The sequence below is a fragment of the Triplophysa dalaica genome, chromosome 6 (genome assembly GCF_015846415.1).
Source record: "Triplophysa dalaica isolate WHDGS20190420 chromosome 6, ASM1584641v1, whole genome shotgun sequence".
NCBI lineage: Eukaryota > Metazoa > Chordata > Actinopteri > Cypriniformes > Nemacheilidae > Triplophysa > Triplophysa dalaica.
In genome coordinates this window covers 18140644-18260001 of record NC_079547.1, presented here as the reverse complement: position 1 = coordinate 18260001, position 119358 = coordinate 18140644, and the positions used below count along the sequence as shown (strand labels likewise).

Here is a 119358-nt window from a genome sequence, read left to right as displayed (position 1 = left end):
TTATGATGACGCAAGAGTCCAACTATGGGAGCTGAGAAGGCCATTCTTTGTGTTCTTTTTGAGGAATTTTCAAACCCTGATGAAATCGGTATAAATACGTGTTGAATACTGCAAAATACATCTCTTCAAATATCTTCAATTGTTTCTTATATCGAGGCGCAGCAGACTTTTCTTGGACCCATTGTGTGCCTCTTTAATACCACCTGGGTTGTATACATGTTGCTGCTGATTGGGCTGACTTTCTTGACACACCCTCCAAAGAAGAGAAAACGTATCTCAAAACCCGTTGCACACCTTTGAAAAACGTTTCCAGGAAACATGTCGTTCAACACGGAAACCGCAGCAAAACGCCACACACTGGTTTGAGCTTGAACATGCCAAAGTTGACTTTTTATTACACGTATGCTTTTTGTTCTTATGTTTTTCCAATTGCTTCCATTGTTTCCCTCATCTGAAAGTTTCTTTGGATAAAAGTGTCTGCTAAATGACTAAATGATGTAAATGAAGCGGTTTCCTGGGACGTACGCATCCGTATGACCCGAAGTTAACTTCCGGTCGGTGTTCAATTGTAATATAACCATTTAGTTTAGATTTAATTTATGATACTAATAATGCTTATTACATTTACTGTATTAAATTAGAACTACTTAACATTTATTGATTCTTTGCCAAGGTCTACCGGAAGTCAGTGTGGGCTACACGTATCGTCACGCTTGTTTTTGTTGCCGCCGCTGAAACCGTCTATACATACAGGATATATAGTGTTTGTTCAATAAAGAAAACGCAGGACACATGCAAGGAACAAGTTCTTTATTTACCCTTTATTTAAACAAGCAGTGACACTTACAGCATGTTTAACGGTTTGACAAGACGACGATCCAAAGGTTGAAGCACCTCTTTGGGGTGGGATCCAATAGAGATTCGAGGTTTAGTCACGCGATCTTTTAAATACTTTTCATTGGTTAACTATTTGCAGACGTTCAGTGTGAGTGGTAGTACAAAATGTCAATTAAAAAAGGTTTTCGACATGTAAGTTTTTTAATGTCAAAATAAATCATAGCATAATAAAAAATAAATAACTACAAATATTAACATAAACATACAATTGTATATTTATGTCGGACTCAACTCAAAGACATTAGCTCAGCCTTAATCTTTTTTATAATGAATTATTAATGTGCACACGTTTAAAATGATATGAAGTAAATACATTCGTGGCACATTTAAGCAGCATTAAACAGTCTTTTTAAACCATGTCATGCTGCTGCAGTTCAAGGATGTTATTGTTGATTTTATTGTTGAATAGAAAAAAATTGTCATAAATATCTTATTATATTATCAACTTAAACACTTCTTGCTTTAGCTTACAACTGTTCCTTTAACCTTGACCACGTTTTTTTCCCATTTATTTGTGCAACGCACATCATCATATATACAGATCCATATGGAGAACAAAAAAAAACACACAAAAACAAATTTATCTCACAATAACACTGATACAGCGGACAAACACAGAGCTGTATCCGAATCTTATCACTTCCTTACAGAAAACATCATTATTGAGAACACCACACATTCACTACTGTATACAGAGGTTAGTTTTTGAACATATGATATCCTAAGTTTCTAGATAACAGCTCAGTTCACAAGGGTTGGGGCTCTGTTGTGGATACACGGCATCATCAGTTCAAGATAGTTGTCTTTATCCATTATGTGCATCGAAGTCTTCAGCACTGCTCTTTATGATGGGAAAGATCATTGACAGTAAACATATCACTGTGTGATCCAAAGCACAAAAAAAAGAGGAAGCATGAATGAGATGTACAGCAGGTACTGCAAGTTTCGGCACAAGTGTGTGCTGTATTTACCTAATACCATTCAAGTGCAAATATACTGAGAAGAGAAAGGGCAGATTAGTGGCTGAACACTCTAGAAACTTCGGCTGGACTATGTGCCGCTTACAGTCGAACATGCAGTACATTGCGTGGATACCAAGATGGGCGAAACGGAGCTGGATTTTCAAGATCGATCCACTGCTGTTGCCTAATGGTAATGTGAGTTCATATTGAAAACCAGCTGTTGAAAATATGAAAGTTATGATCCACAGGATATGTTCAATCGGTTTACAAGACAACCATGGATCATTGAAATGATGTCATTTTTTAACCCTTTTCAATAACATTATTTATCAGTAGTCTCATCAAAAATGCAGAATCCGGAATAAGAGAACATAGATTAAAAGCAAATTCAATTCAGTAAACATAGTCTGTGAATGCAGACAAAAGTACTTGAAAAAAGCAACAGTTTCTGTCTTTAAATAAGTTAAAAACATATTGTTGTATGAATGTGATTAATTCATTAGGGCACCACCGTTAACCAGTTAAAAAATATATTACATCAGGTTAACATAAATTGTGTATGTTGAGACGACATAAAGAGTTCATCTTGTATACAGTAGATCAGAATGGAAGTCTTGTCAAGTTACATTTTCATACTATCTACTTTACCTTTTTTACTACATAAATAAACAATTTTTCTTAACCGTTCATGATTGAAAACTGTGTGCAACATATACAGACAGATCAAATATCTACTAAGTACATCTGCTCCTCTAAACGGATCAAATTCAATGTTTTTGAAATGTAGTCTGAAACCCGCAAACACAGATTCAGAAGGAACAGAATATTATTAGCTGCATGACGCACATTTCTTAGTCTTTTCATTGTGCTTTTACCCACTAAAAAATGTATGTACTCCAATGCACTTATTTACTGGTAAATTCCTAGCTTCCGAAAGAATAACGTTACATGATACAAGATGTTGATGCAAGGCTTCAAAAGTCTTCTTTCGTTTGTGCATATTTGCCTAAACCTCTTACCTCTGGAGTGGAAAAACCTGAGACCCACTTACATATTTCACAGGTGTTTTGGAAAATTGATCCTAGAGAATCTGGATACGTTTTTCTATTTGTTAAAGTGCTTCCCCTCTCATCCGAGATTCCTCTGCATTTGTACTCATTTGTATCAGATATTCAACGATGACTTTACAGCTGTTAAATATATCTGTAAAGACACAACCTTGACTCTATGAGGCGATCAAATGCTATGGAATGAAGTTGAAGGCTATCATTTAAATAGCGGTCTTATCAAAACATTGGTTAGGTTGGCTTATCGCATGATCTGACCTGATAAATAGATAAAGAGACACACATTTATACTGGAGGTTGGGCAGAAGATGTGTTTCACGGGCTGTGGGGGGTTGCGGGATGTCTGAAGTGGGAAGGAGCTGTTGACTGGTTGCGATCATATTTAGATTTGGGGTCTTCCTTGATGACTTTCTGGATTTTAAGTCTCAGTATAGTGCCTTCAGTCCTTGGCTTTCAAATTCTGACCAGGCATCATTAAGTTCCATAAAAATCATCTTGGCATATTGTTCATATGGCTGGCCAGTAGCCTGTAAATGAAAAGAGTGTAAAGAAAAAGAATGATTAAATAGCCTCATTAAATATTTTCATACTTCAATATAAGTTATATTGAAACATCTGCATTAAAGTAAGGAATGTTTATAAAACAAATTGTCTAAATGACTAAACAGAAGTCTAAACCGCTCATTTGTCATGTTGGATCCAGATAGTTGTAATTATTGTGTTTGAAACACTGAAACATTTTCAAGTTTAGTTTTCAAATTAACTGTGTTCTTGATTCTCAAAGCAGCCGTATACTATTAAAATACTGTGAAGTCATTTTTTTAATGGACTGTTATTCGCTCTGGATAAAACGGATACGTCGCTCACCTTGTCAGGGTGTACCACCAGCACAGCTTTGCGGTAAACCTTCTTCACCTGGTCTGGTGTGACGAGGTCAGCCATGCCTACAGTTTTCCAGCGTGTCTCCCCCTCCCAAAGCACTGTGTGCATGGTGGACAGCAACGCTCTGATGTTTCTCTCTTTCCCTTCAATCCAGTCAAGGATCTGTCAAACACACAAGGGACATGATGACAAATGAGACTAAATATTTAGTACATAGTAACGAATTTTCTCCATTGCATAAAATGACAACATAGTTAAAACTGTATGTTTCTAGGTATTTCTAGGTCCCTGTGAGGGAAAACAGCTTTTAAATCAAACAGAAATATATGTATTGAAAACTGTGGACGGTGTGTGTGTGTCTGATGTTTGTTCATTTTTTATTTTCCACCTTAAGTTTCTCTGGGTCCATCTCTTTTGCCATCTCTTCTTTTCTCATCTCTGCTATGGTTTTTGGCCCTTTTTTGTCCTTGCCCCCAGCAAAGCCCTGACCGGAGAGCAGGTCATCGAAATTAGCGTCCAAAACCTTTGGCCTTGTTCCTAGAAAGAAATAGGAAACAGGAAGTTGTTGTTCCCGTGATTGACAAGCTTTTCCATCATTTATGACAAGACTCGATACATTTTTCCAGCTGTCCATGTTTTCAACGTCAAACAGAAGGGGGTGCTGTTATCTTTTGAAAGAATTTTGCATTAGCATTTACAGCTCCAAAAGGTGTTTTATGTGTCTTTGACAAAAACATAATTTACTCTGCTTTTACGCTCAGTATGTTTTTTTTTTAATGAAAACTTCCCACATTCAGGAAGAGATAAAAGAGAACATGTGAACAATAATATTTGAGGCTTTGTTCTCTCGAATTGTATGTTCACAAAACATTCTAAGGGCCATGATAAAACATGCTTGCGCTGGCAATTTCATTAAAAACAGGCGGGGAAAGATTTAAGCCAAGGACCACTTTTGTAGATAAAGATACATGGTTGTACAGATTAAGTGTTGCATACAGATTTAATACATATCTTTAAATGTAAATGCACTCAGGGTGTTGTCTGTTACTGACCCATGTTAGGTTGTGTTTTCGCTCCAGTGCCCCCGGGTGATGCTCCACCCCTATTGGAGAAGCTCACATTGTAGTTTGGTCTGTTCTGTGGAGAGGTGTGAGGCATGGATGGTCCAGGTGCCTTAGGTGGGGTCTGGTGGTGTGCTCCCTGGTTCGGAGGTTGCCGCTGACCCGTACCACCAGGTTGCCATGAAGGAAAGCCAGTACCGGGATGCCAGCTTCCAGAGGCAGTGTGCTGCGGAGAGGGAGCAGGACGCTGGGGGGAGCCCATGGCTGGAAATGCTCCTCCTGTACCAGTAGGCGTGGTGGGTTTGCTGGAGAATCCTGATCCACCTTTGCATGAAAACATGCTGGTGTTACCAGTGAATCCAGAGTGTACTTACACAAAGATTTATACAAACTTTTCCTTTACCTCCCAGATTGCTTCCTAAGTTACCCAAATCCGCAAACGGGTCCTGGGTGTTGGGTTTGCCCTGGTGGGTGGGTGTGCTGTGCACTGAGCTTGTTGGACTGGTGCTAGCGGACTTGCTTCCGATCCCAAACCCTTCACCTGATGAGATGAATCATCACCAACAGTTTAATTGTCTTGATCGGGTACAGGCCATTTTAATGACAATAGCTTTGAGAATTACTAAAGTAAAGAAAAAGCTTGGTTTATTTAAAAAGCATTATACCAGGTTGTATAACGTTTCGAAAAACATCAACAGTATTAAATCATGAGGTCAACATCCCAGTCCAGATGGAAAAGGAGTGAGTCATTTATTTTGTGTTTATTGCAATTGCAAAGGAACCACCGGATGGCGCTATTAATTATCTTGTATTCAAACGGCACTTGCCTGCAGCTGCTTGTTTGTTCCATTCCCATGTTCCTGTAGAGCTCTGCTGCTGAATGTTAACAGTGGGGGTAGTGGGGGGCACAGGAGAACTTCGACCTGTTAAGAAAACATTTTGTTACCTTAGTGTATTTTTTACAAGTTTCAACACATAACATACTGATACAAAAAAAGTTTTGGTTCACTTGACTGAAATGTTTCTTATGTTTTTTTGTATATTTTGTTAAAACATCTTTTCATATCAATGCATAAACTTATGTCTGAAATTATTCTTGTTTATTATAAATGCAGCACAACTCACAAACAATAAGCTTAATGCATTATATTCAAGATGCCTAAAAACTGACCTACAGTTTTAAGGGGCTTTGCTGCACATGACCAAGATTACTCTTTTTGATATGTGATTCAATAGAAATTGTGTCTCGCTGTTTTCTATTTTGATGTTCATCTGCCTCACTTATTCCCAGATACATAATACCAGTGACACTTCTCCTACACAGAGCGCATGCTGCTACATGCTGTACTCAAAACAAATGATCAAGCTCAAATAACAGTAAAAAAGCCAATAACAACTGCACACTCATCAAAAAACATCAACCATTAGCACTCACACTGTCTTTTTCTAGAGGACTGTTTAACAAGGCTATCTTGCTGTTTGTTTCTGGGGGATTTCACACAAAAGAAATTGCCTGTTGTTATGGTGACATTGCCCACACACTGGCAGCACTGAGTGGCAGACGCGCATGCCTTACCCATGCCCATGTTCTGAATTGTAGGAGATGGAGATCGTGCAGCATGCAGGAAGGGGTCTGGCTGCCCCTTATTACCTGGACCGAGGAATGCCCCCATGAAGTCCTGCGGCTTAGAGGCGGGAGCGGTGCCAGACCCAAACAGGTCAAAAGCTGAAGAATGAAATGAAGGATTCATTTGAATTAGTTAAAATTCACATCGAATGTATATTTAAATATAAATAATTTATATATTTTAATAAAAATAAAGAATTATAATAAGTAAAGAATAAAATTCAATTCACTGACTATTGACACATTTCTTGGGTAAAATACTTGAACTGTGCCATTTAAAAGCCCCAGTTATTGCCGTTTACTAAAAGTAAAACTATTAAAACCATTTTTAATCAAATAAAACAAATGACCTTAATATTATTGGGAAAAACATAAACCTAACATAATACACGCAAATAAGTTTAAGTTGTGGCACTTAAATTATTTACTAAAAATAAATAAACAATACTAAATCTAAAATAAATGTATTTACCTTAACTAAATAATGAACCTAACTTAATAATTCAACTAAAAAATAATTGCATGACAAAGGCACATAACAAAACTGCTAAAAATGAAACTATGAAAATGTGAAAACAGAATTTATTTAATTAAGTTGATAAAAAACTACAATAAAACTGTAATAACTGACATCTGGCTGTATATACTGTGTTTTTGACTTTCAAAAGCTTATATGTATCCATACTGGTATACATAGAATTTTTCACATTAGAAATATATATTAGAAATATTTAATATGGAAATACAGAATCTCACAGAAGTTACATTTCTTCAGTATTGTCACATGAAAAGATATAGTGAAATATTTCCAAAATGTGAGGGGTGTACTCACTTCTGTGAGATACTGTATATGAAAAAGGAAAGGTATATATTTCTATATATATTAATATATAGAAAGGTATGCTAATATATACTTATAAAATATCTTAAATATTTAAGGATATATTTTATCTGTGAAATCTGCACACATCAATGTATATATTTTATGTGATAAGCTGCAAGACGTCTGTCTGTCATGTTGTAATCACAATGTTACTCAATGGCAGCTTACAGTCTCCAGATCGAGGTGACGGGCAGGGTGAAGAAGAGGCCACGGATCTCCGAGGAGTCGACTGAGCAGAGGTTGGGCCGCTGGCCGGCTGTGATGTGGGCGGAGCTCCAAACAGATCTCCCAGCAGGTCTGTGGTGTTACTTGTGGAGGGAGGTTGTGGGGAAGATGGAGGAGGCTGAGCCGCATCTAGCCCAAGCAGGTCTACTTCTTCAGCAGGTGGAGGAGCGGCTGCTGCAGGCTGGAGCTCTGGTTTCTTGGCCGCTTTTGTTTTGCCGTTGCTTGTGTTGCTCAGCTGGCTGGATATGGAGAGCATCTCATCATCCGAGGGTTCGCTTTCCTCATTCGGCCCCACTCTGCCTCCGCAACCTCCGTGGCCCGGGGTTGGATCTAAGATAGGATAAATTTGGAACTGGGATGTGAGGACGCTTAAAGGGATAGCTCACCCAAAAATGAAAATTCTGTCATCATCTACTCATCCTCATATTGTTCCAAACCTTTTTAAATTTCTTTGTTCTGCTGAACACAAAGGCAGAAATTTTGGTGAATGTCAGTAACTAAAAATATAACATCCCCTATTGACTCCCATAGTGTTTATTTTCCAAACTATGGCAGTATAGGGGGATCAAATCTACTTGGTTACTGACATTCTTCCAAATATCTTCCTTTGTGTTCAGCAGAGGAAGATTAAGAGCTGAATGGAATGATTTAAACTGTGTATGGAAAGGGATAAAACTGAAAAATATATAAAATATAAACATGATCAAACCTATGAAATAATCCAGCCCTAAGAACTTTAAAAGGAATATTACACCCAAACATGAAAATTCTCTAATCAATTACTAACCTTCATGCCATTCCAGCTGTATATAAAGATAAAAGTTTTGAAGAAAAAAAAGTGTTTGTTCCCCTGAAGGAAACCGTGTACATCTGGAATGGCATGAAGGTGAGTTAATAATGCTTTTAAAATTATAATCAATTATGAAATTATTAAGTTTTTATTCTTGGGTGAATTGTGCCTTAATAACTACGGTCTAAAGTAAATTGTTATTTAATCAATTTTAAAAACATCTATCCCACTAAAGTCATTGACTTCATCTGTGCATTAACTGATCTAAGTCTTCTAGCCACCGCAAATCTATTAATCCACTTTTTAGTGTGCGCTCTGACAGGCCTCCTACACTAAGTCTTACCTTCTAGTTTCAAGCCTTCCATTTCATCTTTTCAGCCGAGAATGAAAAGTACATTAAACAGATGGTGTTTAGTTTAATGGGGCACAGAATCTCTACAGAATGCCAGGGAGTGACTAATGACTGTTGACTTACAGTTTAAAGGCCTAATCAGACACAAACTAAGCTTTTACCTCAACAGCCTAAACTCAGCCTAATGTTGGAAAAGTACGCTGATATCTATTCATTTTGTAAAATAAAAGGGGGATGTTTCACCAGCCAAATAAAAAGTACAACAACATATGCATAGTCACAATGTTGCTTACCTTGTATAAATTATTTAAAAAATTATAAACACTGTCCAACCAACCTTAATTTCCAAAAAAGCGAATCAAAACCCTCCATTCAACTTTCAACTGTATCAGTAATATAAAGAATTTGTGCATGTTACCTGCAATGGCCAGTGCGTCCTGATGTTCTTGATGGCAGGAAAAAAGCACATTAGGGGTCAGATCTTTGGTGGGGAACTGCTCCCATGGAGGTGTGAGATCTTTCTGTTTCTCTGTGCTTTCCACCTCGATGTCTAACACTACATGAAACAGCTGCGGATATTTCTCAGGAGAATCACAGGCATCCAGCTCTGTTCTGAACACACAAACAGACTATGGTGAAGTGTAGATAACAAGAACAACATCGAAGCATCAAATATGAAAGAACTAAGAAAAATATATCTCTCTACATGAGCTGTTAACCTTTTTTGCTTTTTTCTGATTTAATATAAGGTGACGCCTACAGTGGTCTGAAAAAGTATTTGCCCCTTCTGGATTTTTTGCATATTTGTCATGCTTAAATGATTCAGATCATCAAACAAATTATATTATATTACTCAATGAAAACCAGAGTAATTACAAAGTGCAGTTTTAAAATGATGGTTTTATTTATTATGGTAAAAGACAATCCAAACATGGAAAAATTAAAAACTATATTTGTGTAATATTAAAATTTGTTTGATGATCTGGATCATTAAAGCATGACAAATATGCAAAAATACAAAAAGTCATTTCAGGCTACCCAGATCACTTATTTTGCCTTTATGCAATATGGAAAACTATCATTCCATCAACGCTGGCCGAGTGAAACTCACGATAGTATCATCCTTCGGAGCAGCTCAGTTGGCGGACGTTTGGACAATAATGGGGTTACAGATGGATGGCTAATTGGTATGTAAACAATTTCTTTTAAATACTCTACTGGCCTATCTGACACTTCCTTTCCCTCCTCTTAGGTGACAATGGTTACCCCCTGACACCATGGCTTATGACACCATTGATAAATCTACAAAGCCGACAGGATCTGGCATACAATGAAGGACATGCAAAATCTTGATCGGTTACTGAACGCACAAACAGTATCTTAAAGGGGCGCTGGCGGTGTTTGGACACATCGGGTGGTACACTGTTATACAGACCAGAAAAAGTTTGCAAAATAATACTGGCCTGCTGCTTTCTATACACCAGACCCAGAGAATGTAATAAGACCTGATCGTGGTATGGTGCCTCCAAGGTCACCTATCTGAAACATCGACATAACTCTTGCTGCAATTCCAAAGCGACAGGAACTAATTCTACGTTTCTAAAAGTGTATGTATGCATTGAAAAGCAAGCTCAGAAAATAGTTTCTGTGAAATGTATTTGTTATGTTTAATTGCGTCACATATTTCTCGTAGGCAGACATTTAATTATTTTAATGTGTTATTTATTGCTAGCACAGCTTCACATATTTTGTCTTGCTTATCCAGCACTTCCTGTCTTAAAGCCGTATTGTGTGCCGAGCTAACACTGCGGGATGCTGTAGGATATTCCGGTCCAGGGGTTGTAAGATGAACAGATCCGGTTGCCGCATCAGTGGTGTCAGGACCTCAAAGGGGTTTTTGTCACTGTCGGGAATTTCACCCGACGGAGAGTTTTCGCCAATTATGCTAATGATGCGTTCATCGCATATGGATATGCTCGATGATGATGATGGTGGTGCTCCTCCAGTTTGAATACGATTTGCAGTCAAGCTTCATGTCAAACCATTTCCTTTTCACTTCTGGGACTGTTCGATTAACAGATGAAACTCCATTAACAGCAATTGTTATGTGCTGCCAAGCTTCCTTTCCTTTAGGACCTGATGCGGCACTATGTATGCTTGAAAATAAATTGTTGCGTTTTGAATAAACTTCCGATAGTAAAACTTAAATTTCTGCATCTGAGAATTTTATATTTTTCATTCGCTTTTGAGAGGAACGTATCATTTGAGAGTCAAGAAGTAAGGTAAGAATAACTCCTCATCATTATGAAATAATAGTGTTTTACACCTATGTACATAAACTTGTTGTTGGACACTCCCTAACCAAAGTAGGACCTTAAAAAACCCTAGTTTTTTACTCTTTAAAATAAGAGTTACTCTTTCTGTTGCTCTTCATGCCCCACGTCTTTGATAGGAGAGAAGCAGTGCGCAAGGAATGGAAAGGGTTAAAATGTAGCATGTTTGGCTCTAGATAAAGATATAGCAGAAAGAGCCAATTTAGGATGATTTAGCTAGAGGGTGAGTAAGTCATGACAGAATTTTATTTTTTGGGTGGAGTAACTCTTTAAAGTGTTACAGTGTCCACACCACATGTGAATTTGTTCGTCTTTACTGCAGTTGTTGTGACAAAAAAAGAAATAAAAAACATGGCATTTATTCAGTCGTTTTGTTTTTTTTACGTCTGCTGAGGCATGCTGGGCATCCCCACTGTAAAATGCCACTAGTACAAGTATCAGCTCTGCATTGCGGTTTCGTAAATCAAAATCTATATAGTCAGATTGACTGTGATACATCATGGACCAGTTTTGCATTTAGTGTTGAAAGGGAAATCTTATCGAGCCTGCTTTAAAAGCATTAAATAAAACTTCATGTCAACTCCCCAAATCAAAGTCAACTGCTTCAGATGTAACATGTGGTGAATGAGAAGAAACACTTACTTTATAAACTTTAAGACTGTAGTGCCAGGGGCAATGAAACCAGTATGGAATTGAATCTGGAGTATCTGGGTGTTTGTTACCTGCAGACACACAGAACAGACATTTGTGCTAACTAAAGGCCTAAAACGTAATATTCAATGACAAAGAACTATAACTACAAAGAAGTTATTAACACGTCTCCTACCTTGGCCTGTAGTGCATGAGAGCGCATGTGAAAGACGGAAATCACAACGTCTCCTTGGGCACTCACTCCTACAGGAAAGACAACTTTTCCCTCCTGAACTCTGTGTTCTCTAAGATCGTACAACAGATATGAAGAGAACTTATTATTCCTTTCTGTTACACCAAATGTTTTTGAAGAAAGTTAGTCATATGTGATCTACCTCATTCTCTCGTACTCCTGGGCTGTAGAAAATATCTTGGTCTCGCCGATAAGTACGTCACAAAATGGCCGACAGCCACTGCGCTGTTTGTTGAAGCACGGAACAGGACTCATGGTGACAGCTTTAATGACTAGCGGTTTCGAATGAGGTACCGTGGGCTTCTCTGAGACTAAACTGCATACGTAACCTATGTACCTAAATGAACAAATACACGGAAAGTTAGACTGTCAAACACTCTGCTCGAAAAATGCCCGATGTATGCAAGACTTCAGTTGGATTAAGCAATGAATATTGCTCAACAATAATACAGTTTTTGTTTCGTATCATTTTTTATGTCAAAGATATAGGTTTTCGAGCTTTAAGCTGATTGGCCGTACCTCCTGTGGGAGGGCCACAGGCCAGATCCAGGTCTCTTTGCGCTGAGAAGCTGCATGGCTGGCACCGGGTTGGCAAAAAGGTGGCAGAAACAGAACATGGCACAGACCAGCACACCCGAAGGAACTCTACCATCCTAAAGAAAGGAAGAGCAAGCAAGTTTGAGGATGGGTTTGAATAATACTATTGAAATTTGTCATCTAACCAGCTTAGAGACGACCAGAAGAATTTGAAGAACAAATTCATTCAGTACAATATGAGGGCCAAAAACTGAGTAAAATAAAATATTAATAAAATCAATTTATTAAATCACATTAAATCTATTATTATTATTAATAAAATAAAATAAAATTGTCATTCTTTTCAATGCAAATAAGCCTCTTATATAACTGTATGTAACTACTCCCATAAACCATTTAAACCCACATAGTATTACCATCTTTTGAAATACATTATTGATCGATGTATTGATCATGGCAGCACCCTGAATGGCTGTTTTTAAATTATGGAGAAGACTGTTTAAATCGAGCAAATATCCAGAGGCACTTTTTTGCACATTTAGGTGCCTGGTTTACAAAGTTTGCAAGATCAAAGCAGTCTGCTGTTGCATCCTCCACATTCATGACTGTGCCCCAACACAAAGAACTGTGCAGAACTCTTTAACATAAATTATGCGAGTATGTTTATGCTGTTACCTAATTAGCATAATTCCAGCCACTAAAACAACACAGACAGCATGTGCAAATACAGGTGGTTACACACCTGGCATACTGGTTTAGTTTTCCTTGACACTGATGAATGAAGTTTTCTTGTTTTTGTTATTGCCTGCCTATTTGTTCTGTGTGAAACATATTCATGTTGAGATTCTTAAAAGCAACATTAAGAACTGTATGCTTTTGCATATTAAGCATCAAGAAAAACAGGCCATTTTGTGCAATGTAAAAGGAGAAATAAGTCTGATGTCAGGCACTACCGCTTCCATGGGAAAACGTTCTCTTAGATGCAACAGAACATAAAAAAGAGAATAGCGTGCTGTCAAATTATCAAACAAACAAGTACCTTCATCTCCATAACAAAAACCCAAATGTCCAGACAGCAAATCATCTTTTTATTATTTATTAAAATATTGATGGCAGCTATTCTGTGAGCCTGGAGACTGTAGTGTACATCGTGGGTTCATAAAAGTGCAATAGCTATGAATAAACAGTTCTCATTAGCAGCTATTTAAGATGTAGCCTTACTTGAAATGAGTGGAGGCTTGGACCCAGAAACGGTATCACTAATGTCATGACCTAACAAGCGAATATATGGATTGCTGTTTTCTACACTTCACAATATTCAATAGTGACACCAGTACTAGTGGAGCTCGAGGAATGGTTTGAAAACTTAACATAGCTTGAACATTGAATGTATTCTTACCGAGCAGGTGATAACACACACATTCTTGGGGTTTTGCTTGAGCCAATTGTACATGTTCTTACACACTGCAAACAGGTTGTGGAGACTCGGGGCCTGTCGGGAAGGCCAATTGCACTCGGACACCTACAGATGAAGAATTAAACAATGGAGAAGGATTGAGACAGCATAAAGACAAATACCTAAAAGAAGGATAAAAGAACAGAGGGGGGTCCAAAAGGGTCCACAAGCTAAACAACTACTGTCTTGAGGACAAAAAGATTTATTTTTAATAGAATGGCCGGTAGGAAATAATAATGTCTGATCATTTTATCTTTCAGTTCAATCACTATTGGCTCAAGAGGCATACATTTTTGGGCCTGCTGCGAGATGAGCGGTGAGTAACTGCAAACACCTGTGTCTTATTCCAGTAAGCGGCGTTGAGAGTCTGCATAAAAGATCCGACAGAGGGGGGAGAGGGACCTGCTGCTTACTGGCGACTGCACGTGGGAATCCAGAACGAGCTCACGACACGGAAGGAATCTCACAGGCTTGGATTATACTGTGTATGCGACTTAGCGCTGAATGCACGACCTCTTATGTTTGGATTAAGTGACTATTTTGTGTTAAATAAAGACCGGTAGCAGTCACAGGTGTTTGTCGTTTGCAGTTAACCCGCTCGTCTGGTAACTCTTTCTCCCGCTGCAGACCTCACTGAAACCACGCCCCCCTCCCCACATACATATTTATGGAAATTATAAAAGGACACAATTGACAGAACTGAATTGATAAATGCTCCAGCACTATTTAATAAAAGAATGTCAAAATGGTCAGAGCCGATGGTCGATAGGTTCGTGCACCGCCATATGGTGCCGGTGCATCCTGGGCGACCCGAGTTTGAATCCCGGCTCATGGTCCTTGCCCCGACCCCACCCACTCTCTCATCCATTTCGCTTCCTGTACTCTCTAAACAAATCACTGTCTGTCCATTAAAGGCAAAAACGCCAAAAAGCACTGTTTTTTAAAGTTATTTCATTATGTGAGAAAAGCACTGTTTAATATTTAACAAATGAAATCCAGATGAGTCGTCATAGTGACCACTAGCCTATAATATCTGCTAGTAGCCTACTACAGTATGCTGCCCAGATGTCTGGGAATGATTTTGGAGCCTCTTAGACTTGACATGTTCTTTATAAAAAATTATTTTATTTTATTGCTACTCTACAGTTCAAGATGACCAAAAATATAACATGAAAGTGATCGTGAAATCCAGAGCGTAAAGCTCACCCTGTTGGAGAACTTGGCGCCCCGATAGTTCCTTTGTGACAGGTTGAAAACAGTGTAGTGGTCGGCATGCCGTGAGTCCAGGAAAGAGCGGATATCCTCTGTGTGGTTCCTGTAGCCCATCTCCACTACTTCAGCAGGATATGACATCACTAGCAAAGTGAGAGAATTGGAAATAGGCAATTAAGAAATGACCCTGATAGCACTTTCAGGTTTGTTTGTGACCAAAACAAATATTTCACATATAAATGCTTTCGTCAAAATTGCTGATTTAAATACTTCTAAATATTGCATTTAAACTGCATGGGCAGGTAATAAAACTATTTACCCACACACAGAGTAAGAGAATAAGAATTGGGTAAACTTTTCAGGATATATTGAGTACTGAGCACTACATTCTAATAAAGAATGAGAGTTTATACTATGTATGTGATAAATCTGTAAAACAGAATTTTTATTTACCAATGATACGGGATGTGATGTAAGCAATGTCCAGCTCTCCTTTAGTATACCTAAATTACACACATAAACATTTAGTCGATACTGAAATGATAATACATGATCATATCCATACAAGTATTCATATATTTTTTTATTTTTTTCCGATATTGATGACAATAAAGCAACACAATTTAGCAAACCTATTTAAATGTAAAGGGACAGTTCACCCAAAAATTCTGTCATCATTTACTCACCCTCTTGTCACTTCAAAAATGTATAACTTTATTTCTTCTGCAGAACACAAAACATCATATTTAAAAATATGAGTTCAAACAACTGTGGTACCCATTGACTTGCATTGGTTTTGTGTCCATACAATAGAAGTGAATGTGCACTGCTGTTGTTCCGCTACCAACATTCTTCAAAATATCTTCTTTTGTGTTCTGCAGAAGACAGAAACTCATACAGGTTTGAAATGACAAGAAGGTTTTGACATTTTTGGGTGAACTCTCCCTTTAAAGCTCTAACATGATATAGTGGAAATATACAATTCATATCAAACTTGATGTCTTTGCAACACTGTACTTTGGTCATGAGTCATCTAATCCCTAGACATAGTGAACAACATTACACAACACCCAAATCACCTGACTGATCTACTGGAGATAAAAATCCCTCTAATGAGATCCTATTTAAACAAGCTACTATTCTAAGCCTCTGTGTGATAGGTGTATGAACACACTCTCACTAGCATTGGTCTCTCTCTGTGTGTATGTGTGTGTGTTGGTCTTCATCTGCACACGGTCTGAAAATAGCTGCTGGTTTAATTACAATGCGTGTCCGTGCATGTGAGTATGTGTTTGTGAAAAAAGGAAAAACCTGAGACATTTAAGTCCACTTAAAACATTTTGCTAATTTAGTGTCTGGTTACCTAACAGAACATTTTTGTTTTTGCCAGAATAAATGACTTGTGTCGCATAAAACCCTCTTACTTGAAAACAACATAGTGTGTTGGTATACTGCTTGACCCAATAGTTACTCTGAGGTAAAATGCTATTACATAAGTGCTTCACGCTGTGTCTACTCATCAATGTCTTTTAGTGCTTTTTCTTTCAGCTGAGATATAAATGCACATGAATAGTTCAGGACATCCAGATGCTGGGCTACTGTATACCACCATCAGAAAAGTTTCCTCGGGATAACCACACACAACTGTAACGAAGTAAACAAGGGATTTCCTACTGTACACTGCAAAGCATCATTCTCTTAATGTGCAATGCCTTGTTTTCCAATACTATCATGCTAACCCCATTGGTAAATCTTGTCCCATAAGAGAATATGACAAATGAGAATATGTTTAAATAGAGAGCAAATGGACACTTATGGTTAAAGATGAGGAATTCATTTTAATCTTGAGTACCTATACAACAGTATTGCATACTTTATGTCTTCAAAGAGTATTTAGTTTGATCAAATTTATAAAAGACAGATACAGCTGTACGATTATTTCCGGAAAAAGACGAGCGCCTGGAGGCGTGCGGGGGGGGGGTAGAACTTTAACACGAGCACACAATACATCATCGCATTGATTCGAAATAAATTTGTGTCGTTCACATTATGCACGTACATGCCGATTGCCAACAAAACACAAACATGTGACTTAGTTTCACTTACCACATGCGGTTCATGTCCGGCATCATTTAGGGCGGGGACCCACGGCATCTATCAGTTTCCAAATCCACTTTTATATCCACCGTTTATATAACATTTATCACAGAAATTCAGTGAGCAAACAAACACAGCTTAACTTCCCTCAACCGAGTGAAGCGGCTCTTTCTCACGCTGGCTGATTGACGAGTGGATGTGCTCTTTCGCTTGCTGGATGACGCGTTGGGGTGCTTTTCCGGGAGAGTTGTCTAATAAGGGGCTAAGAATCCTTGTTACGAAATGGGAATCGATATTAAAAAAAAACGATACCTGTACGAAACCAGGCGGAGTGAATCGAGCACAGAAATACTACATCTCTTATTTTGAGAAGTTGACCATGTTAAGCTTGAGAAGCCAGCACGTTTAACAGTGTAAAGAAGTCAGAATGCATGAAATAGCATGTTACCTCTGCTTTAAGTCTCCGGCCTCTAAGATATTTCTCTTTGAAAAATCTCTAGAAATCTCACAAATGTCGAAAAAAAAAAAAACTCCAGGTATAAACAAACCTACACCAGATATATGAAAGGGGTCACATGGCGCGAATACGTGTTTTTTCTGTGTCTTTGGTGTGTTATTAGTTGCCCATGCATGTATTAGTATTACCCAAAATTGCTCAAATTAAAGTGTCGGAACAAAAGATACATTCCATCTAAAAGACCTGCCTGAATCTCCTCGTGTATCGCCCAAATGTTTGCGCAAGTAAGGTGGGTAAGTAAGGTGGGCGTACCTGTCAGTACAATTGCTTAGGAACCTGATTTTCCAAATATGGTAAGAAGCATTACATTTACATCACATGCTTGCAGTATTCGACCAGTATTCGCATGCCATCACATGCTTGCAGTATTCGACCAATCACTACACACTGGTTAACTGGCCAATCATAGCACACCTCGGTATGTGGAAAATACAGAGCTTTTAAACATTAAATCGTCTATACATATTGCATTACATCTAAAACACAAGGTTATGTTATTTTTAGCCGTGTCATTTAAACCCCTTTAACAGTTGTTTCATTTGTAACCCAAAACTAGGTCACCCAGAAATTTGTTGAAAGACCTCAACTGTGTTTGCTCTAAACATCAGCCCTACACACATGAACACAATAAAAACATTCACAGAAAAGCCACATGCACAAATAAGAACTTACGTGGCCACTTGATTCATAACCTTTGTAGAGGTGTCTTTGATGGTGTCTTTTAGGTTATCCTTGATATTGCTGAAGAACTTTCCGGCACCTCCTTTAACCATATCCAGAAGCCCCCCTCCATAGTTTCCGTCCATATCTGGAGACGCAGGGCCTTCAACAATCAGAATTCATATCTTACAACATGCATGCAGATGGGATACCACAAACGCAAATACAGATATGACATGGACTGCTGTATCAGCCACTGTTTGGCCATTTTGTTATTGTTGAATTCCTAATACGCCCTTTTTCAGTTTAGAAATCTTGTGACAAACTTTTGAAATGGGTTATGACTAAAATATAGTATTTTATTATATACATTATTATAGATAAGAATAAAAAAATCACAATTTTAGGGAGAATAATGTCAATTTAAAATCTCCTTTTTTCTGCATCTGGAATGGTTAGCATGTGGATCCAACACTGCACAAACCAAATAATACAACATGTAGTTGTCAAACATGACACATCAATAAGGTAGATATCTAAATCTAAAGTAGTGGTAAGAAGGAAATTCAAGGTCAAAACATGCTGATGAACAGTTAGGTTTCAATTGCAAATACCTCTATCATTTCCTATATACCTAAAGGCAATACAGGTCCATAATTTATATACCAGGTTGCTATAATACAGTCATTAAATATAGGAGACTATCGTAAACAAGCGCAGTTATCATAAATGAAAGTCGCATTGGATAAAAGTGTCTGCTAAATTACTAAATGTAAATATTATTAAGATGAAACGCAAACCAATTGTGGATCAAACCATATTGTGAGATTATGTGTAGGAGATAAAAAGACAACAATACAGTAATAAAAGGTTTAACATATGAAAAACATCACTAGATCACTAGACCACACACAAATAAACTCACCCACTCAGCTGCATACTTCACCTTGACCAGAATATGATATACATTACAAGACAGTCAACCATTGTCATGAGTCAACATTCTAATACTGCACATATCCCTCAATCTGTGTGAGTCAAAGCAGAGGAAATAAACTTGGCTACTGATTCTAAAAGTTTTGCTTACTTGAGTCACTATTAATTTCTATTTTTTGCAATTTATGTTCCTTGAAAGATAAGTCAAATTTTGAAAGATGTGACGGTGCCAAATGAACAAAGGCAAGCTTTTTATGCTTCACAACCTTGTGTGCCCATTATATAATCTTCAGCCTAAACTCAGGTAAATACTCTTGGTGAATATATATATATATATATATATATATATATATATATATATATATATATAGGCAAAATACATCAAATAGAAGAAGGAGGCTGCTTTCAAAATAACCATATCAAATGTATAAAGCAATTTTTCCTACTATGGTAGTCAATGATGGCAAAGAACTGGTTACAAGTGTTCTCCCAAAGATCTTTCTAAAACAGATAGAACAAAAAAAGGAATACAGATTTGGAACAAACTGAGGGTGAATAATTTTTTTGGGCGAACTGTTCTTTTAAAAGATGCCGACACCAAAAGTGGCCTTTAAGACCACATATTCTTAAAAATTAAATAATTTAGTAGTGACAGCAGTCCTTAAATTCGAGTTACCCCTCCGATTTCTAGTATTCCTGATATTTCTAATCCCGTGTGAATAAAAAAATGAAAATAACAGACAGCGTCTGATAAAAAAAATTGTCACACCTCCCCATGTAAAACAAAACTGAATAGAGCTTAAGTCATTTAATGGCCACCGATCTCTCTTAAACTCATGCAAAACAAAACATAATGTGGAACTACTTTGATTTGAAAATGTTGAAGGACCCCTAAAACAGTAACTGTCAGCACTTTTCTCTCTTCCACTTGTTGTTACTAGAAGAGCTGTGTGGCCTGGCATTGCTTTATTGGGTGGGCCAGAGAGTGGGCTTCCTGTCAGACTTGCCATTAATCTACAGAGGAGCTCTATTCTGATTGAGCAAATTCACAGGGGGGTATCGACTTCAAAGTCCAGGGCTCACAGAACACAATGACTCTGAACTCCTACCAATGTCCACTTAATCCCACAAAGAATGCAAGTATTTGTATGTGTGCGTCACAGAGACATTCCATGTAATTTCTGTTCTTAATTTACTAAAACTTAATTTATCTTACTTTATATTTCATCTTCATTTCTGTTTTAAGCGCCTTAGGCATTTTATGTTTTGGGTTGTATTGTTTTGTACATTTTAAGTTTTGGCAGAATACAAACTATGATTCTTGTGACAATCAGGCCTCTGACTTTGAGATACAAAGCAAAAGAGAAAGTATTCAACACATGATTAGATCAAATGTAAAATAAAGGCATGGGTTCCTGACACATCTTCACTGCTTTTTTGGTCAATTTATTTTCAAGAAAGTGTCAACTTCATCCTACAGCTTTGAGTCCCAGACATCAGCCCTATGACACGCAGCCCCCTGTGTGTTTGTGCGTTTAATTGTGTGCGTGTGTATCTTGTTACAAAACCCAACTGGCTTTTCAATTATACATCACCTCCAAGCCAAAATGAAGCCAATGTTTGTTTCAACCGACAATTAAAAAGCACAAATCTTCTCATAAAATACAGAATAAATATTTATGTGTAAAGATTTTTTTATTCAAACAATTGTTTGATTATTAAGCATTCTTACTATTGACTATTTACGTAACAATCACCCTACAAAATGTATATTGAAAATCTCTCTTTCACACAATATCACAAACATATAAACACTTTTACAGACTGAACTGAAGCAGACAACAGCAGGAACTAAAAAACTTGGCTCTTCCTCATACAAAAGGCCAGCTCTCATTCCAGACCACTGCAGTAAAACAGCAGCAACCCCAGTAAACAATCTCTCTAAACCATTTCTTTCGAATAGGTTTAATTGTCTAAAGGCAAGTAACAAAACTTACAAAATTTACTCTTAAAAATTAAATTGCTAAAAAGGGACAGCAATGCTAGAAGAATCTAAAATGCTGGAACCGGTTCCTAGAATCTTTTCAGGTTCTTGAAAGACACATTAGGGCTTTTCCCACTTGAAATAACCCCGGTTATTCTAAACCCCAGGTAAACAAAATTCTGGGTTTCACGTTTCACACTGCTTATAATTTACCAGGGGTTAAAGCAACACTAGAGACTTTTTCGACCCTAAAACAATCTTTCAAAAATTATTTGAGTGGTAGGAAAAATCTTATCTGGACAAATTTTACTGCCGCTGCTACCTAAGTAACCCTCTATCGGCTGAAATCACACTTTGGTGTGCGGGTAGGTTCACAAGCCCCGCCCATCACTTTTTATGGTTTATGAGTGTGTGATAAAGAGAGCGAGTGATCGGGCACGAACACAAATCAATATCTGATTGACTTTCACTCGGTGGCACGAGCTGCAAGAGGCAACGTGTTGCAAACGGATGGAGACCTAACGTTAGCCTTCTGCTACTGGATTTGAAAGTCTTATATGTACATTTTTTCTTACTGTCCTGTAATTTTGAGCTTATTAGTTATAAGGCTGTCTCAGTTTGTTTTTTGGCGCACTATTGTTACTGGTTCACAATTTATAACCATAAGATAGGAATATACCTCCCCTGTCAGGAATATACCAAATGACTACCAAACCACAATAACTCTTTTATGTTCAAAAGTTGCTGATTCCTTAATTCACGCACGTAGACTTATGTTATCGCTATGTATAGTTATGTATTCCCTATGTATTCCCATAGCGAGTTGAGTGTAAGTAAGTGATGCACACATTACACAAACACAACGCCTGTTTCCGAAAATATAACTACAGAAAATTATATTTGTTGGTAACTAAACACATTCATGTCCATGCGTTGTGTTTTGGGTGACTGCAAATGTGCCATATAGCAAAATTTAGCACGTTAGCTGCTATGTAGCTAGAACGCTATGCGCTAACGGTTAACAACCAGCTACCAATCTAGTTTGAGCTATTAGTATTGCCCAGTAGTATAAACCCCGGGAGCCAAAAGAATGCTTTAGCACATGCGCAGTATATGAAGTGACATGATGGAACAGCGGTTTCTGCTTAGTCAACAAATTCAAGTGTATTGAGTTGCCCACGTGGAAGCTAATACAGTGACAGTATTTACGACACTGGTAACAGACAATTGCGCTTATCAACCACATGGGTGAACCATAAGCAAAAGTTCTCTAACGTTGCTTTAAGAGATAACCCTGTGTATTCATAACCTGATGTTTCACACCGCAGATCATTAAACCCTGGGTTAACATTCTTATTTGATATTTGTGTAAACAGTCATGATTGGATAAATACTGCAGCATCAAACTGACTGAACAAAAATTGTAGTCCCTTTAAATAACAGAATACCTCATTGTTCCGCATCCGGGGGGAAATGAGGCCTCGCATATCATGTTTAAAGCCTCCTACGACATTCCTCACTCAAATAAATAAAAACTCAAAGGATTGTTACACGCCGCACAGAGATTCTGTGACTGCACAGCTTGTGATATGAAGTAAGTGCTGTTCAGATTTTGATGGGGTGTCCGTTGCTGACCGTCTGGTCGCATCATTCTACCCCCACTTCATTTCAAACTACACACGTTTGACACCACAATGCAGGGTTAACTCTCCAAGAGCAGTGCTAACCCTGCTATGGAACAGGGTTTAATAACCCGGGTAAAATGCAAGGATAACCCCGCTTCAAAATTAAAAATGTGAAACGTTCGTTTACCTGGGGTTAAAAGAGGGGTTTAGAATGAAGATAACCAAGGGTTTAAGCACATTGTGAAAAGCCATTTACTACAAGAACCTTTTATTTCTGTCTTATGGATGTTAAATGTTGTTTAGGGACCCGACAAAGAACCTTTTTAGAACCTTTGTTTATACTACATGCAACTACGTTCAAGACAATTTATCGTAGCCAGGGCAATGTTTTAATGCTCATTCACACCAAATCTGTGTAGTTACCAACAACTGACATCTACATTTCACAGTACTGATCTTCAAATACTAAAAAAAACTGTCGATGCTTTCTAATATGCGCCCACTCTGACTTGATGACAGATTATCATGACACAGCACATAAACACACGACGTGTAAGACATGCTCCAGGCGGACACAATGATTTTATACGCCATCTAAAATGCTTAAAATCACAATGACACACACACACACACACACACAACAAGAGGCTTTGAGGTTGTTTCATGCATATAAAAATAAGAAGGGACTGGCCTGCAAGCGCCATGCCACCGTCGACACCGTTCGTTAACATACCTGAGCTGTCCATGGTGCTGTAGTCGTCCTGTCGCGCCGGGCCTGTCTTACCGATGCCGAGTGTTACCGCCGTCAAAGCCCCGCCGCCGCCGGTGCAGAAGTCTCCGCTGCTATCGACCAACTGCAAAGATTCGTAGCCATCATAACTGCTCTTTTTCTTGTAGCCACCTAGCAGGCTCATTAGCACAACTGGAAATCACATAGACGTAGGACAACGACGATTTCAAGAGACTAGAAAAATGCACATGTTCGGTGGGTCGGAATAATGGGGTTTCCAGCAGGCTGCCCGCTTCATACGCCCGCTAGCTGCAGGAGAGAGGAGGGCGGTGTGTGTCACCGAGCACCGCATTTACTACGCTGCACACACACGGAGCCGAGCAGCCAATCAATGGAGCCGGTTTAGCCTGACTCTGCAGCCAGAACACACTTCAATGTCTTTGATAAAAGGACCACATAGTATAATTGGCCATTTTGGACATTCTCTTTCAATTTAATAACGAACGTGATATTAGAATGAGCTGTATTATTAGATTATTAGAAATGCGTTAAATAAACGTTATTTAAATTCACAGCAAGTTGTCAAGAACCAGGTCAGATTTTATCACAAAATAAAAACCAAGCTAATATTTTTATTTTTTGCATTGTGACATTGTTTTCTTACTTGTTTTTATTTGTTTCTCATTCTATTTTTATCACCATAATGCAAAAAAAATGTATTTTTGAAATACCGCAAATTACTAAATAATTTTTCAAGTTATGTTTAATCAAAGTTTCAAGTCGATGCAGATAACAGGGCGACTGTGCCTGATGTGTGAAATACGATCAAAACTTAAAGAGTAAGTAGCATTAGATAATGAAAATTACATTTCATCCAGTGTGTTATGTTGCCGTGTTTGAAAGTAAGCAGTCTGCCAAATTGTAAAACCGAAGGTGAATAAATAACAAAGTCATTGGCCAGTAGAAAAGGGAGTTTACTCTGAATCACGCAAACGAGACGTGAACGAGTACCGCCGCGTATCTACGTCACTAGACATAGTCCCCGCCTACGTTTTGCTGGAACTGTCACGATAACTTCAATCTCCTCCTCCGAAAAAACTGTTGCACGTTTGTGATGTTTGTGTATCATGTCTAGAAGAAACTGTGTTCTACGTTGTGAAACTAAGTGTGTCTTATTTAAACTAACAAAGGAAGAACTTCTGAGGCAACAATTGTTACAATTCATTTTCAATTGACTCTAAAGGAGTATAACACCAGGGTTTTACAGTGCGCGCATTTCACCGAAGATTGCTTCAATAATCTTGGCGCGTTCACTGCTGGATATGTTAAACTACTATCCTTGAAAGAGGGGGAAATAACAACCTTATTTGGACCTGTTAGCGCCACCGAATCACATACTGTTAGTGTGACTATTTTTTTTTGTCTGAACTTCAAGAAATATTTGTGTACCTTATATCTGTGTTTAGCTAATGCAATTAACGCTAAAGTTAACATGTACCGTTATTTCTGGGGTATTACAGTTTGTTTATCTAGCTATGAACTCTTCTAATTTAATTGTTCAATCTATTATCGTCCATCTATTATCTACTATCCTCTTTGGATGCTTCTTTGTCAGACTAGGGCTCAAACTGGTAAGGCCAAATCCCTGCCATCTCTATCTATACACTGTATATAACATATAACCTGTAAACCGTAATCCAGCAATGATGATAGGCATTCCATTTGCGACACATGATGAACGCTGTAACAAGTTCAAGGAATTGGAAGGAGGCTGACATCGGCGAACGTTCAACAACTTTAAAAAAAAGAAACAAACCACAAAACGAAAGAAAAATGCCGGCTGCTCCCGCACGGCCGACTGCCGGCCACACAAACATAATAAAACATGAAACAAAATTTAGGCCTGGTCGTCTCCCGTCGTACACTTCGGTCGCTCGATCTTTTAAGCTCCTGATCTCCTCCAACACAGCTGACACTCATTACCATCACTCGCGTCATTCCCTCAGGGCCAATCACAGCAGACTACACCATCGGACCAATCACATGACACTAGGCTTGCGGATAGGAGTGGATTAGACGGATGAATTGCGGAATGAATCATTTGAGAGTCAGTCAAAAAGTAAGATAAGAACAATAAACTATTATTATGATATAATAGTGTTTTGACACCTTCTGTGTACATAAACTTGTTGTTGGACACTCCATAAACCAAAAAAGGACCCTAAAATCATATGCTACTTACTCTTTAAAAAATATTTTGAAACGTGTATGTTGGATGTAAAATTTTCTGTTTCTGATTCATATCGCATATCACATTATTTATTTGGTTAACAATCGCACAGCCCTAATAAATATGAATCATATTAAAAACTCAAAGTGTTTATTCATCACTATTTTTGCGTTTACTATTTGAACCCAATTGCTGTTGTTTAGAAGTTGCGTTGTTTTCTTTTCCCAGCATTGTGCAGACGAATAATCCTCTATTGCTTTGCAGTCTTTGGGTAACCTTGATATAGTGTTCAGTGCTTTGCCAGTTTCAGACTTCCTCTTTGGGTGGATGATTGATTTCTAATTGAGCCACTTGATGCTTCCCTTCCCAGCCCCACTGCTTGGCAGCCTATGGGAGTGCATGCTTTCTCATAAGTGAGCTGCATCCTGGGAAACCTTTTGAGAAGAGTGAGACTGAGAACACAGCATGTAGGAAGTGTCACAGAGAGAAAGCTATGGTTGCTGTCTGCCATTAAATACCAATTTAACGCTAACTCCAATTCATCGCTTTACCTTTGCCACTTTAAAGACAATCAATGTTTGAAGAGACAATCTGATGCCATTGACTAAACACAGTTTATACCACTTAGATGTAGGGCCGTCAAGAGGATAAATGTTAATATCTTTTTTTTATATAAGAGGCAAACGAGGGAAAAGATAAACATATGCACTTGATGTAAGAGAAAAAAACAGCAATATTCTACCTAAAGTAGAAGTAAAATAACACTTCTGTAAAACAACTTTTAATGAAAAAAGCTTATGACTTGTCTGGAAGTTAATGTTACACTCACACAAGTTGTTATTTAACACACCTTGTGATCATTGTTATGGCCTTTAACTTGTAAATGTCTTATAATCTCTCACAATCGGCCAATTGTACGTTGTCTTTACAAAAATGTCACTCTACAAATATTCTGGAATCAAATAGATGGAATCAGATCTTGTTTATATTTTTGTGGGTTGGAAGTCTTTGTATTTACAAAGTGTCATCTTCCCACATTAACCATTCTGTACCAAGCGTGCTTCACAAATCTCACACAACTGTGATTCTGTATAGATGACACTGAGGTTAAATTGTTATATTGGTTAATATATAGACTTATTAATGGCCAGGGTTGGATTACTTGTTAACGTAATGAATGCTGAAGTTTAAGTAGCTTGCTTGGAATGGGAGGATTCAATCACTTCTATTGACAAACCAATTGACCTCTGTGAACACCTCTCTTATACACTTAACCTGAAAGGGTTTCCACAGTTAATGATATGCAACATAAATATACTGATGTTAGTTTCTTTGTCAATCTAAATTCAGACGTATGACACACCATCTGTCACGTGTAACATTCTATGCTTCCATGGAAACGGAGGCAGGGAGCTCACACTGCCGCTCAGCTCCATGAGGATGCAAGGGATTTCCCTGACCCCTTTCTTAAACTGACCTTGCCCTTAACATAGATAATACTTCAATCTTAAGTCTTGAAACTAAACTAACCAGTGCTCTCTTTGTCATTAGGTAATACTTGTGTGTATCAAACACGTCTGCGTGTTTTGGATGACATAAAAAATGTCATTCATTTCTGTACATCAAGCCAAGCTGAATGAAAAGCGAATTATTCGCCACACTTCACAAAACAACTATTAATGTTGCATCCAAAACAAACTCGGAAACGACAGGTTTGCAAAACGCGTTTTCAATAAATAAAGTTATCGTGCGATTCGTGTTTTCTTGCGCATTCAGTCGATATATCAGTTCACCAGAAAAGATGTACAGTACGCGATTAGAATGGATCCCAATGGCAACATCCTCAAAAAAGCATCAGCTGATGCCGTGTCGTGACTCATGTAGCTTATTTCTTTCCTAATGTCAGGCCTGTCGTCGTGTAAAAATGCACAAAAGCGCTGCAGTGCTGCTCTCACGACGAACAACACTTCAAAATAAACCACTTATGTCACTGCAGACAACGTAATGCTTCTTCAGCGATGCAGATCAAGATGAAACCCAGCCTCCCGATTCACATGACATCACGACGTTTTTTGTAATAAAACCATTCGACTACGAAAGCTTGACACGGTTCAATTCTGTCGCGTATGACGACAGCTATTACACACAAATACATTTAAATTATTTAAAAACAGGTATTCCCCTACCTTTCGATGCACTCTCTTTCATTCTCCGATACCCCAGCTGATATCAGAAATGCTGACCTTTCATTTGTCATTCGCTGCCTGTCAAAGGTCAGATTGGCGCTCGTCCCAGCGAATCGCGATCTGTCACGAATAAGCGGCAGGGAGGAAAGTGAAGCAGGGATGAGCTACATGCCTACATCATCGTCGAATCAGTGCTATGAACACATGCCAAGCCCACATCTACAGTTCATTTAATTGACCTAGATCCGTAAACTAGAAAATCGATTTATGTATTTCTATTCTCATTCTTATTTTTATTTTTTCGTTTATTTTAAATATCAATGGACCGTATACTTAAAATCACGGAATGGACTCCTGGAATGGACTCCTCAAATCTGTGGCTGAACATTTTATTGTAGGCTTTTCCTGTGACATCAGAGACTCGTTTTAATCTTTTTTGTGGGTCATGGTTTTAGTTGTGAGTGTGTGTGTGTGGTGACAGTACTGCACACAGCACAGCAATGAATAGGTTTGATTTAACGTGTGGACTTCCGTGTTTTTGGTGACCAGATGAAAGATGGTGTGCTACTATGGCTAAGGCTAGTCTTTTGAATATTGATTAGGTCTTGGTGACGTTACGTCAGCGCCTTTTCGTGTATTCTCATTAATATTCATTAGCCAAGCCTTCATTATAGTAGGACTCGTGTCGAGAGTCATCCTTCACAGGGTAATCTTCATTGCTGGTCAAGACGGTTTCCACTTGTAGTTCGGGATAATTTATTAAATATCTTCACCTACAGATAAAAAAGCCTTTTAACGTTTTTAATTTCTTAGGCATGCAACAATGACAAATTAATAATAATAGTTTCTTTACAATTTCTGAAAAATGAAATTTTCCTGTTGCTCAGTGGTAAGAGCATTGCGTTAACAACGCAAGGTTGTGGGTTCGATCCCAGGGGATTGCAAATACCTGTGTAAAATGTATAGGATAAAGCAATGTAAGTCGCTTTGGGTGAAAGCGTCTGCCAAATGCATAAATGTAAATGAAATAACAAACGAAACTAAGTGAATGAAAGAGGAAGCTGAAGTTTTGCAATACATAACCTAAAATGTGTTTATCATAGTTGTTAAAGATAACTTCCATAAGTATTACTTTGCAAGCTAATAGCATTATCGTCTTGGTTGTGGGTAGAAATAGTTTGCAAGACGTTGTATATTGCAATGGTAAAATAAAATGTTCTTTGCTTTGCTTGCTACAGTTGGCTTTTGTCCAAAAGGAACAGTCTGAAATGTTTTTGAGGACCTGGAATGTAGCCGCCTTTAACAAGCTTACTCCTCCCTGTCAAACATAGCTACAGTCGCTGAAATGAAAGAAATGTAATACAGATTTATGAGAAAATACGTTTATTTTGCTGGTGAAAGAAAAGCTTAAGCTTGTTTATTGATGTGTGAATTGCAAAACAAGTAGGTGTGAACATATTAAAAGGTATTTTCTCCAAACATGATTGGTTAATAAACTAGACTGACTGACACTGAAAGAGCAAAAGGTAGAGAAGACAATCTAAAAAACTAAACAAAGACTTAAAAAGATGCTTATACATATAAAGTCACGTATAACAAACATTCTGAGGTCCTTCGCCTTATCTTTGTTTCTGGAACAAATTTAATTCACAACCAGTGCTGTAATGTAATCAAGGGCTTATGATAAATTGCTCTTACAATATAATACTTTTTTTATATTGGAACACCGTTAATGTTTTTAAATTGCAAAACTTTTCCATATGTGATCTGTTGACATCTTAAGTTTCTCTACTGTCAAAAGTTTCCTTCAGATATGGCTCCAAAAATGTTTAAAGCTGATGACAAGGCTTAAGATATCTGTAACATTGTGACGTAAATGGTGTTTATTGGCACTGTGACATTACCAAGAAATGTTTGCATAGCATAAGCTATATGGAATGCTTGAACAGTGTCTCACACACTAGAAGCCATATCCCCCTATCATATATTATTTACACCACGTTCGTATGATTCAGTCACATATTTATATAATTCGGCCCCATTTAAAAGGATGCCTTTGGTAAATTAGCAGTATTTTACCCTGACTAAATCAGCTTCAAATTTCTAAAGGCAGAACCCAGTTAAATACCCATGTAATCTTTTCAGAATCCATATGACACAATCAAAGTTTGCGCTATAAAAGATAATACTGTACTTCTAACAGACAATCTGAAGTAACCAATCTTTGGAAATCAATGTTGTGAAAAGGTAACTCCTCTGAGATGAGGCCACATTGTTCTCTTGGATAAGAGAGTCAGTGTTACCTCAGTGAGTTGAGGTACACCGAGCATCTGACTGGACAATGGGGATCTTTGTGCTGAGGAGTGTGCTGATATTTGGCCAGATCCGATCTGTTTCTGTGTCTGAGAATGTGTACAGGATGCTTTTAGCCCTACGAAGGCACATAAAAGGCGAATACTGTTAGCACAACCGTGGGGAAAAAACAAATTAAATACACTGGGTGGGATTTTGGTTTGCATCCAAAAGGCGAGGCCATTTGTGTGAATGTGATATATTATTCTTACTTATATAAATCTATGACAGGTTTGGCAATATCTTTGTAGTGTCTCAGTCTGGCCACCAGAGCTTCTGGTCTGTCCTCTTCCTGTTGAATCAACTGCTCTCCTGTAATGTCATCTAGCCCCTATAAACACAACAGAGAATTATCAGGACTGTTGAGGATTGTGTAGTCCAACGACCGCTCAAATGTCTGACGCACAAGGCACACTTTTCTGGAAACACTTCAGCATGTTCAAAGAAGTCATCTGATTGGTTGAATCTTACAGGATTTCCGGGAGACGTGTGGCGCGTTCTTTAATGGTCCGCCTGGAAACAACACAAAGCCGTCTGATCTAGAAGTAAGCTGTCGTGTTTACAACAGTTACAATAAGAATTCATCACGATCGACTAAACGCTTGACTAAAGAGGTTCATGGCGTAAACTTATAATCGTTGTTGTTGCTTTTAACTTTGACACATTCGTGAATGTACATCGGTCTGTTACTGTGGGGACATTTCATGCCTCCCAACATGACGCGGCACAAAACGAAATGTGATTGGTTGCTTTACCTGTCAGTCATATGACCTCTTGGGCGGGGCTTGGCCAAAGAAAGCGACCAAAGTTCCCAGACCTTCAGTATGAAGGCTATGCGAGACTAAGGATTGTGTAGCATGCCTCCATGAAACATGATGTTCATAACTTGCTATTTATGTGATTATAATTTGCAAGAATTATAATGAGTGAAATTATGATAAACAGCACTTCCAACAGGCCCGAAAAGCTTACTTTATTTCAACATAACCCACAAACTCTTCTGGTGTGTACTTACACAATTTGATTACCACATATCAGACAAACAAGCCAAAAATGATGATGTTCACCTGGATTCGGGGGGGATTGAAATACATGTTGTATACTCTCCCACTGGATGGGTGTGTCCAGCGATGACGTAGTCTTTCTTTAAGTGTTTCCAGAGGGATGTTGAGGTTGAAGACTACATCTAGATCACAGATACTGTTCAGGGCATCTGCCTGAGCTAGAGTTCGAGGGAAACCTGGTAGGGATGTAAATGTACAAAAATTGTACTTCTGAAACACAGGCACACGATAATGTGTATCTGACCACTAATATCTCACTACAATATTTAAAGGACGTACATAATAGCTTCAAGAAGCAAGACACACAAGAACATTTAAAAGTCACACCACTTTTCGGTCAATATCTTACTTTATTGTACTGGGAGACTTTGCCTTTCAAGGCAAGCAGCTGTTCTTTTTAACAACAAACTTATTAACCCTTTCTCTGGCTCACATCCTCAAGTTTTGTACCCCCATAGATTGCTCTGTGCTTCTGCTAAAGTCAAAATAAAATGTTTGCTTCCCATAAATGTTGCAATAAAACTGACAATGTACATGGACCCTTTAATATTCTGACACTTTAACTGTGTTCAACAAACATTGCTCTTAGTTCTAGTTAAGGTTTTGAAAATATAATCTGACTGGCGTGACGGCAGCCCCTCAAAGTAACCAATAATCCTCTACTAAATAACAGACCTTGTAAATATTTAATGATCCAACAAACCTGCCTAACACTAATTCTCGACATCAAGAAACCGTAATGGTGATAATGCGTTTAAAATATATTGTTGAGCATATTAAAAACATTTAACAAAACGTAAATATTAAAAGAATTTGATGATATTAACCACCGTACCATCTAACAACCAACTGTATTTGGTCATCTCCTCCAATCTAGGCAGCAGAAGGCGAGTCATGACATGGTCTGGCACAAGCAATCCCTTTTTTATATAAGTCTTTGCCAAAACACCAGCTTCTATAAACACAGAGAAGACAACTATGCAATGAGTCCTATCATGCATGGACACAATGTATAACATATTTGTATAATAAATTCCATCGAAATTCATAGCTGAAATCCACTGATATTTAATGAATATAAATTAAGTATTATTCATCATTTCAACAAGAAACTAGAGTGTTCCTTGCATGATATGATAAGACGTGCATGACAACCTCAAGGCTTCATTTTTTAATCCATTGTGTTACTTGGAATGCATAAAAAGTATGTAACAGTAACCTAGTGTATTTTATAACCAGTGTTACATTGTTTTTAACCTCACAGTAAGCTGAAAAGTAGTAGGCTAAATGTTATGACAATTCCTCACATTTCATCTACATCCATTCATCAATACCATGAATACAATAGTATATCTTATTTAATACTTAAATGCTTAAAAAGTAAATGTACGGTTAAAGACAGGGTGAGTCCTGCCATCACAGCTTTTCAAGACCTCACGTGAACTCCAGATCTCACGCCCAAATGGGGGAGAAATAAATGTTAGAGAAACAAATAGTTGCACATTATTTGGAAAACTATATAAATAGGGTTAAATTTACCCCCATGCGTTTTTACATTTGATACGATCACGGGATCGCTTGCCGTCTAACTATAGAGGTGCAGTCTTTACCTAAAGCTCTTTGTAAATCGTTGCACATCACGCACCCGTATTAGCAGAGATGTTTTCCCGAACGAAGTCTCCACTGGATATATGTTTGAGTCCGAAACTGTGCGCAATTCTCTCCGAGATGGTCCCTTTTCCTGAGCCTGGTGGACCCATGATAACAGCCCGGAATAATTTGGACATTTCTTCACTGAGTTGACCTGTTTACAGTAGAAATGGGTCTAGCGTTACACCTGAAAACACGCAACGCATGCACGAATTTTACGTAGATTGCAATGCGTCATTAAACTCGGAGACTACAGATCTCTTAGAACAGATCTCCAGTGCAGAATGAGGGCTGGGGACTTATCATCGAATTTAACAATAAACAATGCACATAACAAATTCCGACTTTTCCAAGTTTTTGGTCAAAAACAACAAACAAACTTACCCACCCGATAGTAATCTGTTTTATAACTCGTTTTTTACACAGCGAAAAGAGTAAGTTGTTGAAGGTTATTAAAACTGGGAAGCTCTAGCCTGACGAACCGCCTACTGCTCTTTATGTGGACGTGAGCTTCTCCCTCTCTGCAAATGAATGGAGGAGAAACATAAACGCCCTATTTTAAAACGCCTCTCGCACTGAAAATATGCGTACTGCAAGCACTGTCTCGCATAGGAGCATGGTCGTTGTAGTGTTTGTTAAACTATTCTAGCATTATATTTTCGTAATGTATTTTTTCCCACTGCGATTAAGAAATGTGTACGCATTGAATATGGTTGCAGTATATATACTTGTCTTAATGCACATCACGTTTATTTTTCTTGTTTAAACATACTGTAAATGTTAGGGCATAACGTAGCTGAATTGCATAACTGACAAATAAGCAGATGCATTTTTTAATATTGAGTCAAATGAGCACAAATGTTATCAATAAAAAGTTATTAAAAACGTATTCTCTACTCATGCATTGTATTGAAATATAGATAATGGAATATTGCCCCCTGTCTGTTTTTGGACATGATACACTTGTTGACTGCTACTGAGGTGCGCAGTTCCTCAGGCACCACTGATTTGTTTACTTTTACGTTTCTAAACGTGTATTTGGCACTACACGTCCACATTACGTATCAACCACAGAGTCAACTATTATCCCCATGTCAAACATTTATTTCCAAGGTTCCTTGAGGTGGCGTCAGAATTACATAAGATCAACGAACGCACGCAGTTCAGTTCGGGCACGCTGTGTCAAAATCAGTCGACTTTTCAAGGATCTTAGATTTGAAGAGTAATTCTGCACCCCAGAAAGTGGTGAACTTAGAGCGTCAGGACCCGGAAGGATGTTTTTTATTGTCACATGGCTTGCAGATTTCAATAACAACAAAAAATGGCGACAATCACGTTGTTCGCAGTAGGCTTGCTGCGTCATTAAAAATCTTCACGTAAACATTGGAGTTCGGGGTAGAAAATGCAAGTAAGTACTTTTGTAGTCGATCAAATAACACATATGTCTAACGGTGATTGCGTTATTATTTTTATGTTTTGATCGTAGAACGTGGTGTTTGTTTTGCCATGAGAGGGGTGTGTGCGCGCGTTGGTTGGGCGTTAGCGCACATGAATACAGTACAATAACACGACTTAAAATATATAACACTATCAAATAAATCGATGTCGGCGTTGGTTTACATGCATTCCGTAATGTTGATGATACTTATGATGGTATATCATAGAAGATCATTTATATGCGTTTTCGTGCGATAACTTATTTATTTGTAGACCACTGAACAAATGACGTTCTTACGTACTTTTTTCACAGGCGGATATTTTTGTCGTTTAAACAGAATATAGTGCTACATTTCTCAGGCGTTAAGACTTTATTTAATCCTGCAGTTTTATCAAACATCTACGTTTTGCCACGAGAAGTCGCAACGTACTGTCACGGCAAATGTATTTTAAATTTTATATCTTGAAATGTTTTCTTTCTTTTTCCTGCAACAATGCACTTTAGGAATGTTATGCAGATGTTTGTTAGATTATTTGGCAGGCATTTCCACTGTGCTATAATGGCAAACACGACGCGCTGATGGAGTTGTTTACAAGAAGAGATTCGCACGGAGGGCGGGGATGATGTGGGCGGTGCCTAGAGGAGCGCTGAACTGCCAGAGAACGCGAGCCAAGCATGGAAGGCGGGGTTAGACTTACCATAACAAGTCTGACGTCACAGGGGTGATGTTTATGAATTATTAAAACCTTGAAACGAAGGAATCGAATCGCACAGGGTGTTGTGTTTGGTTATCCGATACAACATTCGGCATAAAGTCAAATAATTATATGATACATCAATATTTATATAACATAGGCTATGTTTGCTGTTAATTTTACTTATGTTGTGTAATACCTAATAAATTAGCTTTCACCATTTTAACTATTTATTTAACTATCGTTACTTATTTAAAAAAATGAAATGTATGATTTTGTCATACAATGTATCAGAAACCTGTTTTTTTTACCAATGTTTATAGGCAAAGTTGTTTTCCCCTCGTAAATAAGAAGATGCATAAGGATGCACCACTAGCCTGGCTCTGCATGATGTGACAGGCTGCCCTGGTTCAGTTATCACAGTGCTGATGCTGTGCATCTTAAAGGTACAGTACTGTGATAACTGAAGGATGGCTGCCATCTTGACATCTAGCTACATAAAGCAAGGAGTACATGAAAGAAAAACAACTACAGCAAACAAGCATATATTTAAATGTATTTGCCAAATTGTTTATTTTTGTATCAATTCTATATGTTTGTCAGTTTGTATAATGGAAATCTGTAATTGTTTGAATAAACATTTTCGAACTTGGGTTTGCCTTCTAATGTTACATAAATATAACTTTCTAATATGTTGATATGATTTTTAAATTTAAAATAATTATAAATTTATAAATAAATGTGTAACTCAAAAAGGTATTTAATATAATTATAAGTTAAAATTCTGATGTAGAGAATTTGCTGTATATTGTTTAAAAGTGATTTATATTGCCTTGTATGTAATTACAGAACATTTCACATGCTTTTTGTAAATTAGATGCCTCAAATGTACCAAAAGTCATCTGTATATTTTTTAGTCATTAGGGGAAAGGTATGATTTCTGGAAATCATAAAGTCACGTGATTATGTTTTTAAACGTCTTCTATATGTCTGTTGCTATCTAACATTGTGTGTATTTTAGGAAACCAGTCATTTAAAAATGCCTCTCAGCTTTTAGTTTTGTGTTCATAGCATATCAACTTTTCACATCCCAATTATAGCTTGTGACTCATCCAACGACAGGGTATTCTGACTGGACTCTTTGGACTCGCTCATTATCACAACTAAAAACATAACAGATAAATGTATTTTGCAAATAAGCCATTATATGAAGATCATGTTCATTAACTGCATCTGAATTTATTACTTGAGTATTAAAACCGGCTTCAATATAATATTTTTGCCTATGTGCTTTTTCTCATATAAATACCGAATCTATGTTACACTTATTGATTTGCCATTCTCTCAGTGTGCCGTACAGACCTCTTGTGAAACTGCACCGACAGTTTCTGGCAACTCATATGATGGCGAGAACGGGAAGTCCCTCCCTTTCATGGCAGGCTCGTGCTTCTTGGTCTTAAAGACCTTTAAATATCAGTTTAATCAAAGAGGGCTCTGTAAATTATATTTATTTGAAGTTATATATATTTATTTAAAAAAAATAGAGGGTCTGTTAAACAGGTGAAATTGCAACATTTTTAAATTGAGTAAAATTTAGGATTAAGATAATAATGTCAAATGTAGTAATTAATGATACATGTAAATAAACGTATTGATGGATATTTGCTACTAACGTGATCAGTTTATTAGTATGAATACCATTTTAATGTATTTACATCAATTGTATTTTTACATTTATGTAGCCTAAATTATAGAACATATTTATAAACAGGGCTACATTTCCTATATTTGATTATGCAGAACGGCGTTATTAAACTGCTACAGAGTTAACTTATCTGCATGTAATGAGTCTTGACTATATATAAATAACAAATAGGCCTATAAAGGTTAGTCTAGGTATTCAATTTATGAATTAATTCAATAACAAGCCATTTAGATCGGCTACACCAAATGAATAGACATAATTTAATGGCCAAAATATCCCTGTATTATATGCTTTATTATACAGTTTAAAGCATTTTAAAACAAAAGCAAACATCTAATGTGTTTATATAGTAATAAATACTAAATAGCCCTACTATAAGCAGCAAAAAAAACTATTTTGTATCCAAAACAATATCCCTCAGTCTAGTTTACTCCCCGCCTAAGGGTTAATGACATTGGTACCACATTTGATTGACAAACGGATGAGCCAATAGGCGGCGCGTGACAAAGCTCGATGTTACCCTATTTTCGGGAATGTGGTCGTCGCTTGACAGGAAAGGTTAGTTGATCATGAAGACTTAGGCACGGTTTGCGCTGCGTCGAGTTGAAGTTTGTTTTGATGTTTTATCACGTAAAATTAATCTATTACTACCAAGAGAACGTGTGGGAATTAATCGAGTGCGATTAAAATCGACGAAACACCGTGAGGAAGTGTTCAGACGTCTGTAATGACCGAAATTTAACGGAAGTAGCTTTGCCTGGCGAGGTAAGGGCGAGGGCCGTAACTCTTCATAATACTAACTTAAATGTGTGTAAATCTTTTGTGGAACGATTACATGTGTGTCTGCTGTTTTATGTGCTATGTCACTGAGCAATCGCGTTGTGAGGCGCTATAACATAAGTTTGTGTAACGTTATGCTTGCTGGTTAATATGTCGATCTGTGCGGGATAGAAGAAACTTGTCAAAGCACACGTACACAACCAAATCAGTCGAAATTCGTCAGTATTTAGTGTTAAAAAAATGAATGGCTCTCTAAACGTGTAAATGGACTGATCACGTAAATTCATGCTAGTTGTATTCTCCATGAAAGTTAGCAATCATTTTAGCACATCAGAACGACCAGAGTCTTTATTTTGTTGTGTTGTTTTGTTGACGATGCCAATGACATTGTCTTGAGAAGATGAACATTTGATTTATTTGTCGATTTGTACGGTTGTTAAATGGTTAAACTTGTTGCTGCCGCTGTGACTGCAGTTTTGTCAATAAAAATGTACCACTCTGTACACACAGATAACGACTCACTGGGTAATAAATACGTATTTGCAGTTCAAGCTTAGATTAGAAATATGGATTTAATGATTTAAACGGCCAGAAATAAGTAAATGTAAATGGCTTAGGCTTATAATATTTAATTATGAAGTTTATTTTTATATATGCTGAATTTAAGGAATTTAGTGACTGTGACCAGATCACATTCTGTCTGATTGATTAAAATGATGGACACAGTCGTAATAGGTGGAAGAAAATCTTGATATTAAATTCAGATGACATCAGTTAGAAAATGGAAAGCTCAATTTCCCTTTCTCTCCACTACAACTCAACTATTTCCAAGTTAAATATCAGAGAAACACGTGAAAACCACGACTAGCTACTTGACAATACTAAATTATTGTTTATGTCATCCGATGACCAGACATTGATGAAAACGGCCGAATGTTTAGTTCCCATAGAAGCTGCTTTGGTGGGAAATCCCTATGAAATTTCTGTGCTGGCCGCCAAAAAAGTACTGTTATTAATGTCTCTCCTATATCCTGTGAAGATTACTTTCATAGTTTCATACTGATAAAAACATAGTGAAATAAAAATGATTCATGAGTATTGACATCAATTTGGTTCCGCCTGTTAGATCTCATCCTGATGTTCCCTACTTATTAAAAACAACAGTTTTCTACCCTAACCCCCAGACGAAATTTAAGAAAACATACAAACAAATCCTTGGATGGAATTAGTCATATTATTGCCCAGGGTAGTGAGAAATTGAGAAAGGTTACTGTGTTCCTGACTTGTCCGTCAATGTACGCTGCGAGTGGAATTTCCCTTTAGAATAAAACGCGTTGTACTATATGTTATTCTGAAACAGTTCATGTCGTTATGGACCAATGACGTTTTCATGACAAGAAAAAGTCCTGAATGGTTTAAAACATCACATTTCAGTGCATGAGGCACTTTCTGTTAAAGGATGCAACAGTCAAGTCATTATTTGCCTCCTTATGTGTCAAAACAAGGCAGCGAGATCTTAGGTTTCTGTATATTATACATAAAAATTTAGTATTATTTTGTGAAGGGATATTTAAAGGAATTTTACATGATTTAGATGTTTATTATGAGTTGCGATCATGATTTCAGTAGTATTGTTTACTTTGTATTAATAACTTACAGTTTCTTCTTAGTTGTTGGCTTGCACAGTTTCATATCATGCACAACGTTTGATATATTGATATCAACTCAAAATGTATTATCTGTTCCATAACGAATGTTTAATGGTAATCGTTTTAACATTTTTACTTGAAAGCAATGCAAATATGTAGCGATTAATTTATTTACCTTGTGGTATATTACAGCATCAATGAACAATTGTATGTAAACTAAAATATAGTCAAATGTCATTATCATCACAGTATGATTCACTTTGGGAAGTTTAGATTTTTGCAGTTAGTAAACTTTGTCCTACATTATCAATAAGGATATACATAAAAAACATAATTTACTTTTGTATTTTAAGTGTCTATGCATAACAAGAACCACAATGACATAGAATGCACTCTAATACAGAAAACTCTCCATTAAAACTATTCAATATACTTGCCTCTATTTTAGGCTCCTTTGCAAAAAAAGTTTGTACTTTGCTAGAAATAGTTTGCAAACATGATAAAGCAGTTACATCAGGTTACCGCACTCGACATACATGAGTGGTCTACTGGCGGAACAGTCACAGGGTCTAAAGCTGTGAAGAAACAGTGTTAACTGTGACTTTATCAGCAAACTGCATGTCAGCACCTCAGGAAGTGAGGTCGCCGGCAAGTAAACAGAAGAAAGACATTGTGTTTTGCACAGAAGCAGGTGGAGGAACGTACTGACATCTTGGATATTGTCAGACTCAATCCTTTCTCCGATTATCCAGGATGGTTTAGGACGGCTTTTGTCATGGACTCATTAAAGGCATATTTTTAAGTCACAAACGTGACTTAGATTGTGTTCGTCTGTTGTAAATTAAGAACAGAGAGGTTAAAGACATTTCTGAGCATGAATTGCAACAAAAACAAAAGCTCTTTCTGACCACTGACAGGAAGTCATGAGAGTTTAAGCAAGGCTTTGTGAATGCTTACCATAATTGTAGTTTCATTTGGAACGGATTCTTACGTTTTCCATTTTTTATCTCATATTTCAAAAGTTTAATACCAGAAAATACCTCAATCCCAGATACTGACTCACTGTTCAGGGAACTAGAAGCCCTTGGGATGCGGGCCAGGACTAATGAAGTCAATGTAGTTCTATGGAGTACATGATGATGATAGTATTTCACGTAGCCAAATTTCTGACTTGTTTTTTCATTCCCTAAATTTCCTAATAACACATTTGCCCATTCACGTGTTTAAATTAAATTTTTGTGATATAATCACTACAATGTATTTTATTCATTCATCTCTGGAAAGTCATTTCACAAGTCTGCAGGGATCTTAGCATCCTAACACGTTCTGACCTGCATGCCTACCCCTATCAGGCGTATGTGGTAAATCTGAAAGGAGATCCAATGAGTAAAAACCATCTGATTCAGATGCGAAAGACGTTCATTTTACCCTCCCCCTTGTTCTTCCTAGGATGACAGATGAAATAATTTGCTCCGTGTGAGAGCACCTGTTGAGAGAACATCAAGTGTTTTACTTCGGTTAATTCCTATTGTTGAAGTAATGAAGGATTTAGCTTGGGTCAGGGCTTGCCTTTGTCACGGTGGACAGAGGAGATGTGCTCAGAATATTTAAATTAAAATATAGCCCAGACTGAATTAATGCGTGTCAAATAAGACACTGTTAACAAGAACATGTCTAATGGCCTATGATGTCACAACATTGATGGTTGATTGGCTGTGTGAAAAGGATTATACGCATATAATGCAAAATTGCATTATTTATATGTTGTTTTAAGCAAAGTTACCTCTAGGACCTATAGTGTAACACTAAAGCTTGCTGTTCTCTCTTGTTTACCTGCAGTGTCTTGATGCCAAAACTAGCAGTCATGGAGCTGGGCAGGCAACTGTGTGGGAAGATGAAAAAACAGAGGAAGGGGGAGATGACCGTCCCAGCCGTCATGAAAGGACTGGAAATCCACTTCTACCTGCCCGACACACATCAGCTTGAATACTTCAAAGACTGCCACACTGCGGAGGACATCTGCACAGAGGCTGCCAAGAAATGCCGTAAGTTATCGTCATACGATGGCTGAACATTTAGACCACTGAAACATTCCACTGTCTAATGCAGCGGTTCTCAACCCTGGTCCTCGCGCGCCCCCCATCCCCCCGCTCTGCATGTTTTTTGTATCTCTCTTGTTTAACACACCTGATTTAAATCTCTAGCTCACTAGAAGAGAGCTCAATGAATGAACCGCGTTCCCATTGATGTGTTCCCTGAACTGTGTTCATTGCTCTCTAATCCCTTCACGCAGGAAATCGGCTGACGTTAACTTAAGAACACAACACTACTGCCTGCACTGTCTTCGCACAGACAAAACCTACAACGGAAGATATTAGATTTTTTTAACCGTGATCTTGAGATTTGCACAACATTATGCCCATTTCGAACTGGAATTATGGCAGAATATGTACTAATGTTAACTTCGCAGGGCTCTTGCGGGCGTATTGAACAAACCTCCGAAGCGGTAGGAGAAGCATACAAAATATGCAGAGCGGGGGGGCGCGAGGACTAGGATTGAGAACCGCTGGTCTAATGTATCCCTCAGGACATACACTGTGACTATCATTTCATCATACAGAGCGAACGGGTTTGAGTAAAGCAGGATCGGAATTTACCCAAGACCAAAATAGGCCTAAAAAATATGCTTCTAGTGAATATCACATTTTTTCTGGGCTTTTTGTAGGATTACTTACTCTGATGATAGTGTATTGATTTGTAGGAGTCTGATATCTGTAGTCTGTTTTTGCAGAGGTGAGTGTTAAATGTGTAGCTAATCTAAATATTTAATTTGAGTGATCTTAATTCTATAGTTAGATAAATTGACAGCTTTTCACTGTGTTGTTTTTATGTAATTTAAATAGAAAAAAGTGACCTTCAAAATCTACTTAAGTTACCTATACAAAGCTCATACCTCGGCAGTGAAAAAAACCTAATTTGGGAAGTTTTTAATAATTGGAGTAATTATAATAATAATGTATTAATTACATAAATATTAAGAATAATTATAGGCAATAATAAAATTGACAAAAGTTCTAATTGGAATACCTATTGGTGTCTCTCAATGCTGATAGGAAGTTTGTAGTTATGGCAATTAATATTTTATTTAGCTAAACGGAAAGTTTAATGTCGATAGCTTGAAAATGTTATTGATTATTGATCAATGCGATTTTTAAGCAGAGTTATTATAGTTATGTTTTAAGTTGTATTCCGTTGAATTATTATTTTAAGTAAGCTTTTATTCTTAGCTTTTTGGTTTTTATGTCAATTTTATTTACATTTTTAGCTATTTATGTGATTTTCTCATGTTATTATTGATTTTTTATGTTGCTATATGAGATAAATTTTTATTTTATCTTTATTTTAATTCTGTTTATCACTATAATTTGAGTGCCTTGAACTAAATTAAAAAATTGAAAGGTTGCTTCAGAAGATTTTCCAATAATGTTTAGGGCAACATTTAATGTAAAAAAATGGAGGGTGGTTGCCTCCGCGAAGTGCATCAAAATCTATTTTGGATCTACATTATCTATAGATTATTTTCTTATAAATGCATACTTTATGTTCAACTGAAGATAGAAAGTCAAATACATTTAGGATGTCATGGCAAGGATTAATTTTAATTTTGAGATGAACTAACCCTTTAAAAACAATTTGCACCCAGCATGGGAAGGGAAATGAGCTTCAAAAATAAACCATTTTCAATATGTTATGTGCCATACCAAAGAATGAGGGATTTGTACCATCAGTATTTCACAGAACGTAAAAGAGGAACTTTTAAAGGGGTTTTACTGTCGTGTCATCATGTGACATGGATGTTGAATGTGAGAGCATTGACCTGAGGGTGATGTGCTCTGCGGCTAACCATAGTGTCCCTGTCCATCCCCTTTTATCCCACAGTGGAACAGCGTATCTGTCTGCTTGGCTCTCGATCAATACCCAGGCACAAAATGGCTGCTGGGTTAAAATGTCATGTCTGGAATTTCCTCAAAGTTACAGCCAAGATCAAAAACTGGCCTGGACAGTGAGAGGAAAGGGAAGTTTATTACACAAGAAGGCAGCTGTAGAGGAACTTGGTTTTACACTCTGCAGTTTGCTACTGAAAGTCACAGTTTCTCATTTAAAGAGCTATTAAATAAAACCGAAAGTTTCTAAAGGCTTGAATGATGAATCAGGCATTCCTTTAGCTCACTTGGTAGAGCGTTGTGCTAGCAGCGCACAGGTCACAAGTTCGATTTCCAGAGAAAACTGTTTTATAAGTAATCAATTTACAAAAAAAAGTTGTTTTGGAGGAAATCATCTGCCAAATGCATAATCTGGATTAATTTCATTTTTTTTTATGATTTTTGTTTAGTCACACTGTTAACTTTCAGTTAGTTATGATTCACAATTCCTCAAGCTTTGTCCTGTAACTTATTTTTCCGCAAGAGATTTTGTGCATCAGGTTCAAACAAATATAAATGTTATGGCTCTAAAAATCATTTATCTCGTTTGTTTGTTTGTTTTTTCCTCTTTTCTCTTCGGATTGTAAACAAATTTAGAAGAGAACGGGTACGGGTAACGGGTAAGATTCTGGATCCATTTAGATTTTAGTATTTAGATTTTGCTAAATAACGTCTGTGGTTATCAATACTTCAAGACACTTTCCTGTTGTTTGTTCTGCTACATAAATTGCGCATTTATCCTTTACTTGAATGTAGAATTTGTGCAAAACAAATGTTTCTGATACACAAGGACTATTTACTTTCAAGCCATATTTAAATCATGCTTTAACCAATGCTCAAACCTATTTCTTACATACAAAAGTAACCTTTAAGCTGTAATCGCTTCCTCTCAGGCATCGTGGGGGATGTGTTTGAAACTCAAATGAAAGCAAAAGAGAAACATTTTTAAGTCGTGAACTCATTCTGATCTTCTTTCCCCAGACATCTCGCCTCTGTGCCATAACTTGTTTGCGCTGTATGAAGAGAGCCAGGATCTCTGGTACGCTCCCAACCATGTCTTTAAGATCACAGAGGAGACCAGCATCAGACTGCACTACCGGATGAGGTGAGAGCTCACAGTCTGAATACTGAAAATTGAAAGTCATCGGGATGAATCTAACTTGTTGGGAAAGAAATGCAAATTATAATTTGCAGAATGGTGATGTGATTTAACGGCACCAAATGAAATAGGAAAATATTGTATTTCCCAAATACTTCCCCACCTTCCATTGGCTGAACAAACGGATAGTCCCACCTTAAACATCTCAAACAATGTAATATTTTGGTAGTGGTGCAGTGTTTTCTTATCAGGAGAATCAACATGCATTGGGTTACTTATTTTATTTTTAATAATAAGCTTGAATTGGAAAAGAAATTTACCTCTACACTAACTTATTGTGGTACAATTTTGCATTAAAGGAACAGTTCATCGAAAAAACTCTTACCCTCAAGTTGTTCCAAATCTGCACAAATTTCTTTGTTCTGATGAACACATAAAAAGATATTTGGAGGTATGCTTGTAACCAAGCTGTTCTATGCCACCATTGACTACCATAGTAGAGAAAATTATTTTTTCTAAACTTCATTCTGTTGAACACTAAAGAAGATATTTTGAAGAATGTAGGAATGCAAACATCTCTGGGGCACTTTTAACTTCGGTTGTCATTTTTCCTACTCTGGTAGGCAATGGTGGCCAAGAACTGTTTGGCTACAAGTGTTCTTCCAAATATCATTCTCTATGTTCATTAAAACAGAGAAATTTATGTAGATTTGGAACAACGTAAGGGTGAGTGAATGATGACAGAATTGTATTTTTTGGCTGAACTGTCCAGTTAATTCTCTTTACTTTAATGTAAAAAACAAACATTGGTACAAAAATCAGTTGTCATACTGCTCTGGTCTGGAATATGAAAAACGAATTAAGGAGCAGTTTTTGCCCTGTAACAAACTCCAAAAAGTAAAACAAAACAGAAGTGTTTCTGTCCTCCAACAGTTTCAAACATTTGCAAAGTTCAATTCGAATCCCCTTAACTTCCCCTTTCTGACAATGAAACTAAGATAAAAGTTGATTACTGTATTCAAAACCAGCGGTGAAACAGAACCGCCGTCTCCCTGTGTAAAGCTTTACCTGTTGTGCACACAAACAGGTTATGGTCAACCTTTGTACTCTTGCTCTTTCCCTCTGTGGCATAGAGCAGTCTTTTCTCACAAATATGACTTCCTGTTTACAATGAGCTCTCGCTCGCGTGGCAGCAGGGTGCTGTAGTTCCGCTTCTCTAGCTGTTGTTGACTAAGGGTATGGTAATGCGTGTACCCTGTGCACCATATGTTATTTACTTTTGTAGTGATCATGTATGTTACGGTTGACATGTTTATCTACCGTATCAGGCGTTGTCATCATGGTTTTGTGCATGCATTTATGATAATGTAAACCTGTTGGCAAAACCATGTATTTAAACGAATGTGATCTTTTGCATTGTTAACACAGGTTTTATTTCACAAACTGGCACGGGACCAGCGAATCAGAGTCTCCAGTTTGGAGACATTCTCTCAGTAAGCAGAAAGGCAGTTTAACCTCTCAGAAGGGGCCCGAGGGGACACCTTTGCTTGATGCCGCGTCTCTCGACTACCTGTTTGCACAGGTAATTTCAGGGCGGATCTGAAAAGCGCTTTCACTGTTATGAAAGCCATTATTATTGCATCTTTGAAATAAACAAGATTATTATAGTCTATTGTGACCTGCAGGGGGTTTTTGGCTTTATGGCTATTCAAAACACCTCTGATATATTATAATAGAATCTGTTGTTCCCGTTTGTAGAGTGATATTTTAATGTCTTTATTGTAACAGTGCAACAGAATCACACAACATTATGTCTGTTATCTGCGTGTTGTGCTTGTGTGCTGCACGCTATCATAAAAATCATGTCATTTCAATATGTGCTTTGATCTGTTATAGGGTCAGTATGATTTTTTGAGGGGTCTGGCTCCCGTGCGTAATACCCAGACCGAGGGGGAACATCATGAGATAGAGAACGAGTGTTTGGGAATGGCCGTTTTGGCTATTACCCATCATGCCAAGGGCAATAATCTGCCCCTGTCAGGAGCCGGAGCTGAGAGCAGGTGACCCATACACACGATTTGTAGATTTTATGCTTCATAGTACGGTGCTGCAAAATTGTTTCTAGAAATATCAGAATTTAAACTATTACATTTTCAATAAAAATGGCTTAAGTGTCCAAGTGGTTAATGTGCGAGGGATGCATCAGATGTTGTATTTGTATACTGACACTCATAATAAATACTGCAATACCATCATCTCGTATCACGCAACATACGTACAACATCTGTTGCCTAAACACTCCCTCACAAAAGCATCACCTGCAGCAGAATGGAGGTACTTTAAGATTAACAATGTCTATGGTGACAGGTCGATGCAACAATACAAAACACAGTTTAGGTTCAGTGCACAAGCCAGGCTTACATGTACGTTGATAATGATGTAAGGAAAGAAGGAATTGGTAGTGGTGCTAAGCCATCAGAGAATCAGTAAAACACATGAAATAGTGACTTAATAAAATTAATGAAATCAGTGACTAACTAAAAACAAGGAATCAGTAAGACATGTAAAATGAGTGCTTTAGTGAATCAGTGTATTAGTAAGACATGTAAAATGAGTGCTTTAGTGATTCAGTGTATTAGTAAGACATGTAAAATGAGTGCTTTAGTGATTCAGTGTATTAGTAAGACATGTAAAATGAGTGCTTTAGTGATACAGTGTATTAGTAAGACATGTAAAATGAGTGCTTTAGTGAATCAGTGTATTAGTAAAACACATGGAATCAGTGAATCAGTAAAACTCATGGAATCAGTATATTAGTAAGACATGTAAAATGAGTGCTTTAGTGAATCAGTGTATTAGTAAAACATGTAAAATGAGTGCTTTAGTGAATCAGTGTATTAGTAAAACACATCGAATCAGTGAATCAGTAAAACTCATGGAATCAGTATATTAGTAAGACATGTAAAATGAGTGCTTTAGTGAATCAGTGTATTAGTAAAACACATGGAATCAGTGAATCAGTAAAACTCATGGAATCAGTATATTAGTAAGACATGTAAAATGAGTGCTTTAGTGAATCAGTGTATTAGTAAAACACATGGAATCAGTGAATCAGTAAAACTCATGGAATCAGTATATTAGTAAGACATGTAAAATGAGTGCTTTAGTGAATCAGTGTATTAGTAAAACATGTAAAATGAGTGCTTTAGTGAATCAGTGTATTAGTAAAACACATGGAATCAGTGAATCAGTAAAACTCATGAAATCAGTATATTAGTAAGACATGTAAAATGAGTGCTTTAGTGAATCAGTATATTAGTAAAACATGTAAAATGAGTGCTTTAGTGAATCAGTGTATTAGTAAAACACCTGGAATCAGTGAATCAGTAAAACTCATGGAATCAGTATATTAGTAAGACATGTAAAATGAGTGCTTTAGTGAATCAGTGTATTAGTAAAACATGTAAAATGAGTGCTTTAGTGAATCAGTGTATTAGTAAAACACATGGAATCAGTGAATCAGTAAAACTCATGGAATCAGTATATTAGTAAGACATGTAAAATGAGTGCTTTAGTGAATCAGTGTATTAGTAAGACATGTAAAATGAGTGCTTTAGTGAATCAGTGTATTAGTAAAACATGTAAAATGAGTGCTTTAGTGAATCAATGTATTTGTAAAACACATCGAATCAGTGAATCAGTAAAACTCATGGAATCAGTATATTAGTAAGACATGTAAAATGAGTGCTTTAGTGAATCAGTGTATTAGTAAAACATGTAAAATGAGTGCTTTAGTGAATCAGTGTATTTGTACAACACATCGAATCAGTGAATCAGTAAAACTCATGGAATCAGTATATTAGTAAGACATGTAAAATGAGTGCTTTAGTGAATCAGTGTATTAGTAAAACATGTAAAATGAGTGCTTTAGTGAATCAGTGTATTTGTAAAACACATCGAATCAGTGAATCAGTAAAACTCATGGAATCAGTATATTAGTTAGACATGTAAAATGAGTGCTTTAGTGAATCAGTATATTAGTAAGACATGTAAAATGAGTGCTTTAGTGAATCAGTGTATTAGTAAAACATGTAAAATGAGTGCTTTAGTGAATCAGTGTATTTGTAAAACACATCGAATCAGTGAATCAGTGAATTGTTAAAACACATTGAATCACTGAATTAGTAAACTATAGAATCATTAAATCAGTACAACACGGAATCAGTGAATCAATAAAGCTGCTGTTCTTGTCATCCACAGCTACAAACGCTTCATTCCTGAGAGTTTGAACCGCACCATCAAGCAGCGCAACATTCTTACGCGAATCCGAATCAACAACATGTTCAAGAACTTCTTAAATGAGTTCAACAGCAAGACCATCCAGGACAGTAACATCACCCTCTACGACCTGAAGGTGAAGTACCTGTCCACTCTCGAGACACTCACCCAAGGCCTGGGGCGAGAGACTGTACAGCCCAAAAACCTCAAAGTATCAGGAGAGAACGAGGGCTCGCCGGCCCACTCTCTTCCCTTGGGGGAGGATGGAATGGGCTATGAGGTGCAAGTATCTGGAACCACTGGGATCTCTTGGAGAAAGTCCTTACCTGTAAGTTTAGTCATCATTAGATAACTCTACGTGACCTATATTTCAAGTGTTCTGAGGGTATGCCAATGGATTTGGTGAAACCAAACCCAAACAAGTATTGAACTGTACCTTAACAATGCACCCAGACAAGTCGGTTCACTTTTGTACTTTCCTGTTGGTAATGTTAGTGTTGTTTCGGTTGTAATGCGATATCTAAAAACAGCCCATATGGACTGTCAATAATGGAGCTTAAGCACTAAGAAAGTGTTTTTCATTCAGGACTATGAAATAAATATTCACATGTGCCCGTTTTCACAATCACAATCTTCCATCTTGAAATGCTTCCTCAGAAAATAGTAGTAGGTTTTGGAAAATTTGCATCACGGTTTGTTTGAGTCATATCCAAATTTTCTGTTTGTCTTCATTCTAAACAGGTTCTTTCGATTGTCAAAGAGAAAAATAAATCGAAGAAGAACAAGAACGACAGCAAGCAGAAAAATGACAAAAAGAATGACGGCATCAACGGCTGGACGCTTTTCGCTGAATTTTACGAAATCACCCACATCGTCATTAAGGAGTCGTGCGTCACCATTTACAGACAAGACAATAAAACCATGGTATTTCGGTTATTTCAAACCAGTTTTAATCAGACAAAGTATTTTTAAAAACTGATGATTTGTTCTCGTAAGATTCATAAGTCTTCCGTGTAGGAAAATGATTAAAAAAATGAATTATCCTGCTCATTTCTCTGCAGGAGATGGATCTATTATATCGAGATGCGGCTCTATCTTTTGTTACACTGGTGGATGGTTACTTCAGACTGACTGTGGATGCCCATCATTACCTATGCACAGATGTGGCACCTTCATCTGTGGTCCAGAATTTAGAAAATGGATGTCATGGACCCATCTGGTATGACCATATATGAATATTGCCTGGTTCGGTTTAAACCTGGACAAAATATCATTTTCTCAGACAATATGAGACAAAATGAGATTGTGTTTATTTTGATATGATATTCATATCATAACCTGTTTATTTTTTTGTAATTTGTTGTGTCCTTTTTCTCTGTGTAGCACTGAGTATGCCATTCATAAACTACGTCAGGAAGGGAATGAAGAAGGGACCTACATCCTGCGCTGGAGTTGCACAGACTACAATTACATCATCATGACTGTTGTCTGCTTTGAGGTACACGCACATAAAGGCACTCATGAAAATAACACAAACAGGCAGGAATCATGAAGAGAATGAGGTCCTTAATAGCAAAGTTAGAGGTAGTGATGAGAGGAAAGAGTTCACTGTTGTACCGTGTACCGTTTTGGGATAGGACATCTGAATTACATATGATCATGAAGCAAATTTTGTGCAATGGATCGTTTGGAAACTGAAAACCTCATTTGCCTGTTCAAGACCCATTTTGAACATACAGATCCTTTTGTGTTGTTCTCCACAGGAAGTTAAGAAGGTCTGCTTCTAGTTGTTCACTTTCCAGATCATTTTGAATATTTTCATGTGAAAACATTAAAAAGTTTGTCGAAACTCTTAACAAAGAGTATCGTTGCTAATGTAAACATTTATAGAAGCCGTAGTACAAATGCAAATCATGGAGCCACTCTCTCTTGTTGAGAGAAAATGTGTTCGTGTCATGCATGTCAGCCTAGTTAGGAAAAACATTTACATAATCTAAACATAGACTCTTTTTCTCTTGCTCTTGTTTTATTAGTCATATACATTTGGCCAAACTCCTCTTGGTTACACAATGGATGCAAATTAGTGTTTAAAAGAAACCACCTGTCAGTCAGACAGTACACTTTTATATTAAAATCGAGTTGTTACACGAATATGTACATGAATACGGTTCATTTACAATAAAGAATATAATCATAACCAACCCGTATAAACTTTGAAGACTAACAATGCAACGTTATATAATTTCACTTTATTATGAAAACATGGACACTTGGTAGTTTAAAGGGTAAATTACACTTCCAAAAACGAAACTTATACAGTAATTGTGTATGGTTTAGTTAATCATAATTTGAAGGGAAAGTTCACCCAAAAATAAAAATTCTGTCACTATTCACTCACCCTCAGGTTGTTCCAAATCTGTCTACATTTTTTTGTTCTGCTAAACACTAAGCAAGATATCTGGAAGAATGTCAGTAACCAAACAGATCTCATCCCCCATTGACTCCCATAGTATTTATTTTCCCTACAATGGCAGTAAATGGGGAATGAGATCTGTTTGGTTACTGACATTCTTCAAAATATCTTCCTTTGTGCGGAGCAGAACAGGTCAATTCATACAGGTTTGGAACAAGCTGAGGCTGATTAAATAGTGACAGAATTTATTTTTTTCGGTGAACTATCTCTTTAAAAATAAATTCCTAACTGTACAGCTCGGCAGACTTCGTTTGACCAGACAGCTGGGAAAAAAGAGGCGTCACCTAAGAATAGCATTTTACAAGCAAATATTTGACTTTTTTTTGGAGGAAAAAATCCCCCAAAACAACAGTTATGACCATTTTTTTAAGCATTTGAGCTGCAAGTCACACAAATATATAAATTATAAAGAAACCATAAAACGCACATTTAATCCACATAATGATTACCTTGTTTAATTGTATTAATTCAGTAGTTTTAATCTATTTTGCTGACAGAAATGAAAAGCAATACTCACATATTCTTCTAATGAATCAGAGTTGACACACACCTTGATGTGTGTGTATGTTGGCCACAAAGGCACCGTAAAAGATAACTTTGTGACACATTGTGACAACTCCACTCCACATTAATCTTTAGATCACGTTGTTACAACCTGATAAAAAGATGGGCTACATCGTGACAACGTTGTGTTTGAGGGCAAGGTCACCCAAAATGATGAAAGAAGTATAAGATGGTTGCAGTTATGTTCAGATGCCCAACCAAAAGCAAACTTTCCCAAAAGCAAACACGATCAGCAAACAACCTCCCTACATTTTTCAATCAACTGTCGTTTTAAAATAGCCTTCACAATTTTTCCCATACTTTATTTTTATAGGGCCTTTCGCTTTATTTCTGTTGTGCTTAATTTTCATATTTTTTCCTCTTCGATATATCTCTTCTCTCTTTCAGATGGAACTGTCTGAATCAAGGCCTGTTCCCCACTATAAAAACTTCCAGATCGAAGCAGGTCCTCAGGGCTACAGACTGTTTGGGACAGATATGTTCAGACCCACTATGAGGGAACTTCTGGAGCACCTGCAGGGCAAGAGTCTGCGCACAGAGAACCTGTGCTTTAAGCTGCACAGATGCTGCCCACCACAGCCCAGAGGTACCCATGTTTTTCCCAACTCGCTCTCATTTACACTTCACTAGACATGTGATAGAAAACTTCTATGCTTTGCTCAATGATAGTTCTTGATGTTATTGTCAAACAAAGTCCAGAAATTTCTCTTGACCTTTAGATTGATTTCATGTGAATGAGCTTTTTGGGTTGAGGACGAGCTCGATTTTTTCTGTAGAGCCATTGTTAGATTACATACAGTCCTAACAAAATATCATATTTTATGGCCAAGAGTGGAACGAGAATCTGAAGCTCTAAAGGTTATTTTCATGTCCAGTTTTATTGAAAGCAGCCAAATGAAATGCCAGGATTTTCCGCTGTTCATTTGTGCAGTGCTTCTCCCGGAATGACTCTCTGTGTTCCCTCATGGGAATTTGTTAAATCCTTGAGCTGTTACTTGAAATAAACTGTGTAATTTTAGGTGTGGAGTGTCAAGCATACTATTGGAATGAGACACGTTTTTTCCAAACCTGCAGCTCCTGTAAAACTAATATCAGTCAACACCATAACTCACAATTTTGTTTGTATGGCAATATTGAGCAGATAATGTCTCAGGAAAGTTTGTAAAAGAAGTTCTTGAAGCAAAAGGCAACTGTGATTGAATTAACTGGATTATCATAAACTTAATTATTATAAAAATACTTTGACATTTGACTGCGTTTCATGTCGACTTGCTTTGTTACAGCAAAAAGGACATTTTTCATCAATAATGATAATGAAGTAATAGCATGAGCATTATCCTCAAATTTCCCGTGATTTTGTTTACAAAGAAAAGTCATAAAGGCATAAAATGACAAAACAGCATTAATCAGTATCACCATTTAAATGGCAGTTTTCCTTTAATATCTTTATTTGGCACATTTTAAGACGGTGAACATTTTAGGACATAATCGAACCAATTTAGGCACAATTTAACCAGTTGATTTAAATAGTCTTCGTAGCAGTGACACTTCAAAACATCATCACTTTGTCAGGACAACTATCATTAAAGTGATAGTTCACCCCCCAAACAAATTGTGTCATCATTTACTCATCCTCATGTCATTTCGAACCTGTATGACTTTCTTTGATCCACAGAACAAAAAGTAGATATTTTGAAGAATTTCGTTAACTGTCGAAACCCATTCACTTGCATTGGTTTTGTGTCCATACAATAGAAGTGAATGGGGACCAGTGGTGTTTGATGCAAAATTTTATTTCCAAATTATCTTCTTATCTGTTCTGTGGAAGAAAGTATGTCATACAGGTTTGAAATGACATGAGCGTGACTAAATGATAACAGTATTTTCTTTTTTTTTATAATATAGAATTTCTCTTGAACTTTTCCATGAATAAGTACACATATACGTCAGATGTTTATTTCAATGAAATAAGTTGCTGTTCCATCACTTCAAAAATGATGGCTCGGTTTTGGTCTGTTAGCTTCTCAACTGTGAACACATGAACATGCATTTTATTATAAACAGAGGTCATTATATAACTTGCATTGGAAAACTAGGCCCGACATATGTTGTTTTGTGATGGTTTGCTTGTCTATTATAGTTTGTTTAGACAGTTATACCTAGTTATTTTCTTTCCAAAGTCAAATTTAAAAAAATAGATAATTTTTTTTATGTAAATAACACATAAATTGCTCAGCAATTTAGCATGTTTGTTTTATAGTTGGTTATGTACAAATGAAAAGGATTGATTCGGATGTGAAGAACACCCTGTTGTTGAACATATCTACTGTTGTTTACATGCGTTCGTCAGAGTACATGCTGAGGCATCAGTGACGGGCAGGAAATGTAGTAAATGTGGGTTTCCGTTGTTCACATCTTTTGATCTCTTTGCACTCATAAAAACTGTTCTGGCGATGTCTGAATCAAGATGATGTCACCGAGCACTCAAAAGACCAGTCGGTCATGCAGAATTCAACATGAGCTTATGTGAATGCAAACATCCCCGTGAATACATTGAAAATCAAAGCGCACCCTCATCGTTTCTGCGTAGTATGCGCCGTGTTGTGTAACACTGCACTGGGTGCAAAACTTCCTCTTCTCGGCTGCTCTTTGCCTATGTGGGGTTAGCTGTCATGTGCACACACAGACACATACGCACTTTGTTTATCTGCTTTTGTCAATCCACTTGCCATCCGATTTACACGGTTTGGTTAAATTTGCATAGGCATGATTTACACATTATAAAAAATGAAATGGCACTGGAAGATCAAACCAGTGGATATTGTGTTTATTTTGATATTTGTGTTGAAGCTGCACACCTCAATCCTGCAGCCCACTTTGTTTGTATTTTTTCGACCAATCAATTGCCTTTCTGCTCTTTAGAAATTTCCAACCTGTTGGTGATGACCATAAACCGAGAGCCTGCCCCCCATAGACAACACCAAGTGAGCCAGCTGAGTTTCCATCGCATCCTTAAGGAGGAGATTGTGCAGGTGATCTCTTGATTTTTCTTTTTAAAACATTTTCACCTGTTTAAGGTCCGATGTGTCAATGTGAGGAACTACTGACAGAAATGCGATACGATTGAGATAACTATGTCTTCAGAGGTGTATATAGACATTACATAATGAAGCGTTATGTTTTTATTACTTGAGAATGAGCTTTTTCTATGTACATACACCTCGGGTCCCCTTGTTATCTCCTCCAGCAAAGAAGCAAAAACGTGACAACAGCTTAGTTTTCTGTCAGCCACTGTAGTGCTTCGAAAGGGAGGGCTGAGGGGTGGAATAGTTGGGGCCATTAGTTGCAATTCACAACCTCACCACTAGATGCAGCTAAATCTCATTTAACTTTAACCAATAAATTCGCTGAAACTCGCACTCATTACATTCTTACAATCTAAAACTGTACTTTTTCTAAAATAGTGTTATGACGCTCTATTAATATGTTAAAAACGTCATGTAACATTTCTTTCATTTTGGTTTGGTTCAGGGAGAGCATTTGGGTCCGGGTACAAGGACCAACATCTACGCTGGCGTTCTGAAGCTGAAGAATGAGGATGATGAGGAGATGGGTGGATACACACCGGAGGTGAAAGTGGTGTTGAAAGTGCTGGGCTTAGCACACAGAGACATCTCTTTGGTAAGGAAATACACAGAAAAACAACATTGAGTGGATCTGAATTACCACACAAAATTAGGTGAACGTGGAATGGTCGGCAGAAGAAATGATGATGAAGTAAACTTGAATATTTGTTGAACAAGCTCTGCGTAAATGTGAAGATTGATGTGTTGGTATGTTTTGTAGGTTTAGAAAATAACTGTATTGTTAATTTCAGAGTTATGACCTTCTCATTTGTAACTTCCTTTGGTTGGAAGCGTGGACAACATAACTACTTTTCTTTTGAACTATAACAAACTTTTAAAGGTTTTAACTGTGATTTTTCATCCATGTGTGTTTGTTTCCTCATGATGTTTGTTTCCTCAGGCCTTCTTTGAGACCGCCAGTATGATGCGACAGATCTCTCACAAACACATCGTCTTGCTTTATGGAGTGTGTGTTCGTCACCAAGAGAGTAAGCAGCTTACACACTTGTCGTCTGTGAATGTGTAACTGCCTTGACCTTTAACCTTTTCTGAACTTTTCTGATTCCCTTCTGTCCTCATCTTCTGTTCTACTTTAGCTTGAGAATTAGGTCATTCCTTTTGTTTTCCATTGGCGATCAAAGTGAATTGTGCAAAAGTATTTACGCGATTTCTGCCAAAGGACAATTAAAGCACTACTGTTTTCCACTTGGCCGTGTAGATCTGGAACATTGGCAGTGTTGTATTCCAAGTGCAAAGAAATGGGGATTTCTTGCAACCAAACATCGACTGTAACATGCTTGAATTCTAGACTCTGTACCGTTTTATAATTCAACAGCAAACATTTCAACAGAGCATAGACTGGGCAGAGCTGAACAACACGACTTGCTAATGTTTGGCACGGTGCCATTTCAAACTGCTACTCCTGCTCTATTATATGTCTGATGTAAATAGCCGAGGGTTGGGAGATGGGCGGGTCTGCTAGTTTGCACAAAGGAATTTGCATGATAGATAAGGAACTGCGGTTGTGTTATGAGCAGCAAGTACATTTGATAACTGGGCTTATTTACATGAGACTTTTTTTGCTTGTAGATATCATGGTGGAGGAGTTTGTTAAGCACGGCCCTCTGGATCTCTTCATGCGCATACAGACCACCCCTCTCACCACCCCGTGGAAGTTCCAGGTTGCCAAACAGTTGGCCAGTGCCCTCAGTTATCTGGTAAAGACAAACACAATACAACGTACACACAGCGAATGTGAATATTGACATTTTAGTAATAACGTCTATAAGAGTGCAGATTAGACGTTATCATAATTTTAGCAAATAATATTAACATGACAAATGAAAGGTGTGCCCTAATGTTATCGTTTTATCGTTCTGTAGGAGGATAAGAAGCTGGTACATGGATATGTGTGCAGTAAGAACATTCTAGTGGCTCGAGATGGTCTGGACGGAGTGGGAGGACCCTTCATTAAACTGAGTGACCCCGGCATACCCATTACTGTATTGAGCAGACAGGGTGAGCCATTCATTCTGATCACTTTATAAAAAGTGTGTTATGTCTCAACTCACTCAACTTTATTTATAAACCGCTTTTTACAATTTCCATTGTTACAAAGCAGCTCTACATAAGACATATTGACTATAAGCAAAACAACTAAAGTCATATAGCTGTAAAAACAAGAAAAAGGTGAAAACACAGTAGACAGACACACAATATGCACACATATTTACACATCGAAAACGCACGCATCCACACACAGTGAAAGCAAACATTTAAGATAAAGGAGAGATAAACACAGGTCAATATTAAACAGACTGTAAATTTCTATCGGCAATATTAATTATGTAAAACTTCTGAATTCTAAAGAGTTTTGGCGAGGAACCCAAAACTCCAATCGAGAAAAAAACCTCTGGAGAAACCAGGCACAACGATGACCACCTTATTAGTGCTACAGAACGACAAAATAAAAAATAAAAAAAACTGAAACCCGAAATCTTTAAACCATGATAATGGACATTATGACCAGTTTAGTAATTCTACAAATGTTAATGCATCCATTGTGTTCACCTTATTAACATGCTATAGGCCTCTTCGGATGACGTATACATCGCTGATTCAATGCTGGTCAAAAAGGACCTCTTGTTTTAGTTCTTTAACACTACACAGACATTTCAACAAAATACAACCGACCAAATTAAAATGTTAAAAAAATATCTATAAAGTGATTATCCACCCAAAAATAGTTTTTGGGTTTGAACAACCCCCGTTGTTCAAACCTGTATAATTTATTTGTTCTCTCGAACACAAAGATATTTGGAAAAATGTTAGCATACGTTTCAGGAACATCATTGAGCACCATAATAGGAACAATTTAAATGGTAGTCAAAGGTGCCCCATGACCGGCTTTCCTAAATTCTCCTAAATATCTAGTTTTGTGTTCAACAGAACTACTATGCTAGTCATCACTACTTCATCCCAGGATGAGAGATTTTGAGATACCTGCATCATTGTCATCTCAGAATATTGATGGTGGCCCAGATACAGCGTGACACTTGTTAGAAAAAAGCAGTCTTGTGTTTGTCTAGTTTAATTGAATTTGTGGCAGTGCCGTGGATCTGATAGCACGGGTCTAGTGGACTGTGAAAATTGACTGCTCGGAAGATAACATAACTGACAGGAATTTTGTTGGCGGAGGTCCAGCCCGACTCCCAGAAGGGCTTGTGAGACAGGAATAGCGCTTTGTTTGCGGTGCTGTATGAACTGTTACAGGAAGACTGGCTGTATTTTTTTGGAGATGTGGGAAACACAGACTGGAATTAGGGAAGCCCATTAGAAAGAGTAAAAGACATAAAAGACAAACCACAATATCGAAGTTACAAGAACTTCAAACCACAGGCACTAATAATTATTTTTAATACTAGTCATAAGTACATCATTTCATTTAACAACGGTTAATAGTTTACATTTGCTCCATGCATTCAATCAATGCTTTATTCCATTTTCATAATTTTCAATATAGAAGAAATGTAGGGACCGATGTTGATTTTTTTAAATTTATTGCTGGGTTGCATATAGAGCTTTGAATGTTTTGATGTTAAAACTCTGCACATATTTGCTTGTGTGTATTGTGATGCGCTTCATTAATAAAAAGTGGCAAAACCCAACTCGAGCTAACATGATTTAGCTTTATTTCCTTTAAAAGCAAATGTGCTTTATAATATTGTTGGATTATCAGTCATAGAGAATAAATACCACTGCCAACACAGCTGCGTTTCTCAGATGTTAACCCAGGATTACGTTATAAACATTCACGTATTTATATTGGTCGCTACATTCACATACATTGGGGATATGTTGTCATAAATCAAGAAATGTCTCTACAGTAGGCGTTTTCATAATGTCATACTTGCAACAAATATTTCCTAAATATGTATACATGTATGTATGTAAATGTGTTTATAAATATAAAATGAATACACACAGTACATAGACATATATTATCTAAACAAACTTTTATTCTGGATGCGATTATTCGTGATGAATCGATTGACAGCCCCAGTGATAATAGTTTCAGAAGGATCATGTTTTAGACAGCATTACTGGTGTGCTGTGATAGAATGAAAGATAGTTGTCGAAATCCCCCAAAATAAGTAAAGCTCAGAGGTTTTCTGGTATCAGTTTCAAATTACTTGCAAAATTTTGTTATAAATATTCCTGCACATAATAATGTTTGTGTTTAATGATGTGAAAGAGAGTGAGCCATACATATTTGAAACAACATGAGGGTGAATGAACGATGAAACAATTTCCCGTTTTTTTTAATGAACCAGCCATTTAAGGTCATATCAAGAAAAACACATCATGACACTACGCTATGTGTGTGTCCACAGAATGCGTGGAAAGGATTCCGTGGATTGCTCCCGAGTGTGTACAGGACACGGCTAATCTGAGTGTGGCCGCTGATAAGTGGGGCTTTGGCACAACTCTATGGGAGATTTGTTATAATGGAGAGATGCCTCTCAAAGACAAGAAACTCACAGAGGTAACACACACACTTATCACTTTGTACTCTTTTTGTCATCAAATATTTGCTTATACATTTTTCTTGTCTCTGAGCAGAAGGAGATGTTTTATTCAGCCCAGTGTCAGTTGGCCACTCCTGACTGTGAAGAACTGGCCAAACTCATGACCCACTGTATGAACTATGACCCCCGGCAGAGACCCTTCTTCAGAGCCATCGTCAGAGACATCGACATGGTGGAAAAACAGAGTAAGTGGAAATTTAAGCTTAAATAGTCTGTTTCCTCGTTTGGGAGCATTTGTTTACTCATCTCAATACTGCACTCTTGTGGTTAACATGAGGAAGTGCTGCTAGAAGTGTTCAGGAGTTCCTTTGTATCTTTCTCTTTTTTATCCTTTCAAGTGATAGCTTAACCCAAAATGACTTTTAGTCCTCTGCAGAACACAAAAGAAGATATTTTGAATAATGTTGTTAACCTGCACCTGTTCACTTGTCTTGGTGTCGAAGCAAAAGAAGTGAATCGGTACTGTTGGGCTACCACCCTCTTCCAAATATAATATTTTGTGTTGTGTGGGAGAAAGTAAGTCATATAGGTTTGAAAGGACAAGTAGGTGAGCGATTGGAGAAAGAATTTTCATTTTTAGGTAAACTGTCACATTAAGTAACTTACGAACGTTAAAGAACATCCCCAACAACCAACTTGAAAAATGGTTTCATTTGACCATTCTTCACCATATCTTTAATCTTTATTAAATAAAGATCAGTTTAGCTGGAGTTTCTTTAGTCATTTGTGACACTGTCTCAAAACTGAATTACTATGAGATCATAGTTATAGTTATAAAATTCTGAAAATAAGTTATGTGTTCATCACTGTAAGCAACAGATTGTTCGATTTTTTACATAGTATATAGATTTTCATTTATAATACTGAAACTAATTATTTTAATACAAAAATGATGTTTTATTAACACTACATTTTATTATTTTGCACAAAAAAAACTGTCCTAAATATTGATTTTTAGATCCACTCCTTTGTCAATATTCAAGATATTTAAGTTATATTTTCACAGAAATGTTCTTTACATTAAGTAAGATGATTTTATGTACTCAACAGTTAATCACCAATCATGACTTCAACTGGGTTTTCACACACTTGCACATTTTGGGTGGAGTGAGCTTTGCATTATGAAAGTGCATCACATTCTTTTCCTTCTATTTCTTCCTCTTTTTGTGTTTGTAATGTGGTTGTTTTTTCTCCAGACCCTTCCATTCAGCCAGTTCCCACGCTGGAGGTGGACCCCACTGTATTCGAGAAGAGATTCCTCAAGAAGATCCGAGACCTCGGAGAGGTATTTACCCCACAAGTGTGAACTTACAACTTGAGGTTGACGCTTTACTGTCGATCTTTCGGTCGGACTGAGATTCATCTGTTTGCGTTCTCAGGGTCATTTCGGGAAGGTTGAGTTGTGTCGGTATGATCCTCGAGGTGATCGGACCGGAGAGCTAGTGGCCGTGAAGTCTCTGAAACCGGAGAACTGTGAGGAGCAGAGCAGTAACCTGTGGTGTGAGATTCACATCCTGAGAGAACTTTACCATGAGAACATCGTCAAATATAAGGGCATTTGTCATGAAGAAGGTAAATCATGAGATCTTCAATGATATGCGACTGTTGTGGCTGTGGATTGTAATTGAAATATTTTCATATTTTTACATTTTAAGGCGGATTATCCACTAAACTCATCATGGAGTTTTTGCCGGCTGGCAGTCTGAAGGAATACCTGCCCCGAAACAAAGTTAACATCGACCAGAAAACCCTCCTGAGCTATGCGGTGCAGATCTGCCAGGTAACGGCACATTTGAATATCAACGCAATATTTGACTGTATGATAACAAAGTCTGATCCCATGCTTTCCGCTTATAATTCTGAACTGTAGCACTTTCTCACCCCCTCTGTTTTCCGACCTCTTCTCCAGGGCATGGACTACCTTGGTTCTCGAAACTACATCCACAGAGACCTGGCGGCACGTAATGTTCTGGTAGAAAACGAGAGCACGGTGAAGATCGGAGACTTCGGCCTGACCAAAAGCATTAAGGACAATGAGGGCTACTACACGGTGAAAGATGACCTGGACAGCCCTGTGTTCTGGTAAGCATCAATTACGAAATGCACTTCACCCAGCGAGGATGGAGGACATTAAAGTGACTCGGTGAAATCCAGTACTGAATGTGATGTTCCATCAGGAGTTATTGAATTATATAGAATTATTAAATGCTCTTTTCTGTTGCCGGGAAATCCATTCTCTCTGTTTCCTAGGTACGCTCCAGAGTGCCTGATCCATTGCAAATTCTACAGGGCGTCTGACGTCTGGTCCTTCGGAGTGACCATGTATGAGCTTCTCACATACTGCGACGCCTCATGCAGCCCTATGTCGGTAAGCGGACGGTTAGATGACCTCATCATATATCAGTTTGATTAGTATTTTGTGTAAACATGATTGCTTATTCACTGATTTTAAGGGTAAGATTTGTTAGCGAGCCACTTTACGCTTCGTTTTAGAAAAAGCAGTCTGAAAGAAGCCATTGTGTAACGGGTGCATGCGGTTCTGGTAGTATACTCTCTCCAAGAGTGTGGCAGATGGTGCCAGTCTGTGCCCAGAGTGGCAGATGTATAACCCAAAGGATGTGACAGACGACTGTAAACCAATCCCCACTTTCAGCACGTTTTAGGGAAACATTTGTCCTAGGATGCGGATTTGAGAGATTCATTAGTATGACACAATGAGTTCGACTAGTAAAACAGCCCTTCAGCCAGTTAAAGAAGTCTATGCTTGATGTGTATGAACATTAATACTCCAGTCATGTGACTTTATACTGTTCCACCCCCAAATAGGTATTCCTCAAGATGATTGGTCCAACACACGGTCAGATGACTGTCACCCGATTGGTCAAAGTCCTGGAGGAGGGAAAGAGGCTTTCAAAGCCAGATGGCTGTTCTGAGAGGGTAATGAATAACTTGATGTTATAAGTCAAATATTGTTTTTTAGCTTAAAGGGACAGTTCACCCAAAAATAAACATTCTTTCATCATTTACTCACCCTCGAGTTCCAAATCTGTATGTATTTACTGTATTTGTTGTGATGAACACACAAAGAATTATTCGTAAGAGTGTTTGGAACCAAACAGTTCTTGGCCACCATTGACTACCATAGTAGGAAAAATGACAATTGTAGTCAAATGTGCCCAAGAACTGTTTGCTTTCCTACATTCTTCAAAACATATTTTATGTTCAAACGACATTTATAAAGCAATTTTTCCTACTATGGAAGTTAACACTAAGTGCTGTTATATAACACTGTGTTTTATAAAAAGTGAATGCTTAGGTAATTAAACTGCAAGGACATGCTAATCTCTATTGTGTCTCTTTGTGTTTTGACAGTTGTACAATCTGATGAGGAGATGCTGGGAGGCGACACCCAACAAACGGATCGAATTCAAAGACCTGATCGCCGCCTTTCAGCAGATGATTGACAATCCGTAACCGCAGAAATAAAATGGGACACAGACTCCGCCTCTTTGCCAGAGACACAATAAAAAAAACATAAAAAGAAAAAAGGCGTATAAATGCGGTGTAGCACTATTTCAGATATATTCTCCCTCTACTCTATCACACACATTGTGACCTCATAGATTATATGCAAATCATTTGAATTGCAAATGAAAAGAAGAAAACCTGCTAGAACCACTGAAGCGGACATCAAGACACCTAACTGCAAGTCATTTGATTGGCTTGTTTTTTTTAAACCCATACACGAGTGGAGAAAGATGTTCACGCATCCTGTCCTGCTCTTGACTCGAGTGTCACCTCTTCTGCTTCTTATTGTGCTGTCAGAACATCCACCGTGCTGCATGTATAAATGACCCAATATTTCTCATGATGCATTACTGCATGTGCTGTATGGAAGCTGCCCAAGATATGTGCTATACCAGAGCCCACCTCTGCCAAATGAACCCCATTGGGGTAAAAGAAGACTGTTTCCTGCAGAGGACCAGGAATGTGTCAAAATACAGATTTACACACCGGTTCGGTGGTTTAGAGCGTTAGGGAACGTCGAGGGGGTGGCGCCCCTTCTTCTCAGACTGTTGACCTGCAAAGTATGTCGAACGCTCGAAGATTGTACTTTCGGGTATGTGTGCGAGAGAGAATACGTCTTCGTTGACCGTCCAGCAGACAGCTGACATCCTTCATGGAACGGGATTGGGATGTCGGAAAATTCCACACGTGCCGGATCACTGAACTTGAGGGCAGCGTATATGAACTGAAGAGAACGATTGTGAGAATGTTATATTGATGTGGAGACATTGCTTAACTGAAATGCCTACAATAGGCACTAGGGGTCAGTAGAGCTTATGAAATGGCTCCCATGAAATAATCAAATGCGATGGGCATGTGGAATTGTGGGCTCTAACTTTCATAAACTGAATTAACCATTTGCTTCTATAAAATACATTAGTATTTTATCTGTTCTGTTTTTTTATCAAAATGAAATTAAACTCGAACTATTAGTGATTTGACAAATGTGCCGCATGCTTCTGTCAGACGGTTGGACATTTCTGTCATAAGAGGAGGATTAAGATTAATTTATCATTTTAAAGCTTTAGCTGTCACTCATCTATCCGAGAGAAGGCTTTTGGTTCACAGACGGGCTAATTCCCATCTGATTATCAGATTATAGTAAATCCTCATACACTGTTTATGAACGGATCACAATTCATCTTCTAGGTGAAGGTTTATCACTAGAAACGTGCTGTTTTCGAATCCACTTCTACATGTGTCTAGATGGATTTAAAAATGGAAATGGAGAAACAAACAGTGAAACTTAACAGGTGTAATTCTTCTGTCCTTTAATGTGGAATGCAAAACAAATCCATCTGCCCGAAATAAACCCCCACACCATTTCCTCAAAAAAGAATAACAACAAAATAGTATCGAACAGGAAAAATGTACATAAATACACAAAATAAATACAATTACAATCTTTTTTTGTTGTTGTTGAATAAATACTCAAAAGCAGCAAGCGCTGACACATCTACTGAAAAAAAAAGATTTTTTTGTTGTATTGCAGAATTATTTGCATGCTTAAATTCCACTTCCTAAAAATAGCTTATTCACAGTAAAGCGATATCAACGGAGTCTGGATATAAAATATTGCAAAATGTTAATTCAAGGTGAAAAAAACGACAACCTTGTAAACTAAAATCAGGCTGCGATATGTGTACAAAGCACAAGTGTTAATCCCCCTGCATGTTTGAACAGGTGCCTGTACCCTCTACATCAAGACACACTTCAGTATTGCAAAGCTTTGAGATACAAGCGCACACATACGCGTTCATAACATTCAGAGATGGACATTCTGATATTGAGGTCCGCTGACCTTGCTGTGCGAAATGGGAACGATGCACAGTCTCAATTTAAAATACATGGGAGGAATACTAGCGGCATAAGAGTAGGCACAAATTCCCATCCTCAATCTTCCCAGAGGTTTGCCTTCATTTAGGAAAAACTTCTCTTCATTTGAAGAACATTTGAGATTATTACATGAGAGGGAAGATGGTAGGAAAGGTCTTGTAGGAAGATAACCGTAAGTATGTGCTTAAATAATCCCTGTAGTTCTGACAGAAAAATTATATTTCTGAGGTTCTAGAAACTAACACAGCTTTATTGCAAAGGTACATAAACCAAAATATGATTTAAAGGAATAGTTCACCTTAAAAGTGAAAATTCTGTCATTATTTGCATGTCCTCGTGTCATTTCAAACCAGTATGACTTTCTTTCTTCTGTAGAAAACAGAAGATATTTTGAAAAACGTTGGAACTAGAAAACCACAAAAGAAGTCAATGGTGACCAACGTCCAATATCAAATCTTCGTCTGTGTTTTGCAGAAGAAATAAAATCAAAGTTTAAAATGCCAACAGGGAGAGTAAATGATGACAGCATTTTCATTTTGAAGGTAAATGACTCCTTTCATATGTTAATTCTTGTCATTTGTAGCATTCTCTGAAAAAGGCCTTTGGTGTTTAGGTGCAGAAAGTGGGTCTCAGCGCCTCGGGTACTGCTATGATTTCGGGATTGTCTTTATAGTAGTCGAAAATGCAATAAAGCTAAAATAACTAGGACACAATAACACAGGCTCCTCAAATCTATTGTCTAGGTGAGAGAATGGCTTTCAAAGATAGCAGAAATAAAGACGATCGCTTTAAAAGAGTAGAAAAACAAGGCACGTAGCCTCAATCAAACGTGAACGTGCCAGGCCTCTGGGTGCGCCGTACGTAGAAAAAAAAACATTTTCTTTTAAGACAATTCAAGACCACATCTAACCGGTAACCAATAAAGCCCGCTGCAAAAAATCCAATGCTTGATAATAAGCATCTTGTTTTCCAGTAAAAAATATTTAAAAAAATGTGTTTTATCTTGTTTTTATTTGCAGATTCGTGTCACCTATTTAAGCAAATACCACTATTAAAAGAGAAAAGCAAAATGAAAAAAAATCTGCCAACAGGACAAGATTAAACTTGCATGTCTTGAGCAATTGTATTATTTATGTTAAGGTTATTTAAAAGATTGGTTTGATATTAATATTAATAATTATATTTGAAAAACAAAGATACTCATTAAAGCTAATGGCACCAAAAACAGATTTACAGATTTACAGAGAGATAAAACCACAGCGCACTGGCACCCATACATAACCCTTCTAACCTCCGTCACATCACACATATCCTTCCAACACTATTACTACTACTGTAACTATGTATTATTACTCTAACAGTTATTAGACAGAAATCGGGCAGCATCGTAGCGTTACAAGTTATAGGGAGGTCAATCCACCCTTACTGGAAGGAAGCGACCTTGTTTTGTATTGTTGTAAGTACATTGTAGTTTCTCCAAGCGATTATTGCCCTAGCCATGTCTGTTGTTTTAAGGCTACTGCAGTATTCAGAATGGCTGATCTTTCCTACAGATACAGCAGTGTGTACAGAAACATTTCAAGACACGAGATACGAACAGCGCCTGGCGTATTCACACTTCAGGAAAGCTGATCTGGGCATTAATAAACAACAACACCTGTATGACACGTAAAGCGACACGTAATAATAATAACGTTAATATATTCATTATATCTGTACACTGTAAAAAATACACTTGTTTCGCAGAATATAGAATATACATAAGCTATGCCCTGCCTACCCTGTTCGAGAACAAAAGAAAAGAAAATGTTATTCCTCTGAGTGTAGCTCATCTTTTATCAGCCCTTAACCATTTACAGTAAAACTCGGACACTGAACGGCCGCCTCTCTCTCTCTCTCTCTCTCTCTCTCTCTCTCTCTCGCTGGAGTGGAATGGTACACCTTGCCTGGGAGAGAGGTCGAAATGTAGAACAGAGAAATATAAATATCAGTAGCAGTAAAGCTTCGTACCGTTCTGCCTGGTTTATACAGAGATCAAAACAGTACCACACAGAAATGTTAAAGAAGAGGAGACCTCGTAACGCACAATGAAATGTACAATCTCATCATAAATATCAGCTATAGGTGACTAAGAGTTAAGGCTTGGACATGACAACAGCAACAGCACATAGAGGTGTGTGTGTGTGTGTATGGAAGTGTGTGTGGGTTAGATCCTCTTCTTTTTGAAGAAATCTGCATACTGGCCCCCAAGACCCTGTGAGTGTTGGCCTACATACGCCCCCTCTGATGTCACTTCCTGTGTCGGCAGTGTGGGGTATTCTCTCTTTTGTCCCCGAGCTTGATTCTGAGAGAGAAAGAGACATTATTGTTTCAAATGTTCTTGAAAGCGAAATGACATCTATTGAGTTTTTGTATGTGCATGACACAGTAAATGACTGACAGGTTTTTTGTGTGATGTACAGTAAATGACTGACGCTTTCGCTCAACCCACGCATGCATGCACGCGCGTTTGAGGAAATTTTCTCTGACTCTTGCACTATGATAAAGCGTCTATTGTTAAATGGGTAAGACAGCAGTTAAGACGCGTTTATCTCTGGATGCGTCTGTCTTCTGGTGAACACCAGTGAGTAAGTGTTTGTCTTTCTGTGTCTGTCTTCTACTACCAGCTGTTTTATCATAAAGGATATCAAATTATGTATACAGCCGTGGACTATATTTATTCATTTAATTATCATTTGTAAATGTATTGTGGTCATTCTAGTCCAGTGTCTGTTGAATTTAAAGAAAATCAAAAGTCCTCAGGAGTGAGAAAAAGTCATCCAACAGCAATGTGAAGGACTGACATCATTACAAGCCGAATGAAAACTGTGATAAAATCCAGGTTATCACATCATTTTTTTTTACTTTTCCTAAATACATGTACAACAAATATAACTATTGTATTGCTTAAGAGTGAATATAGACTTGTTTTCTTTGCAGGATTTGCGGTCTGAAAAAATACAGAGCATTCCGGTTTTCATTTTCTACTAATAAATGCAAACGGAACCAATATTTTTGTTGGAAATTTGAAAGAAATGTTGTTCGTAGTTCAAAGTATGAAACCAAAATGATGATTTTACCTAAAAACAGACATACCTATAAAAAGTAAATTCAGAAAAACTAAACAGATTTTCTATTTTTATAATAAATAATTAATGCATTAACACACACTCACATAGTAATAATGATTCCAGTCTGTAGCTGTGGGCGTAGCGTGTGTAGCAGGACTGGGCGTGTGTGTGGTTGTGATAAAACCGGGCATGATGGGAAGAGCACTGTAAGCAGGCAGAAGAGGCTGGGCACTGCCATTCAGAGAGCTGTGCAGAGGAGCACTTAGGGGCGTCTTCACCTCCACCTCCTAAAATAAGACAAACAATGACATCATCAAACATTTATACTCACACACACACACTGCCCATCGACCCCGTTGTTCAGATTACACCTCACACACACAAACTCATCCAGCTGGTGTACTGAAGAGTGATGGAGAGTTTTCAGTAGGACATATCATGTCCTAAGTGTTACACGACTGAGACAGGAATGTAATGTGTGACCTGTAACACAACCTGACATCCCATTTACATAAGCTCATGGATTTGCAAACATGAACTCGCTTATACGGCAATCACGCATGTTTACGGAGCAAACAGCCCAGAGATAAACTCATGCTTCTGTTTTGCATTTGTTTTGTTTCATATAGTTCATTTATATGCGGGTTATCAGCATAACAATTTGAAATTGAAACCGTAAATACAATGTACATTCTGTATGTGTCTATGGAGAAATGAATGGCTGGATTTCTGGTCTATTTTGGTCAGTGACTGTACGAGGGTTGTGCAGTAAGTCATCGAGTGATCTCCAGCAGTACAGATGAGGTGTCAGCTGGGAGATACTTAGACACAGCGGAGGGCCCGGCTTGACTTTTTGACATCCGTCTGCGGTGTGAATAATGTGAGCTGTATGTAGCAGATGCGATCATATGTGTATTCCTGTACAAAATGGTTTCTCGAGCTGGTTTACGTTCACCGTAAAGTGAGCATGACTGTGTTTCTGTGTGTGTGCGTGTACCTTGCTGACATCTCGGGGCTGGTAGACTTGAGCAGCTGTCTGGCTCATCTGTGTCTGAGAATAGTACTGACTGACAGCATGCATGTAGGAACTGTAGTCTCCGTATGAAGAGGAGACCACCACCTACAACACAAACACAAACACATAAAAGTTTGTTTTTCTATCATTGGACTTGATTATTGTGTTTATCTACCTAGATATGACTTACGTTTCAACATTTGTTCATTTTTATTAGGACATTATTGGGACTGTCCGCTGACTCTCACAATATACTAACCTCATCCCTGACACCCCCATAAACTAAAACCATGACACTAAACAATGATGTAACTTTTATAAGTATTTTACAATGTTATTTAATTTTTTAATACAATATTTTACATATCAAAATACATCTTTTGTTATAATTAAATTAAATTACATTTAGATTTGTGTTATTTCATCATTTTAATGAGTTTACTATTATCCTATAAATAAAGAACCCTACAAATGCAAACATCAGTCTAGTGTACATTCTACCTCTCAATAATCCTTTTCTCACTTGCATACAGGTTTAGATTCACAAACGTAATTAAACCATAAATTAATGTCAATATTTCAGTCAAGTGTCCCTAAACTTTTAATCCGTCATGGGTATATTACTATTGTATTACTGTGGTATTGTAGCTGTTGCGTGTGCTTACCTGAGGTTGCTCTTTTGGGCATTCTGGGACTGCAGTTGTCTCTTGGATTGTGTTGCCATAGCCCTGTGCTTGGTAGTGTTGGTACCACTGCTGCATTGCTTCCTATCACAGAAATTGGAAACAATGGAAAAGGATGAAGATCACAAAAAAATTCTGACAATAGCCTCAGATATCACTAAGTCCTATGAAATCTGTTTTATTTTTTCCCAATTACATTACATTTTTTCTGGATTCAGTGTTGTCGGTTTTTTACTATACAATTTGCCTACATGAAAAGATATGTTTAGTATTCCGTAGAATTAACTCGTAAACTACAGTATAATATCAGTTTTTTATATAAACCAGCACCTTGTCAGTACATTTTCAGTTTTTTGTAATTGTACTGTTTTATGGTGATATTACTAGCACATTTATAGCAATTTAATAAAGTAAATAGTATAGTACACTACAGTTATAGTTTACTTCACTACATAAAATTCATTTAAGTTAACAGGACTTTTATTTTGACGGGTAGTTCCAAATACCTTTTGAGTGACATGGTTTACACTATACATATTACACACTATACTCCATCGTCTAGTGTAGGAATCAGAGAAGGGTAGTATCAGTATAAGTGCTGGGCAAAGTGGTTAACTGGCCAATCATAGCACACCTTGCTTTTCAGAGCGATGAGCTTTGTAAAAAATCTATGTGTTTCAGAAAGCCGTGGCAAAACTGACTAACCTCACGGCCTATTCCGCTTGTCAAGCTTTCTCTTCAACCGTTTCTTTAACACACCCCCTTCCTTCTCATCTCCTTCCCATCAGTCCTTTCACCATTCCCTGCGCTCTCTCTGGACGCCTACAGCGCGAACGCTCGCTGTCTCATTTCACTAAAGCTGTGTGGGAGTGCGCGACCAGATGGGACAGACAACTCGCAGCCAATCTTCCTCCCCCCTCCCGTTCCCCCCCTGCATCTCTCGCTCCCCTTTCCATTCCTCCAACTCTCACCCACTCCATCTCGTATTGTCATAGGAACGCCGGCAGTAATGAGAGGGAGACCCACATTTAAGCCATTTAATCCTGCTAAATTTCCTTCCCCTCCGAACGCTCTGCCAAGGCATGAGTAGGGGATCACCCTGAAGACACTGGCGGGGATCTGTGAGACCGTGGGTGGACTGCAACTCCTTTTCATTCCCCCTTGAGTATGTTCTCCCGTGAGCGTGCTGAAATCTATTAGTTCCTATTGCTTTTGTATTTTTCTTATTAGTTGGAGTTGATGTTTTTTTTAAGGACTTTAAATAATTGACATGGATAAATTTAGGTATTTTTAGGTCACATCACAGCTTGGAATGGTGACTATTTGAGTTCCTGTGATGCTAACAACCAATCAGCATTGCCGTTTTTCAGTGATATAGAGTCATATGACAGACAAATAGGTTTACTCCAGCTACCTTAGAGATGAAAGCGAATTATAATGGAAACTCACAATATCTACATTTAATTAAACACTTTAATTATAGCGAGAACTCATGATAGCAATTTTGCAATATTTTGCAAATATTTATTGAAATATTTTGGAAAAAAAAATATTATTTATTATTATTATTAAATAAAATTAATCTTTAGTTGTGTTTATTTTGAGTTGTTTCTTTTTTGGTCTATGAATTACAAGGGAACGTTCTGTCATCATTTACTCTCCCTTAACTCATTTCAAACCTATATGGCGTCCTTTTCTTCTGCAGAAGACAAAATAACGTCGTTGGAAGAATGTTGGTAACCGAACAACGCCGGTCCCCATTGACTTGCTTTGGTTTTTGTGTCCATACAATGGTTAGCAATATTTTTCAAAATATCTTATTCTATACGTTCTGTAGAAGAGAGAAAGTCATACAGGTTTGAAATGACAAGAGGGTGACCAATCCCTTTTCTTCCAAAGTATCAACCAAATGCTTGCACAGAATTATTTACAAATTATTTAAATCACAAAATCACAGCAACCCAAATCATATTTGGGAGTTTATATACACGCCTGGGCAGACCCCATAAACTCCCATAATATGAAGCAGAGAGGGCTGTGGATTTACCAAACAATCTTCTTTATGGTTCTACTCAAGAAAAAATGTCACCTTCATCTCGGATGGCCTGAGGGTGAGTAAATAAACGGCAAATTTGAGTTTTTGGCTGAACTATCCCTTTAATGCAAAGTGCAATTACTTAATGTCAGACCAACATATACCGTAAATCATCCATTACACATTTTGTTTTTGTCACGGTCCTGTCCTTCCAGTCCTGAGTATTCGGGCCTTGGGGACAGAGCCATGACAATATCATGTCTTGTGTGTGTTTCGTCTTGTGTGGAGACACGTGGCGGTTTGTTTTAACATTTCGCCGTGTGTCTTCCATGTAGCTCCGCCCCCTCGTCTCTCTGTCTAGCGTCCCATTAGTGTTTCATCTCCCTCACCTGTCTATGCCTCTTCCCGCTAGTCGCACTCATTGTTAAATCTTGTCACCTGCCCGTCCCGATCCCTTTGTTATCGCTCCTCATTAGTTTCCCCTTATTTACTGTCCCAGATTCCCTTGCTGTTGGTCGGTTCATTGTACTTACTAGTTACTCCGTGTTAATACTTCGTGTTCGTTATTACCTGTTGCTACTTCGTGTCTGGATTACCTTGTTCCTGCTTCCCTTGTGTTTGGATTTATTATTTAGATTATCCTGAACTTTGTTTTGCCCCCTCGTGGGAAGTTTTCTGTTTGTCAGTATTGTTTAGTTTCTTGTTTGCCCCATCTGTGCCTTAATAAATATTGTTTAACCCCTTCACTTCTGCCTGCATCTGGGTTCTGTCCGACCGGACGTGACAGTTTTAGAATGCCATTTAGGTTTATCTCAGATAGATAAAACTATAATAATGGAGCAGCATGAATACACACTCCTATTTGTGCATATCTTGTTAAAGGGATAGTTCACCCAAAATAAAAAGATCTGTAATGATTTAATCACCCTCATGTTGTTACAAACCTGTATATAACTTTCTTCTGCGGAACACAAAAGAAGATATTTTGAGAAATGTGACTTTGTGTCCATACATTGGAAGTCAATGGGGTCGATGTCTGCAGTACTGTATTTACCTGTGTATATTGCTGAGCGTATTGTTGAGTGTATTCAGCAGGTGTGGTCTCTGCACTATATTGAGTGGCAGGGGGCAGGACTGCGCTGTACGTCCCACTGTGAGTCTGAACGGTCTGAGGTTTACTGTTGCAGGGTGCTGTAAGAGACACACGCACAAAGACATGCTGATGTAAATCAAGGCCTTGTCAGGGACACCCATTTAGAATATTTCACACATATTATCTTCTCTGCTGGTGTGGGCTGCAGTGTTGCGGTCTAGCTGTGCCCTTGAACAGGAACACAGAGAGACAGTCGAACAGTTTGCAGTCATACACTGCGAACATTATGGTTGCAAATCAAAAGCTGACAGAAAACACAGTCCAAGGTCTGCGAGACGTGAGTCATCGTCTGTTTGTGCCGCACTTACCTTGTAATACCACTCCGGGAAGCACACTAGCCAGGTTTAGATAGGGGTTGGAAGGCAACTTGACTTCTTTAGGAGGGTCTCCTAATAGAGATGTCTGACAATTGGATTGAGTCTATAAAGAGAGAGGTCAAGAATGATCAAGATTGAAAGTAAGAGAGAAGACCTATTAATGGGATAGTTTAATAAAAAAATAAAAAATATTTGATCATTTATTTACCCTTATGTCATCCCAAACCTGTATGGCTTTCTTTCTTCTGCGGAACACAAATGAAGGTATTTTGAAGAATGTTGGTAAACAAACAACATTGACTTCCATTGTATGGACACAACCGCTGAGACATTTCTCAAAATATCTTCGTTTGTGTTCCACTGAAGAAAGGGACCTACACAGGTTTTGGTGAACAAGAGTGAAAAAACATTAAGAAATATTTTCAAATAAAAAAACTCAGGCAATAAGAGGGCGGGACTTAATTTTACCTGTTGGATTTCCTGGACTATGAAAAATGGCCTTTGATATTATTGGTTAATACATTTTTCTTAACACACAGAAATGGGTTTTCTTAACACACAGAAATATTTTTTTTGTAGAATAACATGCTCTCGTAAATTGTTCAAGTTCATTCACACTTTGAGTTCAGTTAAATGTCAATTCTAATAACGTTGTATTGCACAGTCGGCAAAAATCACATTTCTCAAGGTCACAACTTTAAGCTCTTGAAAAGTTTCTGAACATTATATTTCTTTATTATAAACTTTATTTATAATTGCTACTTTGATGCAATGTCTGACCCCACAGACGACCACTGCAAATGCTTCTATGTGAGGTTTTTACAAAATCGTTTTGTGTGCTTTAGGACAGCGATTGGCCACAGATGCTGTCGACACAGCCTAATCTGCACTGTACCGTGAAAACTCCTTTAAAGCATCTTCACGTTTCCACGGGATTCAGATAGCGATTCAGGAAAAGGGATGATGTGGAAAAGTACTGGCACAGAGTCTGCCGTTCTTTTCTAATAGAAGTGGAACAGAAGACAGCTCTCTATTAGCCTTTGCAGGGTAATGCAGTGAGTAATCAGAGCCTGCAGGCACTAGCGCTCTGTCATTACAGTCCAGAACTCAGTCAGGAGTCTGTATTAAGTTCTGCTTGCTGACTGAGAGTGCTGTTTCTCAATGCAGACTCCTACAGATGGGAACAATGGCGGCAGCTTTAATGCGTTGCTTACCACCGGCTAAACACAACAAAATATGAGTCATGAATTAAGAGCTGTTCCTAGAGAACAACACAGGGACATCATACAAGAGTTTGTGTGTGTGTGTGTGTGTGTTAAACAGGTCACAACCATGATGAAAGCAGCTAACAATGGACACATACACATGAATAGCTCATCCAAAACTTGGCACATCAATAATTTATGCCAGCTTTCACGTTATTGTGTCTAAACGCAAACGGTTTTATATATTTCAAACTTATTCAATTTTATAAATCACAATATATCACATTTTAATTATACATTTTTGCTGGAAATTAAGTTGCAAAATTGCAGTTAATACAAATGAAATATTATTTGTATAAATGATTTCTAATACCACTAGAACAACTAGCTTAACAAATTCCTCAATTAAAGGTCCAGTGTATATATCTTAGCGGCATATAGTGGTGAGGTTGTGAAGTGCAACCAACGGCTCTCTCCCCCAATCCCCCTCCTTTTTGAAGCACTACGGTGGCTGACACAGACCAAAGATGTTGCGTTTTTTCTATTTTTCCAAAGGAGATAATGTATTTACAAAATGCTCTCTGTAGAGCAAGTTTTTCCGTTTAGGACAAAGATACAAATACAAGCAATACGACAAATATTAACAATTAAAGGGGCTATTCAACGGTGTTTCATGCATTCTGATTTCTTTACAGTTTTAAAAGTGCTGTCTTCTCATGCTTAACATGGTCAACTTGTCAAAAAAACGAGTTGTGCATATTCCCTAGTATTTCTGCCCTCCAGTGATCGTACAGGTTTCGGAAAGTTTTTTCCGAACATATAAAACTGTTTCGTAACAATTTTTCTTAGTCCCTTATTGGACAATTCCAAGATCTGCAGATGTCACTTTAACTTGTGTTTACTGAATTTGGGTGATGAATGTTAGTTCAGCTAACCACCCCCCCCCCGGAATGCACTGTATGCTTTTGGAAATAATTGTACAGCTGTATCTATCTTTTTTATAAATGTGATCAAACTAAATACTCAAGATTAATATGTTTTTATTTGATGATTTATTTGTGTAAGTGTGAACGCTGCCACTCAAAACCCTGGTTCGCATCAAACAAGCGCAAGAGACCACTGAAAAGATGGGTCTCGGACCGCTTTTAAACGAACTCTGGCGTGGTTCGACTTAAATATACCAAAAACTGGAAGTGATAACAAGATACGACCCGAAAATCAAGTTGTTTGGTAACATAAAAGGAGTGTTTATTAGATCTGTGTTTGCGCATGTAACAGAGGAATTCCTGGCGCCGTTTTGACTGCTTTAAACATGAGGTCTTCGTGAGTTAGCGGCTTGCTAAAAATAACGTCATAGCAGGTAAAACTCAGCACACAGCAACGTTTAAATGTCTGGTGAGTTCCATTTTAAAATATAAATCATAAAAGCTGTCCAATCACGTTGCGACTTTACACGTAAACTGTTAGGTTCGATATCTTTAGATTCGCTGTTAAAATGCCAGTCTGAACGCTAACAACTAAAATATTTTTTTCGTTTTGGGTTCTGACCAAAACAACCAAGAGACCGAACTACAAATATGAACCTACCCGAATTGAAATCTGAAAATATTTTTTCAATTTAGTCTTAAGGAGAAGAAAATTAAAAAGCAACGTAACAATATAGGTTAAAGCATCCTAATTGAATAAGAAACAAAAAAATAATGAAATAAACAAAGAACCAGGCTTACTGTAACACAAGAGCTAGTCTGTGGACTAGTGCTGTGATGGTTGGTCAGAGGTTTGTGCGTCGTGTTACCCAGCAATGGACCCAGACTCGCTGTGTTCATTCCAGGGAGGAAGTTTTGCATCTGGCTTTGGGCGCATACAGAACCCCCTGTCGTTCCTGGAGGTGTGGGCTGTTTTTCCAGTGCAATGGGTGCTGTCGGGACTCCGTTCTGCTCAGATGTGGAATTTCCATGTGAGCGACCAGATATTCCAGGCCCTAGGCTCGCTCCCTGGGATGTGACTGGAGAAGAGTCCTGACCCAACTCTACAACAACGAGAACATCAGTGGCATTGTACTTTATGTGATCATATATTACAGTGTCTTACGGTCTGGACCGGACACAGGGTGACCATTTTCTTTTCATGCCGTCTTTCAAGTCAATGTACAAGACTAACTTCAAACATGAATGAATGAAGATTGGTTGGTTTTATTAACCAGCAAATCCCCCAATTTCAGGATGCCCTCCCACAACAAGGTACATGTTTTACACAATGCATTGCGACATAGGTGCTATTTTTAACCATTTTTACATTCCATGTGGACAGACAAACAGCTCGTGTCTAGTATCTTGTCAAGTTGCCGCTGGTTAGTACAAGGTCTTAGACAGTCCAGTACATTTTGGTGGTAAAAAAATCCTGGATTTCATTGCATGCGACAACTGGGATTTAAACTGGCTACAAAAATAATCCTCTGAAGAATTCACTGATGAAGGCTGAAATATTTTGGTTTAATCTGAGGATTTGTCCTTCAGGATCAGGGCTGATTTGATATTGCTTGGTTTTAAAATTGATGATGTTAACTAAAAGAAAGAACAGTATATTTAGAATAAATGAACTATTCTAAGCACATAAATAATATATAAATAATATATTTGACTCATCATAGTATTGAGACAAAAGATATGATGGTTACTTGTAGAAGTGTTGAGTCAAGAAATGTCATCATTTTGATAAAATAAAGAGAAAAAGCAAACAAAATCGGAAAATGAGGGGACGTTTATTAAGAACCGGTGCTATGTCGTGCTTGTGAAAACATTCCTAGTTTACTTTATGTATTCCCATAGATTTGTACAGATTAGCGGCTGCATTATTGGCTGTTTCTATGGGCCACTATACATAGGTCGTGCTCATACTGGACGGTTCAAGGTTCTCCAATCCCAAAAATCATTTTGATCTTCTTTTTAAACTGTTGTTGGAGGTTGTTTTTCCATAGGTTATAGGTGGAAGGATTTGTTCCTTAATCTTAAAGTAAGATGATATTAAAGTAGTGTTTTTTGTATATTGGCTAAGGTCATTGATCTAGTTGCACAGATCTGGCAACCCTTGACAGCTGTTTGTAAACACTTGAGAGCTACTAGGGTTAGTATGGTTTAAAAAACTTTAAATATTGAGTACAGATATACACATTATCGTATAATACATAATACACATTCCTACTTATTTTTCAGCAAGATCTATCTGCATTTCTGCAACCAGAGGCTGCAGTGTTGTCGCAACTTGACTATTCTCACCTAACTGTAACACCTGCATAGCACTGAAATGCAAATAGAAAGGACCCTGCACACAAACACACTCTTCAAAGTCTCCGTTGCTTTGATGAAAGCCTATATCATACTTTGCACACACACACCTTCTATATAAGAGCACAAAAGGAAAATAAATACTGATTGAAGTGCTTGATGCCTCCAGCAGCTCATAATAGAGCATTCAAACAGTTGGAATATTTGCATTGCAAATGTCTTTCCCCACAGCGGCGTTTGTGACCTCACGTCTGAGGCTGTGGCGAGCAGGCTCACCTGTGGGAGAATCTCCCAGCAACCCCTTCCCCAGAGGAACCTGTGCAGGAGCTCGAAGACCCAGAACTTTCTGCAGGAGCAGCCGGGAGGGATCGCCCAACAGACCAGGGACCTGAGAGAGAAATGAAAGGATAGGGTAAGATGAGGCTTGCAATGAATACATTTGTGTGTATTTATTGAAAAGAGAGAGATTATGAGCTAAAACAAAGCACATGATCATCAGTCAGAGTCCAAAAGTTCATTTTTTTAGACCTGGGTAGATTGAAAAAATGTACGAGCCATAAACATGTACTGACCATGAAACTGTATTTTCATTTTTTCAATAATAAACAACACTGTTGCTACTACAACTACATTTTTTCCTTAGCAAAATGGTCGTATCTGTGACAAACAGCACAGGTTATAATTTCTCTGGAAATGAGTCGATCTCCATCCCTTGTTAAAACTGCACTTGTCAAAAATCTACAAAAAATTTTGCATTTGGTTTTTCATGTTTGGTTGGTTAATGTGAAAAAAAACTTTGGCATTCAGAATAAACTTCTGTTCATAACATTCCCACAGTCTCTACAAGAAGCATTACTCGCTCGATTCTTGAGTAGGCGGTTTGTATGTTTTCGTGCAGTTCGATTAAAACTCATTATTATGTTGAGGTTATTAACAAAATTACTGATCAACTCGCATTCGTTGCAGGGGAAGTGTTCTTTTTTTGACCTTTTCAACCATGCTCAACAAGACAATCTTGCACGCACACACAGACATTAATGGAGATTTATGACAAGTTTGTACAGTAATGTGGCAATTCCAGCGTTACGGACGTGACATTTTCAATCAGAACTTGAAATATAAATGCTTGGAGATGCTTAAATGTTTTTATCAATATATGGAATCATCTTATTTTGTTGATCTAAACCCCTGATGATAGAATTCAGACATCAAAAATATCACAAGTTTTCTATTTTAAAAGAGACAAAATTTCATGCATTATGGGTGTGACAAAAAAGCACGCACGTTTTTAAGAGAAAACAGACTTTGTAGGATTTCTGTGAATTAAAATGGGCAAACAAGAAGCAATAATACCCATTTACAGAACGGATGACTTTTCATAGAACTATAGTTCTAATACTGCTTTATAAAATAAAAACAAATAATGCTTTTCTGAAAAAAGCTGCTGTTTTCTCATTTAATGCAGGCCTAAAATATCCTCACAGAAAGAACTTAAATCACACACTGATGCAGTGATGTTTTGGTAATGGGCACACAAGACTGACACGCACAAATACACACACACCCTTACATTAGAAATGTGCTTGTCTTTAATCTGTAAGAGCTGCTGTTGAGCCATCTGCATGTGGAGAAGATTCTGTAGAACAAGACCATTACCTAGAATGGCACTCTGCATGTGAGACAGAGAGAGACAAAGAGAGAGAGAGATGTGGTCACAGCAGTTGCTTTTGTTAATGTAGTAGTATCTTGCTTCAACCATAGGCATTTGTGCCACATGAACACACAAAACCCACGGGAAGTAAAATTGGCTATAGTTAAAAAAACACCCGTCCACACAACGCCATCTTGAAAGAAAGAAGTACCTGCTGTGCTTTTCCTAACTGAAGCAGAGCTGCAGTGAGCGGTGGACGCAGGAACGGGAGATTGTGAGGTCGGCCAAACTTTCCTGGGGAGAAACCAGCAAATAAACCAAGGCAGAACATGTGATCACAAACGATCCAAAACGAACCCTTAGAGGAAAAGAAAGGGGGAGTCTAATGCACATGGCTCAACATTCCTCATACCAAAATTTCAGATTTGGCTAATGGCAAGTTGCTACGGAATAGGTACAGAGGTTGAACGTTTAATCATGCGCTATATTTAGTGTCGTAATTGTGTGTTCTCTTTAAGCTCCGGCCTCCACTTCTTCCTCATCTCATTTATTCTTCCACCCAATGAAAAGTTCATTTTAATATATGATTAGGCCTTCATCAAGAGAAAAATCTGCTCTGAGCTGATGATCACCGCTCAATGGACCACACACACACGCATGTGCAAACATACAAGGGATATTTCATTTCAACTTCAGGAGATATGATCGGATTGGTTCTGAGTACTTTTAGAAAAGTATTCATGAATATTCAAGAAAGTGTGTGTGCGTAATGAGTAAAGAGGCATTTAAAGTCCCAGTGAAATAAACATTTACAATGCCTATCCGTTAACTCCTATTTTTTCAAGAAATATTGCGGTGTTTATTGTAAAGACTTTATAAATGTGGGTCCATCTCTTTTTAATGTGTGTACCCTCATAACCTTCAGTTAAAATCTGAAAATGTACTTCCGTCCTACAGTGACTTTCCATCTCAAACGATGTATATTAGAAGGCTCCTCCCCTTTAACTGCTCCCGGTTCAATTTCAAAACGCAATAGCTCTTTTTATACTTCCAATCAATTCGAAGAGAAAGACTAAGGCACGCCCACTATTTTTCTATTTCGAAATTCCGTTTCACTCACAAATGTGTCGAACCACGGAAGTAGAAATAATCGTAATTTCCCGGTTCTCAGGGACAATAAAAGTCATTTTCTATGTGTGCGTATGTGGTCCTGGTAAAATGTCCCAAGAAAGATGATGATAGCTGTTTTTTTTATCTTGTGGGGATCAAATCAAAGTAAAAAAATTAAAAATTTATAAAAATTTATTTGAAAATGGTTTTGGGGTACCGTAAGGGTAAGGAATATACAGCTTGTACAGTATAAAAATCATTATGTCTATGGAAAGTCCCCATAAACATGGAAACGCAACATGTGTGTAATAGATATATAAGAAAGATACCTCCACGTTTGCCTGTAGGGTAGGGTCTCATAAGAACTTGGAGAGCAGCAGGATTGGTCATGCTATTAAGGAACTGGGCCAGATTGGGTTCTGGCAGCAAACCTTTCTTATTGCTCAACATCTACAAGAGACACAAACACGACCAAGATTAAAAACATCAATTTGTTTTCAAATAACTGCCATGTCTACTGTGATATGATAAACTTTCCGAAGAAGATTACCGCAGTATTCCTGCTACTTTCCTCAAGCATTAAAACTGAATATCACTTTTCCTATTTCATGTGGACTTTTATTGCATATTTAAAAAACAAAACATTTAGCCATGTCTAACATTTTAATACCAGTAACACAAAAATCGCAAAACTACTATAAAATGAACAGTAATGAATATTACACAAAGTGTTTCAGGCTCAGTTTCTTGGCACACATGAACACATATCCCACCAATTACAGTTATCACACGCAGAAACAGTTTTCTCTTCACAATTTTATGTCCTGTTAAATGTTTATCTGGGATGTTTATGGCCCGGCTGTGAGTGAGCATGTGTGTGTATCTGCTGGCAATGGGGAGATGCTTGCAGACATGTTGAACTCTCATTGGATCTCTGATGTCTGTCAGAGGTGTGGGTGCATTCACCACACTCCATCTCCATCTGCTGACTACTATTCCTCCACCCACACGCTGTGGTGCTTTCATGCCGTAATGGACGAATCCAAGAATGTAACCAGCTATTCAGGACTGATGGCGATAATTTAGGAATCAACCATTGAAAAGCCTGTATCAGTGGAGCGTGAATATAATTACAGCTCTGGGTGAATCAGCATCCAGGTGGAGTATACAGAGAGTGTGTGTTTGAGGATGGAAAAGAGCAGAGCCATCTCCCATCATGCTTCTGCAGCAAGAGATGAATTAGCTCAGATTCTGATATGTGCTTTCGAATATCCATAAGCTGCTGCCTAAAGGCTTTCTTTTCTCTACCGTAAACTGAATCTACACATTCATTAACTAAACATACATTGAAACTACATCTGATGGTTTAATGTGTGTTACAGTTTTGTACATGTATTTAACTGATAGATCGGGTTCTGGATGGGATGTAATGATACACTCAGCTAACGATTTGACATATTTACATTTACATTTAGTCATTTGGCAGACGCTTTTATCCAAAGCGACTTACAGTGCACTTATTACAGGGACAATCCCCCTGGAGCAACATGGAGTAAAGTGTCTTGCTCAAGGACACACTGGTGGTGGCTGCTGGGATCGAACCAGCAACCTTTGATTTACCAGTTCAGTGGTTTAACCCACTAGACCACCATCTCACTGTTACATATTGTGTAATACTGGGCTAAGAATGTGATTATTAACTGAAATTCAAATGACAGATTTGCCAACTTGGTTGTTGAAATATAACTTTTATAGGGTTAAAGGGATAGTTCATCCAAAAACGAAAAATCTTTCATCATTTACTCAACCTCAGGTTGTAATAAATGTAAATGAACAGAGAGAAATATATTTGGAAGAATGTTCAGTTCAGTTCTGGGATATCATCCACTATCATAGTAGGAAAACCTTTGTTCTGTTGGACTTTTGGAAAACAAATAGTTCACGGGCACCTTTGACTACCGTTTAATTCTTCCTGCTATGGTAGTCAATGATGTCCCGGAACTGAAAATCACTAACATTCTTCCATATATATTTCTTAATGTTTTTTCGAAACACAGTAATTTATACAGGTATAAAATTACATGAGTGTGAGTAAATGATTGAATTTTCCTTCTTGGATGAACTATCCCTTTAACAACATTCAAGGTTGAATTGAAACTTCTGTATGTAAATTATAGGGTTGAGATGATATCTGAATCCCACTCCAAGATTATTGTAGTTTGTGGCCAAACAAAATAATATATTATTGATATATCTGTTGCAAGTTGATTCACAAATAATAATGCTATCAATCAAATCAATCAATAATTTGGTTAAATTGATATCATACGTGTAACATTACAACATTATCGATAATCATGGTTTTTAATATCAAGGTTAATGTCAACACCAGTATATTATTGAACCTCTAATGTAAATGAATGATAATTTGATAAAATCTGTAAGTATGTTTATTTTATTTTACATAAAATGTAATTTAATCAAGGAATTAGAAAAGCTAAATCCAAAAACATTACAAAACAAACAAACATTATATTTTACACAGATGTGTTGGCGGCTAAGCCAATGGAATTAACCAGATGTAATATCTTTAAAAAACATTTTGTGATTTTTTGTATCGCAATAGTTAGTGCTATAATCAATACACCTCTATTCCTGAATGCAGATTGTTCAGCTATAACCTCTCAGTCAATGTCAATGACTACATCTTCTAATGAAAAAATGCTACTCAAATAACGTTTTAACAAACATCCGTGTCCTTAAAATATGCTGTTAGGAGTCTCGAGTGCCTTATTACTTGAATAAACATGCTGAACAAACTTTATCAATGTTCATTCGTAAGAGGCAAAGCAAATCCAGTCAGCCTTGAATATTACTGAATAATAACCAGCAGGCAAGTATCCTTGGCGTTTCGCATGAGTTCCCAGAGCGTTGGCTACTGAGAAGAGCTAGTGCAGACACCTGCTAGACCCCAAGCAGAACTAAATTTATGTCTACACTCACACGAAAGCAAAAGAACTGAAGGGAAGGCTTGTGGCCTCACAGTCTGTCTGTGAGTGGTGCAGTTGTATAAAATAAAGTGATGCTTGTGGCTCTAAGGGGTGGACTTCCTGACAAATGTCAGATTGCATTTGCTCTATTTGGCTGGATATTTTCTGAGGCTAAAACAGAAAGGAAGACAGAAAGTCGAAAGAAGTCCAAATTGAAAGATCGGTTTTCACAAGTCTATGTATACTGGTTAGTTCTGAACCAGTGTCATCTTGACACTGGTTAACGCTCAATGTTTTCTGTATGATGCTCATGTTTCCGTCAGCTGGTTTTATGTAGACCTGTCCGGCAAGTTGAAAATAGCCCTGTGGTTTATTTCAGGCCTCGGAAATGCAGCGGAGGTCTGGAGATGTTTGAAACAGCAGGGTTCCTATGAATACTGTAATTAAACTGTCAAAGCCGCAGTTTCACACATGCACGTGTGTGCGCGGTGATGCGTGCACATTAATATGTACGAAACTCTGGTTTCTTGCTGTTTCACGATAAAGAAAATGTTCTTACCACGCCCTGAGCAGCGATGAGGGCAGCAAGTGTGCTGCGTCCAGAGGTCCCTGGAGGACAGAGACACAGCCGTATCTCCTGACCCTGGATCAGCTGCCTGTCCATCTCCAGCAGAACGGCTTCGGCCTGCTCCGCCCTCTCATACTCAACAACACCGAAACCCCGTACTGGACTCCCCTCATCTTGAGCCAGCTATAGCAAACACACACAAAAAAATGGTGTTTAGAGCTCAAATCTGGGTGTACACCACTACATTTACATTTTCTTATTTTTGTGATGCATCTTTTTTCGGAAAATAAATGTACTTTCCTTTTTATATATACATTTGGCACTGATTCGTTCTTAGTGTCCTGCAGTTTCGCATTTTGCTGCATAGCTTAGTTCAAGTTTGGTGACCACCAACCTGCAAATTCGTGTTACATGAATGCGTGAGACCAATAGAAGTTTAAAACGTCTCAATGTGAACGAATTTCGTACGCTCAAAGTCTAGTGTGACGACGGAGTTACAGTGCATTAACCTGCAACCTTCTGGTGTCGTTCATGATTTTTAAGTTATAAAACCCTATTTCCATACTAATAGGCTCTATTTGATATTAGTATTGAAATTGGAGTTTAATTATTGAGCATTGTTCTTGGGAAAACTTCTTATATATTCATACAGTGGGGTTAAAAATGCTTCCGATTTGCATACTTATAATTAAATATGATTTGTAATTAATTTTATTACCATAACAATATCTATTTCAGTCCAAATTTTAACTGAAAAATGTATCAGAATTCTTAACAAGCATTTGTTTCTGTGACTTGTGTCTCCCTTTTGCTTTAATGACAGCTGGCACAGACTCAAAAACTATGTGGAAAACCTGAGGATCCGTGTTATCCCAGTATGATTTGAGAAGGTTCCAAAAGCATCTTGTGTGCTTTAACAGAATGAATAAATCTTACCCTTTGAGCAAAGAAGTTAATGGATCACTGTCACAAATGTGCTATTTTGATTAGTGACGTAGGAACGAAACGTTTCCTATTCGTTGTATATCATAATCTGAATCTTTGCATTAATGGAGTTGTCAATTATTGAGTAATTACATTAAAAATCTGTTTTAAAAATAATCTCCTTAAGGTACCAGATGCACAACAACAAGTTTATAAATATAATTTATGAATTGGGCTGTCAGGTAAGATTTTATGGGAAATGTCAGTTTGATAAATAATAAAAAAGAAAAGTCTGTTTAACTATAGTTTTAGTACACCTTACTATGTAATGACAAATCTATCATTGGTTAATGTAATGTCAGAATCATGACAGAACCTCTTGTTTCATGTGGAGAGAGGCATTTTGACCCTCTTGCTTTCATCCCCACACCATTTCCCTCTTGATTTAATCCTTTATAATGCCCTCTTGTCTATTGTCCTGTGCTTGCTCATTTTGATTGTTTAACCATTGGATGTTTGAGTGTTTGCCTTGCCTTGTTCGTCTTGCCCTGTTTTGTCATCATCACCTGTTAGATTACCTTGCCCCTTGGATGTTTATTGTTATCAAGTCGTGTCTTAGTATTTTTAAGTAATTATATATATCCTGTCTCTATTGTTTTCGCCCCCTTGAGGGAAGTCTTTCTTTTTGTATTATACTATCTTAGTTCATTTCCCTTCGTTGGTGTTTTGTTATATTTATAAAAGTCTTTGTGTTCCCCTTCACTAACGCTGCCTGCAATTGGGTTCTCTTCCTTGACATTCAAGACAGGTTTTCCTTGTGGTTACTATGATCTTACTAGTAAAACATTAAAATTGTTATAAATACTGGACAAGAAATACTATAATATCTATAACTGTCCGTAAGTATATAACTATACTATATACATTTTCGAAAAAATAATTAAATGTAACATATTTGACAAGTCTTCTAGTTTTGTCACATATAGAGATGACGAGGCCTGTTACAGTTATTAAATAAATAAACACATAATCGCAATTATGTCAGATATCCGCAATTATTGTAAATCCTTAGAAAACTAGGGTGATTTGCAGCATTTTACATCCACCGTCCTTGATCTGCACTCATTATTACGTTCGAATGACATTTGAGTTGTATCAGATTTGCAATTTTTGTGTTTATGAGCTTATTAAAGTGATTCCAGATTTGCTGCATCTATGCAGCATGACGACTTCATCCTAAGTGCCATATCTCAGTCTTTTCTGTCACTATATGGGGAATGTTACTAGATATTTACAGAATTTTTCTTAATGTATCTACTTTCTATTAATTGAATAAATTAATTGTGATTCATTGTTATGATTTTGAAAGCCTTTAAAGAGCCAATTAATCACCCTTATCGCAATTTATAATTAGACAATTAATTGTGAGCCAAATTTCATAATCGTGACAGCCTTAGGATGACATGTTTTATTAGTCCAGATGTGTCCAGATCTAAAATTAGACATCTCTGAGGGAATGTGCAGAGTTCCTAGGAGGCAAGTCAAATCCTTGTTTATAACTCCGGAGCAAAATATTCGTCTTTCCTTGGGCACCTGTGTGAACTGTAAACTCGAGAGGAACCTGCAATGAGATCAACTGCTTAAAAGTTTTTAGGAATAATCTTTTCTAATATGAAATGAAACAAAATAAAGTTTTTAATTTAAAGGTTGTTTTTGCAGAAACCATACTGAATGACTGGGGCTGAATGTCTCTGACAATGACAAAATGTAACGTAGTAAAAAAATGATCGCAGTGGTCATCAATCGACTATCGCATACATGTAATACCCGTTATATTATCAGCCAAGGACAAAAAAGAAGGAAGACTGCATGCGCCCCCGCCCAACCCCAATCCCCCCCCAAAATAGTCTTTAATGTACTAATTAAAGTTACATGATTCACTTAGCAACACAAAACAGGCCATTTTTACTAGTTATTACTACCCAATTCTGACTGCAATTTTGGAAATATCAGTTCAAATGTTTATTAGGTTAACAGTCACATAAACAATATTAAATAAAATAGGTCGATGCTTTGTGCAAATATCTTATGCTAATCTCAAATAAGATGACACCCCTTGAGTAGTTTATATTAGCCCTACTTTTATTTTATTATATTCAGCTATAACTCATTAAACAATAATTGAACACGTAAAGTAAAGGATCCCGTGGCCTAAAGAGACTTCCATACACAGCCACTACATGGCGCATCTACATCATCCATACATGCATGTTTTAGTTCATCAAAAATTCTAGGTAAAAAAATACGAGAATCCGTATTTATACGGAAAAATCACATCCCTGCAAACTAACGATCGAAGACTAGAGATTTTGGGCTAGAATCATAGGAATTGTACAGGATCCTAAAATTGGTCTCAGATGTTCAAATCATGGCCAACATTGTGTGCACCCGGCTTAACACTTTGCTGGCTCCTATTCATACAGTTTCAAAACTACATTTAAAAAACTGTAATTTTACAGAATTGTACAGAAATACAGTCCAAATCCATCAAATTATAGGAAAAAAGACATTTACAAGAAAATTTGTCATTTTAAGTGAAAAAGACAGTTAGGGGCTATGTCCACCGATGCGTTTCTGCCGGCGTTCTGCGTTTTTTTTTTCCAATTGTTTATATCGGAAATGCCGCGTTTCATGAAAATCGTGAGCAGCGGGTCTTTTTTCCCACCCTGAGCACCGGCGTTTGGTCAGGCGCCCCGAGCTGAAAAAGTGCTCAACTTGGAGCAGAACGCTCAGCTCATATGCGCATAGAGCAGGTGTTTTAGCTCAGCTCCTGGCGTTTTCAGTAGCGTATAAATGCCTCGGTGGACACACCCACTTACGGTTTTTCTGCTGACCTGGCTGCCAAAACTTTTTGTTTTTATTTAAAAAAAACTACATTTTTATCTACAGTGGACCGTACCAATGGTTTTAGACAGCCACTGCTCTGTATACAGGAAGCTTGTTTACTGCTTCATTTACATAAATGTTTTGATGTTCTGTATATAGTCGCTGTTTTGATCGTTGTGCTTTTATCTTCAATCTGTGTGTGAAACCTGTGGATCATTGTTTCATCCAGCACGATGAGCTCGTCTAGACTTTACGTTTTCGCCCACACTCATTCTATTAAGTCCGAAGGATCACACAGATGTGACTCGGGCACCATTATTATTGTTGTGTAGTGTCTGCAGTAAGTGTATTGCCTTTGTTGTTCTCTGGTTTGAGCACAGCCTGATAGCAATAATAATATGTTTACATCATGTAGAATGTCAATATGGTATCCACCCATGAAGTGGAGAGCCACACGGTATAAAAGCTGAATAAAAAACAACCCTTTATTAAACATTAACAATATTTCTCCATTGCATTCTTATTTCTTTACTACTAAAACTTGTATAACTAGACACAAAAATTCGGACCCTTTAAACATTCAGAGGAAAGGTGATTTCCTGTAACACTGAACATGCACGCAACCCTCCTTGCAAATAGGCTACAAACTCTCAAATGCCCATTACAATTACCAGCCTGCGTTTTTAAATCTCAATCTTTACGAGAGATCACGCAGGTAATCAGCAACATTCACACAAAATAAACACACACACACTCCAGATGTGTTTTGAGGTGCAGCCTTTCATCTATGTGCGTCACTTCTTTGAAATGCCCCCTGGAGAGACCAGCGGTCCTTCATCAAAACATCTTCACCAACTGTCAGGAACTGATCAGTGGAAAGAACTCATCTACCTCTTTCTCCACACGTATGTTCTCCCGTCTCCTGTGTTCTATTCAGATTGATTCACTGATCAGTTCAGATGATTTGATGAAATGTATAAAGCCCACGCTTTGAATTGTTAGTCACTTGGTCAGCACAGTGCATTGTGCTTTAGAACAAAGGACGATGTTAGCGGCCACGGTTGTGTAAATAATTTAAGGTCAGTACATAATTTATCTCACGTGTATCATGGAATTTAGTTACAAATATGTCTAGAGAGAAAGAGAGAGATCAGGTGAAGGATAAGTCGAGTGTTTTTAAGAAGAAACTGGGTGAAACTAATCAGCTATTGGCACTTTTTCCAATGGAAATGAGACCCCTCAGGGAACACAGAATGAGAGAGAGGGAGATTGGGCGAGTACGTGAATGAATGGATAATGTATTGGTGAGAGAGCAAAAGATGGAAGAGTGTACCAGAAGAGGATGCCGAAATAATCAACTGTAAGCGGAAGATATGAAGACAGGCTGATTAAAGGACAGACGCGTGAATAGAACCTCTTACACTTCTGAACCCTACTGTATGCACACAACAGGGTGAGACTGTAGGAAACTGTAAAATGTGCTACAGTGGCCTGGATATTTCTTTCACACTGTCACACACATAGCATACGCCCTTGGCAGTAATAAGTGGTGCGGTATGTCTCGGAGGAACCCGGGCTTATCTGTGCCAGTTATAATGCAGTCAGGACAGTCTATGTAAAAGTCTAAATATAGGGAAGGAAAAGCATTTGTCATTTGGATATCTGTCAAACTGTTGTGTGTGGTGTGTGCGTGTTTGAACACTAACCAGCAACAATACACCATTCTCAGCACCGACTTGAATCTAGGAAATTGTATTGCTCGTTGGTTGCTCTTTATTAGCTCAGGAGTCTGCACATTTAGGTAGCAACATTGTCTCAGACGTTACTGTAATATTCTTGTATTTGTTATATAGTTCTAATATTCCATAGGAAAATAAAAAAATACATATTTTAGAATTCATAGGACTGTAATGCTATGTTCACACAAAACGCGAATTAAGCGATTTGCGCAAGTAAATTACATACAAAGTCAATGTAAAGACGCAAATAGACGCAACATTATGCCAGGCGACACTAATAACGCATATTGGGTGGTACGATGGCCGAGAACGCGAAATAAAGAGCGAGGAAAACAATGCTTCCCGTTTGATGTGAACACCACATAAGAATTACTAAATAATCTTCGGACTTATTTATATTATGTGAGGTTTTTATTTACATTATGCGAGGTTTATTATCTACGCTGTGCTCATTTTGGGCTTTTTTAAAGGTTTTTCTACAAAGTCAAATGGAATGCAAAAACGTTGAAGCTCAATATCTCTAAACTACTCAGACTGCATGACAGAAACGTATAATTCCAAAGCGATTAATTATTCACACATTTATTAGACAAAATGGGGGATCTGTAGTTCGTACAGTAACCCTACATCCACAATCACTTACTGAAGACAATTTTTAAGTTTGCGAGGATCAGTTTGAACAAGCAAATTCCAAACTTGCCTCATATAAAAGATGACAATACCATTCTCATATCTGAGTTTTACTTTGGGTGGTGAGAACTTTACAGTGTTTACAGTGTTGGTCACTTGATAGTTATTTTCAGGATTTTCACATTTCTGAATAATATGTGTTCTTCATTGAAAAAAATTATATTAGTGACAATTATATGGTGAAACAAGCAACCTGTAAAATTTCACGGATGATAGACGATGCCACAGGTGAAAGGTTTAATAATAAAAAAGGTGAAGTTTGTGAGTTGTTACACCAATAATAGCCCTAAGCAATCTCTTAGCACTAAGGGGATTTTTCACCAAGTGTCACTGATGTGTTTAGTAAGAAACTTATAAAATTTCAGTGAACCGATAGCACTATGCACTGCAAAATCAAATTTTATAACCTTACTTCATGCAATTGTGCAAACTTGTAGCCTTGATTCAATTAAGTAACCTTAACTAAACGGTATTAAAAAAATAACGTTGAACTTACTACTTTTCTTTCTCAAATTTACTTAAATGAATTAAGTGGAAATGACAAAATTTTGCCTGTAATTTTATTTTAACTATACTCAATTCTTTCGGTACATAGTACTTTCAGTACTTTTTGGTTGTCGACGTATGGTGTTTGAATAATTAGACTCACGTTGTTGGTAGGGATGGGCATTTAAAGCAAAAATTATATTCGAAGATCGATGAGAACTATTCAAAAATTCGCAAGAAATTCGCACCCCTCCCCCACATGGACGCATTTACAGTATTACACACAAACAGACGGAGAGAGAGAGAACATTTACGCTTTAAATCCGTATGACGGCACACTGCTTTATGTTTTATGGAATAGGCAATCTTACATCAAGCAATACATTATAATAACGTGCTGAAACATTAATATATTAACAACCGAATGATGGCACTTATTAACAGTACATCGATCAGAATCAACTGCTCATAATGCTAAGACATTTCCTTGTAAAATATGAGCATGCACATTTATACCAACTAAAACACAGTGCGATTGATCAAAGAAAATATATTAAAGCCATAAAGATTTTAGACCAGACTTAACACGCGTTAAAACATATTAACCGAATGACGTCATTTATTAACAGTTCAGAGCGATTTCATGAATTAAAAGCTCAAAAGGCTTCAGTTTCTATTGTCATGAAAAAGTTTCTGCAGTCTGGCAGTGATGGTTTTTCTAGAAGGAACAGTAAACTCGGGCTGTACAAACTCCATAAGATTTTTAAAACCCTCTCCTCCGACAAAGCCGATCGGAAGCATATCCTTAGCGATCATCTTGCTAGTTAGAGCCGTTATTTGCTCCGCCCGTCTGGCAACCAAATTGGTTGTTCTGACCATAAACTAGCAACTGATTGCTGACCTGTGGATGGACCTGCTTGCTGCTTCGCCCTGAAATGATTGTGCATCGTAGTTGTTGATCCATGATAAGTCAGCTTTGCATTCCAGAGTTTGCACTGCACTTTATTCTCATTCATTTTATTAAAGGACCCCACACAGAACACATTTTTGACATCGTCTCAATTTATCATTTCCGTTATGTCACGGGGGTCTACAGTGTGCGTAACTTCGTTACCAATTCTTGAGGGAAAATGTTTTCCTCTACCGTCCCTTGATTGACAGCCTTTAGGTTTTAGGTGCGTCATTATTGGCAGCGCCACCCTTTGGTTACATGAACGCGTTACACGTAAAAACACGGCAAGTTTTTTAAGATCGCACACACTATTCGAAATTCTAGAGTTAAATATACTACTCGAAATTCGTGACTCATCCCTAGTTGTTGGTGTAATCCTATGTGCACCCTTAAGCGGTATGCCGATGTTTCCTATGGAGCCGGATGTAGCAGAGCTGGCTGAGATTTTAGCGGAAGTACGTCATCGATTTATATGCATATACCCCATTGTACTGACACCTAATAGACATTTACATTTACGCATTTGGCAGACGCTTATATCCAAAGCGACTTAAATTACATTAACCTATACATTTTCACATAGGTATTTGCAATCCCCTAGGATCGATCCCACAACCTTGCGTTGTTAAAGTGATGCTCTTACCGCTGAGCTACAGGAAATAGAAAACACTTTATTATAAAATTAATTGTCAGCCAAGTTTCACAATAGGAATAATTATAATAGCCCAACTTAATAATGAATTCATATTGACCTTAAGAAATGTAATTTAGAAAGCTCAACATAGATGTCCGAGCAGATACGAGCAGTCTGAGCATTGTTGAGACCTATACTGAAACATTCCTAGTCACATTGTAGATTACTATGGCAAAGGAGAGAAATCTCTGAAGCAGGAGACAAAAAATACCCTCCATTATTCCTGTTCTAATACAGACAGACACACAAACACACATGCAAAAACATCTAAAGATGAGAAGAAATCAGTCACATTAACCAGAATTTCTACGCTAGTTTGTCTAGTATATTTCGTTGGTGCTGGTCTAGCTGGTCAACCACCAGCATTCTATCCTGGCGACCACCATCCAAAACACACAGTATGCCAGTAACCAAACATGCTTTTTCAATTTTTTCAGCAGAGACCATACAGGCAGACAAGTAACTTCATTCAGGATTCATAAATTTGATAAAAGTATTTTCACACAGAAATTGTGTGTTCGTACGACATATACAGTAATGTAAAATGAGACTTTTATGACAAATAGTGCATAAAAATTCAATAAACCTGCTGGATGAACAAAAGTTCGAACAGCTCTTTCTCTCTTTCTGCCTGTGTATGTGTAATGCACTGTTCTCTGGCAAAACAGATAGCAGCTGTCACAATTGTGGGTTCTGCAGGGCACTTGACACCTCTCTAATACAATAATGACACTCCACCGGTTTCCTCCTTTATGCCTTTTAATGTACAAAGCAGTACTGTCGGGAGAGTGTGGTCTGGCTGTAGGGTGCCGATGTCTGTATGTTATGCCGCTGTGGATGAATGCAGTCAGACTCAACAACCCCTAACCATTACTGACCTCAAGACAGGGAAATCAATATAGCTACTGCCTCCTGTTTAAACACAAACACACAACAGCATACCTGATACAGTAAAGCACTTGATCAAAAGAAAAGTTTTGAGTCTAGACGTCTACATGGCGTGTTCCCTCTGGCTCAGAAATGTTCGTTTTCCTATAGTATATAGCTGACCTTTGAGGGTGATACAGAGAACCCAGATGGATTCTAGGGAAGGGGAACTGAACAGTATCGATATAAGAGTGATGTCAAGGCACTTAAATACAGTAAAAACACTCCTATGTTATATGCTATAAGAGTAAAATATTGGGATAACTGTAAAGGCACTTCTCAGAAATGTGGTTGAGATATGTGCTATTTTGTTCTTTAAGGTGATGCATGCATGAAAAAATGAGGGATGCTTGCCCATATAAAACTGGTGGCAATATCTCCTTGATATTCAGGGGGCGACCGCACCTGCTAGACGTACATCAGCTTATAATACTAGCCTGGACGTAAAATAACTACATATTTATATCTTATCCCTATTGCATCGTCTAGGTGTAGCATACGTGTGAGACAAAATATATACATAGTCATAAAGGTAGGTGTTAGGTGTAAATGAGAGGTCTTGACTCGTTTCCTTGGAGAAAATTAAAATAGTTACTTCAATTTAAACAATAGTACAGCTAATACCGGCTACATGATCAGTGGGATTTCCGGTGTGAAAAAGTAATGAGGAAGTCATTTAGATATAGTGTATGAAGACAGATATTATTTTTTGTCATCTATATGTTGGTTGTAGTAAATGTACTCTTGTAACCATAGTAGGAAGTCAATGAGGGCATCGTCTGTGTTCAGTCATAGTTTTATACGGTGAAACAGGTTTGCAAGGCTGGGTTCAGCTAGCTGTAAGGGCTGCATAAGGTTTACAACCAAGTTTAAACATTTTTTTAACACATTTTTTCAGATGATCCAACCGCCCTCTGCGCCTAGATGTGGTACTCTCATGATACTGTATGTTTGTACATGGCTCCTAAGTCTCCATCATGCTTATATGACATTCTGGAAACAAGACTGATGTTACAGGATTCCCAAGCATTCCTATTGACTTGTATTGCCATTGTTTAAAAAAAACGTAAGTCAAGCCGTGGGTCTGAAATCTTCCCTATTTTATATCAGAATCTAACAAATCTATAGGCAAACAGTATCCTAAAAGAGCTGAGAGCGTGAGGACTGAAAATATTCGTTAAAAATATTCACGTTTTGCAAAAATGAATCTCAAGAACATATTAAAATAATAAACCCTTTAAAATGTAAAATTATAATGAACAGAAACTGTCAAATAGTCTGAAATGTGCAAAAAAGTTCATCCAAATTATGGGACGGTTTTGGGAGATGTTTCAAATTTTAGCCCAAATAAGCTTTTCTTGTCAAAAACAGCACACATTTGTTTTACACTTACGTACAGAACACCAAAACACAAATAACATTCTGGTAACAATAAATCTAGTTCACCCCAAGCTTCTGTCATCACTTATTAAACCTCATGTCATTCAAAAATGAAAAAAGTACAATATTACTCATTCTTCTGTGTAACACAAAAAATATATTTTGAGAAATGTCTCCGTATTTTTGTGCCCATACAATGGACGTCAATGCGATCCAGTATTGTTTGGTTACCAACAATCTTCAAAATATCTTCTTTTGTGTTCAGCAGAATAAATAAAGTCATACAGGTCTAGAAGGGCTTGAGGTTAGTAATAAAATAATTCTTAGGTGAACTATTTCTTAAATGACAAGTTATTCAGGCATCTGATTTCACCTGCCGTTTAATAGTCACAAGCCAAATTGTGCAGGCTTGAGGAGGTAACCGTAGCAACTGTACACATTTCCACCACATCTAATATCTGTTCTAATATCTAATGCCTATTTACATGGGAATAATATTATCACAGGACCTCTGTGTTTGTCAAAATATGGTAGGTAATTTGTGGGGGAATTTTTACGTTACAAATTACATACATGGCCGATTCGCATGGGATTAAGATCACAGACAATCTCTGCAATTATTACAAATGACCAGAGGTCCCCAGGCAATACTAATCCCGTGTGAATAGGGCTTTAGACTGCCTGAATAGCGTCATGTAAATGCAATTATCCTGGCCTTAAGCTTAAATCAAACCCCCGACCACCACCATTGCAAATTATATACAATTTCATAAACCAGTAGCATTCATTTTACTTGCCCTGAACATCGAAAAACGACGCTGGAGGGATACCCTGCATGTTAAAAAGTTAGGCAAAGGGCGTAAATATGTGAGAAGGCGGAAGAGAGAATGTGTTGATTTAAAAAAAATCCTAAAAATATAATATCACCAAATGACTTAAGACTGAGTTAAATAATCTAACTGCGTGCAGCATTAAAAAATATGTGGATTGTGGTTTCCTTGATAAATCCCCCTAAAGCCCCCCCCCAGTTTTCACGAAACTCGCACGCTGGGTTAATCTCTTCACTTCTTGTCCACCTAAGTCTATGAGGAAGCTTCAAGACTACGTCCGTCCAGTTGTCAGCATTTGCATTGAGCCCGAACCCCACAACATGTCACAGAAGACCCGGGTCAGAACATGCCACTCACCAACACGCTGAGTCATCTAATAACATAACTGCTGTCATTCTCAAGAGCGTCTCAAAGGCACATTAGAGAAGGGAGGGAGTGGTGAGAGAGATGACGTGGGAGGCGACATGTGGCAAAGAAAGAGGGAGATGCATTTTGGAACCCATTTAATGGAGCTGACATTTCTTAACATGCCTAACAGCTGACACTGCCAACAAAAATACCGGAGTTATGCCACTTTATATCTCACCAAAGTGTCTTTGAGAATGCAAGCCTGCTCCTACTGTAGCTGGACCTGACCTGGTCAACTCATTCAATGTGAACTATAATGAAATTATGCCGACTTTAAATTCAATTCCGTTTTCCCTTTTTCTGTTTATAATGTAGGACTGCAATGAAAATTCACAGGGCGTTTTAAATGAAGCCCAATGATGGTAAATATGTATTCATTTTATTAAATAATAATTGATAAGTTCTTCATTTTAGGGTGTACTATACCTTTAAAATCTTTTCATATAAAACCATTTCAAAAAGGCAGCACTAAGGACAAACCTCCATTAGAAGAACATTACTAAACAGTCGCTCCTTCCGATCACTATGCAGTTATGAAAGAAGCTTTCAGATCATTAAAACATCCTAAATATTAATGAGACTTTTTTGTCAATCCGGTCTGCATTTTGCATCTTCCGGCATCCTTTGCACACAAATGAGCTGAATCGTTCCCACAGTCTCTTGACTTATCTCATTTCTGTACAGTACTGGGGGCGTCAATAGAGCTCCAATATTGATTCACGAAGCAAAGCTTGAGTATTAAAAAGCCCTGAAAGCACAGTGATGCAATTTGAGGTCAAAGTCCTCAGTGCCTGATGCATCTTCAAGCCTCCAGCAGATGGTGTGGGTCTGGTGCCACTGCAAAGCATCATGGGATTGAGAGGGTGTACTGTAGAGTATTGATTTCTGTGTCGGCTGGTGTTGGCCCTAACTGCAGATCTAAAGTCAGTGTTGCCCTTTAGCTTTAATGGTTTTGATTAGGATGGAGGTTGAGGAAACCATATCCTGCATCAGCACTTAAAGGCAGTTTTCCTAGGTGGTATTGATTCATGGAGAAGGCTTGCGTGGTGAAAAGCTCTCTATATTAACAAGATGGACAGAGGAGTGAAGGCTGGGTAGGATTTTAGAACAAGTCATCGCTGCCACGTCTGGCAAAAGACCATCAGCACTTTTCTAATGGATGAAGATGTACAGGAGCTCAAACACAAGCACACGTCAAAAAATCAAGATGAAGCTGGTTCAAGTTCAGTTTAAAAATTTCAAGCTGTAACAAAAACATTGGAGAAAAGTGGAGGGCAGGGTTGATTGTAAAGCAATATCAGAAATAATGTAAAGCACTACTCAGGCCATGTTAGGTATGAAAAATCTGTTCTTTCAAATGTTACATTTTGTGTTGTTTTATGATCTGAAAATATTACAATATTACGCAATGTTCCAGCCTGTATAAATGAAACAGCTTTTTTATTTATTTAAATATTTCTTCATTGGCCAAAAAATTAAAGGTGAATTTAAATGATAAAATAGATTAAATGATAAAAAAAATTGTTGAGGTGAAACACCCAAAATCATAACAAAACACCTCCTCATCTCACCTGGCAGAAGACAGTTTTGTAGTGCTCTGAAAAAATGTGAGCCAGCTCCTCTGAGTCTTCGAAGTCCAGCGGCAGGCGATCCACGCACAGGCACTTGGAATGGAGGTGGTCAGTAGAGGTCAGTTGGTTGACATCAGCCCATTGCACCATAAGCGCCCGGTCACCCAACGGCTTCCCCAGGAGTTCTGACCGTGCCCTGGATGCCGAATCCTTCTTCATGTACTCCACGAAGCCGTAGCCTTTAGAGTGTCCCGTAAGGTCACTGTAAACCAGGAAACAGCGCTCGATGTTGCCATAGGTACGCACCAGCTCCTGAAACTGGGTGGCAGTGAGTGTGTAGGGTAGGTTGGTGACACACAGGAGAGAGTCCGTAGGCTGGAGCTGGACGGTGATGTCACGGCCGCGGACTGATGTCTGGTGCAGATTTCGGATGGCATCCTGTGCCTGGTCACCATTTAGAAGGGTTACGAAGGCTAGTGAGACACACACATAAAAACACACACATATGGACAAAACATTAAAAAAACACTCAAAGGGAAACTTGTTCTGAGTCACAAACATGAATAGAATAACTCATCAAAAGTAAGACTTGACATATTGACCAGAGAAAAGCATTTGGACAATGTTGAGATATTCTCAATGAAGTATTGGAGACAATGTTAATATTTTCATCAAGATGTTTCTATAGTACATTTTCAATATATAAAGTTAAAGTGTGTAATTTCTAAGGCACCAAAGTTAATTGAAAATGATTGTTTTCAAACAGGTTTCCTAAATACAATCAATAGTTCAACAGCACCAGAGAGACAGCGTTTGCACATTTTGGTGAAAATCAGCCTACAATGGCTTACCTATTGTTGTGTGTACATACTTAAATGGGACTGGACTGGACATATCATTTTTAACATAACACAATACACACTTTGCCATTACAAAAAGTTTTCTAAAAAATAAAATCCATTGCTATGGAAGTTGCTGTAACAGGCCATAACAATATTTGTTTTCAAACTAGATTTCAACATTTAACTGTAATGAATCCATTTCTATTTTTAGAAACATAAAAAAGTACATTCTTGAATAACAGAGAATAAAGCCTTCTGACTAAACAAACTCATTATTATTCTACATTCTAAGCATCAAGGTCGCTGGGAGATATATATCTGAGGTTATTCACTTCATTACAAAAATCCTCTAACTATTTTCTTTTCCAGTATGCTCTTAGATTCACATATTTTCAAATGAGAGCAATGTAAGGGTTCTTAAAAAATAGCCCTTGACACAGCTTACTCGCAGGTTAATGTAATAATTCATGACTCATTTCTAAACAAAAATGTCAATGGTTTAATATACAGTGGCAGTTTACCAACAAGCAGGATGTATTATTTAAGAAGTCGTTTTTTTTGATATTCAAAAAATATCTCCCATGTAATGTTCATGTGTACTAGACAAGCAAAAAACTTTTTTCATGTGCATGTTTTTAGACCAGTTTATGAACATACTGTAAGTAATTTCCAAAAATGTGGCAGTAAATATATTATAAGGCAATCAATGAATTACCATTAACATCACATGCAACATTAACATTAAAACATTTTAAATTACTCTGTGCAAGTCCATTGACTTAAACACAAAATGATTTTCGCGAATAACAGGAAGTAAATAGTTCACACATATTTTGCGACAGTCAGAGCAACAAACTGAAAATATCTTTTAAAATGTGCATTAATATAGTACAGAATATACTAGTTACCTTTTAGTACAATAGACGTGAACAGGCGCTGCATATAATGTCAAAGGTTCTTGAGCCTCAGATGGTCCCATTTATACTTTGTTAATTTTCGTTTAATTTTCGCCTTTTCCCTCTAGAATAAATTGAGTATACAGTATCTGGGACTTTTTGTATTGACAAAAAATAAATAAAAAACAGCTTGAACTAAGAAAAGCTAACACAATAATCGTAGAAATCACAGCCACTTTACTGGTGACAGGTCTTAGACGGCCATTTTTTAAAACACAGGAACCTGATTATAGCCTTTGTATAAATCGGTGACAGTTATTAGCTTTTTTCTATGCTAAGTCGAGGGTGGGGGTGTGTGGTAGGGGGCTTTATTGTAGCGGCATAAAGCCTATAATTCTTCTGCCATGATGAGACACCTAAAATGACTCATTAACATACCGTCCAGTCATTAAAAGGTGCTCTAGGCATTGACATTAAAATGACCAGGATGACGTTGTGCTCATCTGTCTTTTGCCAGTGACATCATGCCTCTATGGCAGATGTCTGAGTGGTTTTCTGCTCAGTATACTGTGGATTGGTTTCTGGTTACATCACAAGACAAAGCCACGACAATTACAGGAATTATAAAGTTCAAATCACAGCGTTGAGTGTCTTCATCCCATGGGCATTGTCTGTGTTGCGTTTCCACTTTCTCATTACACTCATTAGACTTTTCTTCAGCACTGAAATGATAATATGCTGGGGAGGAGTAATACTCGCTCAGATACCGAAGTGTGTGACATGAGCCCTACTGACACTGTGAACTCAATGAAATTCATTACAAAGGATGTGAAAGAACATTGCATTTAAAGCTTTATTGGGTTGCATGTTGTGGCACAAAGGGCTTGAGGATTTATGCTTTGAGGATTGCAACTTTAATTTGATTTCAAAACACATCTAATAAATGCATAAACATAGATTTTGCTCATTTATTATTGTATAATTGGGGGGTAAGGGACTGTGTGAAAAGTTCACACATTACATATAAACGAAGACAAATTTTTATTTTTATTGATGGAGAAACGTCATTTCATAACATCACACACAACGCAAAACTTGTTGTTTATTATCTTTAAACTTAAATACAGTTTGTAATAACCTGTTTCAACAAATCGCCTACTGGGTTTTTGTTTTTTAAGTGACTGACTCCTTTATGTTGGACCAGTAACCGGCCACATTAGTTTATACATGTCTGGTGATAGGACTAGATCTTCTACATCAAAAAGTTGCATTTTAACTGCATGCTTACATAAAGGGAAGTTCAATAAGAAAAAAGAATAGATTATGAGTCTGGTGTGTTCTTTATTTGCACAGTCTGTGTTGTTCGAGCAACTGCTACAGTAAAGGAATTAAACACACACCTGATCTGCAGATCAGGTAACAGAGCAAACATACACAGGAAATTTATGCTGTGCAAATAGCATGCTACAATCCTCTACTCTTAATACAATTCTGGTAACTGTCTGATTCTCATGAGCAAAACTAGCGCAACGCAAATTACATCAGCGCTATATTTTGTGAATAAGCTGGATTCAATAATGCACCTAATTTATATAGAATGGAAGGATGGTTATATTAATTCAGTGCATTTTGTGTCTAGTTAACAGGTTTGTGGGTAGTTAGCGATAAAGTTTTTGAGCTGTAATTGTTTGGTTAACTAACCTCATAGTGAAAGATTTGGCACAACTTTACATTCATTTCGCAATTTTCTTCCTTTTAAACACATTTTGTTTCATATTTATGTGCCTCTTTTTACAACTAAAGACATTTTATGTGCCTCTTTTTACAACTGCAGACATGAGTAGAGAACCTCTTCTCCTGCAAAAGATGGTGGGCAAATATTAATCCAAACAGATGCACACTGTGTAAATCCTGACCGGTTGATGGGTCATGACTCAAAAATGATTTGCAGGTCTGTTCTGACTGGGGAAAACAACAACGCTAATAAAGAATAATACAAGCAACACAGTAACTAACCATACAATAAAAAATTTATGGCATTTTTGGCACAAAATTTGCTTGGTAGAAGGCAGCCAAATACAGCAGATGGACAGGGGTTATGTGATGCCCACATCCTCACAACTACACAGGGCGAAGGAAAGCAACCCATATTTTCCTAAATACGGGTTAATTTGCGAAAAAAGCAAAATCTTAATTTAATCAATATATATATTTCTGCCTCCTACAATTAATTAAGCATAATCAAAGTTATATTAACATATTAATAGAAGGCAAATGAATCATAAAGTCACGATAAAGTCAAAATTCGAGTCATTATCGGAGTCGTAGAAGTTCAACAGCGGCAGGTTAGAACATTCTTTAATGGGCTGTAAAATGTTATAAATATGCTGAAGTGAAATAACAAAAAATATCTAAATTAACAGAATATAATGATTATTAATCGCGAATTTAATATTTTGATCAAAATAATTGCGAATCTCAAGTTTGATCCGAATAATCATTATCATGTTACCCAGTATTATGCAGTCCAAGACAAATGTAAATATAGAAAGCAGCGAATTGGGTCACCATTGAATGCCCAAGAAAATCTGTGTCCTGAAGCATAAGGATTTGTGAACCTCTGTTGTAGAAGTGTGCGAATTACGACGCTATGTATGAGACACAAACACATGCAATCGCAGCGGTTTTCGTTTACAACTGGGTCTGTGGCAAAAAGTAGAAGACACAGATCTGCCCTAATGCTGTGCACATTATGGCTTGTTAGGCTCCGATCGGGCTGGGTGTCATTACCAGATGGCTGTAAAATCTTAGCAGACACCAAGGCCATCAGTGACAGGCCAAGTTTGGGTCCTTCAGGCTGTGCCTTGACAGAGTGTCCAACCCCCACTGGCTGCCTTCAGTGGCAGAACACAAACAAGCCTTCCCCTGCTGCTTTACAGCATGTCAATAATCAAGCAGGCAGGCAGACGCACATATACACATATATCACAAACACTCTAACAGGCGCTGTGATCCAGCCACCGCTGTATGACGTGTCAAGTGGCGGGTCAGAGCTATACAAACACTCGCGCATATCTGCGGCTCCTGGCCACGATTGTATGAATTCTAGGGTCATGTGACCTAACGCTAAAATGAGCCACGCGGACACACGCGTGCGTTTTGGTCTCCAATTGCTATCTCTCAGCATGCTAGTTAGCAATGAAAACTGCCAGCAAAGCCGACAGCTGCTATAGATGTGGAATATATGTACTGATGAACATGCAAAAGAACAAACGGATGAACGTCTTTCATCTTTGGTGTTAAAACAGGCTCTGGGGGCTCTGCATTCATATTCAGCCTGACAAGTGAAGGATAATGTAAAACATCCTGACAGGATTCTGAAGCAAAGCTGAGGGTCTTGTATCATCTTGCATGCGGAGGTTTTGGGATTTCAGTCCTTTGGGGCACAGCCCACTTGAGTATGACCTACTATGGCTCATTTAATGAATTGGAAGAGGCTGACAGGCTTTTTTTTAAGGTAAAAATTGCATTACATGTCAGTAGATTCATATGAGTAGTGGTGATGTGCAGTATTTCGTTTTCAGTGGAACAGACAGTGTTCTGATGTGAGACAGAGAAATGATGAACATGTCTGTGACAGCTTTGTGAGCAACTGCTCCTGGTCATTATGTACAAACTTTTCCATGGGGCCTCCTAAAGAAAACGTTCTCATGCATACCAATCCAAACAAGTTCAGAAAAACCCTCACATGCACGGCTGATTGAAAACACCGAAATGTGAACTTCATCACATCCCAATTCCCATGTGGCAAACATAATGGAGCAGTTAAATGCTAGCATTACCCAGCCTCGATATTCAAATGCTTTCTGCTCTACAGCAGACACGACTTTGGCCTTTGTCCTCTTGCAAGTGCATGTTTAAGTGCGAGAGTGTGTGTGTTCCCTCTCTCAAGCCGCCTACATTTGCCACCGCATCAATTAATGATGATCTCCTTCTGTTTTACCAGCATCAGTCATCCGGCTGAAGTGGTCATGGGGCCAAGCAGTCTCTCCCACACGCTCCCGTAAAAAGCCCCTCTAAAGCTTCAAGTGGACAACGAGACCCCCGCACCGCCATTGGATCCATTTGCAGCCCCCTCTCTCGAACTTCATCAGCTGTGAGATGCATGCTGGGGGATTGTTCTGATGGAGTGCTCGTGCTGTTTGAATCATGTGCATTTAATCATCACCTAAACGTTCGCTTTTATTACAACTATCACCTTAATAAAAAGGGAAATCTGATGAAATCTATGGAGAACATGGCTGGGTCATATATTACTTTGTAATGCACCGAAAAGAAATATAAAACTACAGTTCGATTGAAGACAATAAAATCTTTTTTTGAGATCACAAGAATTTTTGCACTTGAAGTGAAGTGAACCAACGCTGAATCCTCTTTACCCTACTTCCAAAAAATCCCAAATTGAATACATAAGAATACTTTTGCATTTTAAATGTCCCATGATCTAAATACCTGCTTTTCTAGATCCAATCAATTTGCAAATAAAATTTATTTCCAAGAAGAAACAAGACACGCCCCCCTTTTACGAAGTAAATGCAAATTCGATTCAACCGGACTTTAAAGGAACATAATATGACAACTTGTCAAAAAACACACAAAAACCAATTCGAATTACATTTATTGCAGTATTTATATCTAGCGCTAAGTTTAAATATCTCTATATGCTCAAAATATTAATCATTGTCTCTCTTAAATCTATTGTGTCACTCAAGAAGACATACAGGCGTGGAAAAAATCAGAGACCCTTTCAAAGATCGTTTTCAGTTTTTCTGTATTTACTATTTAATGGTATGTGTTTAGGTAAAATGATAATTTTTGTTTCATTTTGTGAACTACTAACAATATTTCTCCCACATTTTAAATTAATATATTGCTTCTATTTGCATTAATTTGCAGAAATATAAAACTGGTGAAAAAGCTCAAAATAACCGAAAAGATGCTGTGTATTTTTTCAGATCTCAATTACTGCAAAGAAAGCAAGTTCATATTCCTTTTAAAGCAATACTCACAACATTGACCCAAATCTAAGTCTCAGCACGGCTAAGCATAACTCTCCTCTCCTAGTTTTTAAATCTCAAAGGTGCGACGGAAACATGACATGTGCGGTCAGTGGGCAGCCACTTCCTGCCTTTCCCCCATTGATCATACACGTCACATAACAGTAGTTTTTAACGCCTGTGATTTGTCACTGTACGCGCTGATGAAGCGTCCGTCGGGAGTACGTGCGAACGCTCACATGGCAATTAATTTCAGCACTGTAAATCAGTCATTTGGAAACTGGGCATAGCAAACAACGGCGCACATAACGAGAGTCCATGTGTGAAATGACAGCATGTGGGCTTCTAATGGTGTTCTTCTCCTCCCTTTGGGACTAGAATTTAGCTATTATGTGTGCCATCTCCCTGCATAATAAGTCACTGTTGAGAATGATCAGTGAAGTGCTGTGAAGGCATGAGAAAGATCTTGAGATGTTGTATTGACGCTGAGTGTTACGCAATTGTCTGCCTAAATGTTCGAAGGATTTGTAAAGTAGACAATTGTGCATTCTAAATATGTAGAAAAAAGCATTTTAAGAGGAGCCAGGGGTGTTCAAAGGATGCAGTTACTCAATGCGTATTTAAAGACAACTTTTAAGACAATGTAATTGGCAGTGAGCTATGGGCAAGTTTCAATTTGATGAAAAGCTAATAAAATAGCATCATGCTTTCAATTTCTGTTATTTCTGTACATGCTAATTTTGTTCTCATACAGCTGCGGAAAGAATTATTATTTTCAGTTTTTCTGAATTATTTATAACTTGATATGTTATTATGATATAATTTATTCCAATATTAATATTTTTATAGTACTGCTAATGTGCACCAGTCGTTTCTATGCTATTAGGCTTTTTCTACTATTGTCCGAGCTCTAGATAAAACTATACATTAGCTTGTCCTATGACCTCATAATCACCATTATGATTATTCCTCGATCACGACCAGCCTGTCCACACCACTCAAAGTGAGTCTAATCACTTTATTGGATACAATAACATAACCGTCTCTAGTTTCAAAAATATGACAGTAGACTTCACAAAAGCCTTTTAAAAGGACTGAAATAAGTCCCTCTTGATCAGATCCAGTGCCGTAGTTCAAGAAGATCTTTAACAGTCTATCAAAAATAATTGGGCACAATGAGCAGGGATGTATGCTAAGCCTATATATATAATATATGATGTTTTATATAGCCTTACTTTTTTTACTGCATTAGACAGAAAGAAAATCTTTAGCTGATGTTAATAGGTCGGGTCTAAATTTCAAAATGCAAAAAGCACATTATTTGTATGTTTCAGTATGAATTGCCTTTACCCCTGTGATGGTATATGTATTTATATCCTTTACATATGGCAGACGCTTTTATCAAAAGCAACTTACAAGTAGGAGAGCATATAAACATTTTGTCAACACGCTAAACAGTACCGTTAGTTTACAAGGCCATGCAACTAGGAGGATTAAAGCTGGTGTAAGCAAGGGAAAGAATGAACAAGATTATATATTTTTGTATATTCTATATATATGCCGAAAAAAGAGAAAAGTGTGTCCATGAATCCAAATCTATAGATTCTACATTTTATGTCATAAACTGCCGTGAGGCTATGTTGGATTGTATCATGATGTATATAATATCAAATTTAAAGTTATTGGAAATCACATTTTCTTCAATATCATTCAGCCCCTGTAGCTGTATATCAATGACACAACATTGCATGCACATTCCCAAAAAAAAGCATTATTAATATAGGTAACCACCTGTGTTGACTAAGCCTACTGAGCCAAGATCCCGGACGCTTTTTTGATTTGGGTGCGTCTTTATTACTGGACAGTGCAGTTTGAACAAAGTCCCATTGTTAAACCTTAATTCCCATGCCCACCGCATCCATTGTCATCCCGCTGCCTGTCCGGAACACCACACATTCCTTCAGAATTCCATCACGGAATGGATGGCACTATTGAAACAAATTAGCTTTTTTAACTCTACAGTGTAACCGTACTGGGAAGATCCAGGGTGGTTGATGTTGCTTTACAAGTGTTCAATTAACATGCTTTGTTTCACAACAGGCAGCCATTAACAACCCGCATTCAATGCGCAGAGCCAATTTATTGGGCTTACTGAGGCGAATCCAGGGTAAACTTTGGATTGGAGATGGAAGATAATAAATATTCCTCATTACCAAAGGAGGCGAAGCAACATCCCGAAGCAAAATCCCTCTACAAGAGTGTGTGTCTGCACTCACACAAAACACACACACACCCTCTGTTCTGTAATTATGGGAAAGAACTTCTCCGCAAATTACTTTTAAAGCCACCATTAGGATTACAGAAATAAGGACAAGCAAAGTGGATTTCATGGGCACAAATGTTACCGGAAAAGCCATGCAGTCAGATAAAAGTGAGGGAGGGGGAGAGAAGGGAAAGACTCATCCCTAATGGCCTTTCTAGACACGGACAATTCAATTAACGACACTGCTGTGTAGGTTCTCTTGCATTACTTTCTCTCACATATGCACTTTTCTCCTACAGTATTCCATTTGACTGTACTGCATTAAAGATGCAGATTCCTGCAAGGAGGAAACCCAACAAAATAATAGAATGCCGGCTTAAATACACGGATGAAACAGATTACAAAACTGGAAAAAAAGTGTATGTACAGAGGACTTCCATAGTTTGGCCGATGTTGGATTTAAAGCAACACTTTGTAGTTTTTAATCTTTAAATAATTTTAGCTGTAGAATAACTCTTAACCGTAGAGTTCTATTACCGCTGCTACCTGAGCAGCCTCATAGCGGCTACAACCACACTCTATAAGTTCTGTACAAACAGCCTCGCCCATCCCCTGCCTGCGGAAGAGTGTGATATGGTTTCCAAACAACGTTTCTGCATTCACTGGTTCCATCAGCTGACTTAGACAAATTCACGTGTATTGTGCTGCCGCTTATGAGTCCCTGCAGGATTTTGAGATTGCAGAATTTAATGCATAATGAAACATCCACCGCTGGTCTCCCTGCATTGTCTTTGGTAAATATTAACCGATGTTTCATTTCGACAAATAAACTTATCCTAAACTTGAAGCCTGAAAAATAATCTTTACTTGATGGAACCTAGTGCTTTCTCTTTTTTGAGCAGTCGATTCACCGTACAAACGCTGTCACGAAAAGATAACAAAGTATTGAAAAACAGATATATTTTTCCTTTTTTTGTTTCACATACACAAAACAGCGCTGTCAAAGCGACCTGCGCTTAAACAGATCCAGGGAAATAAGTAAAACATACACATACGCATATCCAGGTTTAACCCAAATTTGCTTTTTAGTACCTTTTCTCGACACAAACAGTGTGTGTGTTTAGACTTCTTGCGTCTGTAAAAATGTTTTTTACAGAACAACTATAAACAATGTGGCCCCTTTACGCAAACCAGTGCTCTATTTGCTTGAGCCACCCAGAGAGTTCTAATATACCTGGTTTACGTTATCATTCCTATTTATATCAAAGATTCAGTTGGTTGTGCGACCTTTTTCTTCGAACAGCAGCAGCATGAGATGGCACATCGGGTGATAGCAATTGTTTGGAAACGTTATTTATGTAATTCCCACCAGTGTTGCAGAAGCTACAAACTTGACCTTAAAGTGATAATGAATCAAATGTAAATATTATTTTTATGTCAACATGCTGCTATTGTACATAAAGCCAATTGAAACAACACACCATCAGCAAATGAATACCATCACCCATGACTAGATATTTCCTCTCTGAACCACATTTGAGGTCAGGCATCATCATTGTTTATTGACATCAGCAACATTCCACTAAGTGAACAGCACCGGTGCAGTCCTAAAGAGAAGCTGCTTTCATTTCTAGGGAATCCAAACATTTATAAAGCTGGAAGAACAGCATCGGCTAAAACAGAGAGCTGTCCACCAGCCTTGTTTGGCATTTAAAGATGGGATCCATTTAGACACACATGATTTTCTCAAGAGGCTTCAGAAATAAAAGAAAGCAGGGTTGATTTTATACATTCAGGATTTCAGAGTGATGTCTGTGTTTTGTGTGACATGCAGTGAACCTCTATATTCTTCGTTTCGTATGTAACAATGGGAGTCAAAGAACCTGGCAATTTTTTTATTGATATCTGGGTCACAATATGTTAATAGAAAATCAATAGAAAACATCTGCAATAATTAGAAAATTTACATTTGGTAATTTAGCAGACTCTTTTATCCAAAGCGACTTACAGAGAGTTCAGGGACCAATAAGCGACATTTAAGTCAAACATCAATAATGAAGTATGGGTCTATACTGCAACAGTACGCTTTAAACCTCACATACTCTATGTGGATACTGCTTGTATTGCCAATATTAATAAAAAATATCCATGTGAGAAATGTAACAAAATGGTTGATTCGTGCTATCAGAATATTGTTTACAGTGAAAACTAGATCCTTTTCAAGGGATACTCCACCTAAAAATGAAAATTCAGTCATGAATTCCTCATCCTTAAATTTTCCAAACCTGTATACATTTCTTTGTCTGGTTAAACACAAAGATATTTGCAAAAATGTTAGCAACTAAGATTTCCATGGCTCTACTGACTACCATAGCATAGAAATTGTACGAATTTAAGAAAACAAACCTGTTCTGGGGCACCTCTCACAACCATTTTTGACTGCTCTAGTAATCTCAGTTCCTCACATTCTTCTTAATATCTTTCTTTGCGTTCAACAGAACAAAGATAAGTTAATAAGGTTTGGAGCTCCTTGAGGATAAGTAATTCATGAGAGAATTTACATTTTTGGGGAGAGTATCCCTTTAAGGGTTCTGTTTAACATTATTTGCCCATGCATTGAACATTTATAGTCTAGAAAGTCGAACTGAAAGACCTAAGTAAGATTTAGCAAGCCGAACTAGTAAAAACAAGACAGATTTGAGATCAGACTATGGCGTCTTATAACGGGTTGTTTGAAATGAGAGCTTGCCACTATTGTCACTATTTTTGTTTTGGAAGGCAGCTCTTCCCTGGCAGGACTTAAAAGCATATGTTCCGATCATTTATACGCCTAGGAACATTCATAAAGCAGTACAATACAACTATACCATACAGATAGAGAAGGGGGGGGTGTAATTCCCTAACAGTACGCCTCCAGGATCAGTAATATCAAGAGCATATTTCAGTTCTGGGCTGTATGCCAGGCAAGACAAGAATTCTTTTCCGGTAGATTTCATTTTTTTCTTCATTTTTCACTATCATATAAGCTGTCATTCTTTTCCTCTACAGTCTCTATCAATATTTCCTAGCCTTTCCTCATTTCCTCTCTTGGTAATTCATTATTCTTTTTCACACCCCACGGATCTTTTAGTTAAACTCGACTCCAGCCGAAAGTGCAGCTATACAGTAGCTACCCAGCAAGTCTGTTAGCGTTGTAAACAGTTCTGTGAACTTCTAAGCGCTTCAACAGCGAAATGGATTTGGGGACGGTATTAAAGGGCAGAGGTACAGATAGACCGTTCCAGCGAACCTCACGCCGGCACCCTTGACATCAGAGCTTCTGTTAGGGTGCTGGCAGGAGGTGACAAGCCCAGAGCGGCTGGAGGATGAGATCACTGCGGGGTTTCACCTTTATCCCTAGACACTGCTAATTAGAGCATGTGAGAATGCTGGCCGGGGTTTTAGGTACTGACGACATTTAGCGGGACCAGATCCCAGCATTACCTTAAGGTGCAGGTTGATAATCAGTTATAGGGTTAGCACTAGACTATACTAAATACCTGTGTGTGAACCTGCAGCTGTATTTGTGCCAACCTTACAGTGTGCACACAACTACCTTTCAGGAGAGCTTGTTTCATCCACCATCGAACACCTGCCTGTAATTTTCAAGTGAACTTTATGGTGAACTATGTTTGGTGAAGTGTTTTAGATACTCTGCAGAATGGTGAGCTCGTTCAGGTGAATGAGATTTCAAAGAGACATTGTCCTGGAGTAACCTTCCTATTTTAGTGTTAGGTTTAGGGGTACATTTAGCAGACGCTTTTATCCAAAGCGACTTACAGAGAGCTACCCACACGGGGTAGTGACAGGATAAAGCCCGATTTTAGTTCTCCGTAGGACCTAGGCCGTAGCCTCTATGCCGTAGGTTACGTGTCGGTTTTCATTTACACTTCTGCGTCGTTGTCCGCGTCGACAGGCAATGACCACTAGGCGTCAGTGCCCCAAAGCGCTTGCGGCCCGCGTAGGGTCCCTGTTGAGTTGACGCATTGTTACATTTTTGGAGAGGTGCGCATAAGGCTACGGCGTAGGGTACTGCGTACGCACGACTATTACTTGCGCTTAAGGCAGGGCTAGTCAACTGGCAGAGCCAATCTTCTTTCAATGGCCCGCCTTAACATTTCAAATAAGTGGAGACTTAAAGAATGGTGTGCTATAAGAAAAAAGCATCCTGAGACTTAAAGTCCGAATTGTTGCTACATTCAATACAAAACTAATTACCGCGGCTCATAACATTTTTGTTTTTGTCATGATTTGTTCGGTCTGTCCTAGAAACTTAATGTTATTTACAACGTTATAATCGGCAATCCACAGCTACATGCAGTGGGTTTGCGCACGCGATAGGTTGCCATCCAAAACACGTCTTCGGCCCTTGAAAGCAACTTCAGGCAGGGTACTACATCACGTGAACTATTGTCTCAGATAAGGGAAAAAATATGTTGTTTTTATTACTGCATTCATTATGTATGATTTAAACTACTATATTTACGAAAACAGTTCTTCATCTCTCTCCAGAACTTGCCCTTCCAAGGATCTGCCCTTCTAAGTGCATAGGACACATGAATGCAATTGGAATTCACCCGAAGTTGCTGAAGGAATTCAAGTTTCTTTCGCAGACCAAATGATTTGCTCTGCTTCGCGAGCCTCCGTTGACTGCGAGCACAACTCCCCAAACGGACGAGACGTTTATACTTGATGCGTTCGCCGTTGAGATATTCTTTAAAACGACAGGGGGCGGACAAGCGAAATCGTCCTTTAAATCCCCAGGAAGTAGAGGAGAAGTAGGAATCTTACCGGAATTACGTCAGATCATTCAAGACGCCAGTTTAAAACCAAGGGGCAGGGATTACATTTGTGCTGAATGCATTAGCGTCTTTGACTTATTAATTAAACCATTATCTTCATAAATATCTTCTTGAAAAAAAATGCCACCCACATCTTGGAAGTACTGGGGGACTGCAGGGGGTGAGTAAATTAACAGCAATTTCATTTTGGGGTAAACTAACGCATAAAATACAATTAAAAAGACAATATCAGTTTTAATTAAATGTCATGAAAAGGCACTAAAACTGGATGCAATATTGTTTTAAATAATCACCTAATAAGTGACAGCAACAAAAGCAGTATAAAAGGAACAAAATGCATTAAATAACAAAAATACAAAATAACAGAAGAAATGATATGGTAAAAAACTGGCCCGCATTCTATTTATACTTGTGGAATCTGGCTCTCAAAGAATAGTAGTTGAAGACCCTTCTGTTAAGGTCTTGGTTAGGGGCTTGGGTAAATCACATCATGCTAGACAGAACAGATGCATCTGATGAATGCTATTACACTGAAGTATTTGAGAGCTTTGAATCTAATGGTATTTTTCATCATCAAAATGTTTCATCTTTTGTTTTTTTAAAGAACATGTTTATGAATAATAACACCTTGTCATTGTGTCGTGTGCCAAAAACTATTTGCAAGTTACAAAAATATAAAACCTTTTTTATTATGGCATTATTGAAGCCCCATTGTTTAGTAATTAGTTATTTGACAATGCTTGTTGTTCCCATCACAACAGTACTCATTCAAAACTGTGCATTCAGTGGAGAAATGTTCATTTTTTTTGTAGCTGAAAAGTCACTTTTGGGTAAATAAAACTTAAATTAAAATAGCAACTTGGCCCATCTCATGAAAAGGACACTTTACATTTTATTTTTACTAAACTGAATGTTATGAAGGTTAAAATTGTCCCAAATTAAGGAAGTAGTCTATCTGTCATGTTCAGGAAAAGGAACGTCTATTTACATTTTTCAGAGTCTGGAGCGATGTGCAAGATAACAAAATAAAACAACAAGAGAACAAAATCGTCCGTTTAAAACGGACAAGTAATTTAAAATACTACAATTCAATTTACTTAGCTAATAATTTAGTTATGGTATCATTTAGTTAATGTAAGATTATAGATTTACTTAACAATAGTTTTGTATTTTGTTAAAATCTATTTAAGTGTTAACAATCTTAACTAACATACTTACCTGGGGGTTTAAGATATAAGACAGTTATAGACATGCTTATTTGTTTCAATATTTCGTATATATTTATAAAGACATTTCACCGGCACATAAAGCAATAAAACTTTGAGCATCACTTCAGAAGTACAGGCAACATTTATGTATCTAAAGGGCTGAGTGAGACCTTTCGGCAAGATAGAACATTTCTCACAAAGTGCTCATTCAACGCGGTAGGAAATTAACATTTCAGGTGCTGTAAGTACAGTAGGCAAAAGTGTGCTGAAGGAGGTCTGGATTCTGATGGCTCCGAGGGAGGAGAACCATTAGACATGAGAGCAGTAGAATGACTGAAGAAGGCCAATTACCTGTTCCTTTGTTCCGGTCCACGAAACAGTATTTTAGCTCGTACTCGCGTAGAATGTCATGGACCTCCTGTAAGGGGTTGAGATAGAGAGAAAGATGGGTGAGAATGCAGCTCTAAAAGCAGCACAAATGATGAATATGCATATGAAAATTGTCACAATTGTGCTCGGGCAAGGTTAACAGCAACCAGGCTAAATGTGAGCACGCCCTAAGACGTTTAGCCAGGTTTCTTAATTTTTCTTCTAACTAATTTTTTGGCTTAACTCTTTAAAGAACATTAAATGTACAGATGGTGTGGGCATGAAAATGAGGTGCCCATCTGCAGCCACAAAGCCACTGTCCACTGTTCCAGTATTATCAGATAAACACACACATATGCCGTGTCATAAATCTCTTCCTCTTCCCTTTTATGCACACAGCAGGCCCTGCTGTCAGATCTAGCACACGTGTTAAGGGAGATAAACCAGAGGTGCCCACACTGCCTTTGTGTTTTCACAAAAGGAACATCTAAAAGGACACACTTGAATTATGACAAAAAGGTAGTTCTGCATTCAGCAGGGGAAACAACATACTGAACAGTATGGGACCGCTATTGGCTGTGCTGGATTACACTTCTTTTTGAGATCTACTTTCATGACATTTTGGGGGAGACAAACAGTTCTTTGTAAGTCGCTTGTGTGAGATTGAAGTTATCTGCTAAAACACAAAGGTACCTGCTGGTTTGGAAAAATAAGGGAAGATCAGAAATGTGGAGGGACGTAAGTTTATGGTGCATAATATGATGACATTTTGTCACGAGAATACTATGGGTCAAAACTAGTATAACATTAAAGGAATAGTTCACCCAAAAATGAAAATTCTGTCATCATTTATTCACCCTCAAGTTGTTTCAAAACTTTATTAAACTCTTTGTCGTGTTGAACACAAAAGAAGATATTTTGAAATAGTAGGGACGCTAAACAGAGAACAACAAAATCTACAACAGGTTTGAAACAACATGAGGGTGAGTAAATGATGACACAATTTTCCTTTTTGGGTTAACTATCCCTTTAATCTCCTTCACTGTTTTCGAAAACTATCGAATAGACAAAACTTACATGCATTCTAATCTATATGCACTATATAAACTACATGTTTAATCCCAGACAAAGTGTGCTTTGTCTAATTCCCTTTCTCTCTGCTATTTCAAAGAGCAGCATACTGCCTCCCCCTGTCTCTATTAAAGTCACAAAGTAAGGTTGTCATCGGTTATGGGTGTCTCTTAACACAGCGCATAACACATCCATTACAAAAGCCCATAAATGGGTAGAAAGCTTAACAGAGCATCCAGAGACCTTTGGAGATGGATCAAGATGTCAGGACCAGCATCGGTGTGTGTGCATGTGTACAAACCTCCATAAAAAATAAATCAGTCTGCTACTAACATCTGGAATATTGGATGGCTAACAGAGATGGACGGGAAACTAAATGAATGTCCCTGGTCTTGTTCACCGGTGCGTTGTGTGTGCATGTAGCAGAGGTCACTCACTGTGCATAAGGTATATGAACAGACTGTCAGTGTTAACAAGAGGGAATTACAAAAAAGGGAAGTTAAAACAAAAAAAGGTCTGTTTTCAGAGTAAGAATAACCTTATACATGCACTTGTTAATCATTTGATATTGCTCGTGTCTATTAAGAACTCAGAGACACTCTGTTCTCTCTAAGAACACAAGGACGAATTCTAAATGTGTCTTACTGTAGGTCTGTGACATTGATAAAAGCTGCTAACAGCACAATTTCAACCTGCTTTGGAGCAAGTCGAACAAACTACTGTGACTACACAATGGAGCTGGGTGCTATCTAAAACCCTTTTTATTTTTATACAACATTATAATGCATTAAAAAGTCCATATTGGAATTCTGAGTAAATTAACAAATAAATCACTTATGAGACAGACGGTGCTGATTCATGGAAATGAATTAAATTCACCCTTAACAACTCTAGCTAGCTAGACTTCTGTTTCTTAAGTATAAAGCTACTTTCATACTCAAAATGAGCCACGAAAAGAGAAAGATTTCAGAAAGACTTAAATCCTTAAGAATCTCAATAGCAAAATTTGAAATTAAATTAGATAATTATAAAAATTACGAGGCTCATTTAAGTATTCAGTGCATTATTATAATTCAGCTCGGAATACCTTTTTACATTCAAAAGTTTTTGTACCTAAATGTGTTCAATAATTAACTAATGTTAAGACGGAAACAATTGCTAGCCATTGAAATATATGAATATGCATTTTGTATAATTTGGCCAGCAAGCATGATATCTATGCATTCAATATATAATTAAACATTTTTGCAAAGCAAAACAACTACAATGACAACACATTGACCCCCACATAAGCAGGTGGTAATTTCCAGAAAACATCAGGATGCCCCATTTTAGGATGCTATACTAGCTCCAATAAACACATGAAGAAAGTAAGGAGTGTGTACATACAAGACCAGATAGTAGAATAGTGGTAAAATGCTGAAATGTGTAAAATCCTAGATAAAGAGTTTGACACGGGTGGTGTCCCAACTCAACGGCCAAAGAGATGGGAGGACAGAAGAAATCTTCATACGAAAGGGTATTGAAAACAATTGATTAACTAGTGACACAAGGAAAACATTGGAAATAACAACTTAATGACAACAATTGGACAGAATTTAAGATTTACTTTGAACGAAGGTAAACAAAACCCATTCGTAATGATTTTCTCAGTTTGATGCAGAGCCTTTAAATGTCTAAACTTCTCATTTTAAACATTCTGGCATTTTTGTTAATATTTTCCAAAATATCTGTATGTGGTAATGTTGTGAGCATTCAGAACGTGCACGGACCTCAGTGCACAACATCTGATAGTGACACCAAAACCAACAACACACTCAAGGAGGTGAAAAAGGAGAGAATAGTGCTGCCCAGAATATGAAGCCTTATAAAGGTTAACTGACTTTATTTCTCCTGCCCCCAACATGTGACTGCCCTGCTCCTAAATTATTCAGTATAAGGCACTTGTATGAATGACAGAGAGAGAGAGAGAGAGAGAGAGAGAGAGGGGGGGGGGGGTGGATTTGCCCAACATGTGTTCTCACTGTTAAGATCACAGTGGTTTTGCGCACCTGACACTCGACCAAACTGCAACAAAGTGCAGTGCTCTCTCAGTTCATGTGTTCGTAATTCAACATATGCCTCACAGCACCGGAGACTGATAGAATATTGCACAATGATTAATCACCTCACAGAGCAATAATCACGATATTCGCGATATTACAGAGAAACCCTCGAATGTCAAAATGCACACTCAAAACGTAGCGCCATCTTTTCAGGAGATTAGATATTGACTTTCCGTGAAAATATTACAACTCCCTCGAGGTTCCAGGTACGCGATATGTTTACTAACATTAATAATGAGGTAAAACTTTGTAGGAAATGCCACAGGCTGCAGCGGGCACCTCGGCTTGAAATGAAAACATCTCCCACTCGCAGTTTCGCTCACCGACGTGCTGTTTTCTATGACTCAACCGTCGGACCTCTTGTCTGAATTCTTGAGCAAATACGCGTCGAGAATACACGTAACCACGACTAAACGAGCAAAAGAGGCGATGTTGATGTGTCCTGACAATATATCAGTTATACAAAAACAAAGATAAAAATAAATAACATACAGTCACTTTATTAGGTTTTAAATAAATGTCTAACAAATAATAAATGACAGTTGGTCGTTTATTTGGATGTTTGAATGACATTTTGAAATAACGGGAGACGGTGAGCAGCACATTTTTAGCGGAGCTCTAGCCGCGCCGAGCCGTCAAAGGTGCTTCTGTGGTGATATATTACTACTACTAAATATTTTACAGTTTTAGTTTTACTTTAGGGGTGCTTTTACACTACCCGTTTAGTCTTGTTTTTGAAGTGGATAATGTTTAGGGAAACACGCAAAACGGTATGTAGGTTATTCCATCCACGTCAAAAGTTTAGCTTTGATGTCATTGCTATGTAAATGAATATAAAGTAACGTTATTTGTTACCTCCTAATATCCTTTTTCCAACTAACAGTTTTTAAAATGATACTTTCTGGTAACTTACGATGTTAGGTCGTCGTCTTTTTATTTATTTTGGCTGAAATGCATGAAGTGTAAATTAGCAGTTGTGCGCGTAATATCAGGTGAATTGTTTAACTTATACACTGAATTTAACTTACATAAAAAATTTGTTTACGCGCCCTAAACAAACTCACCTGTAAAGGTATTCTCTTTTTTCAAAGAAACTAGTGAACAGTGTAACTTTCACCTGTCATGCTGATATATTCAGTCTCTCTACCTGGTTAGTGGTGTCCTGTGGCAAATTCTTAATAAGGATCTTCCTCCTGTTGCTCAGCTCTCTGCGAGTTTTCTGCAGTCGTCTTTCGATCTCCTCCGGATCCAGTTCCGGTAGATCTCGGAGGATGGCGATCCCCTCGGATGCTGCGTCCTCATCCTGTCGGCTCGCGGGGCTGTCGGAGTCCGCGTGAGGTGAATTTTCCCGCTTTGTCGCGTGTACGCACGGCGGCTGGATGGATGGAGCGGCCGCCATTTTGCAGCGCTCGTTGGAAAGTGAGTCGGAGAGAGCGGATAGGTGGGCGTCTGTGTGCCTCTAGTCAAACCCATCGACGGCGCACTTGAAAGAAGTGAGGATCATCCCCACCACAGTACAGCTGGCGACCTCCACCGATAGAAACCTAAACTCGTCCTGCCTGCAAGGCTGTCCTGCGTGTGAGGACAACCTTGAAAGCATCTTTAAAAATATATAACGCACTTAATTTGATAAGAGCAATAGCATGAGGATTATTGCAACAATGAAAACAACTCGAGGCATCAGTTGTCATTCTTTAATAGTAGTTGCTGAAATGTTTTGGTGTATACGTGCACAAGTTGATATTTATGGTTTAAACAAATCTCGTGCGCTTGGAGAGATAAATGGTATATAGGCATATCTGGAGAAATCGCGGGGATAGGTCTTTAGATTCGTTATACTTGATGCGATGTAGGAATGAATGACTTTTGCCGCCTCTCGTGGGTGTGCTAAATGCCATCTTCTGGCAGACTTTATCACAGGAGTCCTTATAATGTCCCTGAATGAACGCTTTCAGGGTTTAGCTATACAACCCACATCAACATTATTTACAGACCGTCTGACTCGGACTCTTTAAGAATCGGGACAGCCCATTGTGAAAACACCCCACTCTGCCATTTCTGGATCTAATTTTGGACACATTACCGATAAACAAATAAAAGTTTAAAACATAGAAAGTGTACAATTGTAATGGAGATTGTATTGTTTTAATGGAAACTATTATCTGAAGCAATTATATAGGCCCTAATGATTTTAATGATTGACAGCTGGTGTTTGTTAAAGAAAATATAGAAATATAGATGTTGCGTTGTTTTGGACAGCAGTACGCATTAATAAATCCACTATTCTCTACGATTCCATAGCCGTTATCAACCTTAGAGGAAACTCACATACAGGTAGATGTGCGTTCGGCTCAATTACCTGAGCATGAACCCACGGCCGTGTCTAACGCATGTGATTCAGCGCCTCTCTGAGTGGGATTGAGTGGAGACCAGAATAATTCAATGGCTCAGAAAAGTAGCGCGTGGGCGCGCGCGCGAGTGCCGGAGCCAGCAGATCGCGCATCTGGGACGTGCTTGTGTTTATGTGAAGGGATGATGGGAACCTTGAACCCCTCGCCGCGAGCAGCGCCGAGTGTGTGTGGGCGGCGGTATGTGTGTGTGTGGTCCTAACCACTGGCGATTATTCATTTGTGCGTAGACTTTCGTGTAAATTCAAAACCGATGTGCATACAAAATAAATGTAAAAGTGTTCGTTAGAGTATGTAAAAATGCAAGAAATAGATCTTTCAAGAACCTAAAATGATATTTAGGGAACCAAAATAGCTCACAAAGAACGCTTTTGGGAGCCCAATTGTAAAGAGTGCATGCATGCATATTATTAAGAGGCATAACAGAAGCTCAAACGATAAGGGGATCCATCTATCCCTTTATGGCGAATTGTCCCCAGTGAGGTAAAATCGTCTGTGTTCATTTGGACCTCAGATGCACCTTCACAAATCTCTCCTGTACCTCCCTTACGTCCTTGTGCGCAAATGCTCCGTGATCGCGACAGCGCGCGCGGAATGCCCTGCACTTCACACGACCTTTAGTTGTGTGCGCGCGTGCGCGCGTGTGGTCCCGAGACAGAAACTGTAAATGTAGGTCAGAAATAGTCTGATGATGTCCTGAAGGAGGTTGTT

The 119358-nt window shown here is 37.9% G+C and overlaps 4 protein-coding genes and 1 long non-coding RNA gene across 11 annotated transcripts; 2 read left to right on the top strand and 3 right to left on the bottom strand.

Moving 5' to 3' along the window:
• Nucleotides 1-1389: 1389 nt before the first annotated feature.
• dnajc6 (DnaJ (Hsp40) homolog, subfamily C, member 6) lies at nt 1390-28327 on the bottom strand. Of its 5 annotated transcripts, XM_056751006.1 has the most exons (19): nt 28133-28327; nt 23720-23840; nt 18454-18604; nt 15621-15670; nt 15162-15310; nt 13899-14021; nt 12482-12615; nt 12105-12299; nt 11906-12014; nt 11722-11801; nt 9165-9358; nt 7548-7934; nt 6446-6595; nt 5697-5792; nt 5273-5410; nt 4861-5193; nt 4197-4345; nt 3794-3970; nt 1390-3453 (listed from the first exon to the last, which is right to left on the bottom strand). In XM_056751006.1, exons 2-19 carry the CDS (start codon nt 23730-23732, stop codon nt 3352-3354), a joined length of 2730 nt encoding a protein of 909 aa, XP_056606984.1. In that variant the 5' UTR covers nt 23733-23840; nt 28133-28327; the 3' UTR covers nt 1390-3351. The 5 variants fall into 5 exon arrangements, with proteins under 5 accessions (XP_056606984.1, XP_056606981.1, XP_056606983.1 ...); XM_056751003.1 differs by lacking the exon at nt 28133-28327 and having other exon boundaries at nt 18454-18589; nt 23720-24163; XM_056751005.1 differs by lacking the exon at nt 28133-28327 and having other exon boundaries at nt 6521-6595; nt 18454-18589; nt 23720-24162.
• Nucleotides 28328-29498: 1171 nt separating this feature from the next.
• On the bottom strand, nt 29499-33733 carry ak4 (adenylate kinase 4). 3 transcript variants are annotated; one of them, XM_056751542.1, is made up of 6 exons: nt 33583-33733; nt 33194-33352; nt 32384-32503; nt 31552-31724; nt 30697-30815; nt 29499-30563 (listed from the first exon to the last, which is right to left on the bottom strand). In XM_056751542.1, the coding sequence occupies exons 2-6, from the start codon at nt 33333-33335 to the stop codon at nt 30437-30439; spliced, it is 681 nt and encodes a 226-aa protein (XP_056607520.1). In that variant the 5' UTR covers nt 33336-33352; nt 33583-33733; the 3' UTR covers nt 29499-30436. The 3 variants fall into 3 exon arrangements, with proteins under 3 accessions (XP_056607520.1, XP_056607522.1, XP_056607523.1); XM_056751544.1 differs by having other exon boundaries at nt 33587-33733; XM_056751545.1 differs by lacking the exon at nt 33583-33733 and having other exon boundaries at nt 33159-33295.
• A 544-nt stretch (nt 33734-34277) lies between these two features.
• On the top strand, nt 34278-35393 carry LOC130424870 (uncharacterized). The gene is made up of 2 exons (XR_008906991.1): nt 34278-34606; nt 35141-35393. It is a non-coding gene; the product is annotated as an uncharacterized LOC130424870 (long non-coding RNA).
• Nucleotides 35394-37574: 2181 nt separating this feature from the next.
• On the top strand, nt 37575-64550 carry jak1 (Janus kinase 1). Its single transcript, XM_056750712.1, has 24 exons — nt 37575-37801; nt 41305-41510; nt 44430-44553; nt 45976-46129; nt 46444-46607; nt 48808-49153; nt 49567-49749; nt 49887-50044; nt 50209-50323; nt 52250-52448; nt 54785-54894; nt 55394-55543; nt 55889-55976; nt 56578-56705; nt 56871-57006; nt 59382-59533; nt 59611-59761; nt 60773-60861; nt 60956-61148; nt 61232-61356; nt 61486-61658; nt 61827-61944; nt 62403-62513; nt 62949-64550. Exons 2-24 carry the CDS (start codon nt 41312-41314, stop codon nt 63048-63050), a joined length of 3468 nt encoding a protein of 1155 aa, XP_056606690.1. The 5' UTR covers nt 37575-37801; nt 41305-41311; the 3' UTR covers nt 63051-64550.
• On the bottom strand, nt 64398-117798 carry LOC130424793 (ribonucleoprotein PTB-binding 2-like). Its single transcript, XM_056750713.1, has 15 exons — nt 117387-117798; nt 113046-113112; nt 97588-98060; nt 84092-84283; nt 80872-80992; nt 79644-79726; nt 79352-79450; nt 78058-78169; nt 76225-76526; nt 73284-73395; nt 72877-73013; nt 69770-69871; nt 69087-69209; nt 68194-68376; nt 64398-67323 (listed from the first exon to the last, which is right to left on the bottom strand). Exons 1-15 carry the CDS (start codon nt 117636-117638, stop codon nt 67186-67188), a joined length of 2496 nt encoding a protein of 831 aa, XP_056606691.1. The 5' UTR covers nt 117639-117798; the 3' UTR covers nt 64398-67185.
• Between the last annotated feature and the right edge of the window lie 1560 nt (nt 117799-119358).

What these genes read in the sequence shown, in the direction of transcription:
- jak1 (XM_056750712.1), top strand. Translation starts at nt 41,312, where the DNA reads ATGCCAAAACTAGCAGTCATGGAGCTGGGCAGGCAACTGTGTGGGAAG. An exon ending in AGAGGCTGCCAAGAAATGCC is followed by an intron (nt 41,511 to 44,429) that starts GTAAGTTATCGT and finishes TTCTTTCCCCAG; the next exon opens with ACATCTCGCCTCTGTGCCAT. An exon ending in AGATCCGAGACCTCGGAGAG is followed by an intron (nt 60,862 to 60,955) that starts GTATTTACCCCA and finishes TTGCGTTCTCAG; the next exon opens with GGTCATTTCGGGAAGGTTGA.
- LOC130424793 (XM_056750713.1), bottom strand. Translation starts at nt 117,638, where the DNA reads ATGGCGGCCGCTCCATCCATCCAGCCGCCGTGCGTACACGCGACAAAG. An exon ending in AGACTAGCTCTTGTGTTACA is followed by an intron (nt 73,396 to 76,224) that starts GTAAGCCTGGTT and finishes CTCTCTTTATAG; the next exon opens with ACTCAATCCAATTGTCAGAC. An exon ending in TCCCGGAGTGGTATTACAAG is followed by an intron (nt 73,014 to 73,283) that starts GTAAGTGCGGCA and finishes TGTCTCTTACAG; the next exon opens with CACCCTGCAACAGTAAACCT.
- dnajc6 (XM_056751002.1), bottom strand. Translation starts at nt 23,900, where the DNA reads ATGAGCCTGCTAGGTGGCTACAAGAAAAAGAGCAGTTATGATGGCTAC. An exon ending in GAAAACACAACCTAACATGG is followed by an intron (nt 4,346 to 4,860) that starts GTCAGTAACAGA and finishes ATTTCTTTCTAG; the next exon opens with GAACAAGGCCAAAGGTTTTG. An exon ending in TGGACCCAGAGAAACTTAAG is followed by an intron (nt 3,971 to 4,196) that starts GTGGAAAATAAA and finishes TGTGTTTGACAG; the next exon opens with ATCCTTGACTGGATTGAAGG.
- ak4 (XM_056751542.1), bottom strand. Translation starts at nt 33,335, where the DNA reads ATGTCCAAATTATTCCGGGCTGTTATCATGGGTCCACCAGGCTCAGGA. An exon ending in AAACATCTCTGCTAATACGG is followed by an intron (nt 32,504 to 33,193) that starts GTGCGTGATGTG and finishes CTGTGTTTATAG; the next exon opens with AAGCTGGTGTTTTGGCAAAG. An exon ending in TCAATCCCCCCCGAATCCAG is followed by an intron (nt 30,816 to 31,551) that starts GTGAACATCATC and finishes TTGTGTTTATAG; the next exon opens with GGGCTAGATGACATTACAGG.